At 43.9% G+C, this 121,896-nt stretch overlaps 1 protein-coding gene across 1 annotated transcript; it reads right to left on the bottom strand.

The window, feature by feature from the left end:
* Window positions 1-57,942: 57,942 nt before the first annotated feature.
* On the bottom strand, window positions 57,943-107,695 carry KLKB1 (kallikrein B1). Its single transcript, XM_075334489.1, has 14 exons — window positions 107,629-107,695; window positions 106,513-106,672; window positions 96,857-96,963; window positions 89,991-90,150; window positions 89,414-89,523; window positions 85,905-86,064; window positions 78,785-78,894; window positions 78,550-78,703; window positions 78,279-78,391; window positions 70,998-71,172; window positions 65,391-65,566; window positions 62,193-62,288; window positions 60,558-60,697; window positions 57,943-58,101 (listed from the first exon to the last, which is right to left on the bottom strand). The coding sequence occupies exons 1-14, from the start codon at window positions 107,684-107,686 to the stop codon at window positions 57,943-57,945; spliced, it is 1,878 nt and encodes a 625-aa protein (XP_075190604.1). The 5' UTR covers window positions 107,687-107,695.
* Between the last annotated feature and the right edge of the window lie 14,201 nt (window positions 107,696-121,896).

A 121,896-nucleotide genomic window follows, 5' to 3' on the forward strand; every position in this document is an offset into this window, starting at 1 on the left:
CTCATTGTTACTAAGCCATTATACTAGCAAACACTGAGTGAACTTACTGGCATCCTAAACGTGGCTATTGGACTTCTGTATAGTCCCACTAGTGCAAAGATATTTGCAGCACGTCTTCCTGAATTGCACACTCCAACTCATTGTTACTAAGCCATTATACTAACAAACACTGAGTGAACTTAGTGGCATCCTAAACATGGCTATTGGACTTCTGTATAGTCCCACTAGTGCAAAGATATTTGCAGCACGTCTGCCTGCATTGCACACTCCAACTCATTGTTACTAAGCCATTATACTAGCAAACACTGAGTGAACTTAGTGGCATCCTAAACGTGGCTATTGGACTTCTGTATAGTCCCACTAGTGCAAAGATATTTGCAGCACGTCTGCCTGCATTGCACACTCAAACTCATTATTACTAAGCCATTATACTAGCAAACACTGAGTGAACTTAGTGGCATCCTAAACGTGGCTATTGGATTTCTGTATAGTCCCACTAGTGCAAAGATATTTGCAGCACGTCTGCCTGCATTGCACACTCCAACTCATTGTTACTAAGCCATTATACTAGCAAACACTGAGTGAACTTAGTGGCATCCTAAACGTGGCTATTGGACTTCTGTATAGTCCCACTAGTACAAAGATATTTGCAGCACGTCTGCCTGCATTGCACACTCAAACTCATTGTTACTAAGCCATTATACTAGCAAACACTGAGTGAACTTAGTGGCATCCTAAACGTGGCTATTGGACTTCTGTATAGTCCCACTAGTGCAAAGATATTTGCAGCACGTCTGCCTGCATTGCAAACTCCAACTCATTGTTACTAAGCCATTATACTAGCAAACACTGAGTGAACTTAGTGGCATCCTAAACGTGGCTATTGGACTTCTGTATAGTCCCACTAGTGCAAAGATATTTGCAGCACGTCTGCCTGCATTGCACACTCAATCTAATTGTTACTAAGCCATTATACTAGCAAACACTGAGTGAACTTAGTGGCATCCTAAACGTGGCTATTGGACTTCTGTGTAGTCCCACTAGTGCAAAGATATTTGCAGCACGTCTGCCTGCATTGCACACTCCAACTCATTGTTACTAAGCCATTATACTAGCAAACACTGAGTGAACTTAGTGGCATCCTAAACGTGGCTATTGGACTTCTGTATAGTCCCACTAGTGCAAAGATATTTGCAGCACGTCTGCCTGCATTGCACACTCCAACTCATTGTTACTAAGCCATTATACTAGCAAACACTGAGTGAACTTAGTGGCATCCTAAACATGGCTATTGGACTTCTGTATAGTCCCACTAGTGCAAAGATATTTGCAGCACGTCTGCCTGCATTGCACACTCAATCTAATTGTTACTAAGCCATTATACTAGCAAACACTGAGTGAACTTAGTGGCATCCTAAACGTGGCTATTGGACTTCTGTGTAGTCCCACTAGTGCAAAGATATTTGCAGCACGTCTGCCTGCATTGCACACTCCAACTCATTGTTACTAAGCCATTATACTAGCAAACACTGAGTGAACTTAGTGGCATCCTAAACGTGGCTACTGGACTTCTGTATAGTCCCACTAGTGCAAAGATATTTGCAGCAAGTCTGCCTGCATTGCACACTCAAACTCATTGTTACTAAGCCATTATACTAGCAAACACTGAGTGAACTTAGTGGCATCCTAAACGTGGCTATTGGACTTCTGTATCGTCCCACAAGTGCAAAGATATTTGCAGCACCTCTGCCTGCATTGCACACTCAAACTCATTGTTACTAAGCCATTATACTAGCAAACACTGAGTGAACTTAGTGGCATCCTAAACGTGGCTATTGGACTTCTGTATAGTCCCACTAGTGCAATGATATTTGCAGCACGTCTGCCTGCATTGCACAATCCAACTCATTGTTACTAAGCCATTATACTAGCAAACACTGAGTGAACTTAGTGGCATCCTAAACGTGGCTATTGGACTTCTGTATAGTCCCACTAGTGCAAAGATATTTGCAGCACGTCTGCCTGCATTGCACACTCAAACGTATTGTTACTAAGCCATTATATTAGCAAACACTGAGTGAACTTAGTGGCATCCTAAACGTGGCTATTGGACTTCTGTATAGTCCCACTAGTGTACACATATTTGCAGCACGTCTGCCTGCATTGCACACTCAAACTCATTGTTACTAAGCCATTATACTAGCAAACACTGAGTGAACTTATTGGCATCCTAAACGTGGCTATTGGACTTCTGTATAGTCTAACTAGTGCAAAGATATTTGCAGCACGTCTGCCTGCATTGCACACTCCAACTCATTGTTACTAAGCCATTATACTAGCAAACACTGAGTGAACTTAGTGGCATCCTAAACGTGGCTATTGGACTTCTGTATAGTCCCACTAGTGCAAAGATATTTGCAGCACGTCTGCCTGCATTGCACACTCCAACTCATTGTTACTAAGCCATTATACTAGCAAACACTGAGTGAACTTAGTGGCATCCTAAACGTGGCTATTGGACTTCTGTATAGTCCCACTAGTGCAAAGATATTTGCAGCACGTCTGCCTGCATTGCACACTCCAACTCATTGTTACTAAGCCATTATACTAGCAAACACTGAGTGAACTTAGTGGCATCCTAAACGTGGCTATTGGACTTCTGTATAGTCCCACTAGTGCAAAGATATTTGCAGCACGTCTGCCTGCATTGCACACTCCAACTCATTGTTACTAAGACATTATACTAGCAAACACTGAGTGAACTTAGTGGCATCCTAAACGTGGCTATTGGACTTCTGTATAGTCCCACTAGTGCAAAGATATTTGCAGCACGTCTGCCTGCATTGCACACTCCAACTCATTGTTACTAAGCCATTATACTAGCAAACACTGAGTGAACTTAGTGGCATCATAAACGTGGCTGTTGGACTGCTGTATTGCCCCAGTAGTGCAAAGATATTTGCAGCATGTCTGCCTGCATTGCACACTAAAACTCATTGTTACTAAGCCATTATACTAGCAAACACTGAGTGAACTTAGTGGCATCCTAAACGTGGCTGTTGGACTGCTGTATTGCCCCAGTAGTGCAAAGATATTTGCAGCATGTCTGCCTGCATTGCACACTAAAACTCATTGTTACTAAGCCATTATACTAGCAAACACTGAGTGAACTTAGTGGCATCCTAAACGTGGCTGTTGGACTGCTGTATTGCCCCAGTAGTGCAAAGATATTTGCAGCACGTCTGCCTGCATTGCACACTAAAACTCATTGTTACTAAGCCATTATACTAGCAAACACTGAGTGAACTTAGTGGCATCCTAAACGTGTCTGTTGGACTGCTGTATTGCCCCAGTAGTGCAAAGATATTTGCAGCACGTCTGCCTGCATTGCACACTCCAACTCATTGTTACTAACCCATTATACTAGCAAACACTTAGTGAACTTAGTGGCATCCTAAACGTGGCTGTTGGACTGCTGTATTGCCCCAGTAGTGCAAACATATTTGCAGCACGTCTGCCTGCATTGCACACTAAAACTCATTGTTACTAAGCCATTATACTAGCAAACACTGAGTGTACTTAGTGGCATCCTAAACGTGGCTATTGGACTTCTGTATAGTCCCAGTAGTGCAAAGATATTTGCAGCACGTCTGCCTGCATTGCACACTCAAACTCATTGTTACTAAGCCATTACACTAGCAAACACTGAGTGAACTTAATGGCATCCTAAACGTGGCTAATGGACTTCTGTATAGTCCCACTAGTGCAAAGATATTTGCAGCACGTCTGCCTGCATTGCACACTCCAACTCATTGTTACTAAGCCAGTATACTAGCAAACACTGAGTGAACTTAGTGGCATCCTAAACGTGGCTGTTGGACTTCTGTATAGTCCCACTAGTGCAAAGATATTTGCAGCACGTCTGCCTGCATTGCACACTCAAACTCATTGTTACTAAGCCATTATACTAGCAAACACTGAGTGAACTTAGTGGCATCCTAAACGTGGCTATTGGACTTCTGCATAGTCTCAGAAGTGTAAAGATATTTGCAGCACGTCTGCCTGCATTGACACTCAAACTCATTGTTACTAAGCCATTATACTAGCAAACACTGAGTGAACTTAGTGGCATCCTAAACGTGGCTATTGGACTTCTGTATAGTCCCACTAGTGCAAAGATATTTGCAGCACGTCTGCCTGCATTGCACACTCCAACTCATTGTTACTAAGCCATTATACTAGCAAACACTGAGTGAACTTAGTGGCATCCTAAACGTGGCTATTGGACTTCTGTATAGTCACACTAGTGCAAAGATATTTGCAGCACGTCTGCCTGCATTGCACACTCAAACTCATTGTTACTAAGCCATTATACTAGCAAACACTGAGTGAACTTAGTGGCATCCTAAACGTGGCTATTGGACTTCTGTATAGTCCCACTAGTGCAAAGATATTTGCAGCACGTCTGCCTGCATTGCACACTCAAACTCATTGTTACTAAGCCATTATACTAGCAAACACTGAATGAACTTAGTGGCATCCTAAACGTGGCTATTTGACTTCTGTATAGTCCCACTAGTGCAAAGATATTTGCAGCACGTCTGCCTGCATTGCACACTCCATTTCATTGTTACTAAGCCATTATACTAGCAAACACTGAGTGAACTTAGTGGCATCCTAAACGTGGCTATTGGACTTCTGTATAGTCCCACTAGTGCAAAGATATTTGCAGCACGTCTGCCTGCATTGCACACTCCAACTCATTGTTACTAAGGCATTATACTAGCAAAAACTGAGTGAACTTAGTGGCATCCTAAACATGGCTATTGGACTTCTGTATAGTCCCACAAGTGCAAAGATATTTGCAGCACGTCTGCCTGCATTGCACACTCAAACTCATTGTTACTAAACCATTATACTAGCAAACACTGAGTGAACTTAGTGGCATCCTAAACGTGGCTATTGGACTTCTGTATAGTCCCACTAGTGCAAAGATATTTGCAGCACGTCTGCCTGCATTGCACACTCCAACTCATTGTTACTAAGCCATTATACTAGCAAACACTGAGTGAACTTAGTGGCATCCTAAACGTGGCTATTGGACTTCTGTATAGTCCCACTAGTGCAAAGATATTTGCAGCACGTCTGCCTGCATTGCACACTCAAACTCATTATTACTAAGCCATTATACTAGCAAACACTGAGTGAACTTAGTGGCATCCTAAACGTGGCTATTGGATTTCTGTATAGTCCCACTAGTGCAAAGATATTTGCAGCACGTCTGCCTGCATTGCACACTCCAACTCATTGTTACTAAGCCATTATACTAGCAAACACTGAGTGAACTTAGTGGCATCCTAAACGTGGCTATTGGACTTCTGTATAGTCCCACTAGTGCAAAGATATTTGCAGCACGTCTGCCTGCATTGCACACTCAAACTCATTGTTACTAAGCCATTATACTAGCAAACACTGAGTGAACTTAGTGGCATCCTAAACGTGGCTATTGGACTTCTGTATAGTCCCACTAGTGCAAAGATAATTGCTGCACGTCTGCCTGCATTGCACACTCCAACTCATTGTTACTAAGCCATTATACTAGCAAACACTGAGTGAACTTAGTGGCATCCTAAACGTGGCTATTGGACTTCTGTATAGTCCCACTAGTGCAAAGATATTTGCAGCACGTCTGCCTGTATTGCACACTCAATCTAATTGTTACTAAGCCATTATACTAGCAAACACTGATGAACTTAGTGGCATCCTAAACGTGGCTATTGAACTTCTGTATAGTCCCACTAGTGCAAAGATATTTGCAGCACGTCTGCCTGCATTGCACACTCCAACTCATTGTTACTAAGCCATTATACTATCAAACACTGAGTGAACTTAGTGGCATCCTAAACGTGGCTATTGGACTTCTGTATAGTCCCACTAGTGCAAAGATATTTGCAGCACGTCTGCCTGCATTGCACACTCAATCTAATTGTTACTAAGCCATTATACTAGCAAACACTGAGTGAACTTAGTGGCATCCTAAACGTGGCTATTGGACTTCTGTGTAGTCCCACTAGTGCAAAGATATTTGCAGCACGTCTGCCTGCATTGCACACTCCAACTCATTGTTACTAAGCCATTATACTAGCAAACACTGAGTGAACTTAGTGGCATCCTAAACGTGGCTATTGGACTTCTGTATAGTCCCACTAGTGCAAAGATATTTGCAGCACGTCTGCCTGCATTGCACACTCAAACTCATTGTTACTAAGCCATTATACTAGCAAACACTGAGTGAACTTAGTGGCATCCTAAACATGGCTATTGGACTTCTGTATAGTCCCACTAGTGCAAAGATATTTGCAGCACGTCTGCCTGCATTGCACACTCAATCTAATTGTTACTAAGCCATTATACTAGCAAACACTGAGTGAACTTAGTGGCATCCTAAACGTGGCTATTGGACTTCTGTGTAGTCCCACTAGTGCAAAGATATTTGCAGCACGTCTGCCTGCATTGCACACTCCAACTCATTGTTACTAAGCCATTATACTAGCAAACACTGAGTGATCTTAGTGGCATCCTAAACGTGGCTATTGGACTTCTGTATCGTCCCACAAGTGCAAAGATATTTGCAGCACCTCTGCCTGCATTGCACACTCAAACTCATTGTTACTAAGCCATTATACTAGCAAACACTGAGTGAACTTAGTGGCATCCTAAACGTGGCTATTGGACTTCTGTATAGTCCCACTAGTGCAAAGATATTTGCAGCACGTCTGCCTGCATTGCACACTCCAACTCATTGTTACTAAGCCATTATACTAGCAAACACTGAGTGAACTTAGTGGCATCCTAAACGTGGCTATTGGACTTCTGTATAGTCCCACTAGTGCAAAGATATTTGCAGCACGTCTGCCTGCATTGCACACTCAAACTCATTGTTACTAAGCCATTATACTAGCAAACACTGAGTGAACTTAGTGGCATCCTAATCGTGGCTATTGGACTTCTGTAAAGTCCCACTAGTGCAAAGATATTTGCAGCACGTCTGCCTGCATTGCACACTCCAACTCATTGTTACTAAGCCATTATACTAGCAAACACTGAGTGAACTTAGTGGCATCCTAAACGTGGCTATTGGACTTCTGTATAGTCCCACTAGTGCAAAGATATTTGCAGCAAGTCTGCCTGCATTGCACACTCAAACTCATTGTTACTAAGCCATTATACTAGCAAACACTGAGTGAACTTAGTGGCATCCTAAACGTGGCTATTGGACTTCTGTATAGTCCCACTAGTGCAAAGATATTTGCAGCACGTCTGCCTGCATTGCACACTCCAACTCATTGTTACTAAGACATTATACTAGCAAACACTGAGTGAACTTAGTGGCATCCTAAACGTGGCTATTGGACTTCTGTATAGTCCCACTAGTGCAAAGATATTTGCAGCACGTCTGCCTGCATTGCACACTCCAACTCATTGTTACTAAGCCATTATACTAGCAAACACTGAGTGAACTTAGTGGCATCATAAACGTGGCTGTTGGACTGCTGTATTGCCCCAGTAGTGCAAAGATATTTGCAGCATGTCTGCCTGCATTGCACACTAAAACTCATTGTTACTAAGCCATTATACTAGCAAACACTGAGTGAACTTAGTGGCATCCTAAACGTGGCTGTTGGACTGCTGTATTGCCCCAGTAGTGCAAAGATATTTGCAGCATGTCTGCCTGCATTGCACACTAAAACTCATTGTTACTAAGCCATTATACTAGCAAACACTGAGTGAACTTAGTGGCATCCTAAACGTGGCTGTTGGACTGCTGTATTGCCCCAGTAGTGCAAAGATATTTGCAGCACGTCTGCCTGCATTGCACACTAAAACTCATTGTTACTAAGCCATTATACTAGCAAACACTGAGTGAACTTAGTGGCATCCTAAACGTGTCTGTTGGACTGCTGTATTGCCCCAGTAGTGCAAAGATATTTGCAGCACGTCTGCCTGCATTGCACACTCCAACTCATTGTTACTAACCCATTATACTAGCAAACACTTAGTGAACTTAGTGGCATCCTAAACGTGGCTGTTGGACTGCTGTATTGCCCCAGTAGTGCAAACATATTTGCAGCACGTCTGCCTGCATTGCACACTAAAACTCATTGTTACTAAGCCATTATACTAGCAAACACTGAGTGTACTTAGTGGCATCCTAAACGTGGCTATTGGACTTCTGTATAGTCCCAGTAGTGCAAAGATATTTGCAGCACGTCTGCCTGCATTGCACACTCAAACTCATTGTTACTAAGCCATTACACTAGCAAACACTGAGTGAACTTAATGGCATCCTAAACGTGGCTAATGGACTTCTGTATAGTCCCACTAGTGCAAAGATATTTGCAGCACGTCTGCCTGCATTGCACACTCCAACTCATTGTTACTAAGCCAGTATACTAGCAAACACTGAGTGAACTTAGTGGCATCCTAAACGTGGCTGTTGGACTTCTGTATAGTCCCACTAGTGCAAAGATATTTGCAGCACGTCTGCCTGCATTGCACACTCAAACTCATTGTTACTAAGCCATTATACTAGCAAACACTGAGTGAACTTAGTGGCATCCTAAACGTGGCTATTGGACTTCTGCATAGTCTCAGAAGTGTAAAGATATTTGCAGCACGTCTGCCTGCATTGACACTCAAACTCATTGTTACTAAGCCATTATACTAGCAAACACTGAGTGAACTTAGTGGCATCCTAAACGTGGCTATTGGACTTCTGTATAGTCCCACTAGTGCAAAGATATTTGCAGCACGTCTGCCTGCATTGCACACTCCAACTCATTGTTACTAAGCCATTATACTAGCAAACACTGAGTGAACTTAGTGGCATCCTAAACGTGGCTATTGGACTTCTGTATAGTCACACTAGTGCAAAGATATTTGCAGCACGTCTGCCTGCATTGCACACTCAAACTCATTGTTACTAAGCCATTATACTAGCAAACACTGAGTGAACTTAGTGGCATCCTAAACGTGGCTATTGGACTTCTGTATAGTCCCACTAGTGCAAAGATATTTGCAGCACGTCTGCCTGCATTGCACACTCAAACTCATTGTTACTAAGCCATTATACTAGCAAACACTGAATGAACTTAGTGGCATCCTAAACGTGGCTATTGGACTTCTGTATAGTCCCACTAGTGCAAAGATATTTGCAGCACGTCTGCCTGCATTGCACACTCCATTTCATTGTTACTAAGCCATTATACTAGCAAACACTGAGTGAACTTAGTGGCATCCTAAACGTGGCTATTGGACTTCTGTATAGTCCCACTAGTGCAAAGATATTTGCAGCACGTCTGCCTGCATTGCACACTCCAACTCATTGTTACTAAGCCATTATACTAGCAAAAACTGAGTGAACTTAGTGGCATCCTAAACATGGCTATTGGACTTCTGTATAGTCCCACTAGTGCAAAGATATTTGCAGCACGTCTGCCTGCATTGCACACTCAAACTCATTGTTACTAAACCATTATACTAGCAAACACTGAGTGAACTTAGTGGCATCCTAAACGTGGCTATTGGACTTCTGTATAGTCCCACTAGTGCAAAGATATTTGCAGCACGTCTGCCTGCATTGCACACTCCAACTCATTGTTACTAAGCCATTATACTAGCAAACACTGAGTGAACTTAGTGGCATCCTAAACGTGGCTATTGGACTTCTGTATAGTCCCACTAGTGCAAAGATATTTGCAGCACGTCTGCCTGCATTGCACACTCAAACTCATTATTACTAAGCCATTATACTAGCAAACACTGAGTGAACTTAGTGGCATCCTAAACGTGGCTATTGGATTTCTGTATAGTCCCACTAGTGCAAAGATATTTGCAGCACGTCTGCCTGCATTGCACACTCCAACTCATTGTTACTAAGCCATTATACTAGCAAACACTGAGTGAACTTAGTGGCATCCTAAACGTGGCTATTGGACTTCTGTATAGTCCCACTAGTGCAAAGATATTTGCAGCACGTCTGCCTGCATTGCACACTCAAACTCATTGTTACTAAGCCATTATACTAGCAAACACTGAGTGAACTTAGTGGCATCCTAAACGTGGCTATTGGACTTCTGTATAGTCCCACTAGTGCAAAGATAATTGCAGCACGTCTGCCTGCATTGCACACTCCAACTCATTGTTACTAAGCCATTATACTAGCAAACACTGAGTGAACTTAGTGGCATCCTAAACGTGGCTATTGGACTTCTGTATAGTCCCACTAGTGCAAAGATATTTGCAGCACGTCTGCCTGTATTGCACACTCAATCTAATTGTTACTAAGCCATTATACTAGCAAACACTGATGAACTTAGTGGCATCCTAAACGTGGCTATTGGACTTCTGTATAGTCCCACTAGTGCAAAGATATTTGCAGCACGTCTGCCTGCATTGCACACTCCAACTCATTGTTACTAAGCCATTATACTATCAAACACTGAGTGAACTTAGTGGCATCCTAAACGTGGCTATTGGACTTCTGTATAGTCCCACTAGTGCAAAGATATTTGCAGCACGTCTGCCTGCATTGCACACTCAATCTAATTGTTACTAAGCCATTATACTAGCAAACACTGAGTGAACTTAGTGGCATCCTAAACGTGGCTATTGGACTTCTGTGTAGTCCCACTAGTGCAAAGATATTTGCAGCACGTCTGCCTGCATTGCACACTCCAACTCATTGTTACTAAGCCATTATACTAGCAAACACTGAGTGAACTTAGTGGCATCCTAAACGTGGCTATTGGACTTCTGTATAGTCCCACTAGTGCAAAGATATTTGCAGCACGTCTGCCTGCATTGCACACTCAAACTCATTGTTACTAAGCCATTATACTAGCAAACACTGAGTGAACTTAGTGGCATCCTAAACATGGCTATTGGACTTCTGTATAGTCCCACTAGTGCAAAGATATTTGCAGCACGTCTGCCTGCATTGCACACTCAATCTAATTGTTACTAAGCCATTATACTAGCAAACACTGAGTGAACTTAGTGGCATCCTAAACGTGGCTATTGGACTTCTGTGTAGTCCCACTAGTGCAAAGATATTTGCAGCACGTCTGCCTGCATTGCACACTCCAACTCATTGTTACTAAGCCATTATACTAGCAAACACTGAGTGATCTTAGTGGCATCCTAAACGTGGCTATTGGACTTCTGTATCGTCCCACAAGTGCAAAGATATTTGCAGCACCTCTGCCTGCATTGCACACTCAAACTCATTGTTACTAAGCCATTATACTAGCAAACACTGAGTGAACTTAGTGGCATCCTAATCGTGGCTATTGGACTTCTGTATAGTCCCACTAGTGCAAAGATATTTGCAGCACGTCTGCCTGCATTGCACACTCCAACTCATTGTTACTAAGCCATTATACTAGCAAACACTGAGTGAACTTAGTGGCATCCTAAACGTGGCTATTGGACTTCTGTATAGTCCCACTAGTGCAAAGATATTTGCAGCAAGTCTGCCTGCATTGCACACTCAAACTCATTGTTACTAAGCCATTATACTAGCAAACACTGAGTGAACTTAATGGCATCCTAAACGTGGCTATTGGACTTCTGTATAGTCCCACTAGTGCAAAGATATTTGCAGCACGTCTGCCAGCATTGCACACTCCAACTCATTGTTACTAAGCCATTATACTAGCAAATACTGAGTGAACTTAGTGGCATCCTAAACTTGGCTATTGGACTTCTGTATAGTCCCACTAGTGCAAAGATATTTGCAGCACGTCTGCCTGCATTGCACACTCAAACTCATTGTTACTAAGCCATTATACTAGCAAACACTGAGTGAACTTAGTGGAATCCTAAACATGGCTATTGGACTTCTGTATAGTCCCACTAGTGCAAAGATATTTGCAGCACGTCTGCCTGCATTGCACACTCAAACTCATTGTTACTAAGCCATTATACTAGCAAACACTGAGTGAACTTAGTGGCATCCTAAACGTGGCTATTGGACTTCTGTATAGTCCCACTAGTGCAAAGATATTTGCAGCACGTCTGCCTGCATTGCACACTCAAACTCATTGTTACTAAGCTATTCCACTAGCAAACACTGAGTGAACTTAGTGGCATCCTAAACGTGGCTATTGGACTTCTGTATTGTCCCACTAGTGCAAAGATATTTGCAGCACGTCTGCCTGCATTGCACACTCCAACTCATTGTTACTAAGCCATTATACTAGCAAACACTGAGTGAACTTAGTGGCATCCTAAACGTGGCTATTGGACTTCTGAATAGTCCCACTAGTGCAAAGATATTTGCAGCAAGTCTGCCTGCATTGCACACTCAAACTCATTGTTACTAAGCCATTATACTAGCAAACACTGAGTGAACTTAGTGGCATCCTAAACGTGGCTATTGGACTTCTGTATAGTCCCACTAGTGCAAAGATATTTGCAACACGTCTGCCTGCATTGCACTCTCCAACTCATTGTTACTAAGCCATTATACTAGCAAACACTGAGTGAACTTAGTGGCATCCTAAACGTGGCTATTGGACTTCTGTATAGTCCCACTAGTGCAAAGATATTTGCAGCACGTCTGCCTGCATTGCACACTCCAACTCATTGTTAGGGCTCCGCCACACATCCGTGAAAACCACGTCCGTGTAAAACGGGCCGTTTTTCGGGTCCGTTTTCCGTTTTTTAGGTCCGTTTTTATGGTATGTGTGGCCTGCGTGTGTATCCCGTATGCTAGCCGTATGTGCGTGTGGAATATCCGTGTGTGCAAGAGTGAAATAACTGACATGTGTATGTGTTGTCCGTGTGAAATGTACGTGTGTGATGCAAAATGTCGTTACTACATGTCGGAAGACAGAGTAGCGGGATGAGAATGAACTCGGGTGAACTTCACCCGACTTCATTGTCATGCCGCGGCTCTGTCTTTGTGCTGTGTACTGATTAGCGGTCACCTGTGAAGGATTCACCGGTGACCGCTAATCCCCCGAGTGACTGAAGTGTCCCCCCTCTCTCATACTCACCGTTCCCTGATCACCGGCGCTGCACGGCGTTCACACTGTTCCGGCGGCTTTTTCTAATTTGAAAAAGCCGGCCGCCCATTAATCAATCTCGTATTCCCTGCTTTACCCGCCCACCGGCGCCTATGATTGGTTGCAGTGAGACACGCCCACCATGCTGAGTGACAGGTGTCACACTGCACCCAATCACAGCAGCCGGTGGGCGTGTCTATACTGTGCAGTAAAATAAATAAATAATTAAAAAAACCGGCGTGCGGTCCCCCCCCATTTTAATACCAGCCAGATAAAGCCATACGGCTGAAGGCTGGTATTCTCAGGATGGGGAGCTCCACGTTATGGGGGGCCCCCCACCCTAACAATATCAGTCAGCAGCCGCCCAGAATTGCCGCATACATTATATGCGACAGTTCTGGGGCTGTACCCGGCTCTTCCCGATTTACCCTGGTGCGTTGGCAAATCGGGGTAATAAGGAGTTATTGGCAGCCCATAGCTGCCAATAAGTCCTAGATTAATCATGTCAGGCGTCTAGGAGACACCTTCCATGATTAATCTGTAAGTTACAGTAAAAAAACACACACACGCCCGAAAAATCCTTTATTAGAAATAAAAAACACAAACAAATTCCCTCATTACCAATTTATTAACCCCGACAAACCCTCCATGTCCGGCGTACTCCACGGACCTCCAGCGTCGCGTCCAGCTCTGCTGCATGCAGGTGACAGGAGCAGCAGAATACACCGCCGCTCCAGTCACCTCCACGCAGCTAATGAGATGAGTAGCGCGATCAGCTGCTGTCACTGAGGTTACCTGGATCCAGCGGTGGATGCAGCGGTGGCCGCGAGTTACCTGACTGACAGCAGCTGATCGCGCTACTCATCTCATTAGCTGCGTGGAGGTGACCGGAGCGGCGGTGTATTCTGCTGCTCCTTTCACCTGCATGCAGCAGAGCTGGACGCGACGCTGGAGGTCCGTGGAGTACGCCGGACATGGAGGGTTTGTCGGGGTTAATAAATTGGTAATGAGGGAATTTGTTTGTGTTTTTTATTTTGTAATAAAGGATTTTTCGGGCGTGTGTGTGTTTTTTTACTGTAACTTACAGATTAATCATGGAAGGTGTCTCCTAGACGCCTGACATGATTAATCTAGGACTTATTGGCAGCTATGGGCTGCCAATAACTCCTTATTACCCCGATTTGCCAACGCACCAGGGTAAATCGGGAAGAGCCGGGTACAGCCCCAGAACTGTCGTATATAATGTATGCGGCGATTCTGGGCGGCTGCTGACTGATATTGTTAGGGTGGGGGGCCCCCCATAACGTGGAGCTCCCCATCCTGAGAATACCAGCCTTCAGCCGTATGGCTTTATCTGGCTGGTATTAAAATGGGGGTACCGCACGCCGGTTTTTTTAATTATTTTTTTATTTATTTTACTGCACAGTATAGACACGCCCACCGGCTGCTGTGATTGGGTGCAGTGTGACACCTGTCACTCAGCGTGGTGGGCGTGTCTCACTGCAACCAATCATAGGCGCCGGTGGGCGGGTAAAGCAGGGAATACGAGATTGATTAATGGGCGGCCGGCTTTTTCAAAAGAGGAAAAGCCGCCGGAGTTTTTATAACAGCCGTGCAGCGCCGCGCCGGAGATCGGGGAATGGTAAGTATGAGAGAGGGGGGAACTGACCGACAGACAGCTAGAGGGACAGACAGACATAGAGACCGACCGACGGACTGAGGGAGAGAACGAAACATAAAAAGAAAAAAGACTGACATCACATGAAAAAAGCACAAAACATACAGGGAACAAGCAGAGATGCGTCTGTGTCACTCGGACGTGCGCACAGACCCATTGACTTTCATTGGGTCCGTCCTGCGTGTTGCGTGAATAAAACGGACATGCTGGCGTGAGACACGGACCAAAAAACGCATCACGGAGACGGACTCACGGACATAACCAAAAACGCAATTGTAACCGCAGAGATATAGTAACATTGGTGCACGTTTGGCCGTGTCTCCAGTATACACGGAAACGGACCAAACACGCACGTGTTTCACGGATGTGTGTTTCAAGCCTTACTAAGCCATTATACTAGCAAACACTGAGTGAACTTAGTGGCATCCTAAACGTGGCTATTGGACTTCTGTATAGTCCCACTAGTGCAAAGATATTTGCAGCACGTCTGCCTGCATTGCACACTCCAACTCATTGTTACTAAGCCATTATACTAGCAAACACTGAGTGAACTTAGTGGCATCCTAAACGTGGCTATTGGACTTCTGTATAGTCCCACTAGTGCAAAGATATTTGCAGCACGTCTGCCTGCATTGCATACTCCAACTCATTGTTACTAAGCCATTATACTAGCAAACACTGAGTGAACTTAGTGGCATCCTAAACGTGGCTATTGGACTTCTGTATAGTCCCACTAGTGCAAAGATATTTGCAGCACGTCTGCCTGCATTGCACACTCCAACTCATTGTTACTAAGCCATTATACTAGCAAACACTGAGTGAACTTAGTGGCATCCTAAACGTGGCTATTGGACTTCTGTATAGTCCCACTAGTGCAAAGATATTTGCAGCACGTCTGCCTGCATTGCACACTCCAACTCATTGTTACTAAGCCATTATACTAGCAAACACTAAGTGAACTTAGTGGCATCCTAAACGTGGCTATTGGACTTCTGTATAGTCCCACTAGTGCAAAGATATTTGCAGCACGTCTGCCTGCATTGCACACTCCAACTCATTGTTACTAAGCCATTATACTAGCAAACACTGAGTGAACTTAGTGGCATCCTAAACGTGGCTATTGGACTTCTGTATAGTCCCACTAGTTCAAAGATATTTGCAGCACGTCTGCCTGCATTGCACACTCCAACTCATTGTTACTAAGCCATTATACTAGCAAACACTGAGTGAACTTAGTGGCATCCTAAACGTGGCTATTGGACTTCTGTATAGTCCCACTAGTGCAAAGATATTTGCAGCACGTCTGCCTGCATTGCACACTCCAACTCATTGTTACTAAGCCTTTATACTAGCAAACACTGAGTGAACTTAGTGGCATCCTAAACGTGGCTATTGGACTTCTGTATAGTCCCACTAGTGCAAAGATATTTGCAGCACGTCTGCCTGCATTGCACACTCCAACTCATTGTTACTAAGCCATTATACTAGCAAACACTGAGTGAACTTAGTGGCATCCTAAACGTGGCTATTGGACTTCTGTATAGTCCCACTAGTGCAAAGATATTTGCAGCACGTCTGCCTGCATTGCACACTCAAACTCATTGTTACTAAGCCATTATACTAGCAAACACTGAGTGAACTTAGTGGCATCCTAAACGTGGCTATTGGACTTCTGTATAGTCCCACTAGTGCAAAGATATTTGCAGCACGTCTGCCTGCATTGCACACTCAAACTCATTGTTACTAAGCCATTATACTAGCAAACACTTAATGAACTTAGTGGCATCCTAAACGTGGCTATTGGACTTCTGTATAGTCCCACTAGTGCAAAGATATTTGCAGCACGTCTGCCTGCATTGCACACTCCAACTCATTGTTACTAAGCCATTATACTAGCAAACACTGAGTGAACTTAGTGGCATCCTAAACGTGGCTATTGGACTTCTGTATAGTCCCACTAGTGCAAAGATATTTGCAGCACGTCTGCCTGCATTGCACACTCAAACTCATTGTTACTAAGCCATTATACTAGCAAACACTGAGTGAACTTAGTGGCATCCTAAACGTGGCTATTGGACTTCTGTATAGTCCCACTAGTGCAAAGATATTTGCAGCACGTCTGCCTGCATTGCACACTCCAACTCATTGTTACTAAGCCATTATACTAGCAAACACTGAGTGAACTTAGTGGCATCCTAAACGTGGCTATTGGACTTCTGTATAGTCCCACTAGTGCAAAGATATTTGCAGCACGTCTGCCTGCATTGCACACTCCAACTCATTGTTACTAAGCCATTATACTAGCAAACACTGAGTGAACTTAGTGGCATCCTAAACGTGGCTATTGGACTTCTGAATAGTCCCACTAGTGCAAAGATATTTGCAGCAAGTCTGCCTGCATTGCACACTCAAACTCATTGTTACTAAGCCATTATACTAGCAAACACTGAGTGAACTTAGTGGCATCCTAAACGTGGCTATTGGACTTCTTTATAGTCCCACTAGTGCAAAGATATTTGCAACACGTCTGCCTGCATTGCACTCTCCAACTCATTGTTACTAAGCCATTATACTAGCAAACACTGAGTGAACTTAGTGGCATCCTAAATGTGGCTATTGTACTTCTGTATAGTCCCACTAGTGCAAAGATATATGCAGCACGTCTGCCTGCATTGCACACTCCAACTCATTGTTAGGGCTCCGCCACACAACCTTGAAAACCACGTCCGTGTAAAACGGGCCGTTTTTCGGGTCCGTTTTCCGTTTTTTAGGTCCGTTTTTATGGTATGTGTGGCCTGCGTGTGTATCCCGTATGCTAGCCGTATGTGCGTGTGGAATGTCAGTGTGTGATGCAAAATGTCGTTACTACATGTCGGAAGACAGAGTAGCGGGATGAGAATGAACTCGGGTGAACTTCACCCGACTTCATTGTCATGCCGCGGCTCTGTCTTTGTGCCGTGTACTGATTAGCGGTCACCTGTGAAGGATTCACCGGTGACCGCTAATCCCCCGAGTGACTGAAGTGTCCCCCCCTCTCTCATACTCACCGTTCCCCGATCACCGGCGCTGCACGGCGTTCACACTGTTCCGGCGGCTTTTTCTAATTTGAAAAAGCCGGCCGCCCATTAATCAATCTCGTATTCCCTGCTTTACCCGCCCACCGGCGCCTATGATTGGTTGCAGTGAGACACGCCCACCACGCTGAGTGACAGGTGTCACACTGCACCCAATCACAGCAGCCGGTGGGCGTGTCTATACTGTGCAGTAAAATAAATAAATAATTAAAAAAACCGGCGTGCGGTCCCCCCCCATTTTAATACCAGCCAGATAAAGCCATACGGCTGAAGGCTGGTATTCTCAGGATGGGGAGCTCCACATTATGGGGGGCCCCCCACCTTAACAATATCAGTCAGCAGCCGCCCAGAATTGCCGCATACATTATATGCGACAGTTCTGGGGCTGTACCCGGCTCTTCCCGATTTACCCTGGTGCGTTGGCAAATCGGGGTAATAAGGAGTTATTGGCAGCCCATAGCTGCCAATAAGTCCTAGATTAATCATGTCAGGCGTCTAGGAGACACCTTCCATGATTAATCTGTAAGTTACAGTAAAAAAACACACACACGCCCGAAAAATCCTTTATTAGAAATAAAAAACACAAACAAATTCCCTCATTACCAATTTATTAACCCCGACAAACCCTCCATGTCCGGCGTACTCCACGGACCTCCAGCGTCGCGTACAGCTCTGCTGCATGCAGGTGACAGGAGCAGCAGAATACACCGCCGCTCCGGTCACCTCCACGCAGCTAATGAGATGAGCAGCGCGATCAGCTGCTGTCACTGAGGTTACCTGGATCCAGCGGTGGATGCAGCGGTGGCCGCGAGTTACCTGACTGACAGCAGCTGATCGCGCTACTCATCTCATTAGCTGCGTGGAGGTGACCGGAGCGGCGGTGTATTCTGCTGCTCCTGTCACCTGCATGCAGCAGAGCTGGATGCGACGCTGGAGGTCCGTGGAGTACGCCGGATATGGAGGGTTTGTCGGGGTTAATAAATTGGTAATGAGGGAATTTGTTTGTGTTTTTTATTTCTAATAAAGGATTTTTCGGGAGTGTGTGTGTTTTTTTACTGTAACTTACAGATTAATCATGGAAGGTGTCTCCTAGACGCCTGACATGATTAATCTAGGACTTATTGGCAGCTATGGGCTGCCAATAACTCCTTATTACCCCGATTTGCCAACGCACCAGGGTAAATCGGGAAGAGCCGGGTACAGCCCCAGAACTGTCGCATATAATGTATGCGGCAATTCTGGGCGGCTGCTGACTGATATTGTTAGGGTGGGGGGCCCCCCATAACGTGGAGCTCCCCATCCTGAGAATACCAGCCTTCAGCCGTATGGCTTTATCTGGCTGGTATTAAAATGGGGGGACCGCACGCCGGTTTTTTTAATTATTTATTTATTTATTTTACTGCACAGTATAGACACGCCCACCGGCTGCTGTGATTGGGTGCAGTGTGACACCTGTCACTCAGCGTGGTGGGCGTGTCTCACTGCAACCAATCATAGGCGCCGGTGGGCGGGTAAAGCAGGGAATACGAGATTGATTAATGGGCGGCCGGCTTTTTCAAAAGAGGAAAAGCCGCCGGAGTTTTTATAACAGCCGTGCAGCGCCACGCTGGAGATTGGGGAATGGTAAGTATGAGAGAGGGGGGAACTGACCGACAGACAGCTAGAGGGACAGACAGACATAGAGACCGACTGACGGACTGAGGGAGAGAACGAAACATAAAAAGAAAAAAGACTGACATCACATGAAAAAAGCACAAAACATACAGGGAACAAACAGAGATGCGTCCGTGTCACTCGGACGTGCGCACAGACCCATTGACTTTCATTGGGTCCGTGCTGCGTGTTGCGTGAATAAAACGGACATGCTGGCGTGAGACACGGACCAAAAAACGCATCACGGAGACGGACTCACGGACATAACCAAAAACGCAATTGTAACCGCAGAGATATAGTAACATTGGTGCACGTTTGGCCGTGTCTCCAGTATACACGGAAACGGACCAAACACGCACGTGTTTCACGGATGTGTGTTTCAAGCCTTACTAAGCCATTATACTAGCAAACACTGAGTGAACTTAGTGGCATCCTAAACGTGGCTATTGGACTTCTGTATAGTCCCACTAGTGCAAAGATATTTGCAGCACGTCTGCCTGCATTGCACACTCCAACTCATTGTTACTAAGCCATTATACTAGCAAACACTGAGTGAACTTAGTGGCATCCTAAACGTGGCTATTGGACTTCTGTATAGTCCCACTAGTGCAAAGATATTTGCAGCACGTCTGCCTGCATTGCACACTCCAACTCATTGTTACTAAGCCATTATACTAGCAAACACTAAGTGAACTTAGTGGCATCCTAAACGTGGCTATTGGACTTCTGTATAGTCCCACTAGTGCAAAGATATTTGCAGCACGTCTGCCTGCATTGCACACTCCAACTCATTGTTACTAAGCCATTATACTAGCAAACACTGAGTGAACTTAGTGGCATCCTAAACGTGGCTATTGGACTTCTGTATAGTCCCACTAGTGCAAAGATATTTGCAGCACGTCTGCCTGCATTGCACACTCCAACTCATTGTTACTAAGCCATTATACTAGCAAACACTGAGTGAACTTAGTGGCATCCTAAACGTGGCTATTGGACTTCTGTATAGTCCCACTAGTGCAAAGATATTTGCAGCACGTCTGCCTGCATTGCACACTCCAACTCATTGTTACTAAGACTTTATACTAGCAAACACTGAGTGAACTTAGTGGCATCCTAAACGTGGCTATTGGACTTCTGTATAGTCCCACTAGTGCAAAGATATTTGCAGCACGTCTGCCTGCATTGCACACTCCAACTCATTGTTACTAAGCCATTATACTAGCAAACACTGAGTGAACTTAGTGGCATCCTAAACGTGGCTATTGGACTTCTGTATAGTCCCACTAGTGCAAAGATATTTGCAGCACGTCTGCCTGCATTGCACACTCAAATTCATTGTTACTAAGCCATTATACTAGCAAACACTGAGTGAACTTAGTGGCATCCTAAACGTGGCTATTGGACTTCTGTATAGTCCCACTAGTGCAAAGATATTTGCAGCACGTCTGCCTGCATTGCACACTCCAACTCATTGTTACTAAGCCTTTATACTAGCAAACACTGAGTGAACTTAGTGGCATCCTAAACGTGGCTATTGGACTTCTGTATAGTCCCACTAGTGCAAAGATATTTGCAGCACGTCTGCCTGCATTGCACACTCCAACTCATTGTTACTAAGCCATTATACTAGCAAACACTGAGTGAACTTAGTGGCATCCTAAACGTGGCTATTGGACTTCTGTATAGTCCCACTAGTGCAAAGATATTTGCAGCACGTCTGCCTGCATTGCACACTCAAACTCATTGTTACTAAGCCATTATACTAGCAAACACTGAGTGAACTTAGTGGCATCCTAAACGTGGCTATTGGACTTCTGTATAGTCCCACTAGTGCAAAGATATTTGCAGCACGTCTGCCTGCATTGCACACTCAAACTCATTGTTACTAAGCCATTATACTAGCAAACACTTAATGAACTTAGTGGCATCCTAAACGTGGCTATTGGACTTCTGTATAGTCCCACTAGTGCAAAGATATTTGCAGCACGTCTGCCTGCATTGCACACTCCAACTCATTGTTACTAAGCCATTATACTAGCAAACACTGAGTGAACTTAGTGGCATCCTAAACGTGGCTATTGGACTTCTGTATAGTCCCACTAGTGCAAAGATATTTGCAGCACGTCTGCCTGCATTGCACACTCCAACTCATTGTTACTAAGCCATTATACTAGCAAACACTGAGTGAACTTAGTGGCATCCTAAACGTGGCTATTGGACTTCTGAATAGTCCCACTAGTGCAAAGATATTTGCAGCAAGTCTGCCTGCATTGCACACTCAAACTCATTGTTACTAAGCCATTATACTAGCAAACACTGAGTGAACTTAGTGGCATCCTAAACGTGGCTATTGGACTTCTTTATAGTCCCACTAGTGCAAAGATATTTGCAGCACGTCTGCCTGCATTGCACACTCCAACTCATTGTTAGGGCTCCGCCACACAACCGTGAAAACCACGTCCGTGTAAAACGGGCCGTTTTTCGGGTCCGTTTTCCGTTTTTTAGGTCCGTTTTTATGGTATGTGTGGCCTGCGTGTGTATCCCGTATGCTAGCCGTATGTGCGTGTGGAATGTCAGTGTGTGATGCAAAATGTCGTTACTACATGTCGGAAGACAGAGTAGCGGGATGAGAATGAACTCGGGTGAACTTCACCCGACTTCATTGTCATGCCGCGGCTCTGTCTTTGTGCCGTGTACTGATTAGCGGTCACCTGTGAAGGATTCACCGGTGACCGCTAATCCCCCGAGTGACTGAAGTGTCCCCCCCTCTCTCATACTCACCGTTCCCCGATCACCGGCGCTGCACGGCGTTCACACTGTTCCGGCGGCTTTTTCTAATTTGAAAAAGCCGGCCGCCCATTAATCAATCTCGTATTCCCTGCTTTACCCGCCCACCGGCGCCTATGATTGGTTGCAGTGAGACACGCCCACCACGCTGAGTGACAGGTGTCACACTGCACCCAATCACAGCAGCCGGTGGGCGTGTCTATACTGTGCAGTAAAATAAATAAATAATTAAAAAAAACGGCGTGCGGTCCCCCCCCATTTTAATACCAGCCAGATAAAGCCATACGGCTGAAGGCTGGTATTCTCAGGATGGGGAGCTCCACATTATGGGGGGCCCCCCACCCTAACAATATCAGTCAGCAGCCGCCCAGAATTGCCGCATACATTATATGCGACAGTTCTGGGGCTGTACCCGGCTCTTCCCGATTTACCCTGGTGCGTTGGCAAATCGGGGTAATAAGGAGTTATTGGCAGCCCATAGCTGCCAATAAGTCCTAGATTAATCATGTCAGGCGTCTAGGAGACACCTTCCATGATTAATCTGTAAGTTACAGTAAAAAAACACACACACGCCCGAAAAATCCTTTATTAGAAATAAAAAACACAAACAAATTCCCTCATTACCAATTTATTAACCCCGACAAACCCTCCATGTCCGGCGTACTCCACGGACCTCCAGCGTCGCGTACAGCTCTGCTGCATGCAGGTGACAGGAGCAGCAGAATACACCGCCGCTCCGGTCACCTCCACGCAGCTAATGAGATGAGCAGCGCGATCAGCTGCTGTCACTGAGGTTACCTGGATCCAGCGGTGGATGCAGCGGTGGCCGCGAGTTACCTGACTGACAGCAGCTGATCGCGCTACTCAACTCATTAGCTGCGTGGAGGTGACCGGAGCGGCGGTGTATTCTGCTGCTCCTGTCACCTGCATGCAGCAGAGCTGGATGCGACGCTGGAGGTCCGTGGAGTACGCCGGATATGGAGGGTTTGTCGGGGTTAATAAATTGGTAATGAGGGAATTTGTTTGTGTTTTTTATTTCTAATAAAGGATTTTTCGGGAGTGTGTGTGTTTTTTTACTGTAACTTACAGATTAATCATGGAAGGTGTCTCCTAGACGCCTGACATGATTAATCTAGGACTTATTGGCAGCTATGGGCTGCCAATAACTCCTTATTACCCCGATTTGCCAACGCACCAGGGTAAATCGGGAAGAGCCGGGTACAGCCCCAGAACTGTCGCATATAATGTATGCGGCAATTCTGGGCGGCTGCTGACTGATATTGTTAGGGTGGGGGGCCCCCCATAACGTGGAGCTCCCCATCCTGAGAATACCAGCCTTCAGCCGTATGGCTTTATCTGGCTGGTATTAAAATGGGGGGACCGCACGCCGGTTTTTTTAATTATTTATTTATTTATTTTACTGCACAGTATAGACACGCCCACCGGCTGCTGTGATTGGGTGCAGTGTGACACCTGTCACTCAGCGTGGTGGGCGTGTCTCACTGCAACCAATCATAGGCGCCGGTGGGCGGGTAAAGCAGGGAATACGAGATTGATTAATGGGCGGCCGGCTTTTTCAAAAGAGGAAAAGCCGCCGGAGTTTATATAACAGCCGTGCAGCGCCACGCCGGAGATTGGGGAATGGTAAGTATGAGAGAGGGGGGAACTGACCGACAGACAGCTAGAGGGACAGACAGACATAGAGACCGACCGACGGACTGAGGGAGAGAACGAAACATAAAAAGAAAAAAGACTGACATCACATGAAAAAAGCACAAAACATACAGGGAACAAACAGCGATGCGTCCGTGTCACTCGGACGTGCGCACAGACCCATTGACTTTCATTGGGTCCGTGCTGCGTGTTGCGTGAATAAAACGGACATGCTGGCGTGAGACACGGACCAAAAAACGCATCACGGAGACGGACTCACGGACATAACCAAAAACGCAATTGTAACCGCAGAGATATAGTAACATTGGTGCACGTTTGGCCGTGTCTCCAGTATACACGGAAACGGACCAAACACGCACGTGTTTCACGGATGTGTGTTTCAAGCCTTACTAAGCCATTATACTAGCAAACAATGAGTGAACTTAGTGGCATCCTAAACGTGGCTATTGGACTTCTGTATAGTCCCACTAGTGCAAAGATATTTGCAGCACGTCTGCCTGCATTGCACACTCAAACTCATTGTTACTAAGCCATTATATTAGCAAACACTGAGTGAACTTAGTGGCATCCTAAACGTGGCTATTGGACTTCTGTATAGTCCCACTAGTGCAAAGATATTTGCAGCACGTCTGCCTGCATTGCACACTCCAACTCATTGTTACTAAGCCATTATACTAGCAAACACTGAGTGAACTTAGTGGCATCCTAAACGTGGCTATTGGACTTCTGTATAGTCCCACTAGTGCAAAGATATTTGCAGCACGTCTGCCTGCATTGCACACTCAAACTCATTGTTACTAAGCCATTATACTAGCAAAAACTAAGTGAACTTAGTGGCATCCTAAACGTGGCTATTGGACTTCTGTATAGTCCCACTAGTGCAAAGATATTTGCAGCACGTCTGCCTGCATTGCACACTCCAACTCATTGTTACTAAGCCATTATACTAGCAAACACTGAGTGAACTTAGTGGCATCCTAAACGTGGCTATTGGACTTCTGTATAGTCCCACTAGTGCAAAGATATTTGCAGCACGTCTGCCTGCATTGCACACTCCAACTCATTGTTACTAAGCCATTATACTAGCAAACACTGAGTGAACTTAGTGGCATCCTAAACGTGGCTATTGGACTTCTGTATAGTCCCACTAGTGCAAAGATATTTGCAGCACGTCTGCCTGCATTGCACACTCCAACTCATTGTTACTAAGCCTTTATACTAGCAAACACTGAGTGAACTTAGTGGCATCCTAAACGTGGCTATTGGACTTCTGTATAGTCCCACTAGTGCAAAGATATTTGCAGCACGTCTGCCTGCATTGCACACTCCAACTCATTGTTACTAAGCCATTATACTAGCAAACACTGAGTGAACTTAGTGGCATCCTAAACGTGGCTATTGGACTTCTGTATAGTCCCACTAGTGCAAAGATATTTGCAGCACGTCTGCCTGCATTGCACACTCAAACTCATTGTTACTAAGCCATTATACTAGCAAACACTGAGTGAACTTAGTGGCATCCTAAACGTGGCTATTGGACTTCTGTATAGTCCCACTAGTGCAAAGATATTTGCAGCACGTCTGCCTGCATTGCACACTCCAACTCATTGTTACTAAGCCTTTATACTAGCAAACACTGAGTGAACTTAGTGGCATCCTAAACGTGGCTATTGGACTTCTGTATAGTCCCACTAGTGCAAAGATATTTGCAGCACGTCTGCCTGCATTGCACACTCCAACTCATTGTTACTAAGCCATTATACTAGCAAACACTGAGTGAACTTAGTGGCATCCTAAACGTGGCTATTGGACTTCTGTATAGTCCCACTAGTGCAAAGATATTTGCAGCACGTCTGCCTGCATTGCACACTCAAACTCATTGTTACTAAGCCATTATACTAGCAAACACTGAGTGAACTTAGTGGCATCCTAAACGTGGCTATTGGACTTCTGTATAGTCCCACTAGTGCAAAGATATTTGCAGCACGTCTGCCTGCATTGCACACTCAAACTCATTGTTACTAAGCCATTATACTAGCAAACACTTAATGAACTTAGTGGCATCCTAAACGTGGCTATTGGACTTCTGTATAGTCCCACTAGTGCAAAGATATTTGCAGCACGTCTGCCTGCATTGCACACTCCAACTCATTGTTACTAAGCCATTATACTAGCAAACACTGAGTGAACTTAGTGGCATCCTAAACGTGGCTATTGGACCTTCTGTATAGTCCCACTAGTGCAAAGATATTTGCAGCACGTCTGCCTGCATTGCACACTCCAACTCATTGTTACTAAGCCATTATACTAGCAAACACTGAGTGAACTTAGTGGCATCCTAAACGTGGCTATTGGACTTCTGTATAGTCCCACTAGTGCAAAGATATTTGCAGCACGTCTGCCTGCATTGCACACTCCAACTCATTGTTACTAAGCCATTATACTAGCAAACACTGAGTGAACTTAGTGGCATCCTAAACGTGGCTATTGGACTTCTGTATAGTCCCACTAGTGCAAAGATATTTGCAGCACGTCTGCCTGCATTGCACACTCAAACTCATTGTTACTAAGCCATTACACTAGCAAACACTGAGTGAACTTAATGGCATCCTAAACGTGGCTAATGGACTTCTGTATAGTCCCACTAGTGCAAAGATATTTGCAGCACGTCTGCCTGCATTGCACACTCAAACTCATTGTTACTAAGCCATTATACTAGCAAACACTGAGTGAACTTAGTGGCATCCTAAACGTGGCTATTGGACTTCTGTATAGTCCCACTAGTGCAAAGATATTTGCAGCACGTCTGCCTGCATTGCACACTCCAACTCATTGTTACTAAGCCATTATACTAGCAAACACTGAGTGAACTTAGTGGCATCCTAAACGTGGCTATTGGATTTCTGTATAGTCCCACTAGTGCAAAGATATTTGCAGCACGTCTGCCTGCATTGTACACTCAAACTCATTGTTACTAAGCCATTATACTAGCAAACACTGAGTGAACTTAGTGGCATCCTAAACGTGGCTATTGGACTTCTGTATAGTCCCACTAGTGCAAAGATATTTGCAGCACGTCTGCCTGCATTGCACACTCCAACTCATTGTTACTAAGCCATTATACTAGCAAACACTGAGTGAACTTAGTGGCATCCTAAACGTGGCTATTGGACTTCTGTATAGTCCCACTAGTGCAAAGATATTTGCAGCACGTCTGCCTGCATTGCACACTCCAACTCATTGTTACTAAGCCATTATACTAGCAAACACTGAGTGAACTTAGTGGCATCCTAAACATGGCTATTGGACTTCTGTATAGTCCCACTAGTGCAAAGATATTTGCAGCACGTCTGCCTGCATTGCACACTCAAACTCATTGTTACTAAGCCATTATACTAGCAAACACTGAGTGAACTTAGTGGCATCCTAAACGTGGCTATTGGATTTCTGTATAGTCCCACTAGTGCAAAGATATTTGCAGCACGTCTGCCTGCATTGCACACTCCAACTCATTGTTACTAAGCCATTATACTAGAAAACACTGAGTGAACTTAGTGGCATCCTAAACGTGGCTATTGGACTTCTGTATAGTCCCACTAGTGCAAAGATATTTGCAGCACGTCTGCCTGCATTGCACACTCAAACTCATTGTTACTAAGCCATTACACTAGCAAACACTAAGTGAACTTAGTGGCATCCTAAACGTGGCTATTGGACTTCTGTATAGTCCCACTAGTGCAAAGATATTTGCAGCACGTCTGCCTGCATTGCACACTCAATCTAATTGTTACTAAGCCATTATACTAGCAAACACTGAGTGAACTTAGTGGCATACTAAACGTGGCTATTGGACTTCTGTGTAGTCCCACTAGTGCAAAGATATTTGCAGCACGTCTGCCTGCATTGCACACTCCAACTCATTGTTACTAAGCCATTATACTAGCAAACACTGAGTGAACTTAGTGGCATCCTAAACGTGGCTATTGGACTTCTGAATAGTCCCACTAGTGCAAAGATATTTTCAGCACGTCTGCCTGCATTGCACACTCAAACTCATTGTTACTAAGCCATTATACTAGCAAACACTGAGTGAACTTAGTGGCATCCTAAACATGGCTATTTGACTTCTGTATAGTCCCACTAGTGCAAAGATATTTGCAGCACGTCTGCCTGCATTGCACACTCAATCTAATTGTTACTAAGCCATTATACTAGCAAACACTGAGTGAACTTAGTGGCATCCTAAACGTGGCTATTGGACTTCTGTGTAGTCCCACTAGTGCAAAGATATTTGCAGCACGTCTGCCTGCATTGCACACTCCAACTCATTGTTACTAAGCCATTATACTAGCAAACACTGAGTGAACTTAGTGGCATCCTAAACGTGGCTATTGGACTTCTGTATAGTCCCACTAGTGCAAAGATATTTGCAGCACGTCCGCCTGCATTGCACACTCAAACTCATTGTTACTAAGCCATTATACTAGCAAACACTGAGTGAACTTAGTGGCATCCTAAACGTGGCTATTGGACTTCTGTATAGTCCCACTAGTGCAAAGATATTTGCAGCACGTCTGCCTGCATTGCACACTCAAACTCATTGTTACTAAGCCATTATACTAGCAAACACTGAGTGAACTTAGTGGCATCCTAATCGTGGCTATTGGACTTCTGTATAGTCCCACTAGTGCAAAGATATTTGCAGCACGTCTGCCTGCATTGCACACTCCAACTCATTGCTACTAAGCCATTATACTAGCAAACACTGAGTGAACTTAGTGGCATCCTAAACGTGGCTATTGGACTTCTGTATAGTCTAACTAGTGCAAAGATATTTGCAGCAAGTCTGCCTGCATTGCACACTCAAACTCATTGTTACTAAGCCATTATACTAGCAAACACTGAGTGAGCTTAGTGGCATCCTAAACGTGGCTATTGGACTTCTGTATAGTCCCACTAGTGCAAAGATATTTGCAGCACGTCTGCCTGCATTGCACACTCCAACTCATTGTTACTAAGCCATTATACTAGCAAACACTGAGTGAACTTAGTGGCATCCTAAACGTGGCTATTGGACTTCTGTATAGTCCCACTAGTGCAAAGATATTTGCAGCACGTCTGCCAGCATTGCACACTCCAACTCATTGTTACTAAGCCATTATACTAGCAAATACTGAGTGAACTTAGTGGCATCCTAAACTTGGTATTGGACTTCTGTATAGTCCCACTAGTGCAAAGATATTTGCAGCACGTCTGCCTGCATTGCACACTCAAACTCATTGTTACTAAGCCATTATACTAGCAAACACTGAGTGAACTTAGTGGCATCCTAAACATGGCTATTGGACTTCTGTATAGTCCCACTAGTGCAAAGATATTTGCAGCACGTCTGCCTGCATTGCACACTCAAACTCATTGTTACTAAGCCATTATACTAGCAAACACTGAGTGAACTTAGTGGCATCCTAAACGTGGCTATTGGACTTCTGTATAGTCCCACTAGTGCAAAGATATTTGCAGCACGTCTGCCTGCATTGCACACTCAAACTCATTGTTACTAAGCCATTCTACTAGCAAACACTGAGTGAACTTAGTGGCATCCTAAACGTGGCTATTGGACTTCTGTATTGTCCCACTAGTGCAAAGATATTTGCAGCACGTCTGCCTGCATTGCACATTCCAACTCATTGTTACTAAGCCATTATACTAGCAAACACTGAGTGAACTTAGTGGCATCCTAAATGTGGCTATTGGACTTCTGAATAGTCCCACTAGTGCAAAGATATTTGCAGCAAGTCTGCCTGCATTGCACACTCAAACTCATTGTTACTAAGCCATTATACTAGCAAACACTGAGTGAACTTAGTGGCATCCTAAACGTGGCTATTGGACTTCTGTATAGTCCCACTAGTGCAAAGATATTTGCAGCACGTCTGCCTGCATTGCACACTCCAACTCATTGTTACTAAGCCATTATACTAGCAAACACTGAGTGAACTTAGTGGCATCCTAAACGTGGCTATTGGACTTCTGTATAGTCCCACTAGTGCAAAGATATTTGCAGCACGTCTGCCTGCATTGCACACTCCAACTCATTGTTAGGGCTCCGCCACACATCCGTGAAAACCACGTCCGTGTAGAACGGGCCGTTTTTCGGGTCCGTTTTCCGTTTTTTAGGTCCGTTTTTATGGTATGTGTGGCCTGCGTGTGTATCCCGTATGTTAGCCGTATGTGCGTGTGGAATGTCCGTGTGTGCGTGAGTGAAATAACTGACATGTGTATGTGTTGTCCGTGTGAAATGTACGTGTGTGATGCAAAACGTCGTTACTACATGTCGGAAGACAGAGTAGCGGGATGAGAATGAACTCGGGTGAACTTCACCCGACTTCATTGTCATGCCGCGGCTCTGTCTTTGTGCCGTGTACTGATTAGCGGTCACCTGTGAAGGATTCACCGGTGACTGCTAATCCCCCGAGTGACTGAAGTGTCCCCCCCTCTCTCATACTCACCGTTCCTCGATCACTGGCGCTGCACGGCTTTCACACTGTTCCGGCGGCTTTTTCTAATTTGAAAAAGCCGGCCGCCCATTAATCAATTACGTATTCCCTGCTTTACCCGCCCACCGGCGCCTATGATTGGTTGCAGTGAGACACGCCCACCACGCTGAGTGACAGGTGTCACACTGCACCCAATCACAGCAGCCGGTGGGCGTGTCTATACTGTGCAGTAAAATAAATAAATAAATAATTAAAAAAACCGGCGTGCGGTCCCCCCCCCATTTTAATTCCAGCCAGATAAAGCCATACGGCTGAAGGCTGGTATTCTCAGGATGGGGAAGCTCCACGTTATGGGGGGCCCCCCACCCTAACAATATCAGTCAGCAGCCGCCCAGAATTGCCACATACATTATATGCGACAGTTCTGGGGCTGTACCCGGCTCTTCCCGATTTACCCTGGTGCGTTGGCAAATCGGGGTAATAAGGAGTTATTGGCAGCCCATAGCTGCCAATAAGTCCTAGATTAATCATGTCAGGCGTCTAGGAGACACCTTCCATGATTAAGCTGTAAGTTACAGTAAAAAAACACACACACGCCCGAAAAATCCTTTATTAGAAATAAAAAACACAAACAAATTCCCTCATTACCAATTTATTAACCCCGACAAACCCTCCATGTCCGGCGTACTCCACGGACCTCCAGCGTCGCGTCCAGCTCTGCTGCATGCAGGTGACAGGAGCAGCAGAATACACCGCCGCTCCGGTTACCTCCACGCAGCTAATGAGATGAGTAGCGCGATCAGCTGCTGTCACTGAGGTTACCTGGATCCAGCGGTGGATGCAGCGGTGGCCGCGAGTTACCTGACTGACAGCAGCTGATCGCGCTACTCATCTCATTAGCTGCGTGGAGGTGACCGGAGCGGCGGTGTATTCTGCTGCTCCTGTCACCTGCATGCAGCAGAGCTGGACGCGACGCTGGAGGTCCGTGGAGTACGCCGGACATGGAGGGTTTGTCGGGGTTAATAAATTGGTAATGAGGGAATTTGTTTGTGTTTTTTATTTCTAATAAAGGATTTTTCGGGCGTGTGTGTGTTTTTTTACTGTAACTTACAGATTAATCATGGAAGGTGTCTCCTAGACGCCTGACATGATTAATCTAGGACTTATTGGCAGCTATGGGCTGCCAATAACTCCTTATTACCCCGATTTGCCAACGCACCAGGGTAAATCGGGAAGAGCCGGGTACAGCCCCAGAACTGTCGCATATAATGTATGCGGCAATTCTGGGCGGCTGCTGACTGATATTGTTAGGGTGGGGGGCCCCCCATAACGTGGAGCTCCCCATCCTGAGAATACCAGCCTTCAGCCGTATGGCTTTATCTGGCTGGTATTAAAATGGGGGGGGACCGCACGCCGGTTTTTTTAATTATTTATTTATTTATTTTACTGCACAGTATAGACACGCCCACCGGCTGCTGTGATTGGGTGCAGTGTGACACCTGTCACTCAGCGTGGTGGGCGTGTCTCACTGCAACCAATCATAGGCGCCGGTGGGCGGGTAAAGCAGGGAATACGAGATTGATTAATGGGCGGCCGGCTTTTTCAAAAGAGGAAAAGCCGCCGGAGTTTTTATAACAGCCGTGCAGCGCCGCGCCGGTGATCGGGGAATGGTAAGTATGAGAGAGGGGGGAACTGACCGACAGACAGCTAGAGGGACAGACAGACATAGAGACCGACCGACGGACTGAGGGAGAGAACGAAACATAAAAAGAAAAAAGACTGACATCACATGAAAAAAGCACAAAACATACAGGGAACAAACAGAGATGCGTCCGTGTCACTCGGACGTGCGCACAGACCCATTGACTTTCATTGGGTCCGTGCTGCGTGTTGCGTGAATAAAACGGACATGCTGGCGTGAGACACGGACCAAAAAATGCATCACGGAGACGGACTCACGGACATAACCAAAAACGCAATTGTAACCGCAGAGATATAGTAACATTGGTGCACGTTTGGCCGTGTCTCCAGTATACACGGAAACGGACCAAACACGCACGTGTTTCACGGATGTGTGTGTCAAGCCTTACTAAGCCATTATACTAGCAAACACTGAGTGAACTTAGTGGCATCCTAAACGTGGCTATTGGACTTCTGTATAGTCCCACTAGTGCAAAGATATTTGCAGCACGTCTGCCTGCATTGCACACTCCAACTCATTGTTACTAAGCCATTATACTAGCAAACACTGAGTGAACTTAGTGGCATCCTAAACGTGGCTATTGGACTTCTGAATAGTCCCACTAGTGCAAAGATATTTGCAGCAAGTCTGCCTGCATTGCATACTCAAACTCATTGTTACTAAGCCATTATACTAGCAAACACTGAGTGAACTTAGTGGCATCCTAAACGTGGCTATTGGACTTCTGTATAGTCCCACTAGTGCAAAGATATTTGCAGCACGTCTGCCTGCATTGCACACTCCAACTCATTGTTACTAAGCCATTATACTAGCAAACACTGAGTGAACTTAGTGGCATCCTAAACGTGGCTATTGGACTTCTGTTATAGTCCCACTAGTGCAAAGATATTTGCAGCACGTCTGCCTGCATTGCACACTCCAACTCATTGTTACTAAGCCATTATACTAGCAAACACTGAGTGAACTTAGTGGCATCCTAAACGTGGCTATTGGACTTCTGTATAGTCCCACTAGTGCAAAGATATTTGCAGCACGTCTGCCTGCATTGCACAATCCAACTCATTGTTACTAAGCCATTATACTAGCAAACACTGAGTGAACTTAGTGGCATCCTAAACGTGGCTATTGGACTTCTGTATAGTCCCACTAGTGCAAAGATATTTGCAGCACGTCTGCCTGCATTGCACACTCCAACTCATTGTTACTAAGCCATTATACTAGCAAACACTGAGTGAACTTAGTGGCATCCTAAACGTGGCTATTGGACTTCTGTATAGTCCCACTAGTGCAAAGATATTTGCAGCACGTCTGCCTGCATTGCACACTCAAACTCATTGTTACTAAGCCATTATACTAGCAAACACTAAGTGAACTTAGTGGCATCCTAAACGTGGCTATTGGACTTCTGTATAGTCCCACTAGTGCAAAGATATTTGCAGCACGTCTGCCTGCATTGCACACTCCAACTCATTGTTACTAAGCCATTATACTAGCAAACACTGAGTGAACTTAGTGGCATCCTAAACGTGGCTATTGGACTTCTGATTAGTCCCACTAGTGCTAAGATATTTGCAGCACGTCTGCCTGCATTGCACACTCCAACTCATTGTTACTAAGCCATTATACTAGCAAACACTGAGTGAACTTAGTGGCATCCTAAACGTGGCTATTGGACTTCTGTATAGTCCCACTAGTGCAAAGATATTTGCAGCACGTCTGCCTGCATTGCACACTCCAACTCATTGTTACTAAGCCTTTATACTAGCAAACACTGAGTGAACTTAGTGGCATCCTAAACGTGGCTATTGGACTTCTGTATAGTCCCACTAGTGCAAAGATATTTGCAGCACGTCTGCCTGCATTGCACACTCCAACTCATTGTTACTAAGCCATTACACTAGCAAACACTGAGTGAACTTAGTGGCATCCTAAACGTGGCTATTGGACTTCTGTATAGTCCCACTAGTGCAAAGATATTTGCAGCACGTCTGCCTGCATTGCACACTCAAACTCATTGTTACTAAGCCATTATACTAGCAAACACTGAGTGAACTTAGTGGCATCCTAAACGTGGCTATTGGACTTCTGTATAGTCCCACTAGTGCAAAGATATTTGCAGCACGTCTGCCTGCATTGCACACTCAAACTCATTGTTACTAAGCCATTATACTAGCAAACACTTAATGAACTTAGTGGCATCCTAAATGTGGCTATTGGCTTCTGTATAGTCCCACTAGTGCAAAGATATTTGCAGCACGTCTGCCTGCATTGCACACTCCAACTCATTGTTACTAAGCCATTATACTAGCAAACACTGAGTGAACTTAGTGGCATCCTAAACGTGGCTATTGGACTTCTGTATAGTCCCACTAGTGCAAAGATATTTGCAGCACGTCTGCCTGCATTGCACACTCCAACTCTTTGTTACTAAGCCATTATACTAGCAAACACTGAGTAAACTTAGTGGCATCCTAAACGTGGCTATTGGACTTCTGTATAGTCCCACTAGTGCAAAGATATTTGCAGCTTGTCTGCCTGCATTGAACACTCAAACTCATTGTTACTAAGCCATTATACTAGCAAACACTGAGTGAACTTAGTGGCATCCTAAACGTGGCTATTGGACTTCTGTATAGTCCCACTAGTGCAAAGATATTTGCAGCACGTCTGCCTGCATTGCACACTCAAACTCATTGTTACTAAGCCATTATACTAGCAAACACTGAGTAAACTTAGTGGCATCCTAAACGTGGCTCTTGGTCTTCTGTATAGTCCCACTAGTGCAAAGATATTTGCAGCACGTCTGCCTGCATTGCACACTCAAACTCATTGTTACTAAGCCATTATACTAGCAAACACTGAGTGAACTTAGTGGCATCGTAAACATGGCTGTTGGACTTCTGTATCGTCCCACAAGTGCAAAGATATTTGCAGCACGTCTGCCTGCATTGCACACTCAAACTCATTGTTACTAAGCCATTATACTAGCAAACACTGAGTGAACTTAGTGGCATCCTAAACGTGGCTATTGGACTTCTGTATAGTCCCACTAGTGCAAAGATATTTGCAGCACGTCTGCCTGCATTGCACACTCAAACTCATTGTTACTAAGCCATTATACTAGCAAACACTGAGTGAACTTAGTGGCATCCTAAACGTGGCTATTGGACTTCTGTATAGTCCCACTAGTGCAATGATATTTGCAGCACGTCTGCCTGCATTGCACACTCAAACTCATTGTTACTAAGCCATTATACTAGCAAACACTGAGTGAACTTAGTGGCATCCTAAACGTGGCTATTGGACTTCTGTATAGTCCCACTAGTGCAAAGATATTTGCAGCACGTCTGCCTGCATTGCACACTCAAACTCATTGTTACTAAGCCATTATACTAGCAAACACTTAATGAACTTAGTGGCATCCTAAATGTGGCTATTGGCTTCTGTATAGTCCCACTAGTGCAAAGATATTTGCAGCACGTCTGCCTGCATTGCACACTCCAACTCATTGTTACTAAGCCATTATACTAGCAAACACTGAGTGAACTTAGTGGCATCCTAAACGTGGCTATTGGACTTCTGTATAGTCCCACTAGTGCAAAGATATTTGCAGCACGTCTGCCTGCATTGCACACTCCAACTCTTTGTTACTAAGCCATTATACTAGCAAACACTGAGTAAACTTAGTGGCATCCTAAACGTGGCTATTGGACTTCTGTATAGTCCCACTAGTGCAAAGATATTTGCAGCTTGTCTGCCTGCATTGCACACTCAAACTCATTGTTACTAAGCCATTATACTAGCAAACACTGAGTGAACTTAGTGGCATCCTAAACGTGGCTATTGGACTTCTGTATAGTCCCACTAGTGCAAAGATATTTGCAGCACGTCTGCCTGCATTGCACACTCAAACTCATTGTTACTAAGCCATTATACTAGCAAACACTGAGTAAACTTAGTGGCATCCTAAACGTGGCTCTTGGTCTTCTGTATAGTCCCACTAGTGCAAAGATATTTGCAGCACGTCTGCCTGCATTGCACACTCAAACTCATTGTTACTAAGCCATTATACTAGCAAACACTGAGTGAACTTAGTGGCATCGTAAACATGGCTGTTGGACTTCTGTATCGTCCCACAAGTGCAAAGATATTTGCAGCACGTCTGCCTGCATTGCACACTCAAACTCATTGTTACTAAGCCATTATACTAGCAAACACTGAGTGAACTTAGTGGCATCCTAAACGTGGCTATTGGACTTCTGTATAGTCCCACTAGTGCAAAGATATTTGCAGCACGTCTGCCTGCATTGCACACTCAATCTCATTGTTACTAAGCCATTATACTAGCAAACACTGAGTGAACTTAGTGGCATCCTAAACGTGGCTATTGGACTTCTGTATAGTCCCACTAGTGCAAAGATATTTGCAGCACGTCTGCCTGCATTGCACACTCAAACTCATTGTTACTAAGCCTTTATACTAGCAAACACTGAGTGAACTTAGTGGCATCCTAAACGTGGCTATTGGACTTCTGTATAGTCCCACTAGTGCAAAGATATTTGCAGCACGTCTGCCTGCATTGCACACTCAAACTCATTGTTACTAAGCCATTATACTAGCAAACACTGAGTAAACTTAGTGGCATCCTAAACGTGGCTCTTGGTCTTCTGTATAGTCCCACTAGTGCAATGATATTTGCAGCACGTCTGCCTGCATTGCACACTCAAACTCATTGTTACTAAGCCATTATACTAGCAAACACTGAGTGAACTTAGTGGCATCGTAAACATGGCTGTTGGACTTCTGTATCGTCCCACAAGTGCAAAGATATTTGCAGCACGTCTGCCTGCATTGCACACTCAAACTCATTGTTACTAAGCCATTATACTAGCAAACACTGAGTGAACTTAGTGGCATCCTAAACGTGGCTATTGGACTTCTGTATAGTCCCACTAGTGCAAAGATATTTGCAGCACGTCTGCCTGCATTGCACACTCAAACTCATTGTTACTAAGCCATTATACTAGCAAACACTGAGTGAACTTAGTGGCATCCTAAACGTGGCTATTGGACTTCTGTATAGTCCCACTAGTGCAATGATATTTGCAGCACGTCTGCCTGCATTGCACACTCAAACTCATTGTTACTAAGCCATTATAGTAGCAAACACTGAGTGAACTTAGTGGCATCCTAAACGTGGTTATTGGACTTCTGTATAGTCCCACTAGTGCAAAGATATTTGCAGCACGTCTGCCTGCATTGCACAATCCAACTCATTGTTACTAAGCCATTATACTAACAAACACTGAGTGAACTTAGTGGCATCCTAAACGAGGCTATTGGACTTCTGTATAGTCCCACTAGTGCAAAGATATTTGCAGCACGTCTGCCTGCATTGCACACTCAAACGTATTGTTACTAAGCCATTATACTAGCAAACACTGAGTGAACTTAGTGGCATCCTAAACTTGGCTATTGGACTTCTGTATAGTCCCACTAGTGTACACATATTTTCAGCACGTCTGCCTGCATTGCACACTCAAACTCATTGTTACTAAGCCATTATACTAGCAAACACTTAATGAACTTAGTGGCATCCTAAATGTGGCTATTGGCTTCTGTATAGTCCCACTAGTGCAAAGATATTTGCAGCACGTCTGCCTGCATTGCACACTCCAACTCATTGTTACTAAGCCATTATACTAGCAAACACTGAGTGAACTTAGTGGCATCCTAAACGTGGCTATTGGACTTCTGTATAGTCCCACTAGTGCAAAGATATTTGCAGCACGTCTGCCTGCATTGCACACTCCAACTCTTTGTTACTAAGCCATTATACTAGCAAACACTGAGTAAACTTAGTGGCATCCTAAACGTGGCTATTGGACTTCTGTATAGTCCCACTAGTGCAAAGATATTTGCAGCTTGTCTGCCTGCATTGCACACTCAAACTCATTGTTACTAAGCCATTATACTAGCAAACACTGAGTGAACTTAGTGGCATCCTAAACGTGGCTATTGGACTTCTGTATAGTCCCACTAGTGCAAAGATATTTGCAGCACGTCTGCCTGCATTGCACACTCAAACTCATTGTTACTAAGCCATTATACTAGCAAACACTGAGTAAACTTAGTGGCATCCTAAACGTGGCTCTTGGTCTTCTGTATAGTCCCACTAGTGCAAAGATATTTGCAGCACGTCTGCCTGCATTGCACACTCAAACTCATTGTTACTAAGCCATTATACTAGCAAACACTGAGTGAACTTAGTGGCATCCTAAACTTGGCTATTGGACTTCTGTATAGTCCCACTAGTGCAAAGATATTTGCAGCACGTCTGCCTGCATTGCACACTCCAACTCATTGTTACTAAGCCTTTATACTAGCAAACACTGAGTGAACTTAGTGGCATCCTAAACGTGGCTATTGGACTTCTGTATAGTCCCACTAGTGCAAAGATATTTGCAGCACGTCTGCCTGCATTGCACACTCCAACTCATTGTTACTAAGCCATTACACTAGCAAACACTGAGTGAACTTAGTGGCATCCTAAACGTGGCTATTGGACTTCTGTATAGTCCCACTAGTGCAAAGATATTTGCAGCACGTCTGCCTGCATTGCACACTCAAACTCATTGTTACTAAGCCATTATACTAGCAAACACTGAGTGAACTTAGTGGCATCCTAAACGTGGCTATTGGACTTCTGTATAGTCCCACTAGTGCAAAGATATTTGCAGCACGTCTGCCTGCATTGCACACTCAAACTCATTGTTACTAAGCCATTATACTAGCAAACACTTAATGAACTTAGTGGCATCCTAAATGTGGCTATTGGCTTCTGTATAGTCCCACTAGTGCAAAGATATTTGCAGCACGTCTGCCTGCATTGCACACTCCAACTCATTGTTACTAAGCCATTATACTAGCAAACACTGAGTGAACTTAGTGGCATCCTAAACGTGGCTATTGGACTTCTGTATAGTCCCACTAGTGCAAAGATATTTGCAGCACGTCTGCCTGCATTGCACACTCCAACTCTTTGTTACTAAGCCATTATACTAGCAAACACTGAGTAAACTTAGTGGCATCCTAAACGTGGCTATTGGACTTCTGTATAGTCCCACTAGTGCAAAGATATTTGCAGCTTGTCTGCCTGCATTGAACACTCAAACTCATTGTTACTAAGCCATTATACTAGCAAACACTGAGTGAACTTAGTGGCATCCTAAACGTGGCTATTGGACTTCTGTATAGTCCCACTAGTGCAAAGATATTTGCAGCACGTCTGCCTGCATTGCACACTCAAACTCATTGTTACTAAGCCATTATACTAGCAAACACTGAGTAAACTTAGTGGCATCCTAAACGTGGCTCTTGGTCTTCTGTATAGTCCCACTAGTGCAAAGATATTTGCAGCACGTCTGCCTGCATTGCACACTCAAACTCATTGTTACTAAGCCATTATACTAGCAAACACTGAGTGAACTTAGTGGCATCGTAAACATGGCTGTTGGACTTCTGTATCGTCCCACAAGTGCAAAGATATTTGCAGCACGTCTGCCTGCATTGCACACTCAAACTCATTGTTACTAAGCCATTATACTAGCAAACACTGAGTGAACTTAGTGGCATCCTAAACGTGGCTATTGGACTTCTGTATAGTCCCACTAGTGCAAAGATATTTGCAGCACGTCTGCCTGCATTGCACACTCAAACTCATTGTTACTAAGCCATTATACTAGCAAACACTGAGTGAACTTAGTGGCATCCTAAACGTGGCTATTGGACTTCTGTATAGTCCCACTAGTGCAATGATATTTGCAGCACGTCTGCCTGCATTGCACACTCAAACTCATTGTTACTAAGCCATTATACTAGCAAACACTGAGTGAACTTAGTGGCATCCTAAACGTGGCTATTGGACTTCTGTATAGTCCCACTAGTGCAAAGATATTTGCAGCACGTCTGCCTGCATTGCACACTCAAACTCATTGTTACTAAGCCATTATACTAGCAAACACTTAATGAACTTAGTGGCATCCTAAATGTGGCTATTGGCTTCTGTATAGTCCCACTAGTGCAAAGATATTTGCAGCACGTCTGCCTGCATTGCACACTCCAACTCATTGTTACTAAGCCATTATACTAGCAAACACTGAGTGAACTTAGTGGCATCCTAAACGTGGCTATTGGACTTCTGTATAGTCCCACTAGTGCAAAGATATTTGCAGCACGTCTGCCTGCATTGCACACTCCAACTCTTTGTTACTAAGCCATTATACTAGCAAACACTGAGTAAACTTAGTGGCATCCTAAACGTGGCTATTGGACTTCTGTATAGTCCCACTAGTGCAAAGATATTTGCAGCTTGTCTGCCTGCATTGCACACTCAAACTCATTGTTACTAAGCCATTATACTAGCAAACACTGAGTGAACTTAGTGGCATCCTAAACGTGGCTATTGGACTTCTGTATAGTCCCACTAGTGCAAAGATATTTGCAGCACGTCTGCCTGCATTGCACACTCAAACTCATTGTTACTAAGCCATTATACTAGCAAACACTGAGTAAACTTAGTGGCATCCTAAACGTGGCTCTTGGTCTTCTGTATAGTCCCACTAGTGCAAAGATATTTGCAGCACGTCTGCCTGCATTGCACACTCAAACTCATTGTTACTAAGCCATTATACTAGCAAACACTGAGTGAACTTAGTGGCATCGTAAACATGGCTGTTGGACTTCTGTATCGTCCCACAAGTGCAAAGATATTTGCAGCACGTCTGCCTGCATTGCACACTCAAACTCATTGTTACTAAGCCATTATACTAGCAAACACTGAGTGAACTTAGTGGCATCCTAAACGTGGCTATTGGACTTCTGTATAGTCCCACTAGTGCAAAGATATTTGCAGCACGTCTGCCTGCATTGCACACTCAATCTCATTGTTACTAAGCCATTATACTAGCAAACACTGAGTGAACTTAGTGGCATCCTAAACGTGGCTATTGGACTTCTGTATAGTCCCACTAGTGCAAAGATATTTGCAGCACGTCTGCCTGCATTGCACACTCAAACTCATTGTTACTAAGCCTTTATACTAGCAAACACTGAGTGAACTTAGTGGCATCCTAAACGTGGCTATTGGACTTCTGTATAGTCCCACTAGTGCAAAGATATTTGCAGCACGTCTGCCTGCATTGCACACTCAAACTCATTGTTACTAAGCCATTATACTAGCAAACACTGAGTAAACTTAGTGGCATCCTAAACGTGGCTCTTGGTCTTCTGTATAGTCCCACTAGTGCAATGATATTTGCAGCACGTCTGCCTGCATTGCACACTCAAACTCATTGTTACTAAGCCATTATACTAGCAAACACTGAGTGAACTTAGTGGCATCGTAAACATGGCTGTTGGACTTCTGTATCGTCCCACAAGTGCAAAGATATTTGCAGCACGTCTGCCTGCATTGCACACTCAAACTCATTGTTACTAAGCCATTATACTAGCAAACACTGAGTGAACTTAGTGGCATCCTAAACGTGGCTATTGGACTTCTGTATAGTCCCACTAGTGCAAAGATATTTGCAGCACGTCTGCCTGCATTGCACACTCAAACTCATTGTTACTAAGCCATTATACTAGCAAACACTGAGTGAACTTAGTGGCATCCTAAACGTGGCTATTGGACTTCTGTATAGTCCCACTAGTGCAATGATATTTGCAGCACGTCTGCCTGCATTGCACACTCAAACTCATTGTTACTAAGCCATTATAGTAGCAAACACTGAGTGAACTTAGTGGCATCCTAAACGTGGTTATTGGACTTCTGTATAGTCCCACTAGTGCAAAGATATTTGCAGCACGTCTGCCTGCATTGCACAATCCAACTCATTGTTACTAAGCCATTATACTAACAAACACTGAGTGAACTTAGTGGCATCCTAAACGAGGCTATTGGACTTCTGTATAGTCCCACTAGTGCAAAGATATTTGCAGCACGTCTGCCTGCATTGCACACTCAAACGTATTGTTACTAAGCCATTATACTAGCAAACACTGAGTGAACTTAGTGGCATCCTAAACTTGGCTATTGGACTTCTGTATAGTCCCACTAGTGTACACATATTTTCAGCACGTCTGCCTGCATTGCACACTCAAACTCATTGTTACTAAGCCATTATACTAGCAAACACTTAATGAACTTAGTGGCATCCTAAATGTGGCTATTGGCTTCTGTATAGTCCCACTAGTGCAAAGATATTTGCAGCACGTCTGCCTGCATTGCACACTCCAACTCATTGTTACTAAGCCATTATACTAGCAAACACTGAGTGAACTTAGTGGCATCCTAAACGTGGCTATTGGACTTCTGTATAGTCCCACTAGTGCAAAGATATTTGCAGCACGTCTGCCTGCATTGCACACTCCAACTCTTTGTTACTAAGCCATTATACTAGCAAACACTGAGTAAACTTAGTGGCATCCTAAACGTGGCTATTGGACTTCTGTATAGTCCCACTAGTGCAAAGATATTTGCAGCTTGTCTGCCTGCATTGCACACTCAAACTCATTGTTACTAAGCCATTATACTAGCAAACACTGAGTGAACTTAGTGGCATCCTAAACGTGGCTATTGGACTTCTGTATAGTCCCACTAGTGCAAAGATATTTGCAGCACGTCTGCCTGCATTGCACACTCAAACTCATTGTTACTAAGCCATTATACTAGCAAACACTGAGTAAACTTAGTGGCATCCTAAACGTGGCTCTTGGTCTTCTGTATAGTCCCACTAGTGCAAAGATATTTGCAGCACGTCTGCCTGCATTGCACACTCAAACTCATTGTTACTAAGCCATTATACTAGCAAACACTGAGTGAACTTAGTGGCATCGTAAACATGGCTGTTGGACTTCTGTATCGTCCCACAAGTGCAAAGATATTTGCAGCACGTCTGCCTGCATTGCACACTCAAACTCATTGTTACTAAGCCATTATACTAGCAAACACTGAGTGAACTTAGTGGCATCCTAAACGTGGCTATTGGACTTCTGTATAGTCCCACTAGTGCAAAGATATTTGCAGCACGTCTGCCTGCATTGCACACTCAATCTCATTGTTACTAAGCCATTATACTAGCAAACACTGAGTGAACTTAGTGGCATCCTAAACTTGGCTATTGGACTTCTGTATAGTCCCACTAGTGCAAAGATATTTGCAGCACGTCTGCCTGCATTGCACACTCAAACTCATTGTTACTAAGCCTTTATACTAGCAAACACTGAGTGAACTTAGTGGCATCCTAAACGTGGCTATTGGACTTCTGTATAGTCCCACTAGTGCAAAGATATTTGCAGCACGTCTGCCTGCATTGCACACTCAAACTCATTGTTACTAAGCCATTATACTAGCAAACACTGAGTAAACTTAGTGGCATCCTAAACGTGGCTCTTGGTCTTCTGTATAGTCCCACTAGTGCAATGATATTTGCAGCACGTCTGCCTGCATTGCACACTCAAACTCATTGTTACTAAGCCATTATACTAGCAAACACTGAGTGAACTTAGTGGCATCGTAAACATGGCTGTTGGACTTCTGTATCGTCCCACAAGTGCAAAGATATTTGCAGCACGTCTGCCTGCATTGCACACTCAAACTCATTGTTACTAAGCCATTATACTAGCAAACACTGAGTGAACTTAGTGGCATCCTAAACGTGGCTATTGGACTTCTGTATAGTCCCACTAGTGCAAAGATATTTGCAGCACGTCTGCCTGCATTGCACACTCAAACTCATTGTTACTAAGCCATTATACTAGCAAACACTGAGTGAACTTAGTGGCATCCTAAACGTGGCTATTGGACTTCTGTATAGTCCCACTAGTGCAATGATATTTGCAGCACGTCTGCCTGCATTGCACACTCAAACTCATTGTTACTAAGCCATTATAGTAGCAAACACTGAGTGAACTTAGTGGCATCCTAAACGTGGTTATTGGACTTCTGTATAGTCCCACTAGTGCAAAGATATTTGCAGCACGTCTGCCTGCATTGCACAATCCAACTCATTGTTACTAAGCCATTATACTAACAAACACTGAGTGAACTTAGTGGCATCCTAAACGAGGCTATTGGACTTCTGTATAGTCCCACTAGTGCAAAGATATTTGCAGCACGTCTGCCTGCATTGCACACTCAAACGTATTGTTACTAAGCCATTATACTAGCAAACACTGAGTGAACTTAGTGGCATCCTAAACTTGGCTATTGGACTTCTGTATAGTCCCACTAGTGTACACATATTTTCAGCACGTCTGCCTGCATTGCACACTCAAACTCATTGTTACTAAGCCATTATACTAGCAAACACTGAGTGAACTTAGTGGCATCCTAAACGTGGCTATTGGACTTCTGTATAGTCCCACTAGTGCAAAGATATTTGCAGCACGTCTGCCTGCATTGCACACTCAAACTCATTGTTACTAAGCCATTATACTAGCAAACACTGAGTGAACTTAGTGGCATCCTAAACGTGGCTATTGGACTTCTGTATAGTCCCACTAGTGCAAAGATATTTGCAGCACGTCTGCCTGCATTGCACACTCAAACTCATTGTTACTAAGCCATTATACTAGCAAACACTGAGTGAACTTAGTGGCATCCTAAACGTGGCTATTGGACTTCTGTATAGTCCCACTAGTGCAAAGCTATTTGCAGCACGTCTGCCTGCATTGCACACTCCAACTCATTGTTACTAAGCCTTTATACTAGCAAACACTGAGTGAACTTAGTGGCATCCTAAACGTGGCTATTGGACTTCTGTATAGTCCCACTATTGCAAAGATATTTGCAGCACGTCTGCCTGCATTGCACACTCAAACTCATTGTTACTAAGCCATTATACTAGCAAACACTGAGTGAACTTAGTGGCATCCTAAACGTGGCTATTGGACTTCTGTATAGTCCCACTAGTGCAAAGATATTTGCAGCACGTCTGCCTGAATTGCACACTCCAGCTCATTGTTACTAAGCCATTATACTAGCAAACACTGAGTGAACTTAGTGGCATCCTAAACGTGGCTATTGGACTTCTGTATAGTCCCACTAGTGCAAAGATATTTGCAGCACGTCTGCCTGCATTGCACACTCAATCTCATTGTTACTAAGCCATTATACTAGCAAACACTGAGTGAACTTAGTGGCATCCTAAACGTGGCTATTGGACTTCTGTATAGTCCCACTAGTGCAAAGATATTTGCAGCACGTCTGCCTGCATTGCACACTCAAACTCATTGTTACTAAGCCTTTATACTAGCAAACACTGAGTGAACTTAGTGGCATCCTAAACGTGGCTATTGGACTTCTGTATAGTCCCAGTAGTGCAAAGATATTTGCAGCACGTCTGCCTGCATTGCACACTCCAGCTCATTGTTACTAAGCCATTATACTAGCAAACACTGAGTGAACTTAGTGGCATCCTAACGTGGCTATTGGACTTCTGTATAGTCCCACTATTGCAAAGATATTTGCAGCACGTCTGGCTGCATTGTACACTCAAGCTCATTGTTACTAAGCCATTATACTAGCAAACACTGAGTGAACTTAGTGGCATCCTAAACGTGGCTATTGGACTTCTGTATAGTCCCACTAGTGCAAAGATATTTGCAGCACGTCTGCCTGTATTGCATACTCCAACTCATTGTTACTAAGCCATTATACTAGCAAACACTGAGTGAACTTATTGGCATCCTAAACGTGGCTATTGGACTTCTGTATAGTCCCACTAGTGCAAAGATATTTGCAGCACGTCTGCCTGCATTGCACACTCAAACTCATTGTTACTAAGCCATTATACTAGCAAACACTGAGTGAACTTAGTGGCATCCTAAACGTGGCTATTGGACTTCTGTATAATCCCACTAGTGCAAATATATTTGCAGCACGTCTGCCTGCATTGCACACCCAAACTCATTGTTACTAAGCCATTATACTAGCAAACACTGAGTGAACTTAGTGGCATCCTAAACGTGGCTATTGGACTTCTGTATAGTCCCACTAGTGCAAAGATATTTGCAGCACGTCTGCCTGCATTGCACACTCAAACTCATTGTTACTAAGCCATTATACTAGCAAACACTGAGTGAACTTAGTGGCATCCTAAACGTGGCTATTGGACTTCTGTATAGTCCCACTAGTGCAAAGATATTTGCAGCACGTCTGCCTGCATTGCACACTCAAACTCATTGTTACTAAGCCATTATACTAGCAATTTATCCTGCCAGTTTAAGGGCCGTAGTTGCATTGTCAGGGATAATTATTCTTTATTATTCTGCTGTTAATAAAGCTAGACCACCGCTGCAATCTACACCACCTCTCAATTTTTACTACCACATTTTAAGTGCACAATCTTGTCGCAATCAACATGAGTGGCAAAATGACAGATGCTGGTGGAAAGGGGAAGAGGCGTGTTGTAAAAGGAAAAAAAGGGTTTGTCCGTGGGGAAGGTGGCAAAGCTCCATTAACAGCTGCTGAAGATAGACCATCTACCAGCAAAAGTAAAATGTCTACTACTTACCGTGGACAATCCGATGTGCTCCCTTTTTTACGGACACGAACAACAGAAACAAAGGTAGATGATGGCCAAAAAAGGAAAATGCTTGAATGGATCTCAAGTGGTCCAACAAGTGCCCTCTCAGCCACCTCAACTACCGCATCCAAAAAACACCAGTCCTCTGAGTTGTCATCCCAATCAAACTTGCTTTCTCCCAGCTCTGAAGTCTCCATCCGCCCTGCACAGTATAGTGGAACTGAGATGGCTGAGTCTGCAGAGCTGTTCAGTTACACTATAGCCTGGGAATCAGAGGTCTGCTCCCAAGCTACAGTGAGTACAGACCAGGAAATGGTCTGCAGTGATGCCCAGAACCTTTGTGACTCTGATTCAGGCCGTGAGGACCAAGTTTCTGAGCATAATGTTGACCCTTTGTCACAAACTGTAACACCTGTGGTTATAGACAATGAGGAACATACTGATGACGATGAGACGCAGATACCAGATTGGGATGATAACTTAAATATTCGGTCAGGGCAAGAAGAGGCTCGGACTGAGGGTGAGGGGTGTGCAAACACAACAATTGATGAGGAAGTTCTAGATCCCACCTACTGTCAACCCACAGTCAGGCACTCGAGGAGGTCAACAGAGGCGGTGGAGGAGGATGCAACCGACGACGAAGTTACCTTGCGCCTTCCTGGACAGAGTCGGAGCACTGGTAGCACGTCTACAACTGCATCATCAGCCACCACTCTGCCTCTGAGCACTAGTCGGGGGGGCTCAGCAGGTCGCATGCCCTCTAAGCCTTGCCTAGCCTGGTCCTTTTTTGACATAGAAAAAGATCGCCAAAATTATGTGATGTGTAAAATTTGTCGTGATTCTGTTAGTAGAGGTCAAAACCTCAGCAGTTTGACAACTTCTTCCATGAATCGTCACATGAATAAATATCATAGGTCCCAGTGGGAAGCTCACCGTGCTGCAATGCGGCCTAGCGGAGCGAACCATCCACGGCCTGCCCCTTCCAGTGCATCCGCGCGCTCTTCATCTTCTAGGACTGTGGGGACAGCTGTCACACCTGGTTTTCCATGCACAACTTCCACCACTGTAACCGCAACAGGCAGTTTGCTTGGTAGGTCGTCAGTTGGTTTGGAAGGGGAAACAAGTGCGTGTGTACAGCTCTCTCAGACATCGATAGCACCAACGTTGGATGAAGGCAACATCATGTCTCCGACTGAACTTTCCTCACAAACCTGCATTTTTTCAGGGACACCCTACTCAACACCGTCTACACACAGCAGCCAGATCTCTGTCCCTCAGATGTGGACAAATAAAAGGCCATTTCCTGCGACCCATGACAAAGCTAAGAGGTTGACTTTATCCCTCTGTAAGCTCTTGGCTACCGAAATGCTGCCTTTCCGCCTGGTGGACACACAGGATTTTAGAGACCTTATGTCTGTCGCTGTGCCCCAGTACCAGATGCCCAGTTGCCACTACTTCTCTAAGAAAGGTGTGCCCGCGCAACACCAGCATGTCGCACACAACATCACCGCTTCCTTGAGAAACTCTGAGTGTCAACGGGTGCATTTTACCACGGATACTTGGACCAGTAAGCATGGACAGGGACGTTACATGTTACTGACTGGGCACTGGGTAACTATGGTGATAGATGGTGAAGGGTCTGCTGCACAAGTCTTGCCGTCCCCACGACTTGTGTGTCAATCCTCTGTCTGTCCAAGTTCCGCCACTGCTTCTGCCTCCTCCACCTCATCTGTGTCCTCCACCTCCGCCCCAAGCCTGCCTGGTCATGCCACCAGCGTTCTCACTGCGCAGAAGAAATCACGCACCCCTCATTACTATGCTGGCAGCAGAGCGCAACGTCATCAGGCGGTCTTTAGCTTGACATGTCTTGGGAATAAGAGTCACACAGCTGAGGAGTTGTGGTCAGCTCTGCGGTCCGAGTTAAATAAATGGTTGTCTCCACTACACCTGCAGCCTGGTAAGGCCGTGTGCGACAATGCTGCAAACCTGGGTGCGGCCCTTCGCCTGGGCAAGGTGACACACGTACCTTGTATGGCTCACGTGTTGAACCTTGTTGTCCAGCAATTTTTAACACACTATCCCGGCCTAGATGGCCTTCTGACCAGGGCACGAAAACTGTCTGCTCACTTCCGCCGTTCAAGCGCCGCAGCTGAGCGACTTGCATCGCTCCAGAAGTCTTTCGGCCTGCCGATTCATCGCCTGAAATGCGGTGTGCCGACACGCTGGAATTCGACTCTCCACATGTTACAGCGACTGTGGAAGCACCGCCGAGCCCTGGTGCAATACGTCATGACGTATAGCCTGGGCCAACGAGATGCAGAGGTGGGGCAGATCACCCTGATGGAGTGGTCTCACATCAAGGACCTATGCACCCTTCTGCACAGTTTCGACATGGCGACGAATATGTTTAGCGCTGACAATGCCATTATCAGCATGACAATTACAGTCATTTACATGCTGGAGCACACGCTAAACACTATTCGGAGTCAGGGGGTGGGACAACAGGAAGGGGAGGAACTACAGGAGGATTCATATGCACAAGACATAACAACATCTCCAAGGTCCAGACGTTCATCATCACCAACGCGGCAGGCATGGGACCATGGGGGACAGGGATCAACAAGGGCGCATGGTAGCAGGCGAAATGTTGAGGAAGGTGCAGGAGAACATGAAGAAATGGAGGACGAACTGTCCATGGACATGGAAGACTCAGCGGATGAGGGAAACCTTGGTCAAATTTCAGTTGAAAGAGGTTGGGGGGAGATGTCAGAGGAAGAAAGAACGGTTAGCACCTCTATGCCACAAACACAGCGTGGACTTGGTCCACATGGCTGCGCAAGACACATTAGTGCTTTCTTGCTGCACTACCTCCAACATGACCCTCGTATTGTCAAAATTAGAAGTGATGATGACTACTGGCTTGCCACACTATTAGATCCCCGGTACAAGTCCAAATTTTGTGACATAATTCCAGCCATAGAAAGGGACGCACGTATGCAGGAGTATCAGCAGAAGCTGTTACTCGATCTTAGCTCGGCTTTTCCACCAAACAACCGTGCAGGTGCAGGGAGTGAATCTCCCAGTTGTAACTTGACAAACATGGGACGGTCTCGTCATCTTCAACAGTCTACCCGTACCAGTAGGACTGTATCTGGTGCTGGTAACAGCAATTTTATGGAATCTTTTCATAATTTTTTTAGACCCTCCTTTGCAAGGCCACCAGAGACAACAAGTCTGACACAGTCAACGGCTGGAGAGGATGATACAGGAGTATCTCCAAATGAACATCGATGCCATGACTTTGCAAATGGAGCCTTGCTCATTTTGGGCTTCAAATCTTGAAAAATGGCCAGAGCTCTCCACTTACGCCTTGGAGATTTTGTCGTGTCCAGCTGCCAGCGTTGTCTCTGAACGTGTCTTCAGTGCTGCCGGGTGTGTGCTGATAGATAAGCGCACGTGTCTGTCCAGTGATAATGTGGACAGACTAACGTTCATCAAAATGAACAAGTCATGGATCCACAAGGAATTTACTACCCCTGTGTCATCCTGGGGAGAGTAAATGCTTGTGGATTTGGAATGTGCTTGATGCAAATCAAAACATCCTGTTTGCAACTAGGGCACGAGTGCTGCCACTGAATGGGTGGGTGTGTGTGGGGCACAATTTTTGGAAAAAAAGGGAGACTTCGCTTGGAGTAACCCTTGCTTGCTGTGTTTTTTAAAAATGATCCAAGATGAACAGAGCTGGGATCAGGAAAGACTTTGCTACCTACCCCGGTGTCATCCTGGGGACGGTTAAGAATGGCATATTTTTGAATGTGCTTGATGCAAATCAAAACATCCTGTTTGCAACTAGGGCACAAGTGCTGCCACTGATGGGGTGTCTGTGTGGCCCAATTTTTTGAAAAAAGGGAGACTCCGCTTGGAGTAACCCTTGCTTACATTGTTTTTAAAAGGAGCCAAGATGAACAAGTCATGGTTCAGCAAAGACTTTGCTACCTACCCCGGTGTCATCCTGGGGACGGTTAAGAATGGCGTATTTTTGAATGTGCTTGATGCAAATCTAGCTGTGAAGTGTACAACTAGGGCACAAGTGCTGCCACTGAATGGGTGGGTGTGTGTGGGGCACAATTTTTGGAAAAAAAAGGGAGACTCCGCTTGGAGTAACCCTTGCTTGCTGTGTTTTTTAAAAATGATCCAAAATGAACAGAGCTGGGATCAGGAAAGACTTTGCTACCTACCCCGGTGTCATCCTGGGGACAGTTAATTATGGCGTATTTTTGAATGTGCTTGATGCAAATCAAAACATCCTGTTTGCAACTAGGGCACAAGTGCTCTTACTGAATGGGTGAGTGTGTGTGGGGCACAATTTTTGGAAAAAAAAGGGAGACTCCGCTTGGAGTAACCCTTACTTGCTGTGTTTTTTAAAAATGATCCAAGATGAACAGAGCTGGGATCAGGAAAGACTTTGCTACCTACCCCGGGGTCATCCTGGGGACGGTTAAGTATGGCGTATTTTTGAATATGCTTGATGCAAATCTAGCTGTAAAGTGTACAACTAGGGCACAACTGCTGCCACTGAATGGGTGGGTGTGTGTGTGGCCCAATTTTTGGAAAAAAGGGAGACTCCGCTTGGAGTCACCTTGCGGTGTTTTACATGATTTTAGAAGGGCGTGCCATGCCTATATCTGTTTCTCGTCCTCTTTTTCCTCGTTACGCTCTTTTGTTTTCGCATGAGAATTTGTTCTTGTCACTTTCCCATGTGTTTGTGTTGTGTTGTGAGTTGTTTGTCACCTTTTGGACACCTTTGAGGGTGTTTTCTAGGTGTTTTTATGTGTTTGTGAATGCCTGCCATTGTTTCCTATGCGGTTCGAGTTCGGTTCGTTGAACGTTCGCCGAACCGAACTCGAACGGGACCTCCGTTCGGCGAACCGACCTCGAGCCGAACCGCGACCGGTTCGCTCATCTCTAGTCAGCACACATGAGCGATTATTTTCTCAGGACCGAGAAAACAATTGCAGCATGCTGCGATTGTAATGCGATCATTGTTTCTCTCACACCCATTCAAGTCTATGGGACGAGAGAAAAATCGCACTGCACTCGCGTTACACTAGTGTACCGCGAGTGCAGTTCGAGAATGGCAATAGCCGGCTATGGAGGAGAGAGGGAGAGAAATCCCTCCCTCGTCTCCGCAGCGCCGGCCTGCCCCTCCTCAGTGCCGGCCCTCCCCTCCTTAGTGCCAGCCCGCCCCCCCGCAGCTGAGGTCCGCCTGCACGATCGGACCTCAGTCACAGAGACACTCGCATGACACTCGGCTCTGCTGTACTGCCAGTGTGAGCCGAGTGTCATGCGAGGGGATCGCAGTAATCCCCGTGTGGCCCCGGCCTAAGATGTCAAAATGGGCAGATACTTGGCAAATGAGATTTAATGTTTATAAATGTAAAGTAATGCACCTAGGACGGAGTAACCCTTTAGCTGCATATACATTAAATGGAAGTAAACTCAAGACTACAGACCAGGAGAAAGACTTGGGTATTCTGGTTACAAATAAGCTGAGCAGCAGTACTTAACGTCAAGCAGCAGCTGCAAAAGCAAACACGATATTAGGGTGTATAAAAAGAGACATTGGATCCCGTGATTTCTACAAATTGTTACCGCATTAAAAATTATTTGTAAGGCCACATCTAGAATATGGGATCCAGTTTTGGGCTTCACATTTTAAAAAGGACATTCAGAAGTTAGAGTAAGTTCCAAGGCGGCAACTAGACTACTACAAGGAATGGAGGCCTCCAATATGAGGAGAGGTTGAAAAAGTTGGATTTGTGTAGCTTAGAAAAAAGACTTCTCAGAGGAGATCTCATTTATATGTATAAATATATTTTTGGTCAATATAAAGGACTGGCACATGCCTTATTCATTCTAAAGACAATACTAAGGACCAAGTGAAAGAAAGGCGATTCCGGCAGCTAAATAGAAAAGGGTTCTTTACAGTTAGAGCAGTCAGACTGTGGAATTCCCTACCACAAGAGGTAGTAATGGCAGACACTGTAACAGCTTTTAAAAAAGGGCTGAATAATTTCCTCAGTGCACACAAAGTTGTTGGTTATAAATGATGTAGTGAAGAAATGTAGAATTGGTGGAGGAAGGTTGAATCAGATGGACCTGGGTCTTCTTTCAACCTATGTGACTATGTAACATCAGATGATCAGATGGTTAGCTGGTCCCACCAAAATAGGCAGTTTTCGCTACTTCTTAGACATTGGGCACCCCCACTGTTCAGCTATTTTAAGCTCTATCGGTGGCTAGGTGTAACTAATGAATGGAGCCATGTATGAACACACAGTGTATAGAGCTGTGCTATTTCCCTTTATTTCGGCATTTGCCAGAGTTAATAACAGCTGATTGTTGATAGGCCCCCTATTGTAAAGATATAAATATTATATGCCTGAAAAGTATACAGGCATAAATCTGAGAGTATCAAGGTGACAACTACTTTAGGACACACAGTGGATATAAAAAGTCTATACACCATATGTTAAAATGCCAGGTTTTTGTCACATTAGAAAATCATACCAAGCAGAATAATTTCAGAAGTTTTTTACACTTATGCCACTTATAATCTGGAAAACTCAATTGAAATCTTTTTGGGTACAAAAAGAAAGAACTAAATACTGTCATTGCATAAATATGCACACCCTTAAAGGCAACCTATCACCAGATTTGGTGACTATAACCTGCAGCCACCACCAGTGGGCTCTTAGATACATAGAGTAAAAATCACTTTATAATACTCACCTAAGGGCCGATGCAGTGCAGACTGGTCGAATGGGTGTCTCTGTTCTCCAAGTCCAATTCCTCCTCTTTCGGCCATCTTTGTCCTCCTTCTTCTGAAGCCTGGGGCATGACGCGTCCTTCGTCATTCACATGAGCCAGCATTGATGTTCCGCGCAGGTGCACTGCAATACTTTGATCTGCCCTCAAAGTGCACCTACGCAGGACCTCAATGCCGGCTAGTGTGCATGACGTAGGATGCGTCATGCACCCAGGCTTCAGAAGAAGGAGGACAAAGATGACCAAAAGAGGAGACGCCGGACTCAGAGAACGGAGACATCCATCTGACCAGTCTGCACCACACCGCCCGTTAGGTATTATAAAGTGATTTTTATGTTCTACACAGCGGCCTTGGCTCTTATATACAGCGTGTTAGAATGCTGTATATAAGAGTCCATTGGTGGTGCCACAGCTTATAGTCGCCAAATTTGGTGACAGGTTCCTTTTAAACTAATACTTAACACTCTCGCACCCCTACAACCTATTCTAAACTATGCTGCCCGACTAATCCATCTGTCGCCCCGACCTCTCTTCACTGCCAATCCCTTCACTGGCTTCCCATTGCCCAATGACTGCAGTTCAAAACCCTAATGTGACGCCCTAGCAAAACCAGGTAGTCACAGAGGTTGTACAAATCTCTCAGGTAAAAAACTTCATCCTCTTTGGCAGTCCAACACAAAACCCACACCCAGGTGCACAACACCAGCCAGTAAAGCCTAGTCACCCCCCATGAAAATAGGGACACACCAGTGGGCGGGACCAGGCACATGGGAGCGCCCACCCAGGGGTCCTGAGGTGTTCTGGGAGGGAGCAAGACAGTCAAAGTGGAGAGTTGAGCGCAGACAGTTGACAGTAGAGGAGTGTGAAGTGCAGTAGAGTCAGAGGTTGGGGTCCTTGGACTACCGGACTAGGTGGCGGATGGCAAGCAGGACCACAGGGGATGGAGATCCGGTCGCGGGAGACCTAAAGTGGACCGGGGCAGGGTTGTAGCCCGCCAGTGCTGACAGCGGGAATCCAGAGGCCGTGTACAGTCGGGGTACCTGGACCCTAGGACGAGGAAGGTTGCAAGCCCCTTGTTATTTGACCAGCTGGGGACAAGGTTTCAGGCCTTGTTCTACAGAAGCCCAGAGAGCAAAATGGAGGCCCAACGCTTGGGGATAAGGTGTCCATCAGAACCCACAGAGATCCCAAGGGTCAGATTTCGCGGGCCACAGCTCCCAACATACACAGTACTGGGAGTGGACTTCCCCGTTCCAAGCGGAGTCATTCCAGTGAAGACACAAATACTGAATACAGGAAATAGGGACCCCTGTTTGCTATACCCGGGGACCCGAATACACCCGCCGGAGGCGAACGGTCACTTGCAATTTGGTTTACCACTGAAGTTTGTGTGCAATTCTTTGGAACTGTGAGTACACCATTCATCCCCGGTCTAACCGTGCATGTCAGTCTCCGCAACCAAAACTCCCGTTCACTTGGGCCCCGGGACTACAACTCCCCTACCCGTGGAGGGGATTCCATCCTGCTGCCCCGCTCCATCAGCCCTGGGCGTCCCATCACCAGGCAGCGGCGGTGCTACCAACTCTCACCGCAACCCACGGGTGGCATCACTGACAAAACCAAATCCCCTGTAAATACCCACTTTCCTACGGTTGTGAGGACGGACGGCTGCACGAGCCTGGGTCCGGCTACCACTCGAGCCGCAGTAACAAACCCGGATCCGAGCAGCCCCTGCAGCGGCCCCGCCCCATCTGCAATGCTAACCATGACATACAAAGCCATCCACAACCTGTCTCCTCTATAAATCTTTGACCTAGTCTTCTGGTACTTACCTGCATGTAACCGCTGATCCTCACAAGATCTCCTTCTCTACTCCCCTTATATCTCCTCTTCCCATAATTACATGCAAGATTTCTCCCGTGCCTCCCCCATACTTTTAATGTCTCTGCCACAACATATCAGACTTTCACCTTCCTTGGAAAGCTTCAAAAAGAACCTGAAGACACACCTCTTCCGAAAAGCTTACAACTTGCAGTAACCCTCAGTCCGCTATAGTGCCACACATGGCCATCTCTATGTGCCACCCCCATGTCAGCAGCCGGGCTGCTCGGATCCGGATCCGCAGTGGCTCGAGGGGCGTCTGGACCCGGAGGTCACTCAAATAAAGGGGGTATTTACAGGGGATTGTATATTTAAAGTTCGTGACACCACCCGTGGTGTGTGGTGAGGTGGAGTACCACTGCTGCCATTGGGGAATACCCGGGGTGATGATGGGGGAAGCCAGGTGTTACAACCCCCCACGGGTAGGGGGGATGCCCCGGGACTCGGTGATGGAGTTGGGAAGTGCCGTCGGGAGTGAAAGGGTCAATTGCGTACTCACTCAGTCCATAAAGCTGACACCGACAAATTGGTAAACCAAAGTTTTGGACACCGCTGCTGCCGAGGGGAGCTAGTTTGGGTCTCGCCCCGATGGTGTTGCCTGATGATCTGTGACCTTCTCCCTGGCACTTAGTTTACTTCTTAGTTGGCCCCAGTAGCGTAAAACTAATCAGGTCCCGCTCCCCAGTGTGGCTAACTGTGGGAGCTTGCTCTCAGGGTTCACACTTGAGATTTTATGGACCATTTTTGTGGAAAGTCCTATCCCCCTCGTTGCACTAGTACCCCAATTTTGGAGCGGGTGGAGAACGGATCTTGAAGGCTCCGTTCTCGTCGGGTGAATTGTCAGGTTTCCTGAAGCTACTCCCTGACCTAGAGTCCACGTACCGCGTCGTGCCCTGGTCCCAGCCCGGTGATGGTACAAGGCTTGTCACAATCCCCTGCGACCGGGGGTCCAGCTGCTACTAGGCCCAGACAACCGTCTGCTACCTAGTTACTTCCAAGGAGCCCGGCTCATGACATCCTCTCTCCTTCACCTCCAACACTACACTGGTCTCCTCCTGACACTCCTGACCTCCCCTTACCAAACCCCCAAGTGGGCGACCCTATTCCACTCAGGCCGTCCACTGGTGTGTCTGGTAGGTGTGGTGCAGAGTGTTCCTAGGATTTTGATTAGCTGGTTGTGGCAACACCACAAGGTGGGGACCCATAACCAAGGAGGAGGTGGATATTGCACAGAAGAGCAGATTGCACAATACCCTGTGACGACCTGATAGGCCAGGGCATCACATCTACCCTCACCTACTTGTATCCTCACCCATCCCTTGTAGACTGTGAGCCATCGCGGGCAGGTTCCTTTCTGCTCCTGTACCTGTATGTGCCTTGTATTGTTCATAATTATTGTACTTGTCCCTATTATGTACACCCCTTTTCTCATGTAAAGTGCCATGGAATAAATGGTGCTATAATAATACTTTCTTAAAGTACCACTTGAATTTATGACAGCATTCAGTCTTTGTGGGTAGGAGTCTACCAGTATGACAATCTAGAATTATCATTTTAACAGGTGTGTTTACACTTATTTATATCCACTGTACTTGTCTATTTTTTAGGATAATTTTAGGGGCATTTAGGATTATTTTGGTATTTATTTTGCATCAGTATTTTTAAGACAAAAACATGTGGGACTAAAATGCAAGACTAGCTATTTTTTCCTTTATACTTATGACTTTGTAGGTTCCACTACTGAAATAAAGAAAGCTATGAATACAAAAGAACAGGAAAAAAAATCACGGTGTCTATCTACTTGCAATTTTCTTGATACAGGTAAGAATTGCTTTACCACATGGTAATTATTTTCCTTGTGTAATAAGGCTTCATTCAGACGTCCGTTTTTTTACACGTACAGAAGAAACGGAATTATTTTTTCAATCAGCGTTTGGACAGAGTGTGATTCAAGTGTCATCAGTTTTTCTTATATGTGGAGAAAAAACAAAATTTTCCCCATTCTGACAGTCTGAAAATATCAGACTACACTTGGATGCCACCCGAGTGTGGTTGGATTTTTTTCACGGAGCAATAAAACGTGCAATAGCAATTTTGATCCGACCCTCAGAACAAAATCAGACATGTCTACATGATTTTCGATGCACTGCTCAGTTTGTGAAAAATCACGGACTTGTGAATGACACAATAGATTATCACAGACATGAGTGCTATCCGTGAAAACCACAGATAGCGCTACTATGAGACTATTATTAGACGTCTGAATGAGCCCCACTCGTACATTTGATTTAGATAAATAGTAATAAAAGTCTGAACAAACTTCATGTGTCCAGGGCAAAATAGACAATAAAAGCATTAATCTCATGTTATTGAGGAATTCTGACTGCTATGACAAACAACAAAAGTTTCAATATATGAGAGCTTATGGCATATGGGGATAGGACATTATATTATATACTTTTAAGCAAAAAACAGGAAGAAAATCTAAATTTTTCAAGTTAATTGTCTTACATTTGTGTGTGTTGTACGATCCAGTCTATGAATTCTGTGACTTTAGTGTAAACTCCTGGCTTGTCAGGACGAGCGCAGCCTTCGCCCCAGCTAGTGATTCCAACTAGATACCAAGTCTTGTCAACTAAACAATTGAGGGGACCACCAGAATCACCCTTAAATAAAAAAGAAAGCATTTATGAGCGTATCAGGTTTTGATTTTATTTTAGTGGTTTTCTCATGATTAATTTTTACAGTCACACCGCTCCTCTGCCGATTCCTGCTCTGCAGCATCGGAGAAGTACAGGGGAACCCAACAACTCTGGCAGAGCAGTGTGAACTGGGTCTAAATATTGAATCTGGGACATGCACCCAACAAAACAATCTAAGACCACAGGTTTGCGGGTAACCTTTGTAATAAGCTGTACACGTTAAAACAAGGAAAGGAGAAGACTTATAATAAGAACTAAATTGCAAAGTTGCTTGTTTGCAATTTTACCCATTTAAAATTAGATAACCATTTCTAAGGGGTTTTCCGTCCTTTGCTTTTGTTTAACATATGATCTGAGTATGCTATATAAAAAATAAGGACCACATACTCTACACTCCACTATCGATCCATCAACACTCCTTTACCACTGACCAAGTCTCCCACGGGTCTCCTTTCTTTCTCTTTTACTGTTGTCGAATTGTGACTGTTGCAGACAATCAAAGACCACAGAGATGAGCCCTAGTGGCAGGGGATTGATAGATGATTATTCAATATGTTGCATGTTACTCAGTGGTATAATCAGGGAACCAATCATTGCTGGTTATGGGGGAATCCTGTAATCTCCTTTGATCCAATAACTGGGGTAAGGGAGATGGCATATATTATTCTCTTGCTTTACAAATATTATTTTGCTAAACAATATTATCTGAAGAGATGTGGAGATGATGTGTTGCGCTGCTGGTGTCTCAACAGATATTGATATAGTGAAGTTGATAATGTGGTTTTATTCCTTAACGCGTTTCGATGTGCAATCACTTCTTCATCAGGAGCCCCACAAGACTGTGGTTGTCCTAATGAAGAAGCAAGTACACTTTGAAATGAGTTGAGAAATAAAGTCACATCTACCTCACTATCTCAAGTGTTTTATGACATCTCTATCTGTTGAGACGCCAGCAGCGCTGCACATCCGCTTCTCTAAATGTCTTTATTTCCAAATTGGATCAACTAACCTGAGGAGCAGGAGCTCTTTCAAAGGCAAGTCCAGCAATACCTTTACCTTACCAGTCCATTCCTCTATTTTGAACAATCAGTTTGAATTGTTATACAAAAATGGCTTGAAGAGCTATAGTATATCTGAAGACTGTGTCACTCCGGTCATATTCCACGCCCAGTGCCACCTATTTCTGCTTGACAGACAGCTCCTTTGCCAGAAATTATACCGCATAGAGGTTTTCAGTCAAGCAGGAGGAGGTAGCACTGGGCGAGGAATAGAGCTGGAGTGACAGAGTAGCCTCATTTGCATATACATTCTACCCCTGAATTCTCAGTGATGGAAGAACGAACTGACCATGTAAAGGTATTAATGGACTTGTCTTTGATTAGAGTTAGGGGCACTTTGCACACTACGACATCGCAGCTGTGATGTCGGTGGGGTCAAATCAAAAGTGACGCACATTCGGGGTCGCTGTCAATATCGGAGTGTGTAAATCATTTTTGATACGATTAAAGAGCGCAAAAGCGTCAAAATCATATCAACGGTGTAGCGTCGGTCATTTCCATACTTTCGGAAGGACCGATGTTACGATGTTGTTCCTCGTTCCTGCGGCAGCACACATCGCTGTGTGTGAAGCCGCAGGAGCAAGGAACATTTCCTACCTGTGTCCTGCGGCTCACGCCGGCTATGCGGAAGGAAGGAGGTGGGAGGGATGTTTACGTCCGCTCATCTCTGCCCCTCCGCTTCTATTGGCCGCCTGCCGTGTGACGTCGCTGTGACGCCGCACGGCCCTCCCCCTTAGTAAGGAGGCGGTTCGCCGGCAAGAGCGATGTCGCAGGGCAGGTAAGTCCGTGTGAAGCTGCCGTAGCGATAATGTTCGCTAAGGCAGCTATAACACAATATCGTATGTGCGACGGAGGCGGGGACTATCGCGCTCGGCATCGCAAGCATCGGCTTGCAATGTCGTAGTGTGCAAAGTACCCATTACATGCACGTATATATAGTTTGGGGGGAGAGGTGAAATCCTGCTGACAGATTATCTTTAAGTGTCCAGGGGCTAAGTACAATAGGTTGTATTTCCTAGTTTTCAAAATAAAAGTTCACCCAAGCATAAGAGCATAACCCCCCCCCCTTAAATACTAACAGACAACTCTCAAGAATAAGCAATGTTCAATAAGCATTGTTTGACTACAGCAGCTATGGTTTCCCTTATTAATTGTTGATCAATATCATATAACAGAGATCCTTCAAATGTAACTTTGTGAACATTACAATCTACCATATATGAATTTTAATAGAAGATGACAGTAAGCCAATTTAAAGGGGAACACTGGCATTTTTCTTTGCATTCAATACACAAAAGGCGAAGACACTGCCCATAATGCCAAGCTCAATCTCTTAATGCTTCAAAGAAATAGCTCACTTACCTTGCATGAATCGATCTGACCATGTTTGTAACCAGCACATAGGACCTTATTGCCAATAGTTTGGGTGGAATAACTTTTCTGACATTCAGTGCTTGACTGCGGAGGAACCTCAGCCTTCTGGAGTACATCTGAAGTAGTTCCTTGTAAAAATATTTTATATTAGCATGATTACATTTATATTCCTGCTCAGGAGGGTGGAAGTTAATAAGCTTAATAATGTTTTCTGTTCTTACTTGCTATATTGCCAATGTTTAAGAAGAAGTAATAGGTAGTGGCATGTCAATAGCCATTGCAAGAGGTACACTTCGATCTAGGCCCTGAAGCAAAAGGGTCTCAAATGACCATCCGTACCACCCCTGTATAACAACAACCAGCACGACAGAATGTGACTTGTGGAACTGAATAAAAATCAGCATTAGGTTCCTCCCACCTGTTCAGATCTTCTACTGAGCCAGCTGAATATTTACTGTATATGAGAATTAAGGCTGCTTTACACGGTATGACCGATTTACCAATTTCACAATCGATCGTACCTGCCCCCGTCCTTTTTGCGTCACGGGCAAATCGCTGCCCGTGTCGTACAAAGTCGGTAACCCCCGTCACACGTACTTACCTCTCGTGCGACCACGCTGTGGGCGGCAAACGTCCACTTCCTGGAGTGGGAGGGACGTTTGGCGTCACAGCGACGTCACACGGCCGCCGGCCAATGGAATCGGAGGGGCGGAGATGAGCGGGACGTAAACATCCCGCCCACCTCCTTCGTTCACATAGCCGGCGGCGGCCGCGTGACGCAGGTGAGCTGCTGTTCATCGTTCCCGGGGTGTCACACGGAGCGGCGTGTGCTACCACGGAAACGAACAACTAAATTAAACGATATTATGGAACCTAGTAACCAGTACACGACTCATGATTTGTGAGCGATACTGCATCGCTAGGAGGTGTCACACAGGCCGGCATCGCCAGCGATGCCGGATGTGCGTCACAAAAACCGTGACCCCGACGATCTATCGCATGATAGATTGTCTGGCGTAAAGCAGCCTTTACTCTTTAACTGCATTACCCCCTTTCCCTTTGATATCAGCAACCAGCATGCTTCTCAGTGAAGTCCATTTTCAGTTAGCCATTAAGGAAAATCTGCCACCAGGTTTTTGTTACACCATCTAAGAACAGCATGATATAAGAGCAAGGACACTGATTAAAGTGATTTGTCACTTACTGGGCTGCTTGCTGCGGTTTTGATTCAAAACTTTTTTTTATCAGCTGCAGATCTAATTCTCGGTATAACTCCGCCCACACCACTGATTTTCAGCTGTCTGTGTGCACTGTGCATAGGCATAAATCTGCTAATAAGTTGTGAGGGCATAATTGGACTACCTGTCAGCAGGCCACATAGCCCTATAGTGATATTCTTCTGCACATAAAATAGTGATTTTAGAAAAATTGCACTAAGCTGACTAGTAAGTGACTCATCATTGGAATCAAGGTCTCTTTTTCTACATTTTGCTTCTATAAAATTTTAATTATCTGCTTTTTTTGTCAGTTGGCATGCAGTAAGAGGTCCAATCCAACTCACAAACCAACCTAACCTACTGTGGAGCAGTTTCCCTTTAAGTGAGAGATTACAAAATATATTACCAGTTTCATTGATGTATCCCCATCCTGTTATCCAGCATTTACTGGGAAGCACAAAAGAGTCTTGGATTGGCGGGAGGCAGATGGCTTGTTGATATTCTTAAAAAAAAAAAAAAACAATAGTAGAAAAATAATGACAACATGAAATTCTTACATTATACCTCATATTAAATTTCAGTAGGTGCAATAACTACTTTCTGGGCCATTTAAAATAAAAATCAAATGATACAATACTTGCAAAAGGATTAAGTCATCCTCTTTACGTAAGGGATTAGTGAAACATTGCCACACAAATAAGGCATGATATTGGATTAAAGAGGTATTCTCAAGTTGTCTCTTGATCAGCTCAGGGTACCGTCTAACTAAACGACGTACCAGCGATTCCGACCATGATACGACCTGGTCAGGATCGCTGGTATGTCGCTACAGGGTCGCTAGTGAGCTGTCAAATAGTCAGATCTCACCAGCGACCAGCGACTCGTGTAACGATGCTGCGCTTGGTAACCAGGGTAAATATCAGGTAACTAAGCAAAGTGCTTTGCTTGGTTACACGATACTTACCCTATGTTACCAGCGTAAACTGCTTACAGAAAGCCAGCGCTGGCTCCCTGTATACGTAGCTGGGGTACACATCGGGTTACTAAGCAAAGCGCTTTGCTTAGTTACCCGATATTTACCCTGGTTACCAGCGTACGCTGCTTACACAGAGTCGGTGCTCGTTGCACAGCGGGAGACCAACGAGCAAAAAATGAACCAGAACAGTGTGTAACGATCAGCGATTTCACAGCAGGGGCCAGGTCGCTGCTTAGTGTCACACACAGCGAGATCGCTGATGAGGTCACTGGTATGTCACAAAACCTGTGACTCAGCAGTGATCTCGCTATGTGATAAGTACCCCTAAGTTTCATTGCTATCTCCTTGTTGCCTGGTTTCTGGCATGGCATGCTTTCCTCCTGGAGTAACATATAAAGCTCAGCATGAGTTCTGTTGTAGAATATTAAGCGATCAGTAGTTTATTCTGGAGTCCACACAGTCATCACTGCATTTGTACATGAACAATCAAAACACTCCCTGAGTTCCCTGATTAGGACACTTGATGTGGGAGAAGCCAATGGTGATCATTTTGCAAGATGTATAATAGCAGCTTGTCAGGAGCTGAGTGGGAGAGCAATGAGCAGCTAATGACTGAATATATATTTTTAGGCTGGAGAGATGTGGCTGGTATATTATAAGTAAACTCCCCCTCTGGAAATGTAACTGCTAAAGACTGCACTCTCAACCAGGGTCTGGGCAGGCACTGGTGGCTAAGCACCATGGAAATTAGCTGTACACCATGAAAGATAAAAGCTCTCAGCAGGAGAATGACAGCAAATGGATAAAGAAAGTCATACACAAATTTGCCTATTTTCATCCTATTTAATTGAGTAAATAAATTGAATAACATGAGATTACCTCTTTTAACATTAACAATGACTGTTTGTTAAATATTGCAATTTACATAGAAAATAATGCATTATACAGTAAACATTAGCAAGAAATGCTTAATTGTTAAAATAACACCCTAAAGAGAGCTTCAGTTGTTGTGAAGGTGCCCCTAATTATTTAGATAGCCAATTAATATGAGGGTGCACTGACTTATGCAGATGGCACAACAAATTAGCCATTGCTGCAAATATTGTCTCAAAGATATCTGATTATCATCAAATTCCGCTGTCCTCCTAGCTCAGCCCAGACCACCCAAATTAACGATTATCCACCTGTTTATCCAACTTCACTCCTCATCATGATGTACTTCCCAATAAAATCCTGAACATAACAAATTGCATTGTGGGTAGTAGGGTAACACAGTTGCGGCTCCTGATGAGAATGAGTGGCTATTTGTCACAACTTATCAATCACCCCATCTAAAACTCTGCTATTATGAATTTATAATGTTACTTTTTTTAATTTTTGGTAAACTAAAAAGACAAATTTAACTTAAGGGGAATCTGTCAGCAGTATTTCAGCACCCCAAAATATTTATATGTGCATGTAACTTTTTCAAACACAAGTCCAGTAATACTTTTTATATGGACAGTATGTTCCCATGTTATTGAGAAATCAGAGTTTGAATTTATATGGAAATGATGCTGAAGAGTTATGGTAGATCTGAAGCCTCCGTCACTCCAGCTCTATTCTCTGCTGAGTGCCATCATCTCCTGCTTGACTGACAGCGTCTTGCTGTGTAACTTCAGGCAAAAGATCTATCAGTCAACCAGGAGCAGATGGCGCTTTGCAGGGAATCAGGCTTGGAGTGATGGAGACTTCAGATCTACAGCTTCATTTCCATATCAATCCAAAGACTAATTTTTCAGTAAGGCTAGGTTCACATTTCCGTTAAATTGTATCAGTCACAATCTTCGGCTCTGGTAAACAACGGAATCCGTTTGGCTGATGCCGTTGTTTCCCATAGACTTGTATTAGTGGTGGATTGCGACTGATTACCTTGTGTTGAATCCGCTGCGCCGTGGTCAGGCGTTTTTGGCCGGGCGGAAACAACGCAGAATGTAACGTTTTTCGGGCTGTCAAAATTAAAGCACCGCGCAGGAATCCGTCGCAATCCGTCACGCTTGTAATGTATGTCTATGGTGCTGGATTCAGTCATGCTCTACTGAGCAAGCCCAGCATGTTTGCACACCCACTGAGCTGTCCCAAACACAAACCGATCATGACTGATCCGTCAAAAAACGGACGCACAGAGGATGTAACGGATCAGTTTTCTCACAGGATTGCTGTGAAAGGAATCCTGTGAAAAACACATCCATTGTGTCAGTTGACATCTAAAAAACGACTGATCCGTTGCTGACGGACCTGACGGATTTAAAACAATGGAAATGTGAACCTAGCCTAATAGAGCAATAGACTGGTCATATAAAGGTATGGCTGGACTTGTGTTTGAATGAGCTACTTGCCTATATAAATAGTTGGAGGGGGTGAAATCTTGCTGATTCTCTTGCGGAGTTTCTAATATATTCATCTCAAGAAAATTCATCAGTAGCCATTTTATTACAAAGATATAGATATTGTTACAAAAATGAAAATGTAGTTATTTATTATGTGATTTTCTGATGATGCTTTTAAACCAATCTGTTGCATGAAGATCACATTGATCCCACTGAGCAGTGTGTGAACGGCTCCTTATTACATGAGCAGAGCACTTACCATTATAAGCCATGGGTGTTCTTAGCTTCAGTAACGCAATGTCATTGCCACCTTCTGCTCCAGTGTATTCTGGATGAATTATAATTTGCTCGATATCTAATACCGGTGTAGTTGGTTTGATTTCTGATTGGTTTAAAAAGCCTGCATAGATGCTCCAAAATCTTGGAAGGGGCCATCTATATAAAATACATAGACAAAGGATAGGAAGTAAGTTTGCTTATTAATTACATCTTGGGAAAAATATGCAGAAATTGTATGACATCACTCTAATTTATATTGCAAGCTATAAATTATCAGTGATTTTGAAAGCAAATTGTATTTCATTTAACGGTAATCTTAACATACTGTTCAAATTATCATACCATAGGTTCCTGAAAAGCTAAATAAGTTCCACAGAGGACATCTTGTGCACACTCCATTGTGTCTGCAGATTTTATTAAAGAATGTGGTAGCCTGGAATCACTAAATAGGGGCCCGTGCTGTGGATATATGGTTGAGGGTCTATCAGGCCTCCTACATCATTCTCACCTGTTCCACCTACAGTATCATTCTCCTCCACATGCAGGTGCTAAATTTCTATTTTTGTGGGCTGCACTGATGGTGGAAGGGTCAATGGGTCTTGGCAATCAAAGCTAATCAGTTTTGTTATACCTCCACTAGAGGAAAATTCATCCCTTCAGCTGGGCATACTCTAAGCCCAACCAAGTGTAAATAGTCATCCATCTATTAGGGGAGCAGTCACCCCTCAAGTTGAGCGACGAACACATCCTTCAGTCATTTATTAGCATTATTATGTATGTTAATAGGGACTTACTGACAGTCCAATTGATTTAATTACTGCACCAATAGAAGGGTAGGTTTGATGACCAACGAGGGTGCCATGCAACCTAATAAATGATGTGACCTCTGTTCTTTGACCGACATTGCATTGTATGCTCTGTTCCTGGTAAGCTTGTGGTGGTTGACTCTCAGTGTTCTGACCTCACTTTTTTGTTCCTACTACTCTGCTAATAAACCCTTGGATGCCTTACCGGCTTTGACCCTAGAATGTTTGAGACCTCCTTTTGCCTCTTCTCTGTGCCTCCTGAACTTGCCTATAACTCTGACTATGGTTCTGATTTCTGATTCTGTCATTGTCCTGACTTATTTTCTATTGACCTGGCTTTTTGATCATTCTATACTTAACCTATTCCACCGACCAGCAGCTACTCTTTGGATGTAACCCAGAAGCCCCTATAATGAATGACAGATCACTGAGTAAGGGTAAAAGGGTGAAAACCTGACCATTATTAGAACCTGGCAAGTGGAGGCTCTTGTGTTAAGTCTGTCAGTAAAAGTCCATTTTGAGTAAGTTGATGGTTACCATTGGATGTTCAAGAAACATCAAAATAATACGGTAAGTGGCGTATACATCCGAAAATAATACACAACAGATGAGAATTATAGTCAATGGCACTGTTCTGTGATATTGTTTGAATATGTTGTATGCACAGACAATATTGTTGTGAAATAATCCGGTGTACTAAAACATAACAATTAAAAATAAAACATCAAATGCCAAATTGTCAGTAAGTTGCTTGCGTTTGAGAGGTTTAAGAAAATCTACTGTTTGGGATTATCCAAACTATTGATGATTTACTTTCACAAAACCTATTACAAGGACTTTTTTAGCTGCACTATGATTCTAAATGGTTAAAGTACAAATACAACTAAATTTACTCTGAAGTTTTGACAGTGACCCTCTAAGAACCCAGAAGACTTTGGATTAAATAAAGGCAATTGAAGTTTATATGGAGAAAAGTGTGAGATCAGGGCAAACCACATGAGATTAAATTATCTTCTGTGAATTTCTTTAAAAGAAGTTGCTCGCGGGTCAAAAATGTCACATGGAAATAAAGAACTAGGACGAACAGAGACTGTATATTTTAGATTCTTACCTCCAAACTTAAATCAAAAGGTACCAAAAAAGAAACAAAATAAAAAGTCGTCTACTTGTACTTTTTTTTATTTCCAAAATAATATTTAGGTTTCTAGAAAACAGAGCACATTAGGGACAATAATGTATTTATTTTATGTTTTTTCCTTGTTTGTTCACCATGTGATAAGTTTTTGATCGTTACCACAAGTTTCTGGTAGCATCTCACCAAGGTGGCGATCCTTACTATATTATGTTTATAATAAACAAAAATTAATTCAGATACTATTTGTGTCTTTATCAAAATTGGTACCTGTGTGTGATCCCAGTCATTGTTAAAGGAAACGTTTGAGAATACATAGCATAAACTGCATTAATAGGACTATGAATGATTCCATTTCCGGTTATATTTACTTCTAGTGCCCTGTGACCACCTTGCCTACATTCAAATCACCAAAGGCAACATCTGCCTCCTACCTGGCTTGATTAGTGGCAATTTAGAGGACATTTAGGCTCTGTTCCTGTTTAATTTATAGAAGATACACTTGAAGAGGGGAAGAGTTTCTGGTGGAAGATTTTACAGATGGACTGGAAAAACAGCGTGAAGCAGAATTGTCAATATTTAGCACCAAAGTTGGAACAGCGTAGAAAGAATTAGTGGCAGAAATTAAATTGGAGCAGATAACTGATAAGAGTTGAAAGATATTTAATACCACCAATGGTAGAGCAGAGATGGCCTTCTGGTCTATATCCAATGTATTGTAACATATCTGCAACCAGTGATGCACTGTAACATTCCTGTGTTCATCTGATTTGTTTTGTATTTACCAAGAGCAAGGAATGGCCAAATCCAAGGAGAGTATCTGCAGCATTCATTAGAAACCTTGTGTGAACTATCAGCCGGGGTACGAAACCCGACATTCCCATGATCAGGTGTTCTCAGTGCTGGTGGCGGCAGCCTTTGGCTGGAAGTTCTCAGTTCTGGAGCTGCTACATTTTCTGATGGTAGCTACAGGTTTTTACTGAACATCCACCATCGATTCAAATCAATATGAAGCGGTAGTGCAGTACCCGGCTACGGTCGCTATCAGAGAGAATGGAGCAGCTCCAGAACGGAGACTTTCCGGCTACCTGCTGTAGCCACTGAAACTAACAGTTGATCCATGGAAATGTCAGAGGTCGGACCCCGGCCGATCATACATTGATGACCTATCCTAAGGATAGGCCATCAATGTTACAGTAGTGAACAACCTTTTTAAAGATTTCTACTCTACTGATCATGAGTGACTGTCTCTCCCATATTCTTCTCATTACATGCATTGAGATTGGGGCCTATGATTTTTTACTAAGTAACCCTAACTTCCCACAGGTTTTCAAAGAAAGTTTCAGAAATTTAGCCGATTCTTAGTGAATCTGTAGAGCTGTGCTGTAGACAAATGGATGTAATTTTTCAATTGTGGCAAAAAAACACATCACCATCGGAACTTGTGAATGCAGCCCTAGGCAAGCAACAGCCATTTTTATTAATGCATCTGGGTATTGTGTTTGTAAGAAAAACTAGACACAATAGCATGCAGACTCAGTGGAAAGTCTATAGGTGCCAATTCATCAAGAGAGGCATTGTTTATGCTGGTCTTGATGAGAGATAGAGCTGAAGTCAGAAGCTTCAGATTTATTAGGAGGTGCGTGCATCCTAATAAATTTGGTGTGTCTTAAAAGTGTTATGCATCACTGCACTGTAGTATGATGTACTTAAGTAAAGCCCACTTTACACGCTGCAATGTATCTTACAATGTGTCGGCGGGGTCACGTGGTAAGTGACGCACATCCGGCATTGTAAGGTACATTGCAGTGTGTGACAGCTACGTGCGATTGCGATTGAATATTAAAACGTTCATCACATACACATCGTACCTTTCTCTAGAATTGCACGTCAAATTGTTCATCGTACCCGGGGTAGCGCACATCGCAGTGTGTGACACCCCGGGAACGATGAACAGATCTTACCTACATCCTGCAGCTCCTGGCCCACAATGCAGAAGGAAGGAGGTGGGCGGGATGTTTACGTCTTGTTCAGCTTCGCCCCTCCACTTCTATTGGCCGGCTGCCGTGTGACGTCGATGTGACGCCAAACGTCCCTCCCACTCCAGGAAGTGGACGTTCGCCGCCCACATCGAGGTCGTATGGAAGGTAAGTACGTGAGATGGGGGTTAATCATTTGTGCGGCACGTTCAACAAATTGAACATGCCACACATACGATGGGGACGTTGCAAATCGCATATGATATCGTATGTGAAATTGCAACGTGTAAAGCAGGCTTAAGATTTGTGCTATTAGATATACCACAGCTTGTCGTGAATGTATAATTCTGTTTCGTCACATACCCATTCCCCCTCCCTACCATTTTTGTGGAGCTTGGTTATCTCAGAAAAAAAAATTGACTGAAAACAGGCTACGTAGGGGTCTTTTTGAAACTTGTTTTTGTGGGGGAACTCTTCCAACCTTGGCTGTGTGGGTCAACTGGGAAAATAGGATCTGTTGGAATATTTTTTTGAAAATGGTTGCTATGTGGGAGAAATCTTTCAATTTTGCCTGTGTGGGTCAACTCTGAAAACAGGCTATGTAGGAGCCTTTTTTAATTAATTGTTGTTCTGTGGGGGAACTTTGCTAATATTGGCTGTGTGGGTCAACTCTGAAAATGGGCTATGTAGGAGCCTTTTTGAAAATAGTTGCTTTGTGGAGGAACTATTCCAATCTTGGTTGTTTGTTTTAACTTTGAAACACGCCATTTAGGGGCCTTTTTTAAATTGTTGCTCTGTGGGGGAACTCTGCCAATTTTGGCTGGGGGACCTTTTTAAAAACGTTGTTGCTCTGTAGGGGAACAAGCCCTAATATGTCTATGTGGACAGAAAAATAAAAAAGCTATGGCTCTGGGAAGAAAAAAACAAAAACGGAAATTGACCCCGTCTTAAAGGGTTTAAACTAGGATAGTCAATTAATACAAAACCCTTTTAAGATTTATCTATATGACTTTATTACAGAAATCAGGGGATTTTGACAGATTTTGAGAGAAACTTCTATAAATGAAATAATAAACATAAAACAATAAGAACGACATATAAGATTTTAAGACTTTTGTCCACGAACAAAGTTAATTTTAATACATAGATTTTGGAATAATAGTAATAAGTTCCACAATTGGATGTGATTAAAAAAAATGTTCCTGTGCTGAGATAATCTGCTCTTGCTACAGTATGTACCGTGTAATGGCTGTGTCTGACTGTACCGGAACATGGTCTGATCATACCACATCTCCTGGGCAGGCGAGAACGCAAATAAAAGGATACAGATATTACAGCATGGAATTGCAAATTATTCTTTCTTTGAGATAAAATATTGCTGAAAAACGGGTAGGGAATTGCTTTACCTCACAAAAAGAATCCGCGTTCCCCTCCCTAGGAGATGTGGTATGGTCAGACCATGTCCCTGTACAGTCAGACACGGCCATTACACAGTTCATAGCAGGGACACATTTATAAGATTATCTCAGCACGGGAACATTTTTTTTAACACATCCCATTATGGAACTTATTTTTAATTCTAAGATCTATTGATTAAAATGAACTTTGTACGTGGGAAAACCCCTTTAATTAAGATCTTCATATTTGAAGGTATATTTTGGGATACTTACTGGGCAACACAGTGGGCAGCCGTTGCTATCCATTGATGGCTAATAATAGATCCACCACAAACATGTCTGTTTAAAGCTAATTTAAGATGCATGCTGACTTGCCACGGCCATTCACCGAGGATGCTGTCACTTCCGCCTACAATTCTGCTTGCCTGTTCAACAGGCTTTCCACATCCTAAAAAATAATCATGTATTATTCATGAAAACCCAAATGTGCACTGTGCCTTTACAACAATATTCTAATCTTCTTCAATGTATTTATTGAATGCACTGTATATTTACAGTATAACATTAAATGTTAGCATCGTTTTCTTAAGCCCGCTTTACAAACTAAAATATATCTTACGATGTGTCGGCGGGGTCACGTCATAAGTGACGCACATCCGGCATCATAAGGTACATTGTAGTGTGTAACAGCTACGTGCGATTGCGAATGAACGGTAAAACATTCATCGCACGCACGTCGTTCATTCCTCATGAATTGAACGTCAGGTTGTTCATCGTACTCGGGGTAGCGCACATCGCAGTGTGTGACACCCCGGGAACGATGAACAGATCTTACCTGCGTCCTGCGGCTCCCGGCCAGCAATGCGGAAGGAAGGAGGTGGGCGGGATGTTTACGTCCCGCTCATCTCCGCCCCTCCGCTTCTATTGGCCGGCTGCCGCGTGACGCCATGTGACGCCGAACGTCCCTCCCACTCCAGGAAGTGGACGTTCGCCGCTCACATCGAGGTCGTATGGACGGGTAAGTACGTGTGACGGGAGTTAATCATTTGTGTGGCACATTCAACAAAATTGAACGTGCCGCACATACGATGGGGGCAGTTATGATCGCATACGATATCGTATACAGAATCGTAACATGTAAAGCAGGCTTTAGTATCATGGCCTCCTATGCTACTAACAGGCATCATAAAAAGAGGACTGGCTTCAAAAGTAATATAAAAAATTAGTGAGTTCATTTTAACCCTAAAGGTACAAGCAGCAGCCTGAGTGAGGAAAAAAAGGCTAATTATTTTTCATTACAGTAGATTTCAAACAGTAAACATATTTCCGACTATACAGTAAGGTTCTGTTCATATCATGTATTAACACTATGTTCGATGAATCCACTGGGCAAATTTCTGCAACATAGTTGAATTGTATCCATTAGTGATGGGTGAGCGTCCTCAGTACAGCTCAATATACTCGATCGAGCATCGGAATACTGGAAATGTTTGATACTCAATCAAGTATACTGGCACATGGATGCCATACTCGAGTCCACGCCCCACATGCGGGGATAGCCTGCCAATAACAGTAATGCCATAGCCATGTTGGCTACTGGCATTACTGTGATTGGCTGGTCGCATCGTATCATCGGGTCTATATAAGACCCAGTGGCGCCATGCATGAAATAGTTTAGGGAGAGTTTCTGCTGGAGAAAAGACAGGGTGTGATAGTGTCACAGTACTTGCTGGCGCAACATTAAACCAACAATCCTTTTCAGGACTAATTTTAATAATGTTAAGCGCATTTAGTGTAGGGCAAGCTGTTGGCAAAGGGATAGTGTATTCCAGGCATGTAGGCAGAGATTCTAGCCTTACAGACCTTGCTACTGCTACGTAAAATATCTATTTTATTGTCTGATAATATCAATCATAGCTGCATTTAGTGTAGGGCAAGCTGCTGGAAAAGGGATAGTGTATTACAGGCATGTAGACATGGATTCTTGCCTTACAGACCTTGCTTCTGATACATAAAAAAATCTATCCTATTCTTTAATAATACTGCTCTTAGCTGCGTTTAGTTTAGGGCAAGCTGCTAGACAAAGGATAGTGTATTATAGGCCTGCAGAAAGGGATTCTAGACTTATACATTTTGCTTTTCAGGACAGGTCCCCCATACAGTTGCTGCTGAATATTTGCACTTGAATATACTGTATGTTGCAGTTAAATGAAAATGTTTACTATGTGAAATGACAAACTGTTATGTGATATACAAAGTGAAGGTTCTATCACACAAGTGAAAGTGAAGGTTTGATGAAAAACGAAAATGTTTTATTGCCTAAAAGTGAATGTTTTATGTCAATGTTTTATGCATTTACAGTGTCAACCAGTTCCATGTGACAAATGTGAAATGCATAATGCTTGCAACGTTCAAGAGTCCGTACCTCCCATAAAAAGAAAAAAATGTTATGGTTATTATGTAAAACCCAAATATTGCAGTTTACACAGTGTTGGCTTGTTTACAGCCCGCGGAGGTGCTGTGATTCGCTGTGGGGGTATATGGTGCCCCTGCGGCTTCAGACGCCACAGGGTACTGCACCTCACTTAAGGTGCAGTATTCATCTTGGATGCGGAGGAGGTCATTGCTGGTAACAACCACAACCAAACTCAACCAACACATAACACTGTCACTGGGACTGGGCTAGGGTAGGTGCTGGGGTGGCCATCACAATGTATGGGACTCCATGCCCACTAGTTCAGGGACACAGGACGTAGGGCACCCACAGGGGAAGTTAGGAGCCATCTTACACACAATATTCAGTCAGCCCCGGACAGTGTCTGTATGAGGTCGCACTTAGGAGTAGGAGAAAACGAACAGTTCGGGGCCCATGATCAGGAGCTGGAGGCTCGACCCGGGTTCTTAGGAAAAGAAGAGGAATCCCAGGGTTCGCGGGGTGTGCAATAGGCACCCGTGACCTGTTCCACAGCTCAGGAGCTGGGGTGGAGGGAAACCATTGAAAGGAAACTAACGGAAGAGACCGCCGGCCACTACCTCCGAAGTATCCGAGATCGGCTGAAGCCCATTACAGCGGGAATCGGCACTTCCAACGGCAGTGTGTGACTAGTGAGTAAAGAGACTTTGAACTGCACCGCCTGTGTCATCCCATTACTGCCGGAACCCTCACCATCGCACCACAGTGCTATCAACGCCTGAGAGACTACTACCACCCTCATCCTCCCTGAGGCCTAGCGCTACCTGTGGAGAGCTGCAACACCCAAGCTGCGTCTTCATCCACCCCAGCAGAGAAAGCACCCACAGTGGCGGATGATATTGGCCGCACACCACAGGTGGCGTCACGAACAACTACCTTCATCATCCCCATCCCCGTCTTTATTGACACTGCGACCCAGCAGAAGCACCGTGGGCCCCCCCGACCCCGTGGGCGCATCTCTTCCTTTATCCCTTTGTGAGTTGTTGTAAGAACATAACACTCCTTCTGGCCACCCCATTGCCTCTTCCTGACAATTGCGGTGCTGGTAATCTCGCCACCTCTGCACTGTTGTTCTCTCTCTACATGGCACTTTGCCAGGTTGGGGAACTAACTTCATCATCCACCACCTTATCTTACACTTTCGGACTTTGGTCCTCCTGCTAACTTGTTAATGTAACACCATCCCTTGTTGGCCACTGTTTAACATCATCATCAGCCTCTTGACTCACTGACTGCCATTGCACACCATTATCGTCTTCTAAGCATGGCTTCTCAAATATTTGGGCATCACTACACATGATCTCCTCATGTTCCTCTTCAAAGGTGCAAGGTGAGAAGCCAGAATCAATCAATGGAAATGTAAAGACACCCTCCTTGGAATGTTGGAGTGTGGGATCATTTGATTCCTGGGACTCGTCATGATGGGAGGAAGGAGGATCACATTGAGGATTATGCGCTCCAGATTCTTGGCTACTGAAACTGGACCATGTGGAAGACAGGGTGATGATGTGAAACAGGCTAGAAGCATTATCTGCCATCCAACCGACCACCTTTTAACACTGTTCTGGCTTCAAGAGTGTTGTCCATTCTCCCTTGTATAGTGGAACAGAAAACTTAGTCTTATGGATGACAATGTGCTCCCACCTGCAAAGTGTAAGGTTTTATTTTTTTAAAATAAAATATGTAGCCCTGAAAAATAATTTTTTGGGGAAAGCATGCTGCTGGTCCTCCAAAACGTGATTGAGGGCCACCTGCTGGCCCTCTAAATATAATGAGTAATGACCGGCTGCTGGCACTCTAAAAATTATTTGAGAGCCATCTGCCGACCCTCCCAAACTTATGAGTGAGGGCCAGCTTCTGGCCCTCTAAAAATTGAGTGAAGGCCATTTGCTGACCGTCTAAAAATTATGTGTGAAGCCTGGCTGCTGGCTGTCTAAAATTATGAGTGAGGGCCGCCTGCTGATCCTCAAAAAATTATGAGGGAGGGCTACCTGATGGCCCTCCAAAATTTATGAGAAAAGGCAGCCTTATGGCACTTCAAAAATTATAAGTGAGGGCCAGCTGATGTCCCTCAAAAAATTTAGAGCAACAGCTGCATGATAATCCTGGGGATATGGTGCAGGAGGAGGACAAAAAAAACCCTTAAACCTTATACCCTTTTTGGGATGGGAAGAAGTGCATGGGAATACAACAGGAAAAAAGTAACATTTGATTTGGCTTTATGTTCTGCTGCTATCATCTGCCAGGGTTAAGAAGTCATGGTCAGTCCAGGCCTTCTTCATTTTGAGAGCAGTCAGCCTGTCAATATTTTCAGTTTATCAGTAATTATGCCCTCGGTGGCACTAAAAACCTACTCTGACAAAACACTAGCAACTGGGCAGGTTTGCACCTCCAAGGCGTAGAGGGACAGTTCATGCCACGGGTCCAGTTTGGATACCCAATAGTTGTATGCCACAGAGGAATCATGGAAGATGCTGGTACAGTCAGCTAGGTACTCAATCACCATCTTCATAAACTTTTCCCTCCTTTTCAGACTACCCGACGCATCAGGGCCTAGGCACTGGGAAGGTTCAATGAAATTGTCCAAGATAGTGTTCCCCTGCCTTACACTTAGTGTGTCTCCATCATCACTCCTCCTTGGTTGTCCAAGGAACTATGACCTCTGCAGCCAGCATTGTCAGATGGGGAATCATTCAACTAGGCCCTTCTAGTATTGCACCATTTTACTAGATCTTTCCACCTCAGGAAGTAGAGATTAATTCTCCTTGTAGCATGGGTCGAGAAGTGTAAACAACTAGGAATCCATGTTGGCTAGTGATGGGTGGACGGGGACTGTAATAGTCTGGATCCAGATTAGATGCACCAATTCTGGCACTTTGCGTGGCTCTTCCCGGTTGCCCATATCCAGTGGCAATCGGGATAATGTTTTGGGTAGTTGATGTCAACTGTGAATTGTCATCTGACATCAAGTCCAGGGGTTAGTAATGGAGAGGGATATATCAAACACCCCCATTACTAACCCAGTAAGTGTAAAGTTATAAAAAAAACACACACACACAGGAAAAAAATAGTTTATTTGAATAAAGACCGCTCCACAATTTCCCTCATTCACCAATTTATTTATTTTTAAAAAGTGAAGATCTTACATAGTGGTCTCATGACGTCTCCCGAATCCATACTCCAATCTATGGAGCCTTGTTCAGAGAATAGGTCAGAGCCAGACATCAGTGAGAAATTCCGGGTTAGGCACTGACCAGGAGTTTCTCCTGAGGTTACTCCCGGTTAGCGCTTGACCAAGAATTTCTCATGCGCGGTGATGTCAGTATCATCACATGTGAGAAATTCTGGGTATGGTGCTGACTGTGAATGACCTCTAGAGTTACTCCTGGTCAGCACCAGACCCGGAGTTTCTCACACGTAGTGACGTTAGTAACTTAGTGAAGTCACTGAGCGTGAGAAGTTCTGGACCTGGCGATGACTGAGTGTGATCTCTGGAGTCACTGCCGTTCAGCACCTCACCCTACATTTCTCATGTGCTATGACGTTACTGACATCTGACATTATCGCACAAGCGAAACTCCGGTTATGACATGGCGTGACCATGGACCCTAGTTCCCTGAAGTTGGAGTACTGATTTGGGGGTCAGTGTGTGACCACTAAACAAGAGATTACATTGGATCTTCGCGGGATTTTTTTAAATAAATTGGGGAACAAGTGATAGTGTGGGGGAGTCTTTATTCAATTTTTTTTCCCTGTGTGTGCAATGTCTGATAGACACCACTCTATTACTAACCCCTAGACTTGATGCCAGCTGACAATTCACAGTTGATATCAAGCCCCCAAAATATTACCCCAATTGCCACCCCACCAGGGCAATCAGGAAGAGCAGGGGACAAAGCACAAGAATTGATGCAACTAATGGATTCACCAATTCTGGGGTGACAGCAGGCTGCTATTTTTAGGTTGGTAGGGCCCAATAACCATGGACCTTCTCAGCCTGATAATTCCAACCTGCAGCTGTCTGCTTTACCTTGACCGGTTACCAAAAATGGGGGGGACCACACACCATTTTTTTAAAACTATTTATTTATTCATAAATTAGTAATTAAAAAAAAGTCTGTTGTCCCCTCTATTTTTGATAACCAGCCAAGGTAAAGCAGACAGCTGTGAGCTGTAGCCCACAGCTGTCTGCTTTACCTTGGCTGGTTATCAAAAATAGAGGGACCACATGCCATTTTATTTATTAAATCAAATCTGCCTGAAAACATCCTTTAGTGACACATTGAGGGTACTAAGGGTGCAAGTGTAATACCCTGGTCTAATCTAACCTATCAATTCTACATCAACTCTCCCAGAACTGCACTGTGATAAGTATTGCACCCCAGGGTCTCAATTATGACCCAATGTTGTGATGCGGCCAGCCAATTACAGTAATTCCAAAATGGCTATAGCTATACTAGGCAATCACTGCATGCTTAGTGGCTGAAAAACAGCCATGAAGCATGCTGGGTGCGGACTCAAGCATGGCATTCAGGCCCTCTGCCAAGCACCTCGATCCAGTAACGAGCAGTGCCAAGCCCGCACGCTTGACAGTATGAACAAGCCTTGAATTTACACTTTACAATTTGCCTGTTTCATCATGAAGAGCTGACTTTTCACTTTCAGTCCTGCATATCCCACTTCTTCAGAGGTGTCATTGTTACAAGATAATGTGATTCCCTGCTAGTATTTTTAATCTTATGGTTGATTGGTATAAGGATATGCCAAATGAATGTACCTCTTCCAATGATGCAACAGCCATTGGGCAGAAATCTGTGTTAGACACTCATTCTAATATTCATCTCATGTCATGGCCGGTGCAGTCCTCCTGTGCAGTGGAATACTATACAGACTTCTGTTGAAGTTATACGTCAGAAAATATTGCTGACATAACTCCAACTGAAGCCTCAGATGTGATGGTAACAGAGCTTAACATACAATACACCATATATATTTCAGATCACATACACCGGAACTGAATAGTTCTCAAATAATATAATATAAATGTTCATTCCTATTTTTATGGAATATGCTCACTTTACCTCCAACTGTTCTGCTTTTGCACAGTCTCAAAGAGAATCCAGAAATTCCTCCTTTCCCATGTTCTATACCTGTTGGCAAGCCATTGGATGACATCCTCAATTGGCACTTACATCTAATGGAAAAAAGGTTTACTATTCGATGGTGTCCACATACTCAAGTGTTGCACATATCAATTACTATTAAATAGATGAAACAATTGGATTAGATTAGACTTTATATTCTACAACCCAATTAACAGCAGCATACATAGCAAAAAGTGATTGACCTTACTTCTTTCTATTACAATGATCTGGACTGTAGGTAAAGTACTGGCATTCGATGTTATTTGTACAAAGTTGCTGACAATCCTTATGACCATTAACGTCTTCAACATGAAGATCGGTGCCAAGAAAGACCGCATCATCCAGGACTGGCAATGGGCATACTACAAATAGGAAGCAAAACGTAAGTCATTTATGTCTTACAATATAATCCTATAATCTTTTGTATCTTTTTTTTTTTTTACCTGAAAAGGCCGATTTGCATGATAGAAGGCTAAATCCGGAGAAAACATTGTCTCTTTGGAGGATATTAGTTGGCGGCAAACTTTTGGATGTCTTTAAGTAACAACGATTTCTAAAGCAAACATGAATAAATTGTTATTACAGATCTTATAATTAAATTAATAGAGCAGTTTAGATAAGGGATCCACACACAACCACACACAGACCTTAGCTAGTATGCCTCCATAGTCCCTTTCCAATCTGTTGGGGAATTTCAAAGTACTGTTTCTCCGTGGGGGCTCCAACTGTGAGACCTGGGTTGCCATTGTGATTTTTTTACTTTTTTTGGCCAGCTTATCAAAAAATCACGGACAGACAATATTTTTTTTGGACGCGTTGGATAACCAAAATAAATCAGTATGATTATAAGTTTTGCCCATAATTCTGATATGAAGACATCAGCTGCGTTCACTGTGAACTGTAAAATGATGACAATTACAGTCAAAATAATTTGTATAAGTTTCTACAGCTTCAAAAAACTATAGACACGCTAAATTGTTTTTCAGAGATGGTAAAAAAGTGGCCTGTTTTTATGGGCTGTTCTGGAATTTTTGGATGCTTGGCAACCTAGTGTGAGACTCTCAAAAATTGGCAAACTATCACCTAATATGTGTTTTAGTGACGTCTTGCCAAGATATGACAAATGTTTAAAGAAAAAATGTCCATTAAAACCGACCCATATTGAACTTTTAGAAGAGAAACTCTTACTTCAATCATCCTATACATAGGAAAATCCTGGTGATTGGTTCACTTTAATTATGCTCCATGCAAAAAAAAACGGTGTTGGTAATACAGGGAGGAAGTCGAGAAAACACATTTCGGAGCAGATTTATGGTTCTGAGCCACAAAATAACATCATTAAAGGGAAGCTCACAGATCTACCATACCCTCCAACCCATTAGTATTTGTACAGTATATTTTTAAATGCCCTGCCCAACCATCCCTTTATTATGTTTTACACCTGATCACATATTTAAAAAAAAAAAAAGACTTTATAAACCCTGTTTTAATATGCTAGATAACCTTTTGGCTAGTTAATGAGGCATTAGTTTCCCCAGACTTGTCAGTCCTCCCAGCATGTTGTCATGGCCTTGTGGGCATGATGACATGGTTTGCAAGAGTTGATATCATCACCAGCTCTTTGCAAATTTTGCACGTGCACTCGGCTTTCTTCATGACATCATTGTGTTTCTGAAGTTGGGTATACACAAAGAGGCACACTGCACATGTCCAGAAGTGAAGTAGCTTTCCAATGCAATCTTTTCCTATTCCAACGCATTTCACCAAATCTGTTCACATTTTCCCATATTAGTATTAGCCTCATTTGCTCTTTAAAGTTAACTGACATTCTGCAGTAAGTTACAAATATATTCCTATTGACATCTACATGCATCCAGGCTATTATTTGTATGGAGGAATTTGAAGCTTTGCATTAAAAAACAAAGCTCTAACAATATATTAAGAATTACCGTATTTTTCGGATTATAAGACACACTTTTCCTCCCAAAAATTTGGAAGGAAAATGAAGCGTGCATCTTAAAATCCAAATATAGCTTACCAGGGGTGGGGGGGCTGTCTGTTCGGCGACCGGTTGCCTTTGGGTGGCCAGGTGTCTGTGACTGCGTGCGGCCAGCTGGGTGCCTGTCGCTGCTGGCTGCCTCTCTGTGCGGGAGGGTGGCCCATTGGCTGCAACTCTGTGCGGGCGGGCGGGTGGCTGTGCGGCAGGTGTCCTAGCATGTCTGCAGTCCCTGTTTCAAATGATGGCGCCGGGAGTCAGCACGTGCGCAGATGGAGCTCTTGGATGAGAGTTCCATCTGCGCATGCGCCGCTCCGGGCGACATCATTTGAACCGTGACCGCAAACAGACTGGAACACTGCCCACACCGGCCTTCTCCATCACTGACCCCCCTACCCCACTTCTGCGGCCACGGACCCCCCGCTGCTGCTGCCACTGACCACCACTGCCACCATGTGTTACGGGGGGCTGTCTGATAATAAAACCTAAAGGAATGTCAGACAGTCAGGGTCCACCGTGCAAAGACTCTGCTGCAGACTAAGGCAGAGGATAAGGGGTATATAAGTGTGCCACTGTAAAAAATAATAGCACAAGTGCAGAGTGCAATACCTCTGTTAAACTCACAGAGGAATATAATTAGAAAATAAAGCAATTCCTCCCTTACTTGGAGGGTGTGTGGAATGGTCTCTGTTAAAGATCACAGAGACAAAAGCAGTGAGTGTGAAATGGCACCTACCTAGGTCCGTTCCTCTAGTGGTGCCAGGAGACGGACAGCAGCGTAAGCCGCACAAAGCTCCTACCTGCGTTCGCTCCACTAGTGTGCGAGGACACGAACCACTAGATATGGCACCTGCCTAGGTCCGCTTTTCTAGTGGTGCAAAAGAGACGGACAGCAGCGTAAGCCGCACAAAGCTCCTACCTGCGTTCGCTCCACTGGTGTGCAAGGACATGAACCACTAGATATGGCACCTGCCTAGGTCCGCTCTTCTAGTGGTGCAAAAGAGACGGACAGCAGCATAAGCCGCACAAAGCTCCTACCTCTGTTCGCTCCCCTAGTGCGTGAGGATACGAACAACTGCCAGACGCAGTATAAGGAACGTTACCATAGCGGCAACGTCCACCTACGAGTAGAATCACAAGTCCCAGCCGGACCATGTGCCTCAGGCACCTGCCTATGTCCGCTCCACTAAGAGGTAAGGATACGGACTGCAGCCGAAGCTGTAAGGTATAAGAACGCTACCCTGCCGGTAGCGCTCACCTAACATAGACAGAGAGATGACTAGAGGGACGTGAACAGGGCGTCTACCCTCATGCATGAACCAAGAGGACTGAGCACCGGGCGGCGTGTGTCAGGGTCTTATATAGACTCTGTGCCTCATCCAAGATGGAGGACACCAAAGCCAATCCGCTGCCAGAATGACAGCAATGACGTCACGCTGGCCTATCACCGAGCAAAGTGTCACAAGCACATGACCAGCGACCAATCGGCATAGAAGGTGTCAGAGACATGTGACCACGTGTCACAAGCACATGACCAGTGGCCAATCAGCTTGGAAGGTGTCAGAGACATGTGACCTCGTGTCAGCGATGATGTCACCCGCACATGTGCAATGGCTCCAAGATAGGACTTAGTCTCCAGCGCTTGCACATGTGCAGTAGCAAGAAATCCGGACATAGTCTCCAGAGCCACAGCAACCGTAACACCATGGACCAGCCACGGCTGCTAGCACCTCTGCCTCCTGTGACCCCGCTTCACCAACACTGCTGTCCTCCTCTGGTAAGACAACACCGGAGTATAAGACAGACCCCATTTTTATTTTTTTACTTTTTTTATCTCTAAATTTGAGGTGCGTCTTATAATCCGGTGCATCTTATAAAACGAAAAATACGGTAATTGATGCAAAATTTTGGATAAAAATATGACATGATAAAAGTGCTATCAAGAATATACATTCATTTTCATCAGAATCCTATGTATCAACAAGTATAAAACATTCTGCCAGACTTCTCTTTGTGTGAGGTCATGCTCTGGATGGCAATAATACAAGCAAAATATTCCTAGTCCAGGGCATAATGGCTCCTGCCATACCAGTATCCGAGGTCCTACAGCATAACAGCATTTTGAAAGAGAAGATTTTTTCAAACTTTTGTTTCCACAAAACACTTCAACCCAATTAAGTATTACTTTGGTGTAGATACTTCTTTCAAAAAGGCCAGAAACATTTATTGGGTCTTTTTATTCCAGAAATTAAAATTTCACATGGTATATCACATGCTTTGGTGCTGTACAGCAGTACAGTACATGAAATCCCTATGTTCAAAGCTATACCTTCCAAAATTTCACTGGGACAAAATTGATTCTTTATCTGGACCCGTAAATCCCCAGCACGAGCCTCTTTAAAAGGCATTATTAACACCCTTAAGAAACAGGTACTGTTCAAAACTACAGCAATCACTCTTTGGAAGAAAGAGACTTTTGCTGCAAACAGGCCATCACTAAATGAGACATGGGGAGCGTAGAGTTAAAGGGGTATTCCCATCTCCAATATCCTATCCCAATATGCAGTAGGCATAATAATAATATTAGCAAATACCTTCAATTAGAAATGTAGGATAGTTCTCCTGATGTAGCCATATCTCTTACCTCATGTGCAGGGAATTGTAGCTTAGGTATCCATGGAGCTACAGCTAGCTGCCCATACATGGAGGTTTGTAGTCCAAATAGTGGCATTTTGCCAAGACACAGATGTTTTTAACCTAGATAGTGGCATTTAAGTTAGGTTCCTGAATTACAGAGATTACCTTGCCGTTGGTGTCCGGGCTTACATGCATTGGCCAATACATAAACTAAATATCTCTCTTTTGCAGTAATGCAGTGTCATATTTTCCCTTGTACATTTTTGGCTTTTTCAGTGTGCAGCTGTATGCATTTTATAGTTACTACGTTTTTTTGGCTAGCACCTGTTCACATTTGTTGGCTGTGCGGGTCAGTTTTTTGGATATTTGTAGTGAGTCTCTTTCTGACTGAGCACTCCGCCCTAAGACCTGGTTGTGTTCATAACCATTATAGCAGGAGCCTAGCTGCCCATACATGGAGGTTTGTAGTCCAAATAGTGGCATTTTGCCCAGACACGGATGTTTTTAACCTAGATAGTGGCATTTAAGTTAGGTTCCCGGATTACAGAGATATACTTTGCCGTTGGTCTCCGGGCTTACATGCATTGGCCAATACATAAACTAAATATCTCTCTTTTGCAGTAATGCAGTGCCATATTTTCCCTTGTACATTTTTGGCTTTTCAGTGTGCAGCTGTATGCATTTTATAGTTATTATGTTTTTTTGGCTAGCACCTGTTCACATTTGTTGGATGTGCGGGTCAGTTTTTTTGATATTTATCACTAAATGAGACATGGGGAGCGTAGAGTTAAAGGGGTATTACCATCTCCAAGATCCTATCCCAAAATGCAGTAGGCGTAATAATAATATTAGCAAATACCTTCAATTAGAAATGTAGGATAGTTCTCCTGATATAGCCATATCTCTTACCTCATGTGCAGGGCATTATAGCTTAGGTATCCATGGTTACGACCATGAGCAACTAACTGCCGCTATATGAGTGGACGTAACCATGCATACCAAAGCTGCAATGCCTGCACATGAGGTAAGGTCGCTTTCACACTGTGTTATAATCTACATTCATTGGTCCCGTTGAGGCTTCCGTGCGAATCCAATCCCGTAAAATGGATTTGAGACACATGCACCAACAAGGCCATTGACTAAAATGGTGCAGACGGAGTCACACAGTGCCCTGTCTTAGCCCATTTTCGGGCGTATACGTCTACTATATCTGGTTGTCCGCCTGCAAAAAGCATATATGACCAAAAATGGTGCAAAACAAAGAGCACACTGTGATCCGTCTGCTCCATTATAGTCAGTGGCCCCGTTGGCGCATGCATCCAAAACCCGTTTTGCTGGGGAGTTGGGACGGAAGCTCCAACTGGACCAGTGAACGTAGATTATAACGCAGTTTGTTAGCAGCCTTAGAGACCTGGCTATATCAGGGGAACTAGACTACATTTTTAATTAGAGATATTGGCTAATATTATTATTATTACACCTACTACATATGTGATAGGATCTTGGCGATGGTAAAAACCCTTTAAGTCTGTGGCATTATCAATATCCAATCTTTTGGAACAATATTTTTCAGGGGTATATCCCTGGAGTCACCTTTACAGCAAGGGTGGATGTTTAAAGCAGATACAACACACAGAAGTTCATTTCTGATGACAAAGGACAGAATACTAAAGTCTCCAGAAAGAGCTAATAGGAGTGCATGTAATTAGACTAAACCCTGCGCTACTTCTCCTCCACCTGTCTGCCAGGGATGAGAACTAATGCCGTCAGTTACTAACACTCAGTTCTGCAGTTCTCCAGCATGTCATCAGTGAGGAGAGCAGACTGTTTGTCAATACATGTCTCGCACTCAGCCTGTTCTAAGTTATTTTCTTGCTATTTCTCCAGTGTGTTGTTACCTGCCTATGACTGATCAGCATCACAAAAAGAAAACAGTATATGCTAACCCCCAATAATCTCCCTAACAATGCCCACTTGAACGTCACAAATTTACTGTTTAAGTGCCAACTGCTTAGATCATTAATATGTCCACAACAGAGATGCAAAAGAAAAAACAAACACTACTATGTAACGTCTATTTCATTGTCTGTCTAATTCAACTAATTTGGTGATAGGTACTCATTAAAGTAATGTGGATTAAAGTGACATAATAGATTAGTGCTATAATCCAGATTACACTGAATGTAATAGATACCTTTCTTAAGAAATCCATGTTCTTTTTGTTCAGAAATCACCCATTAAAGTTATAATGTACCACAAGTTTAGAGTCCAGCCTTACAGTACTTCTACCTTATTACAATATAACTTCAATGGGTGATTCCTAAAGAACAAGAACATAGATTTCTTAAAAAAAGTCACCATATTTCACATTTAAGTGCCATTGTAGACCGGTCCTACTTAACACAGTTAGATGTCATATTAACATTTTCTACACCTCTCGGCTCTCTATAAATAAATAAATGAATGAATAAATAAATATATATAAATAAATGTGTGTGTGTATATATATATATATATATATATATATATATATATATATATATATATATATATATATATATATATATATATATATATATATATATATAATATTATTAAACAGATATATATATATATATATATATATATATATATATATTAACATATATATATATATATATATATATATATATTAATATATTAAACAGAATAGTATATATATATATATATATATATATACAGTATATATATATATATATATATATATATATATATATATATATATTAATATATATATATACTATTCTGTTTAATCAAGGCCTCAAGTAGTGGAATGATTAAATGATTATGTCCTTTGCTGAACATGAGTAGCCATGGGAACATGTCAAAAGGGGGTTTAAAGTATTTTTCGAAAACCTACAATTGACTTTATCATGACCCATGCCACTCACCTCTGATTGACTTCTGATGAGTCCTTTGTTACATAGGTAAAATATAAACAGTTTGGATAAAATGTACAAATCTTCTGACACATGTGCACATTAGGTGCAAAAACACTTGTAAGACTTTCTCCAGAGAATTCAATTTCCTGAAAAATATCTCTTTGGCAATCTACAAGATATGAGCGGTAGAAGGTAATTAGCAGTTATAGTTAGGATATGCTTACATGGAGGTTTTAGCCACAGATTTTGCTCTTCAATCTGTTTGAAGACCACCGATAAACCAATTCCTAATGTTTTTAAAGAAAATTTGTTTTGTCATTCCAATGGCCTCAGAATTTTCTGAGGAGATTTGGAAAAAAAAAAGTTGTCACTTTTAAGAAGATTTCTGAAGGTATTTTGCCCAGAAACCACAGAAAATACACACACAATTAGCTGACTCTTTGGCAGTTGAAACTGCACTAGTCAGCATCAGATTCTGTCACCAACGATCAGCGCACCGCACCACGAGCATCCGTGTCGGACCCAGAGTTCAGTCACAAATTACAAATTCATTGATTTTTTTTTCTTGGCAAAATCCGCATCTCAGCATGTTATTTTTAGCACAACCTTGTAAAGACACATACTGTGATGGCCAAAAGTGTTGGTACTCTTGAAATTGTTTCAGAAAATAAAGTATTTTCCCATAAAATTCTTGCTATTATGCATGTTTTGTTATACACAAGTTTATTTCCTTTATGTGTATTGGAACAACACAAAAAACAACCAGGAAAAAAAAGGCAAATTGGACATAATTTCATACAAAACCAAAATGGGACAGGCAAAATGTTGGCACCCTAAATTTAATATTTGGTTGTACACCCTTTGGAATAAATGACTGCAATCAATCACTACCTATAACCATCAACAAGCTTCTTACACGTCTTACCTGGAATTTTGGTTCATTCGTTATTTGGAAACTGCTCCAGGTCTCTCATATTTGAAGGGTGCCTTCTCCCAACAACAATTTTAAGATCTTTCCACAGGTGTTCAATAGTACTAAGATCCAAACTTATTGCTGGCCACTTAAGAAGTCTCCAGCACTTTGTTTCCAACCATTTCTGGGGGCTTCTTGAAGTATGTTTGGAGTCATTCTCCTGCTGGTAGAACCATAACCTAGGGAGGAAACCCAGCTTTCTCACCCTTGGCACTATATTGTGACCCAAAATCCTTTGGTAATTTTCAGATTTTTTTTTACCAAAAAAGCTCTATCTGGATGTCATCTGTCCCCAAGATGCTTTCTCAGAAGGATTTTGGCTTTTTCATTTTGTCAATCTGCAGTCTAGCTTTTTTATGTCTCTGTGTCAGCAGTGGGGTCCTTCTGGGTCTCCTACTATAGCATTTTATTTCATTCAAATGTTGACATGAAATGTTGATAGTTTGTGCCGATCCTGATGCTCCCTGAGCCTGCAGAACAGCTTGAATTTCTTTGGAACTTGATTGAGGGTGCCAATATCTGAATTATCCTGTGTTGCATCCTTTCATCAATTTTTCTCTGCCATCCACATCCAGGAAGATTAGCTACAGTACCATGGGTTGTAAACTTCAGGATTATGGTGTGCATCGGGGACTTCAAGAGTTCTGGAGACAAGTCATGAGATTTCTTGATATATTTCAACAATCTTTCAACAATTTTGGTTCTCAAGTCCTCAGACAGTTCTTTTCTTTGTGTTCTCCATGCTTATAAAGACACAATTTTATGCACGTATCAACTCACACACGGGTAAAGGGGAAAATAAAGCCTATAATCCTGTAGTCGCACCCACACCCTACTTGTTCCTATACAGACTAGGATTCCCTAACCACATAACTAGAAACCACAGCACAGATGTGACTCCCTTAAAGACCATCAAGCTGTTTCTCCAGAAGAACCTGAGGGGGTTGTTTTATGCAACTAACTAGAACAAGGAAGGTGTGCAGGGGTAGGCGAAAAACCAAAGATGAGCAATCATAAAACACATACACATGTGGACAAAGGAGAAATAATAAATGCAAGCAAGTGTAACCTCCTACAAACCTAATAGAAGATAGATGTAAGTAAGGCAAATGAGAAATACAGAGAGCAAATACAATGCTGGTCTCTGCCTAAAATGTAATATCCATTAGCTGCGGGGCTGGAATGCCATAACAGAAAATCACATAGAAATATAACCAGCAGAGAATGCTGTAGAAAGAAAAGTATAAAAAGCCCCAGCCGGCATGTGATAGGACAGAGACACTTTTAATTTTTATGCCCTTAAACCAGATAGTTATATCACACAAAATAGTTAATAAATAACATTTCCCACATGTCTACCCTACATCAGCATCATTTTTGAAACATATTTTATTAGGAAGTTAGAAGGATTAAACGTTTATCAGCAATTTCTCATTTTTTCACCAAAATTTACAAAACCAATTTATTTTTTGAAAGACAGCATCACATTTGAATTGACTTTAATGGGCATATGTGACAGAAAGCACCTAAAAGTGACACCATTTTAAAAACTGCACCCCTCAAATTGATCAAAACTAGGGATGAGTGGACATATGGATGTTCGGGTTCACTGGGTTTGGCCGGACTTTAGTGAAAAGTTTGGAACCAAGCTTGACCCAAACGTGACCCTAAATCCTGAACCCCATATAACTCAATGGGGACCCGAACTTTGGTGCTATATGCACAGGACAATTGCTCTGTAAAGAAAAGGGGATAGGAAATGAATTTTTAAAAAATATATGTAAAGCAGACAGCTGATATCAACCCCAAAAGTATTACCCTGATTGTCACTGCACCAGGGAAATCAGAAAGAGCTGGACAAAATGCCAGAATTGGCATAACTAATGGATGTACCACTTCTGGAGCAGCTGAAAAACTGCTATTTTTAGGCTGGGAAGGGCCATATAACCATAGCCCTTCCCAGCCTCATACTACCAGCGCCCAACTGTCTGTGTCACCTGAGCTAGTTATCAAAAATAGGGGGGACCCCACATCAGTTTTTAACTGATTTGCATAATTTTTTTTTGATAATGCGTGGGATGTCCTCTATTTTTGATAACCAGCCAAGGTAAAGCAGACATCTGAGGTATCTGGTTACCAAAAAAAGGGGGGCCCACATCACTTTTTTTGTTCACAGTAGAATACAGGTATCTTTCCCATAAACATTCATGACCAATATTAACCTGATAGCATAAGTCATAGAATAACTTTGTAAGTAAAAACAGTAAATAATTGGTAGTTTAGTTCAAAATTTAATTTCTTTTGTTTAAACCCATAATGAAAATTTGTTGTCTATATGATGCATCCGGAGTATTACATAGGGGAGTCAACCAAGGAAATGAGGATTTGAAAAGTCAGTATGCACTGTACTACCTACTTCACAGTATCTTTGCATCGACAACTGAAAAGACAATGGTAGGCTTTGTTTTTACTAATATGTAAAATACATTGCATAACAATTCTAAATACTGCCCCCCTTATCTGTACAAAATAGATAAATATTTACCCAATGAAGACATTCCACAAGCCTTTAAAGAGAAGCCGGTCATGACATTGGGAAGTTGTCTTATTTTTGTCGGCAATCCTTTGCCAGAATATTTAAAATAGCACATGTTCCTGGAGAAATAATGGCATCATGGATTTTGATCAAATGTATAGTTTATTTATTTATTTATTTATTTATTTATTTGTCAAACTTGTATGCCGCCCCTCTCCAAAGACTCAGAGCGGCTCACAACATATAAATGCAAAGTACAAAGTTTTAAACAAATGGAAACATAAAATCAATTAAGCTTCAAAACATTAAAAACCCCTCCAAAACATACCCTATTTAAACTCATTTTTTTATGAATTATTAGCTGTAGTCAACACTAACGGTCCCAGGCCTGCCGACATAGGTAAGTCTTAAGGTCTTCACGGAAATTTCCAACATATCAATATAAAAAAAATGGTCACACAGAGTACAAATAAAATTCAGCAACCCTAAAGAAGGTTTTCTGGGTTATGACAATATTCATGAACCTTTAGGTGATTATTTTAGTAAATATATTATTGTGACTTAGACACTCAAAGACGTCACTCACCGGAGTTGGACGCTGTGGAATTTCTCTGTAACATAAGTGAAAAACTGGCAGTGTTCATTATTAGTGCAGCGTTCTCTACATTCCTCCACACTGGTTACTCTAGAAATGTTATAATTTGTCCCAATCATGTCAAGTCCAGAAAAAATCTTATCCCGGCAGGCTAGAACAAATAAGAGAAATGTGGAATTATTTATTTTTTTACAAACAAAAACATAAAAATGGCCCCAACTCATCAGCCGTTTTTGTCATTTTTCCAAGCTATAACTTCTTTATATGTGATAAAATGTTTGCAAAATGCAAAGCTATGTATAAATATTAAGACTTTACACCAGTCCCAGCTACGTCTGCCCACTTTTTAAAAGGGTAGAGGTAGAAATGATAGAAGTAGCTGAAGTAGAAATAGGTGTGATCAAGCAAGGCTGACAAATTTATTATAATTTACTTTAGCTCCTGACTTTGGAAGCATTTCTGAAAGGAGGGAGTACCATTTAAGAGGCTGATATAATGAATGTGAGTATCTTATTCCAGCACTCCATTTGTTCTGCCTCTGCATTCAATCCGCCTTTATCATTTATTTTCTGTAAACTGATATTTCATTTACAGGGGTCCACCTTGGCTCCTAGAGTTCTACTTTCATTCCTCTTTTTTATCTATTTATACATCAGATACAGGGCCGGCGTCAGCACGCGGCATACCCAGGCAAATGCCGGGGCCCTGGAGAGCTGGGGGGGCCCACTCGGCCTCGTCACTTCAGCTGCCCATGGGGCTGGCCCACTCTCCTTCAGTTCTGCTGCCCCCGGGCTGAGTCCCGGGGACCGCAGTCCTCGGCAGGAAACTGTGGCTGCCGTCCCTTAGCTAGTTTCACACTTGAGACTTGTGATAATAAAGGCCCCGGATTCCAGTGAAATAACGCCTTGCGTTAAGTTTTCTATAGCTGAGAGAGCCCTCATCCGCACCGCACACATCCCGACATCACCGCACACCTCTCGACATCACTGCACACCTCCCGACATCTCCGCACACCTCCCGATATTACCGCACACCTCCCGACATCACTGCACACCTCCCGACATCACCGCACACCTCCCAACATTACCGCACACATCCCGACATTACCTCACACCTCCCGACATCACCGCACACATCCCGACATTACCGCACACATCCCGACATCACCGGACATATCCCGACATCACTGCACACTTCCCGACATCACCGCACACCTCCCGACATTACCGCACACATCCCAATATCACTGCACACATCCCGACATTACCGCACACATCCCGACATTACCGCCCACATCTTCACCGCACACATCCCGACATTACCGCACACATCCCGACATTACCGCCCACATCTTCACCGCACACATCCCGACATTACCACACACATCCCGACATTACCACCCACATCTTCACCGCACACATCCCGACATTACCGCACACATCCCAACATTACCGCCCACATCTTCACCGCACACATCCCGACATCCCCGCACACATCCCGACACTACAGCCCTCATCCTCACCGCACACACGCCGGCACTACCGCACCCATAATCACCGCACACATCGGCATTACCTCAGTGACGTCACGCTGACAGCGAGATTCACCTCAGTTGCTGGGTGGAGCTCACAGGAGTAGCGGTGTTCTACTGCCGCTCCTGTCAGCTTCATGTAGCAGATCTGGATGCGGGACCTCATGTGGATTACGCCGGACCTGGAGGGGTATTTGGGGATTTTAATAAAGTGGTGAAAGAGGGTGGGTTTTTTGTCTTTTATTCCAAATAAAGGATTTTTTCGGGTGTATGTGTTTATTTACTTTTACTTACAGATTAATCATGGAAGGTATCTCGGGGAGATGCCTGCCATAAATAACCTAGGACTTAGTGGCAGCTAGGGGCTGCTGCCATTAACTCCTTATTACCTCGATTGCCACGCACCAGGGCAATTCGGGATGAGCCGGGTTGAGCCCCGGGACTGTCACATCTAATTGATGCGACAATTCCGGGCGGCTGCTGGCTGATATTTTTAGGCTGGGGGGCTCCCCATAACGTGGGGCTCCCCATCCTGAGAATACCAGCCTTCAGCCGTGTGGCTTTACCTTGGCTGGTATCAAAATTGGGGGGACCGCACGCCGTTTTTTTTAAATTATTTATTTTTTTACTTATTGTCCTGCACGATATAGACCCGCCCACCGGCGGCTGTGATTGGTTGCAGTGAGACAGCTGTAACTCAGCGTGGGTGCGGGTCTGACTGCAACCAATCATAGGCGCCGGTGGGCGGGGGAAGCAGTGAATACGAGATTGAATAATGGGCGGCTGGCATTTTCAAAAAAGGAAAAGCCGCAGGAGCAGTGTGAGTGTGTCTGTATGTAGGCAGTAGAGCAGTGTGTGTCTGTATGTATGCAGCAGAGCTGTGTGTGTCTGTATGTATGCAGCAGAGCTGTGTGTGTGTGTCTGTATGTATGTAGCAGAGCTGTGTCTGTATGTATGTATGTATGCAGCAGAGCAGTATGTGTGTGTCTGTCTGTATGTATGTATGCAGCAGCAGTGTGTGTGTCTGTCCATATGTATGCCGCAGAGCAGTGTGTGTCTCTGTATGTATGCAGCAGAGCAGTGTGTGCCTGTCTGTAGGTATGTATGATGTGTATCTATGTATGTCAGTGTATATGACTGTATAGATTTGTCAGTTTATATCTATTCTGTGAGTTTGTCTTTAAATATGTATATGTACATATCTGTGTATGTGTGTGTGTCTGCGTGTTTATGGAACCCACTGGGACTCTTCCGCCCAGGGCCCACAAAAACCTGGAGCCGGCCCTGTATATATATATATATATATATATATATATATATATACAGTGCAGACCCAGATAGAATTAGGTACCGTCATGTAGTATCAAGTCCCTATATAGCACAGTGCAGAGCCAGATAGCATTAGGCACCTTCATGTAGCATACAGCCGTATATAGCACAGTGCAGAACCAGATAGCATTAGGCACCCTCATGTAGTGCACAGCCCCTATATAGCACAGTGCAGAGCCAGATAGCATTAGGCACCTTCATGTAGTATACAGCCCCATATAGCACAGCACAGACCTAGATAGCATTACGCACCCTCATGTTGTATACAGCCCCATATAGCACAGTGCAGACCCAGATAGCATTAGGTACCTTCATGTAGTATAAAGCCTGTATATTGCACAGTGTAGACCCAGCTAGCACAGTGTACTGCAGATCCAGATAGCATTAGGCAACCTCATGTAGTGCACAGCCCCTATATAACACTGTGCAGAGCCAGATAGCATTACGCATCCTCATGTAGTATACAGCCCGTATATAGCACAGGGCAGACCCAGATAGCATTAGGCACCTTCATGTAGTATACAGCTCCTTTATAGCACAGTACAGACCCAGATAGCATTTGGTATCTTCATGTAGCATACAGCCCATATATAGCACAGTGCAGAGCCAGATAGCATTAGGCACCTTCATGTAGTGTACAGCCCCATATAGCACAGTGCAGACCCAGATAGCATTAGGCACCCTCATGTAGTATACAGCCCCATATAGCACAGTACAGACCCAGATAGCATTAGGCACCTTTATGTAGTATACAGCCCCATATAGCACAGTGCAGAGCCAGATAGCATTAGGCATCCTCATGTAGTATACAGCCTGTATATAGCACAGTGCAGACCCAGATAGCATTAGGCACCTTCATGTAGTATACAGCTCCTTTATAGCACAGTACAGACCCAGATAGCATTAGACACCTTCATGTAGCATACAGCCCCATATAGCACAGTGCAGACCCAGATAGCATCAGGTATCTTCATGTAGCATACAGCCCATATATAGCACAGTGCAGAGCCAGATAAAATTAGGCACCTTCAGGTAGTATACAGCCCCATATAGCACAGTGCAGACTCAGATAGCATTAGGCACCCTCATGTAGTATACAGCCCCATATAGCACAGTGCAGACCCAGATAGCATTAGGCACCTTCATGTAGCATACAGCCCTATATAGCACAGTGCAGACCCAGATAGCATTAGGCACCTTCATGTAGCATACAGCCCCATATAGCACAGTGCAGACCCAGATAGCATTAGGTATCTTTATGTAGCATACAGCCCATATATAGCACAGTGCAGAGCCAGATAGCATTAGGCACCTTCATGTAGTGTACAGCCCCATATAGCACAGTACAGACCCAGATAGCATTAGGCACCTTCATGTAGTATACAGCCCCATATAGCACAGTGCAGACCCAGATAGCATTAGGCACCTTCATGTAGTATACAGCCCTATATAGCATAGTGCAGACCCAGATAGCATTAGGCACCTTCATGTAGCATACAGCCCCATATAGCACAGTGCAGACCCAGATAGCATTAGGTATCTTCATGTAGCATACAGCCCATATATAGCACAGTGCAGAGCCAGATAGCATTAGGCACCTTCATGTGGTGTACAGCCCCACATAGCACAGTACAGACCCAGATAGCATTAGGCACCTTCATGTAGTATACAGCCCCATATAGCACAGTGCAGACCCAGATAGCATTAGGCACCTTCATGTAGTATACAGCCCTATATAGCACAGTGTAGACCCAGATAGCATTAGGCACCTTCATGTAGTATACAGCCCCATATAGCACAGTGCAGACCCAGATAGCATTAGGCACCTTCATGTAGTATACAGCCTCATATAGCACAGTGCAGACCCAGATAGCATTAGGCACCTTTATGTAGTATACAGCCCTATATAGCACAGTGCAAACCCAGATAGCATTAGGCACCTTCATCTAGTATAGTATACAGCCCTATATAGCACAGTACAGACCCAGATAGCATTAGGCACCTTCATGTAGCATACAGCCTCATATAGCACAGTGCAGACCCATATAGCATTAGGTATCTTCATGTAGCATACAGCCCGTATATAGCACAGTGCAGAGCCAGATAGCATTAGGCACCTTCATGTAGTGTACAGCCCCATATAGCACAGTACAGACCCAGATAGCATTAGGCACCTTCATGTAGTATACAGCCCCATATAGCACAGTGCAGACCCAGATAGCATTAGGCATCCTCATGTAGTATACAGCCCCATATAGCACAGTGCAGACTCAGATAGCATTAGGCACCCTTATGTAGTATACAGCCCCATATAGCACAGTGCAGACCCAGATAGCATTAGGCACCTTCATGTAGTATACAGCCCCATATAGCCTAGTGCAGACCCAGATAGCATTAGGCACCTTCATGTAGTATACAGCCTCATATAGCACAGTGCAGACCCAGATAGCATTAGGCACCTTTGTGTAGTATACAGCCCTATATAGCACAGTGCAAACCCAGATAGCATTAGGCACCTTCATCTAGTATAGTATACAGCCCTATATAGCACAGTACAGATCCAGATAGCATTAGGCACCCTCATGTAGTATACAGCCCCCATGGTCGTCTGGCCACAGTGATTGTATACACTCACTTCTCCTCATTCCCCCGCTGCTCCGGTCTCCTCGGCGCAGCCGTCCACTGCTGTCGCTCGCTCTGACCTCACTGCAGGCACGCAGTGATGACGTCACCGCCCTCCGCTACAGTCCTGTCAGAGCGCCGACACTCCAGACACAGCGGGGAGAATGATGAGAGAGGGAACCCGATGACAGCCCCCTGAGTAGCGGTGCGCCACTCTTGCCGCCACTAGTGGGCCCCCCCGGCAGCTCAGGGCCCCGGCATTTGACCGAGTTTGCCGGTTGCTGACGTCTGCCGTGTCCTCCCCCCATCTCATTATAGATTGTAAGCTCTCACGAGCAGGGTTGTCTCTTTTTTTTGTCATACTCTAATTATTGTATGTTCTATAACTGTTTCTTGTTTGTATATGATCCTCCTGAATTGTAAAGCGCTGCGGAATATGTTGGCGCTATAGAAATAAAGATTATTATTATTATTATTATTGTATTATTAACATAAACTTAAAGGATCACTATAGGAAAAAGCAAAATAAAGGTTATTATGCCAACAAAACAAATTGCAAGAACTGTATGAATACACTGGTTTACTAATCAATAATACTTTAATAAGCAGTTCAGGAAAATCACATTCCACAGTTCCTTTAATTGTGGCAAGCAGGAAGGTTGTAAAGAGTTTTGAAGTATATTACAATACAGTATGTGTCAGATCTTTAAACAGACTGATATTAAAGGCAACATGTTTATTTCTTATTCGATGGTTCAGTCATCACTAGGGGCTTTTCATTGGCAGAGATGAGCAAATCAATTTGCAGGTCTCTGGTGCAGCGTCCACTCCAGTTTTTTGGGGGTTTTGGGCAGGAGCCCTGGGATCTGCTTTCTACGTGTTGGCATCACCTGCTCCACTTTTGATTATCCAGCCTGTTATTAGTGCGATATTGCGCAGGCTGGCTAATCAATTGAGGAGCCGCAGATCCTGGCAGGGAGGAGTAATGGGATAATGACCTGACTGCTGGATCAGGGCCTTACAAAATTATTTACTCATCTCTCATTGGGTATAAATTCTCCATTTGATTCGCTTTATGTTAGACTAATTAAATGTTAAATATTACAACAAGCAACGTTCTTATTAGGGTTTAATAATAGGAAAACCAAGAAAACCCTAAAACCAATGAAGTCTTTATGAATCTATAAAAATAAACTGTGCAGGTGATTGTGAACACCATGACTTCACCCAGGTACCTATAGTAATGGGGTCAAAAAAGGTTGGGGACCTTAGAGGAATATAAATAGCTAGGAGAAAATGGACCCCTAAGATAAATACATAAAAGATATCCGCCCCCGTGTGGTTGTGGTTATGATAATGTACTTTACTTTCTTACCATATATTCTTTTTGTGCAATGTTTTAAGGAATGTCCTGAAATGGTTCCTAGCATTACCACTTTCTGTAATGTTAATGTTGGACTGGCCTTAAGAATGCATGCAAACCTACGGCACAAAAAGAAAATAAAAATGATTATATGCAGAGTATTCTGTAAAGGGAACTTGACACAAGTTTTTTTTATAAGCTGCAGCCACAACCAGTCAATCCTTATATACAGCATTCCAGAATACTGTATATAAGAGCCCAGGCTGCGCTGTATGGCTGAGGCCACATGGGGTTATGTGCGAGTCCTCGCATGACACTCAGCACACGTTCACAGCGAGAGCTGAGTCTCATGTGAGGGTCCTGTAACTGTGGTCCGATAAGACCACAGTTGCAGAGGGGAGGGCCCGGCGCTGCGGAGGGGAGGGATTCATCTCCCTCTATCCTCTGTTGCCGACTATTGTGATTCTCGCACTGTACTCAAATTACACCAGTGTAACGCGAGTGTAGTGCAATGTTTCTCTCGCCCCATAGAATTGAATGGGTGCGAGTGAAACAGGATTGCATTACACTTGCAGCATGCTGTGACTGTTTTCTCGGTCTGATTAGGGCTGAGATTTTATTATACTCACCTAGCCCTAGGAAGTGGTCATGTCTGCCGTCTCTTCCATCTTTTGAGATTGCCATGCTCCTGCCCAGCCACACATGCATGGTGCCTCCTATGCATGCACACTTTGATCTACCCAGCTGAGGGCAGATCAAAGTTCTGTAGTGCGCATGCATGGGCGGTCTTTGACCTTTTCTTGGCCTGCACATTACAGTACTTTGCTCTGCGCTCAGCAGGGCAGATCATAGTGCGCATGTGCAGGAGTACAATGGAGGCCTCTGTGGGAATGACGCAGGCTACACCATGCACATGGGGCTAGGCAGGAGGACAGCGATCGCAAAAAGGAGGAGGTGCCGGACCGAGAGCAGTTACACCCATTGTACCGGACCGCCCCCTTGGTGTGTATTATAAAAGTGGGTTTTTTTACGTTCTACAGAGTGGCCTGGCCTCTTATATATATAGTATTCTGAAATACTATATATAAGGGCTCACTGATGCTGGCTGCATAAGGGAAAAACCTTGTGACAGGTTCCTTTTAATTACTGCCTTAGTTTTGTTCCACAGTAGACAATTCACAAGCATTTTAAGCTAAAAAATGTTTTACATTTTACAGTATATGCCCCTATAATTGTCTTTTGTTAACCTAGAGCAGAGGTCTCAAACACGAGGCCCGCGGGTTGCATGCGCCCCCTGAGGCTGGTTTTTGCAGCCCGCAGACCCTGTGACGATCACAGCTCTATGCCGGGAGCCGGAGCCGGCAGGCACAGTACGGTTGAATCATTTGCGGTGCTGCGCAGAGGAGCTGTCTGCACTACACCAATGGGTGACGCGGCCAATCAGATGCAAGGAGGTGATGTCGCTGTATGATGTCACCTCCTTGCATCTGATTGGCCATTGGTATAGTGCTCAAAGCTCCTCTGCACAGCACCGCAAATAATTCAACTGTACATGCCGGCGCCGACTCCCGGCATAGAGCTACGATCGTCAAGGAGTCTGCAGGACACAGCAGGTATGTACTGTATGTACCCACGATCAGGACCCGCTGTGTCCTGGAAGTGGCGGGTCCTGAATGCGGGGCCGCGAGTTTCCTCTACAGAAGAATACAGGAGACCGTAGCTGCTCATACCCACTATCAAGGTTCGGGCCGCTGCGGCCTCCTCACTGTATTCTCAGTACAGAGGACACTTACAACCCTGTAAGCCGCACCGCAGGTCAGTGTTCACTCTGGGCCGCACACGTACAGTGAATGGGATTTCTAGAAATCCCATCCACTCTGCTTGTACTGTACAACACAGCGCTCTGGACGCAGTTGAAACATGCTGCCTCCAAAACGCTGCAAACACTGATCAGCACGCAGCCCTGAGGGAAAAGAGGAAAGGTGAGAAGAATTTATCTTGTTTTGTGTTTGTGAAGAGCGGCATAATAGGGGACAAGGATGAGGGCACAAGGATGGACAGAATACTACAAGGATGGGCACAATACTAGAAGGATGGGCACAATACTACAAGCATGGGCAGAATACTACAAACATGGGCAGAATACTAGAAGGATGGACAGAATACTACAAGGATGGGCACAATACTACAAGGATGGGCAGAATACTACAAGCATGGGCAGAATACTACTAGAAGGATGGGCAGAATACTAGAAGGATGGGCAGAATACTAGAAGGATGGGCAGAATACTAGAAGGATGGGCACAATACTAGAAGGATGGGCACAATACTAGAAGGATAGAATCAGAGGAAACAGAAGTCCAGCATCAAGGAGAGGAGGATGAAATAAAACTGGAGTTTATTAGTTGCAATTGCAAGTAAAATCTTACAGACTGTCGGGGAGCACAATAACACAAAGTGAAAGACGTGTGGATTATCCTACGCGTTTCGACCAAAGGGTCTTATTCATGGAATGTATATTATCTCAAGTTAGTTGTTATTTAAAGGATACACGGTTGAACGTCATAGGAGGGTTGGTGCTAATTAAAACTAACATGGTGCAAGATGTGCACACTTTCAAAACAGAAGCACCAAACACATATAATGAGATAAAAACATAAATATAGAAAACCACAATCTATGAATTAAGCAAAAAATGTTGAATCTGCAAAATTGTCATAGGAAAATCTATCCATAGATAATTGTTAATTTTGGTATAGAGGAACCAAAACATGAATATATGTCCAAAACATAATGTTGTAAACTGATAAAATAGCAATTTTTATACATGAAGAAACATGATAGATGTTTATTTTATTGCATAAAGAAAAATTGTTATAAAAAAGATAAATATTGCCAATAGAAGAGGAGACCAGAATCTACTTCATTACGTGTATTGTAAGATTAGATCTTGACGGGTATTTAGACCATGCGGTACCCGAGTACCTAGTTTGAAAATCCAAAAAGATTCTCTGTTTAGGAGCTTTCTCCTATGGTCTCCCCCTCTAGCTGGCTTGGTAATTTTCTCTATGCCCATAAATAAAAGAGAATCAAGACATCTGCTGTGAGTGGTTACAAAGTGCCGACAAACCGCAGAGATGTTCACTGCATTTGGATTCAAAGTGTCAGACATATGCCGTCTGATTCGCTTCTTTAGAGGATTTCCTGTGCAACCAACGCATTGAATCTTGCAGGTAGTGCACTCTATAAGGTATATTACATATGGCATATTGCAGTTAATGTAGCCATTAATATTGTATGTTAAACCTGTATGATTGTAAATTAATGTTTTGCTCTTATTGGCATGTTTACAGGCTATACACTGGTTGTGTCCACAGCCATAAAAGATGGTGCAAGAAAGCCAGGTTTTGTTTGTTGTGTGACTGGTGACTACACTTGGTGAAAGAATGTTGGCAAGATTCAAGGCACGTTTTGCTACAAAATTAATTTGATATTTGTTGAGAATACTGTTGAGATTTTTATCTTGGTGTAATAATGTAATATATTTTTTAACAATTTTGACGATTTGGTTGTATTGTGGAGAAAAAATGGTGCTGAAAGTGACCCTATAAAAACTTTGATTTTTGTGCTTGTTTTTGTTTTTAAGCAGCTCAGTTCTATCAATAGCATGAACGATTTTCTGTGCTCTACATAGTCTCCAGCTGGGATATCCTCTATATTTGAGTTTATTCAAAGTTTTATTAGATTCCTGAAGAAATGTATCTGATTTGGAACAATTTCTTTTGGTTCTAATTAATTCTCCTACAGGGATGTTTTTAACCGTATGTGTGGGATGACAAGAGCTGGCTAACAGTATAGAGTTACAGTCAGTGTCTTTACTGAATGGTAAAGCTTCTATACGGTTAGAATTTCCTATTAAAGTAACATCGAGGTAGTTAATTTTATGTGGATGTGTAGAAAACGTAAATTTGAGGTTAAAGGGATTAGTGTTCATATAATCCATGAAATTCTGTACTGAATCAAGATCACCCCTCCATATTAGTAGCAGATCATCTATGTACCTAGTGTAAAAAATAATATGATCGGCAAAAAGATTGTTTAAGGGGTTGAAAACATATATCTCCTCAAAAAACGCTACCACGATGTGAGCTAGAGAGAGGGAAAATTTGCCCCCCATACTAACTCCACACTTCTGTAAATAGAATTCCCTGTCAAAAGAAAAATAATTGTGAGTAAGTAGAAAATTGACTGCTGATACAACAAAATCCTGATTATTAGATAGATAGGAACTGTGTTTTGAACGGAATAATTCAAGACATTCAATGGCAATGTGGTGAGGGATAGAAGGATATAAGCTGACAATATCACTGGTGATCCAGATGTAATCGGATTGCCAAGTGATAGAATCTAGATTGAATATAAGTGCCTTTGTGTTTCTTAGGGGTACTTTGCACACTACGACATCACAAGCCGATTGTAGCTATGCTAAACGCGATAGTCCCCGCCCCCATCGCACATGCGATATCTTGTGATAATGTTCGGTACGGCAGCTATCACTACGGCAGCTTCATATGCACTTACCTACCCTGCGACATCACTCTGGCTGGCGAACCGCCTCCTTCCTAAGGGGGGGTGGGTCGTGCGGCGTCACAGCGACGTCACACGGCAGGCGGCCAATAGAAGCAGAGGGGCGGAGATGAGCGGGACATAAACATCCCGCCCACCTCCTTCCTTCCTCATTGCAGCCGGGACGCTGGTAAGGAAATGTTCCTCGCTCCTGCGGCTTCATACACAGCGATGTGTGCTGCCGCAGGAACGAGGAACCACATCGTACCTGTCGCTGCAGCGACATTATGGAAATGCCTGACACTACACCGATCATACAATTTCAACACTTTTGTGCTCGTTAATCGTAGTAAAAAGGATTCACATACTCCGATGTCGACAACGACGCCAGATGTGCGTCACTTTTGATTTGACCCCACCAACATCGCAGCTGCGATGTCATAGTGTGCAAAGTAACCCTTAAGAAGCCAGGAATCTCTTTAACTAGGGGCTGTAGGAGAAAATCGACCCAAGACCCCAGTTTTTCTCCTAGAGACCCTATAACTGAGATAATTGGTCCGAAGGGAGGGGGAAAAATTCCTTTGTGGATTTTGGGGAGGGCATGGTAGATAGGGATTACCGGAAAATCTACCTTCAGATATTCATACATTTTTTGGGAAAAAACTTCCCGTATGAGCCCATCTTCCAGTAATTTATCATTTTTTTCTTTGAAAGGAATAGTGGGATCTCCCTTGAGATGAATATATGTATTTTTGTCCTCCAATATTTCCTTGTTCATTTTGATGTATAATGAAAAATCAAGAATCACAATCCCTCCCCCCTTATCAGCTTCTCTGAAAACCAAGTCAGTGTTTGATTTGAGAGTATCAAGAGCTATTTTTTTCTAGAAAGGTTAAATTATTGTGTTTTTTGTCATTTATTTTGTCCAAATGAACAAGTTCAGATTCTATTTTTTCTTGAAACACATCCAAAATAGGAGGTCGCGTTTGTAGGGGGTAAAAATACGGATTGGCAGTTCTAAAGGGCTGTTCTGGTTGTTGATCTTGAATTCTAGATTCAGACTCCAGGCTTCTTAGGTCAGTAAGTTGAATTAACTCTTTAAACGCTGGAATGACATTGGTTTCTGCAGTGTTGTGATTTTGTATTAAATCCATGTTCTCATTTGTTGCAGTCTCCAAGTCAAAGTGGCATTTAAGAGTTAAATTTCTTGCGAACTTGTTAATATCGAGCAGAGTTTTGAAAATGTCAAATTTATTTGTTGGGCAGAAATGTAATCCTTTGGAAAGAACAGACATTTGATCCTGGGAGATAATCTGTGCAGACAGATTCCAAACTGGGCATGTTAACGTTGTTTTTTCTTCTTCTTGCGGCAATCTGGATATCTGTTTCCTCCTATGCTTTCTTCCTCCTCTTTGTGAGTGTTTTTTGAAGATTTTTTTGTTGTGGTTGCGATTTACTTCTGCTTTACTTCACCAAGTGTAGTCACCAGTCACACAACAAACAAAACCTGGCTTTCTTGCACCGGCTTTTATGGCTGTGGACACAACCAGTGTATAGCCTGTAAACATGCCAATAATAGCAAAGCATTCATTTCCAATCATACAGGTTTAACGTACAATATTAACACTAGAAGTCCCAGAGAGGGATCATTTAAATTCCTACCTTTGGAACCCAGAGACGGGTCGAATGACCTGAAGGAATTTAGCTAACATTCTATAAGCACCGTCTTTTGTTCTGTAATTAAGGCCATTACTGTTGCACCACAGGAGGTTGTTGTTCTCCAACCTCCTGTGGTGCGACAGTAATGGCCTTAATTAGAGTTTGGACTAATGGTCATTTGACCCTCCTTCGGGACTTCAGGGGGGAGCTTGAAATTTCTGGGACTTCTAGTGTTAATGGATACATTAACTGCAATACGCCATATGTAATATACCTTATAGAGTGCACTACCTGCAAGATTCAATACGTTGGTTGTACAGGAAATCCTCTACAGAAGCGAATCAGACGGCATATATCTGACACTTTGAATCCAAATGCAGTGAACATCTCTGCGGTTTCTCGGCACTTTGTAACCACTCACAACAGATGTCTTGATTCTCTTTTATTTATGGGCATAGAGAAAATTACCAAGCCAGCTAGATGGGGAGACCATAGGAGAAAGCTCCTAAACAGAGAATCTTTTTGGATTTTCAAACTAGGTACTCGGGTACCGCATGGTCTAAATACCTGTCAAGATCTAATCTTACAATACACGTAATTAAGTAGATTCTGGTCTCCTCTTCTATTGGCAATATTTATCTTTTATAAAAAATTTTCTTTATGCAATAAAATAAACATCTATCATGTTTCTTCATGTATAAAAATTGCTATTTTATCGATGTTTACAACATTATGTTTTGGACATATATTCATGTTTTGGTTCCTCTATACCAAAATTAACAATTATCTATGGATAGATTTTCCTATGACAATTTTGCAGATTCAACATTTTTTGCTTAATTCATAGATTGTGGTTTTCTATATTTATGTTTTTATCTCATTATATGTGTTTGGTGCCTCTGTTTTGAAAGTGTGCACACCTTGCACCATGTTAGTTTTAATTAGCACCAACACTCCTATGACGTTCAACCGTGTATCCTTTAAATAACAACTAACTTGAGATAATACACATTCCATGAATAAGACCCTTTGGTCGAAATGCGTAGGTAATCCACACGCCTTTCACTTTGTGTTATTGTGCTCCCCGACAGTCTGTAAGATTTTACTTGCAATTGCAACTAATAAACTCCAGTTTTATTTCATCCTCCTCTCCTTGATGCTGGACTTCTGTTTCCTTTGATTCTATCCACCGCCAGGGCGTTTCCATGCATCGCTGCACTATCCTGGAGTGAAGAGGGGTGAGCTGACAATCTCCTACTTTTTCTTTAATACTAGAAGGATGGGCACAATACTAGAAGGATGGGCACAATACTAGAAGGATGGGCACAATACTAGAAGGATGGGCACAATACTAGAAGGATGGGCAGCATACTACAAGGATGGGAACAATACTACAAGGATGGGAACAATACTACAAGGATGGGCACAATACTACAAGAATGGGCACAATACTGCAAGGATCACCACAATACTACAAGGATGAGCACAATACTACAAGGATGGGCATAATACTACTGGGCACAATATTACTGGGCACAATACTACAAGGATAGGCACAATACTGCAAGGATGGGCACAATACTACAAAGATACAAGGATGGGCACTACAAGGATAGGCATGGGGATGGACACAATACTACAAGGATGGGCATAGTACTACAAGGCACAAGGATAAACAATACTACAAGGATGGGCACAATACTACAAGGATGGGCAAAATACTACAGGGCACAAGGATGAGCACAATACTACAGGGCACAAGTATGGACAATACTTCAAGGATGGGCACAATACTACAGGCAACAAGGTTGGCAGACATTATTACAGGGTACAAGGATGGGCACATTACTACAGGGCACAAAAATGGGCACATTACTCAGGGTACAAGGAAGGGGCACATTACTATAGGGCACAAGGATGGGAGACATTACTACAGGGGACAAGATGGGGACATTACTACAGAGGACAAGGATGGGGGACATTACTACAGGGCACAAGGATGGGGACATTGCTACAGTATGGGGGACATAACTACAGGACACAAGGATGTGCATATTATACAGAACACAAGGGGGATATTACTACAGGATGGCGAACACCCTCAATTTTTTTTTCTATGTGTGTCCCATTCCCTCAGCTGAGTTTGAGACCCCTGCCCTAGAGTGTTATAGAGCAGGCAAATAAACTGTTGCAGCATGCTGGGAGTTTTAGATTCACAACAGTTGAAGAGTTACAGTGTGGAGAACTGGGAAAAGTTTACATACCACCAATGACCCTTATCATCGAAAATCTCAGCTTATTCTGGGCTTAGCAATAAACTGGGTGGTTCTTGACAGCCAAGTCTGTACACAAACATACAGAGATTACTGTCATCCTCTGATAAGGACCACCCCTTTGACTCATACCTTCTATAATTGAAGACATTTTAAAGGGAACCTGAGAGGTGCAATATGTACCCAGAACCACGAGCAGTTCTAGGTGCATATTGCTAATCCCTACCTAACTGTCCCTGTATCTACTAGCATAGATAAAGAGATCTTTAGAAAAAGTACGTCTAAAGATCTTTTATGATATGCTAATGAGCGCAGGGACTAGTCACAAGGGTGTGAGTTCTTACGCTCATTCCGCCCTCTTAGCCCACAGCGGTGTACTAACATGCTATGCAATGCAGCATCACCAGTGGTGACACGGATATTTGTGTCCTTTGGCACCGCTCATCCGAAGTCCTGGCACTTCCAGTCATGCGCACTAGACCTCTCTCAATCCGGGACGCGTATACCCAGCTTCATAGCGCACATGACCAGAAGTGCCAGTGTAGAACCAACAGGGCAAGGGGTTAAATATATTCGTCGCCGGGCCGGTGATGTCGGGTTTGGGATGTCGGGTGGCCCTGCCTGGCTTCGTGGCCCTGAGGCATACAATAAAAGGGAGGATGATAGGATGGTAGTTTTTCACATGACGCCACCTGTGGTACGCGGCTAGGGATTACCCGCCACTGCGGGTGATGTCCTCCGGCGCTGATGGTGTCGCAGAAAAGATGGTTCTGATCCCCACAGGTGGAGCAGGCCCCAGGCGGCATGCTGAGGGTTGTAATGGTGGCCGTTGGCGCTGAAGCGCGGGGCGATGGCGATGGCAATAAGAGGCTGAGTCAGCTTCTGCAGTTCCAGGTCTTTTTGCTCACAGTTTAAGTGCTGCCTCAGGGTACTGGTCTCTGCCGTGATGGGCCCCAGCCAATCCCGGATAAGTTGGAGATACCACCAGTATTTGGATATGTCCTTTCCTAAGGTTTGCCCTTGTGGAAGTCAGGAACCCGAGCTGAGCTTCTCGCTCCAAGCCACAGGCCCCGTGAAGAAGAAAGAAAGAGAATGGTGGTGTCATGTTGCACGTTAATTGTGACAGATTCACTTTTATCTTTACTCCAATCTATCAGCCATGTTTTCTCACCTTTCATTATCATTTGGCCAACTTGCTGGTAGGTAAGAAAACATCAAGCAACGTGGGCTAAAGGTACAGACCATCTGACAATATTCAGCATCCGGAGTAAACACAGTGCTCAGGTCTCCTCCTTGAAGGAGCACGTCATGTTGGAGTTCTGGTACACAGTCTAGCACACATGAATAAACTTTATTAAACAGATTGTATGCAGTGGGACAGCATTGTTTATATCACAAAGGGCGGCTTTGCACGTTGCAACATCGCACATGCGATGTCGGTGGGGTCAAATCGAAAGTGACGCACTTCTGGCGTCACTTTCGAGATCGTAGTGTGTAAATGCTAGATGATACGATTAACGAACGCAAAAGCGTCGTTATCGTATCATCGTTGCAGGCTCCGACTTTTTCATAATTATGCTGCAGCGACAGGTACGATGTAGTTCCTCGCTCCTGTGGCAGCACACATCGCTGTGTATGAAGCCGCAGGAGCGAGGAACATCTCCTTACCTGCCGCCGGCGGCTATGCGAAAGGAAGGAGGTGGGCGGGATGTTTACATCCTGCTCATCTCCGCCCCTCCGCCGCTATTGGCCGCCTGCCGTGTGACGTCGCTATGACGCCACACGACTCGCCCCCTTAGGAAGGAGGCGGGTCGCCGGCCAGAGCGACGGTCGCAGGGCAGGTGAGTGCATGTGAAGCTAGCATGGCGATAATTTTCGCTACGCCAGCTATCACAAGATATCGTACCTGCGACGGGGGCGGGGACTATCGCGTGCGACATCGCAGCATCGGCTTGCGATGTCGCAACGTGCAAAGCCCGCCAAAGAGTGTACATGAGAAAGCATACCTACAATTCTATCATGGTAGTCCATTTGGCTACAATGGGGCCGCTGTAAAGAGGTGGCCTATCTGTGTGTGACTGCACCTATTGTTAATTCCACCATTACATGATATTTTAGCATTTTCTTTACAATTTAAAATGTTAAAAATATAAGAAAAATACTTTGTATTAGATAAATTTCAATGTGATCAATCATTATAAAACAGAAATGTTGCTTTATGCAATAGTTAGTAATTGCATCGTTAGTATTTTACATCATTAGTTATGTAACAGAAATGTTGTATTACCTCCACAAGAGAAATCAAATAGCAGGAAAAGACTTGCCACGGTATAATAAAAAGTCATCCTGTAACAAAGTATAATGGATACATAAGCCCTTTATAAATAAATTGTATTATGAGAATAATTACATTTATTTCTAGTAGAAAAGGAGCACATAAAGTACCTGATTTGAGCAGCTTTGTCCTCAGCGGTGACTGAGGCATCTCACCAGGTTCTCAAGCTTTTCATTTTCCAAAGGGGCATGTTTACATTGCATTACAAAATTGTGTGTGGGCAATGTTTAACTGTGATAAGGCTAGATGTTTGGTTTTGCAATAGCACTTGTTACTTAAAGGGGTTGTCTAAACATAGTTAAAACCAATCAACTTTGCAAATTTAATCTTATTAAAAATGTTTGTAGTTCTCAAGAATGATGGGAGTTTTAATATTATTGTTTAGGTTACCAGCTACCGCTGCGGTCTTCCAGCATAACCAACCATCCATAGTGTATGCCAGGGGTCTCAAACTCTGCTGGGTATAAGGGCTGCACATAGATAAAAAAAAATTTGGGGGCCGCATTCTTTTCATGACAAAGTGACATTTTTAATGGTACTATAATTTTTCTCTATACACCTTTGGATTACTGTTTTTGAACATTTTTCATTTGTTTATTAGAACAGATGTACCCTTCTTTGTTTGTATATATATATATATATATATATATATATATATATATACAGAACAGACCAAAAGTTTGGACACACCTTCTCATCTCTAGAACAACTGTTAAGAGGAGACTGTGCAGCAGGCTTTCATGGTAAAATAGCTGCTAGGAAACCACTGCTAAGGACAGGCAACAAGCAGAGGAAACTTGTTTGGGCTAAATAACACAAGGAATGGACATTAGACCAGTGGAAATCTGTGCTTTGATCTGATGAGTCTAAATTTGAGATCTTTGGATCCAACCACCGTGTCTTTGTAGAAAAGGTGAACGGATGGACTCTACATGCCTGGTTCCCACCGAGAAGCATGGAGGAGGAGGTATGATGGTGTGGGGGTGCTTTGCTGGTGACACTGTTGGGGATTTATTCAAAATTTAAGGCATACAGAACCAACATGCCTACCACAGCATCTTGCAGCGGCGTGCTATTACATCCGGTTTGCGTTTAGTTGGACCATCATTTATATTTCAACAGGATAATGACCCCAAACACACCTCCAGGATGTATAAGGGCTATTTGCCTAAGAAGGAGAGTGATAGGGTGCTACGCAAGATGACTTGTTCTCCACAGTGACCAGACATGAACCCAATCGAGATGGTTTGGGGTCAGCTGGACTGCAGACTTAAGGCAAAAGGGCCAACAAGTGCTAAGCATCTCTGGGAACTCTTTCAAGACTGTTGAAAAAACATTTTTGGTGTCTATGTCTTGAAGCTCATCAAGAGAATGCCAAGAGTGTGCAAAGTAGTAATGAAAGCAAAAGGTGGCTACTTTGAAGAACCTAGAATATAAGACATATTTTCAGTTGTTTCACACTTTTTTAAGTATTTAATTTCACATGTTTTAATTCATAGTTTTGACGCCTTCAATGTGAATCTACAATTTTACAAGTCCTTGAAAATAAAGAAAACTCTTTGAATGAGGTGTGTCCAAACTTTTGGTCTGTACTGTATACAGTACAGACCAAAAGTTTGGACATGCCTTCTAATTCAAAGAGTTTCTTTATTTTCATGACTCTGAAAATTGTAGTTTCACATTGAAGGCATCAAATATGAAGGCATCAAACTATGAATTAACACATGTGAAATGAAATACTTAACAAAAAAGTGTGAAACAACTTTTCTGCGTCTCACAAAGACACGGTGGTTGGATCCAAAGATCTCAAATTTGAACTCATCAGACCAAAGCACAGATTTCCACTGATCTAATGTCCATTACTTGTGTTCTTTAGCCCAAAAAAGTCTCTTCTGCTTGTTGCCTGTCCTTAGCAGTAATTTCCTAGCAGCTATTTTACCATAAAGGCTTGCTGCACAAAGTCTCCTCTTAACAGTTGTTCTAGAGATGTGTCTGCTGCTAGAACTCTGTGTGGCATTGACCTGGTCTCTGGTAATCTGAGCTGCTGTTAACCTGTGATTTCTGAGGCTGGTGACCCGGATAACATTATCCTCCGCAGCAGAGGTGACTCTTGGTCTTCCTTTCCTGGAGCGGTCCTCATGTGAGCCAGTATCTTTGTAGTGTTTGATGGTTTTTACCACTGTACTTGGGGACACTTTTAAAGTTTTCCCAATTTCTCGGACTGACTGACCTTCATTTCTTAAAGTAATGATGGCCACTCGTTTTTTTTTACTTAGCTGCTTTTTTCTTGCCAAAATACAAATTCTAACAGTCTATTCAGTAGGACTATCAGCTGTGTATCCACCAGACTTCTGCACAACACAACTGATGGTCTCAACCCCATTTATAAGGCAAGAAATCCCACTTATTAAACCTGACAGGGCACACCTGTGAAGTGAAAACCATTTCCGGTGACTGCCTCTTGAAGCTCATCAAGAGAATGCCAAAAGTGTGCAAAGCAGTAAAGGTGGCTACTTTGAAGAACCTAGAATATAAGACATATTTTCAGTTGTTTCACCCTTTTTTGTTAAGTATTTCATTCCACATGTGGTAATTTATAGTTTTGATGCCTTCAATGTGAATCTTCAATTTTCAGAGTCATGAAAATAAAGAAAACTCTTTGAATGAGAAGGTCTGTCCAAACTTTTGGTCTGTACTGTGTATATATATATATATATATATATATATATATATATATATACACTATATGGTGCTAATTGTAAAACTGTATTACAAATATATATATAATATAATACACAGGAGAAAGAGAGTAAAGTGCAATTATAAATATTTTTATTGAGTACACAACAAGAAAATAGTAGTTAAAATGGTACACTACCAAAAAATCTTCGGGATACAAGTATATAAGACCCGAGAAAATTCATAGTAGCCCATCCAATTATATCTGGAGTATTAAATATAGAAGTCTATGTTAAATAAGGGCTAACAAGTGGAAGGGTCTAATAAGGACAATATGAGTAATTAAAAAAGGAACTGCCATACAGTTAATGTGCACAAATCGAACCATGATTCCCCATCATGTATTGGTAGGAAATCATGGTGATTATGCTGGAAGCACCGTGAGGGAATAGATGTTAGTGCTAATCCAATAGGGGTAGCACCAACTGATGGTACAACCAAAATGTGCAGGGTAAAAGAATTCTCTTACCTAAAGTGCTGAAGTGCAGTGTCAGTGCAAAAAAGTCACGATACGGCCAGCAACGAAAAGACGCAGTCCCAAATGGAATGAAAAGGTATCCCTATAAATGGCCAAAGGTCTCCATCCGACGCGCGTTTCGCGAGGATTCTGTAGCTTTATCAAGGTGGGGAACCAAGGTAGTGAGCCCAAGACCTGCATGCCTCTTTATACCCCTCCTAAAGTGGAATCTACAGGTGTGTGGCTGGGAATTGACGTCAAACCGGAAGTGACCTATGTTATGTTACCACAAAGCGTTGTTAGCAACATACATCAAAATAGTCAGAATATATTAAACGTATTTGTCGATAGTACATGTACATTATTCACAATTCGGCCGCTAAGTTTGTTAAATATCCCCAGATACCATGGACTGGGTAGACAGGGTTACTATCAAAATCACGGCCCGATTAGCGTGGTAACCAAGGACGCACTTCCTGAATGAAAACCGGAAGTCGTCATAAGTCCCAGAGTTCACTTCTCCCAATCGTCAGATGAGTGCTGTGCAATTCAACCAATAGAAATCCAGGTTGGAACTTTTACAGGTTGTCATACCCGACAGGAAGGTCCCCACGTGACCGCTGGGGACGCGTCAGCCCCACAAACACGCCCCACCATTCCCAATCGGGTTAGACATAACCAGAAGACCAAAGTATGCCCTATCACGTGTCGAGCCAGATACAATGGACTGGGCAGACAGGATTACTATCAAAACCACGGCCCGATTAGCGTGGTAACCAAGGACGCGCTTCCTGAATGAAGACCGGAAGTCGTCATAAGTCCCAGAATTTACTTCTCCCGATCGTCAGATGAGTGCTATGCAATTCAACCAATAGTGATCCAAGTTGGAACTTATGCCGGTTATCATGCCCGACAGGAAGGTCCCACGTGATTGCTGGGGACGCGTCAACCCCGCAACCACGCCCCACCATTCCCGATCGGGTTAGACAGAGCCAGAAGACCAAAGTACGCCCTATCACGTGTCGAGCCATGTCTACACCCGCCCACCTGATCCAAGGGACGCGTACCCCTGGAAACAGAATGAGCGTATGTGTTAGACAGGCACCGAAAAGGTTAGGGGAACTACCACAGGCATAGCAATTAAGGTGGTCCAAGAGTGAACCACAATAATAATACATAAATATACAGTTCAAACAGTGTAGATCATAGAATATGAAAACTTATACACTTGCATTATTAGAGAACTTTGGACCACTGCCGATCACTCAGGCAATTAATGCCAAATTCAAAGAAAGTCCAACAGGAGAATGATATAAATATAATCAGTAGAGGGACCACTTGAGGACACACAAATAATTCATCAGGTTTTCTGGATGTGATACATCCAGCAAAGATCCACATCACACAGTAGACCACAAAGACTGGAAAGTCATGCAATTCACGCGAATGAGGGAAGATAGATGATTCTTCAGGTTTTCCGGATGTAACACGTCCAACAGAGATCCAAATCGCACGGCAAGCCACAAGGACCGGGAAGTCAAGCAAATTGCACAAAAGAGGGGTAGATCTAAAGAAATAATATAATCAGAAGTTAATAGCAGGTCAGGCATCAATACAAAAATGAGCCACACGAGAATTCTTTTACCCTGGACATTTTGGTTGTACCATCAGTTGGTGCTATCCCTATTGGATTAGCACTAACATCTTTTCCCTCACGGTGCTTCCAGCATAATCACCATGATTTCCTACCAATACATGGTGGGGAATCATGGTTCGATTTGTGCACATTAACTGTATGGCAGTTCCTTTTTGAATTACTCATATTGTCCTTATTAGACCCTTCCACTTGTTAGCCCTTATTTAACATAGACTTCTATATTTAATACTCCAGATATAATTGGATGGGCTACTATGAATTTTCTCGGGTCTTATATACTTGTATCCCTAAGATTTTTTGGTAGTGTACTATTTTAACTACTATTTTCTTGTTGTGTACTCAATAAAAATATTTATAATTGCACTTTACTCTCTTTCTCCTGTGTATTATCTGTACTATGAGTAGTGCTGGCACCCTCCCTGCCTTAATCTGGTAGGCCTGGTGCTCACATTTAATGGCTCTTTTTGTGAGTTATGTGTTGTTAATATGTGTTCCTGTGCTTCTCACAGATTACTCGCAATCGAGCATGGATTTTCGCGCCCGTGATCGGGCCTGGTCGGCACATTTCGACAGTGTTCTGAATGATCACAACAAGAATACCACTAGTGATGTCAATTCGTCTAACTGTGATACTTTGATTTTTAAATACAAGGAATTATTGAAAAGGAGATTGAGAATTTGTTGGAACCGTGCATTGCTTTCCAAATACCTTGACAGAGACATGATCCCTCATGGCTTACGGGTCCAGATATTCCCATCCTTTCCGGTAGAAGATCCTTCCTTCCGTGATAAGTGGGAGTGTCTGGCCCAAACATGCTCCTTGGGATTCCTGTCTCTGTTGAGGGATCATAATACCACAACCCTCTCCACTATGGAGGTGGAATTGGAGGAACTTGAGAGAACTATTAAGAGCAAATGCACAGCTGATGTTGTTACTGGGATGGAGGGTGAAATTGAAAAAGAATTGTCCAAATTGGAGAAAGAGATCTGTGGTCAAAAATTAAAAAAGTTTAACAGGTATTTGGGTGATTATGCCAGTTCTACAGCATATAGATGGCAGATCAGATCCAGAACGGGTCCTCGAGGTAGAACTATTTCTCGTGGTCACTCTGCTTCTATGTCATCCCTCACCTCGCTTGGAGATTCATCGGAGGCTTCGGGCGGTGTTAATGAGGTCGAATCGAGTGTTGGTGCCCGAGTAAAAACTACCCGCAACAAGCAACAGGCCACTAGGCAAGGGGGAAGGAATAGACTCCAGGTGATCAACCTTTCTACACATGTATTTTCTAATGATCAGCTGGAATTATTATCAAGGGGTCTAACCTTCTCCCCCACCAACAATTTTGATTTTTTCACAGCCTTAAAGGATACCCACCTATTTGCACGTAAGCTGATACTGAAGAGGCTCCACCACAGACGGGAAAACACGGGACTGGATAGTCCTGCGGAGAGGGAGGCTCTACAGGTGTTAGAGGACCTGCTTGAGGAGCAGACCAGCGCCACAACAGGTGTGTTCCCTAGGTCACTACTGCCCAGATCTACCAGGTTTCCCCCCTTGTCCCTTTGCCCTGCTATTGAGGTTTTCACCTGTCTTGTGTCTAATGACCTCAAGCAAATTCCATCGCGAAGACGGTGTGATAACCTCACTCATAGACAGAGATTAGCATTAAATGAGTTAAACAACATACAGGATATAGTCATAAAACCAGCAGACAAGGGGGGCAACATTGTGATCTGGGCAGTAGAAAATTATGAGAAGGAGGCCTTTAGGCAGTTACGTGACAGGAACACCTATTCTAAGTTATCTTACAACCCTGTGCAGTCTTTCTCGCTTGGTCTTTCCAAAATCCTTGAATCGGCATCTGAGGTTGGTTTAATTACCAACAAAATGGTAGACGGGCTCTCCACCAAATACCCTAAGGTACCTACCTTCTATCTGTTGCCTAAAATCCATAAAGATGCCCTCTGCCACCCGGGGCGCCCCATCGTGTCCGGCATAGGAGGCCTGTGTGATCCCATCTGTAAATTTATTGATTACCATCTGAAACCCTTGGTAGAAACCTTGCCCTCCTATGTCCGTGACACGACTGACGTGCTCCGGCGGATCGATGGCATCTTTATGGATCATAAAATGCTGTTTGTGACAGCTGATGTGGAGAGCCTGTACACCTGTATTTCCCATCATGATGGGTTGGAGGCTACCCGCCTTTTTCTGGAGATGGGCAGTCGGGATGGCGAACTTAATAAATTTATCCTCGAGCTGCTCCACTTTGCCCTTACACATAATTTTTTTATTTTTAAGGACCAATTTTATCTGCAGCAGCGTGGCACTGCCATGGGGGCGGCCTGTGCCCCCTTGTATGCCAATCTCTTCCTCGGTATGTGGGAGAGGTTGGTATTTGGTGAGGGTGGCACTGGGCTTAGCTCCCATGTGCAGTGCTGGCTCAGATATATTGATGACGTTTTGTTTTTTTGGCAGGGCACAGTAGAGCAGCTTGACGAATTTATGGGGCATTTGAACACTAATAATTTCAATATTAAATTAACCTACAAGCATAGCAGCAGGTGCATTGACTTTTTAGATATTAACATCGAGGTGGACCCTATGTCGGTTATTCAGACTAGTGTCCATCGGAAATCTACTTCAGTCAATGCCCTGCTGCATGCCTCATCTGCCCATACACCTTCTACAATACGCGCCATGCCGACTGGCCAGTTCTTGAGAACGAGGCGGATTTGTTCCTCCAACGACGCATTTGAGTTACAGTCGGCCGACCTCAGATGTCGATTCAGGGACCGAGGATACAGCAATCGCTGTATTCGGAAGGGGTATTTACGCGCTAAGCGGACTCCTCGTCAACAATTACTTCAATACATTCCTAAGTCTCAAAAACCTGACCCTCCCATTCGTTTCATAGGCACCTACAATGGCCATTGGCAGACCATGCGAGAGATTCTAATCAGGCACTGGCCTGTTCTTCGATCGGATCCTATCCTGGCAGATGTCCTCCCCTCCGGTCCTCTCATGATGGCTCGCCGTTCCAAAAACCTTAAAGATATTCTGGTAAGGAGCCATTATATACCACCTATTTCCAACCCTTTTAGTACCCGTGGCCCCTTGGTTGGGTGTTTCCCATGTGGTCGATGTTTGGCCTGCCAGAATATCATCCGTACCTCTTCATTTATGTCATCTAATGGAACCAGGACATTCAATATCCGGTGTCATATTACGTGTGCTACCACACACGTTATCTATTATGCCACGTGCCCATGCTCCCTCGTGTATATCGGCCTCACCTCACGTGAGTTGAGGGTACGCACGAGGGAGCATGTGCGGGATATTAGTGCCGCTAGGGATGCTGTTGATCTTACTACACTGAAAACACTCCCTAGGCATTTTCATAAATTCCATGGGAGTAACCCGTCTGGACTTAAGATACGGGGCATTGATCACGTCCGTGGTGGGTCTCGTGGAGGCGATTTACCCAGGTCGAGGCCCGTTGGATCTCCACTTTGGACACTTTGGTCCCTAATGGGCTTAATGAGAATATCAGCTTTGTGTCCTTCCTATAATGTAATACCATCAGTCCTTCCTATTCTCTCCCTCTCTTCTCCTTTTTTGTATTCCTTATTTTAACCTAATTGTTTGTTATTTTTTAGTGTTTTTTATTTTGTGTTGTCATCTTAATTTTATCATCTCCTGCACTACTATGAGCGACGTGTGGCTCATTTTTGTATTGATGCCTGACCTGCTATTAACTTCTGATTATATTATTTCTTTAGATCTACCCCTCTTTTGTGCAATTTGCTTGACTTCCCGGTCCTTGTGGCTTGCCGTGCGATTTGGATCTCTGTTGGACGTGTTACATCCGGAAAACCTGAAGAATCATCTATCTTCCCTCATTCGCGTGAATTGCATGACTTTCCAGTCTTTGTGGTCTACTGTGTGATGTGGATCTTTGCTGGATGTATCACATCCAGAAAACCTGATGAATTATCTGTGCGTCCTCAAGTGGTCCCTCTACTGATTATATTTATATCATTCTCCTGTTGGACTTTCTTTGAATTTGGCATTAATTGCCTGAGTGATCGGCAGTGGTCCAAAGTTCTCTAATAATGCAAGTGTATAAGTTTTCATATTCTATGATCTACACTGTTTGAACTGTATATTTATGTATTATTATTGTGGTTCACTCTTGGACCACCTTAATTGCTATGCCTGTGGTAGTTCCCCTAACCTTTTCGGTGCCTGTCTAACACATACGCTCATTCTGTTTCCAGGGGTACGCGTCCCTTGGATCAGGTGGGCGGGTGTAGACATGGCTCGACATGTGATAGGGCGTACTTTGGTCTTCTGGCTCTGTCTAACCCGATCGGGAATGGTGGGGCGTGGTTGCGGGGTTGACGCGTCCCCAGCAATCACGTGGGACCTTCCTGTCGGGCATGATAACCGGCATAAGTTCCAACTTGGATCACTATTGGTTGAATTGCATAGCACTCATCTGACGATCGGGAGAAGTGAATTCTGGGACTTATGACGACTTCCGGTCTTCATTCAGGAAGCGCGTCCTTGCTTACCACACTAATCGGGCCGTGGTTTTGATAGTAATCCTGTCTGCCCAGTCCATTGTATCTGGCTCGACACGTGATAGGGCATACTTTGGTCTTCTGGTTATGTCTAACCCGATTGGGAATGGTGGGGCGTGTTTGTGGGGCTGACGCGTCCCCAGCGGTCACGTGGGACCTTCCTGTCGGGTATGACAACCTGTAAAAGTTCCAACCTGGATTTCTATTGGTTGAATTGCACAGCACTCATCTGACGATTGGGAGAAGTGAACTCTGGGACTTATGACGACTTCCGGTTTTCATTCAGGAAGTGCGTCCTTGGTTACCACGCTAATCGGGCCGTGATTTTGATAGTAACCCTGTCTACCCAGTCCATGGTATCTGGGGATATTTAACAAACTTAGCGGCCGAATTGTGAATAATGTACATGTACTATCGACAAATACGTTTAATATATTCTGACTATTTTGATGTATGTTGCTAACAACGCTTTGTGGTAACATAACATAGGTCACTTCCGGTTTGACGTCATTCCCAGCCACACACCTGTAGATTCCACTTTAGGAGGGGTATATAAGAGGCATGCAGGTCTTGGGCTCACTACCTTGGTTCCCCACCTTGATAAAGCTACAGAATCCTCGCAAAACGCGCGTCGGATGGAGACCTTTGGCCATTTATAGGGATACCTTTTCATTCCATTTGGGACTGCGTCTTTTCGTTGCTGGCCGCGTCGTAACTTTTTTGCACTGACACTGCACTTCAGCACTTTAGGTAAGAGAATTCTTTTACCCTGCACATTTTGGTTGTACCATCAGTTGGTGCTACCCCTATTGGATTAGCACTAACATCTATTCCCTCACGGTGCTTCCAGCATAATCACCATGATTTCCTACCAATACATGGTGGGGAATCATGGTTCGATTTGTGCACATTAACTGTATGGCAGTTCCTTTTTGAATTACTCATATTGTCCTTATTAGACCCTTCCACTTGTTAGCCCTTATTTAACATAGACTTCTATATTTAATACTCCAGATATAATTGGATGGGCCACTATGAATTTTCTCGGGTCTTATATACTTGTATCCCTAAGATTTTTTGGTAGTGTACCATTTTAACTACTATTTTCTTGTTGTGTACTCAATAAAAATATTTATAATTGCACTTTACTCTCTTTCTCCTGTGTATTATCTGTACTATGAGTAGTGCTGGCACCCTCCCTGCCTTAATCTGGTAGGCCTGGTGCACACATTTAATGGCTCTTTTTGTGAGTTATGTGTTGTTAATATATACAGTTAGGTCCAGAAATATTTGGACAGTGACACAATTTTCGCGAGTTGGGCTCTGCATGCCACCACATTGGATTTGAAATGAAACCTCTACAACAGAATTCAAGTGCAGATTGTAACGTTTAATTTGAAGGTTTGAACAAAAATATCTGATAGAAATTGTAGGAATTGTACACATTTCTTTACAAACACTCCACATTTTAGGAGGTCAAAAGTAATTGGACAAATAAACCAAACACAAACAAAATATTTTTATTTTCAATATTTTGTTGCGAATCCTTTGGAGGCAATCACTGCCTTAAGTTTGGAACCCATGGACATTACCAAACGCTGGGTTTCCTCCTTCTTAATGCTTTGCCAGGCCTTTACAGCCGCAGCCTTCAGGTCTTGCTTGTTTGTGGGTCTTTCCGTCTTAAGTCTGGATTTGAGCAAGTGAAATGCATGCTCAATTGGGTTAAGATCTGGTGATTGACTTGGCCATTGCAGAATGTTCCACTTTTTTGCACTCATGAACTCCTGGGTAGCTTTGGCTGTATGCTTGGGGTCATTGTCCATCTGCACTATGAAGCGCCGTCCGATCAACTTTGCGGCATTTGGCTGAATCTGGGCTGAAAGTATATCCCAGTACACTTCAGAATTCATCCGGCTACTCTTGTCTGCTGTTATGTCATCAATAAACACAAGTGACCCAGTGCCATTGAAAGCCATGCATGCCCATGCCATCACGTTGCCTCCACCATGTTTTACAGAGGATGTGGTGTGCCTTGGATCATGTGCCGTTCCCTTTCTTCTCCAAAGTTTTTTCTTCCCATCATTCTGGTACAGGTTGATCTTTGTCTCATTTGTCCATAGAATACTTTTCCAGAACTGAGCTGGCTTCATGAGGTGTTTTTCAGCAAATTTAACTCTGGCCTGTCTATTTATGGAATTGATGAATGGTTTTCATCTAGATGTGAACCCTTTGTATTTACTTTCATGGAGTCTTCTCTTTACAGTTGACTTAGAGACAGATACACCTACTTCACTGAGAGTGTTCTGGACTTCAGTTGATGTTGTGAATGGGTTCTTCTTCACCAAAGAAAGTATGCGGTGATCATCCACCACTGTTGTCATCCGTGGACGCCCAGGCCTTTTTGAGTTCCCAAGCTCACCAGCCAATTCCTTTTTTCTCAGAATGTACCCGACTGTTGATTTTGCTACTCCAAGCATGTCTGCTATCTCTCTGATGGATTTTTTCTTTTTTTTCAGCTTCAGGATGTTCTGCTTCACCTCAATTGAGAGTTCCTTAGACCGCATGTTGTCTGGTCACAGCAACAGCTTCCAAATGCAAAACCACACACCTGTAATCAACCCCAGACCTTTTAACTACTTCATTGATTACAGGTTAACGAGTGAGACGCCTTCAGAGTTAATTGCAGCCCTTAGAGTCCCTTGTCCAATTACTTTTGGTCCCTTGAAAAAGAGGAGGCTATGCATTACAGAGCTATGATTCCTAAACCCTTTCTCCGATTTGGATGTGAAAACTCTCATATTGCAGCTGGGAGTGTGCACTTTCAGCCCATATTATATATTTAATTGTATTTCTGAACATGTTTTTGTAAACAGCTAAAATAACAAAACTTGTGTCACTGTCCAAATATTTCTGGACCTAACTGTATAATATAGTATATATATATATATATATATATATATATATATATATTGTGAGGTAGCGTGGTCGGCTGCGCAGCAGAAGACACGGGATCCAGGCATTAAGGTTCACAGCACACGGTTTAATGTCCAAACAAAAGTCCACAACAATATACATGTGCCTCTCCGGCAGAGAACTCAGGGAGTTCTGTTCACTCCCTCACACCCGGCACACCTGCCCTTGTTCCTGTTTCCATTTAACCCTTCCTTCAGCCTGTAGGGACACAGCATTAACCCTAGAGTGGATTTACTTTCTATCATGGAGTGAGCACAACCGGGGCGAGACATACCGGCCGTCATAGATAACCCCGGTCACAGTCTCACATACCCCCCCCCTCAGTTCAAGCATGCGGGGTTGAACTCCCGCCATCAAACACGGGCCGCGGGACAAGGCATCGGTGTTGCCCTGCAACCCACCGGCCCTATGTTCAACCGTAAACCGGAAGTTCTGCAGAGAAAGGAACCAACGGGTAACCCGGGCATTCCGTTCCTTGGCGGACCTCATCCAGACCAGTGGAGAGTGATCCGTCACCAAGCGAAACTGCCGTCCCAGCAGGTAATAGCGTAGGGACTCCAAGGCCCACTTGATCGCCAGGCACTCCTTCTCCACTACGCTATAATTCCGCTCGGGAGGGGTGAGCTTCCTACTTAAGAAGGTGACGGGGTGTTCCTCCCCCTGAACCACCTGAGACAGCACTGCCCCCAGGCCGACCTCTGAGGCGTCAGTCTGTACTATGAACTCCTTCCGGAAATCAGGGTGTACGAGAACGGGCTGTCCGCACAGGACCCCCTTCAGGGCCCGGAAGGAGTCCTCGGCCTGCGGAGTCCAGCGCACCATGACGGACTTCTTGCCTTTGAGAAGGTCCGTCAAGGGGGCTGATAGTCCCGCAAAATCCTTTACAAACCTCCTGTAGTACCCCACGATACCCAGGAAGGCCCTAACCTGCTTCATGGTCAGGGGTCTAGGCCACTTCTGGATCGCCTCAACCTTGTTAATTTGGGGCTTAATCACTCCTTGGCCTATCACGTAGCCCAAGTAGCGGGCTTCCGTGAGTCCCAACGCACATTTCTTGGGATTGGCTGTCAATCCGGCTGTTCGAAGCGCGTCCACCACCGCTTGTACCTGTTCCAAGTGGGTCTGCCAATCGGAGCTGTAAATAATGATGTCATCAAGGTACGCTGATGCATACGCCTGGTGGGGTTCCAGCACTAAGTCCATCAACCTCTGGAACGTGGCCGGAGCGCCATGTAACCCAAAAGGCAAGACAACATAGTGGAAGAGACCCTCCGGCGTAACAAAAGCGGTTTTCTCCTTGGCGGACTCAGTTAGTGGCACCTGCCAGTACCCTTTGGTCAGGTCGAGCGTGGTAAAATATCGCGCCTGTCCCAGCCTATCAATCAGCTCATCCACCCGGGGCATGGGGTAGAGATCGAACTTGGATATTTCGTTCAATCTCCTAAAGTCATTGCAGAACCTTAAGGAGCCATCGGGTTTTGGTATTAGGACAATCGGACTAGCCCATTCACTCCGGGATTTTTCGATGACCCCCAGGCGTAACATTGTCTTTACTTCCTCCGATATGGCTTGTCGTCGAGCCTCTGGTACCCGGTATGACTTCAGGCGTACCTTCAGGTGGGGCTCGGTGACAATATCATGTCGTATCAGACTGGTCCTACCGGGCAGCTCGGAGAGGACATCGGGGTTCTGCTGAACCAACCGTCTGGCATCTCGCCTCTGAGTCTTGGTGAGGGCTTCTCCAATCCTTACTTCCGGTTCGTCCTCTCCGGAGGTCGCTGGAGCCGGAGGTGAACAACCCGAAGAG

The sequence above is a fragment of the Anomaloglossus baeobatrachus genome, chromosome 1 (genome assembly GCF_048569485.1).
Source record: "Anomaloglossus baeobatrachus isolate aAnoBae1 chromosome 1, aAnoBae1.hap1, whole genome shotgun sequence".
Lineage (NCBI taxonomy): Eukaryota > Metazoa > Chordata > Amphibia > Anura > Aromobatidae > Anomaloglossus > Anomaloglossus baeobatrachus.

Coding starts and splice junctions, on each gene's coding strand:
- KLKB1 (XM_075334489.1), bottom strand. CDS start 107,686: ATGACTTTTTATTATACCGTGGCAAGTCTTTTCCTGCTATTTGATTTC. Junction 78,704..78,784: donor ATGCAAATCGGCCTTTTCAG/GTAAAAAAAAAA, acceptor TCCTATTTGTAG/TATGCCCATTGCCAGTCCTG. Junction 62,289..65,390: donor AACACCCATGGCTTATAATG/GTAAGTGCTCTG, acceptor TTTTTTTTTAAG/AATATCAACAAGCCATCTGC.